This window comes from Ctenopharyngodon idella, chromosome 17 (genome assembly GCF_019924925.1).
Source record: "Ctenopharyngodon idella isolate HZGC_01 chromosome 17, HZGC01, whole genome shotgun sequence".
Taxonomy (NCBI): Eukaryota; Metazoa; Chordata; class Actinopteri; order Cypriniformes; family Xenocyprididae; genus Ctenopharyngodon; species Ctenopharyngodon idella.
In genome coordinates, this window is record NC_067236.1 from 5,326,922 (window position 1) to 5,442,102 (window position 115,181).

Sequence of the window (115,181 nt, forward strand, 5' to 3'; positions counted from 1 at the left end):
AAACACAATGTTACGAGTGAGCGAGCTGACTGTTACAAGATGGCCGCCAGGTGCGGACGTCGACCTCCATTGGCCAGCACCGCGGACGAGACATCTAGCCTTTATTATGTATATCTATGATTCCAATGACAATGGAAACAGCGGTGTAGAATAAAGGTAAAATATATGAAAAATACAGCGTTTTTAAAAAAACGAAGCATTAAGACATGTTAAACTGCGCTCCATAAACACAATCAAGCCTAGAAAAAAAACAGTGAACCACCCCTTTAAGGAAAGTTATATGTCTACCTCAGATTTAACGTTTGAATTGTACATCAGCATCGGGGAATAACGTTATAATCTCGTTCACTGTAGAGAAAGCTGCTAACATGTAGGCAAGTAACAGTGACATTGAATTAAATGTAAACACAACTTTTGTGTCTTTATCAGCTTTTATGCATATATACTGACCCTGATAATCATCACACATGCACTTACCGCTTGCTCCATTAAAGTAAATCCGTTTTTGTGAATGAAATGAATGACTTGCTCTAACTGTCGCTCTGCTCTTCGTCAATACGCGCTTGCACCACCTGCTGGTGAGGTCGACTAACAGCAGATGGAGATTATGCTCGGTACTCTACTGCTTTTCCTGCAGTTCCCGGATGTGAAATGTTGAATTTTCTGTTGAATTTGAACCACTGAATTTGTGGAAGTGAATTTGTAAAGCGAAATAAAATGGACGAAAATTGCCTGTCGAATCTTATAGGTTGTATTTTTAAACAGAATGAATATTTTGGAAGTGAAATCTGAAAGGTGAATATGGATTATTGAATTTTTAACAGTGAAAATGCGGGTGAAATGTTTTGAATTGAAATATTTACAGCTTAAATATACAACCATGTTGAATTTCAGCCCATAAAAATGCAAGCCCTAAAAATACAGTGAATTAAAATGTAAGCATGGTTAATGCAATGCATTTTTTTTTTTTTTTTTTTTTTTCAAGTAGTGCAATTCAACATACTTTTTGTTTCAAAAACATATGGCATTATTTTACTTCCATACTTCTGGTACGTAAAAGCACTTTGCAACAAGGTTGCCACAAGGTGGCAGAAAAAAAAGACTTCTCAAAGCCGTTTAAAACGAAGACTTGCAGTCTAAACGAGACTTCCTAGACTAATATATAAGAGATTTGTATATCAGTACACTAATTCATTTCAAATATCCCATCCTAAACTTGTAAGGGGTTGTCTGGATGGGGACGTGATATCTAGTTCAGTTGGTGGTCAGATCAGATGGTGGATTTTCTGGCATCATTTCACCGTGGCAAGTCAGAACAATAAAAGGCTCAAGTTTCTCTTAAAAAAAGAGCCTTTTTTTCTTATGTGTTTTTAGTTTTGATAGGTCTGTACTTACATAAGTGGCCTTTCAGTCAGCAGAATGAGGGCAGCCAAAATCAAGTCATGTGACGTCCTTCAGGGATACAGTACACAGAGCGTGTGATGGATTAACGGAGATGTAAGTACAACCCAAACTCCCACCAAATCTTTGACTGTGCTACTTAAGAGACAACCCGTAAAATGCGATTTAAAAACAGCAAGAAGCTTAATTATGTAATATCTTCAGTATAACGAGCCAACATAGAAAAACCCAAGCTAGATTACTTTTTGAAACATGGATACTTTTTCAAACTTTCTCAGAAAGGCCCGTTTTTCACTAAGCACCTAAATATCTCATCACTCTTGATTAAAAATTAAATTCACTGATTTATTTGCAAATAATTCAACCGTTTGTAAATAGATTACAAGATTACTTGATCATCTTTATACCTTCTTCTTTGCTTTCATTCGTATTTGAGCCCCTTTAGCAAAATGTGTTTATCAGTCGATTGTTATTATTGGAGCACAATTGTACACAATGACAGTGGCAATCAAATAAGTTTGTTTTTGAATGTGATTTGTTTGTGGTAGATGCATTTACATGTCAACTAATGATTCAAGGGTCTTTCGGTAACACTTTGGAATACTGTTTCTTACTTACTGCATAACTGATAAGGAATTACTGAAGAACTAATAGGTAATTCTTCATTAACACTTAAGTCACTGCTGTTAACTACTAAGGAAGATGTGTTAACTAATCAGTATGTAATAGAATTTTATGATTATGTTAAGTAACAGTAAGCTAATCAATAACTAATGAATTCTGTCATACCTCCTGAAGAACTACTATTAATTATCTACTAATTGATGTTCAAGAAATATAACTATGAAGTAACTACTAATGAACAGAAAATGATTCATTTCATGATTCAATTCAAAATTACTTGAGTAAAATTACAACTACTTTGTACTACTTTGTTACAGTCCACCGCTTATTATTATTATTATTATTATTATGGAAATTAAATATGCATTTATATGCTGCATAATGTACTGCACTCCCATAAAGACTCATTTCAACAAATTGTTCAGAAGTTTTTGCCTGTATGGTGATTAGCTACTTTGTGCGCATGTTCTGTAAGAAATCAGCTTCGGAAAGGAACCCCACCACCACTGCCTTGCCATAACTATCTAACTTACCACAGATATAAGATGTTTTATTGTTTATTTACCCAAACACTGGGATGAGGCTGTTGAGTCATTTTTGGGTTATTTTTTTCAGTGTTGGGTAGTTTTTGTGTTGTTATTGACCAATATATATATTTGAGTCAGAATTATGAGGTAATTATTTATTAATTACTAATGGGTTCCTTAAATCTTCACTTTAGAATACTGTTTCGAGTTCTAAGTAATTCCTGCAGAATTATCTAATAATTCTTTATGAATTGCTAATGGGTTCCCTATATTTTCACTTTGGAATACTATTTCAGGTTCTAAGTAGGCTAATTCCTGCAGAATTATCTAATAATTCTTTATTAATTACTAATGGGTTCCCTATATTTTCACTTTAGAATACTGTTTCAGGTTCTAAGTAATTCCTGCAGAATTATTTGATAATTCTTTATTAATTACTAATGGGTTCCCTGTATTTTCACTTTCCCTCAGTCATTGCCTTACATACTGGAATTTACTCAATGGTAATGTGATATGCTGAGGAAAACAGACACACTTACAGTACTGTATATGAAATATAAAAACTAATCTGAGGTAAATTGGCTATGGCAAGGCATTTAGAGTGGGGGTTGGGTTCCTTTCCGAAGTTGATTTCTTACAGAACACACTCACAAAACAATTATTTACCACACAGGCAAAAACCTCTATAAAATTTATTGCATTTATTAATAATGCATTTTCATAATACTACTACTGATAACATTAGTAAATAAGAAAGGGCCACAACTCAATGTAATTGTGTTTGACTGTTCATTAGTAGTTACTTCATATATTTCTTGAACATTAATTAGTAGATAATAATAGTAGTTCTTCAGGAGGTATGACAGAATTCATTAGTTATTGATTAGCTAACTGTTACTTAACAAAATCATAAAATTCTATTACATACTGATTAGTTAACACATCTTCCTTGGTAGTTAACAGTAGTGACTTAAGTGTTAATGAAGAATTACCTATTAGTTCTTCAGTAATTCCTTATTAGTTATGCAGTAAGTAAGAAACAGTATTCTAAAGTGTTACTGGTCTTTCCTACCTCTACTAACTACTAATAACACCACCGGACTAGAAAAAGCAGCTGTTTGGTCATCATATCAGAGCAGGATGTGTCAAACCTATTTCCTGTTTTCGCTTCAAATGAGCTCATCTTGTGACACTATTACACAGTGTTCGCCAAAATAACATTTCATCCCAATGTAGTTCTGTTACAATGCAAAATAATGTGACAGGAACTGATTTCAATCCAGAACACTCATAACACAAGTGAATGTGGATTTTATTTTATTTTATTTTTATTTAATTGATCTTTATTGTACAATGTTGGATATTTAATTTTGCTTGCTTATTTCCTTATTTTTTACAATTAGATTAACTTTGATTACCATAATCTAACTCTCACTTAAAGTTGATCTTTTAAAAACACCAATAATTTAATAACACTGTGAATGTATCTTCAAGAAATTTCAAAATGAATACCTATTTTTCATACTATACAATCTCAGGACCTCTTTGATCCTAAATCACCAATATGTGTGTGTGTGTGTGTGTGTGTTTCTTGCTCCGTGTGCAGGTTATTAAAAGCGAGTTTAATGCTTGGCTGCTTTCACATTAACAGACCAGTGGAACACAATAACCTCCTGCCTCCAGGGAGACTTTGTCTACACTGCTGCAATGGTAGACGCTCTTTTTACATTCTTTCACTTCCTCATGCACATACGTGTTCCCTCACTTTCTCATTCCTGCTGTAGATAAAAAGCATGTGTGTTTAATCTCAAGAGAACTTCTGTGAAATCCACCTTGAGCAGAAATGAAGATATATGAACTGCTAGTGTTCTGTTCCATATTGCACTTTATTTAGTTCCATAGAACTTTCAGGATCTAGAACAGGTTCTAGAACACAAAGACGGAACCATCAGCCTTCACTGTCGCAGAACGCTTATTGCTTTGCACTTTTTCTTTCACATTTTTGAGCAAGTGGAATAAAGGACGCTGACTCTGAAAGGGTCCGTTTGCAGTGCCATAGATACAACAAGAGAAATACTGCATTCTCAGAGTAGAAAACTCAAACAAAACACTTGCATTGAGACTTGTTTTACACAGATAAAATTTGAGGACCACTAAAGGACAGAAAACTAAAATAGAAAAACACACCAACTACTACAAAACTAATGTCTCTGGAATGGCGTGGACGTTGTATGGTGTCTGTGGCGCTGTGTGCTGTGATCCACTGATGGAGGCTCTGAGAGTGACAGGTGGGCCGGTCATGTGATTTGGCATCCAGGTCACAATACAGAGGTGTTGGTGCTCTAGGATCCGTTGGTTCCAAGACACTTTTATTTTCCGTCATGAAACTGGCCAGAATGTTGATTCTGTCTCCGTGGTTGGTTATGATGATGAGGACACTGACAGGGGCAGGTGCGGGGCGGTCATGTGATTCTGCATCCAGGTCACATGACACAAAGGCTTCAGTGGTCCAGGATCCGAAGGTTTCCGGACACTATTTTGTTTTCCAGCATAGAGCCAGCCGGAATGTCGATTCGGTCTCCATGGTTGGCTATGATAATGACTGTTCCCTGGCGAGGACAGAAGAACCATCAGACTGTGCAAAATCCTGCAAAAATGTCTGATTGCAGAATTTAAGATGTTCCTTGCTCTTACCTTCAGTGAGACGTGCTTTCCGAAGGTCACGTCACCAGACACCGTGAGGTGATCCAGCTCTAGCATATCTGGAATGCTCTCGAATCGTGTGAGATATTCCTGAACCTGAAAGACAAAGAGAACTGAATAAAAGCTTGCTAAGTATTAGTTAGATTGGAAAATAAACGTCTGTTGTGAGTGATTGTTCTTTAGAGAACGAGGATGTCCTCATTTTCAAATCTTAGTGGGTTTCTGCCTGGCAGACTTGGTAATGTCACATAATGTGATGGTGTCTACACACTGTGTAGTGTAAGAGGAACACAATGTGTTTTGAATGGATCATTTGTTGGGAATGCTTCATTAGGTGCGATACCTTGGTGAAAGAGCTGCCCAGTTTGACATGAGGAGTTGTGGGAAACTCGCGTCTCTCGCTCATGGTCAGAGACCCTGCCTCCAGGCTGTACAGATTGGACATAACCAGTAGGAGGTCAGATGTGGTTTTGACAGGCAGGAAGCGGCTGCGAGGTACGTTGATGCCCAAGGCGTTATCAAAGCACTTGATGGCAGCACCCACCGCGGTCTCCAGCTGAATGACATTCAGACCCCCATCTAGAGTCTGAGAGGGACAAAGAAAATGATTTTAAACAACAGTTTTGTAATTCTCTTATAATTGTCAAACAAATTAAATATTTGTACATCACACAATGTCATAAATTTGATTAGTGACCTAGAAATATTAAATGTAATAATACATTTATCAAAATCTTAAAACATTATATTTATATGCAGATTCAATTGGAAAAAAACCGGCATACATCATCAGAGTTCAGTTATGACATTTTGATTAAAAAATTACATACTGAAAAATGAAACGTATGCAGAATTGTTCACAATAAGACAGATAACATGCATTTAGAAAACAGGTAGGGTGAATTTTCATTTCATGCCAACTTAAAAAGTTCATATTCATGTTATTTGTCAAGTAACCTTGTATACTTGTTCTATGAAGAACAAAAAGTGATGTTAAATGGCAGTGAGGAAGTGAGAGGTATCAATGCAAGCACTTTGAAGGCGGTCTTGGTGTCACACAGGCAGAAAAAGTACAAGGTCGACAGGGACGGAAGCGGGAGGGATTGGATGTAAAGTAATCTAGAACAGACTCAAATTTTTGCTTAATATGTCTAGCTGGATGAGAGCCTGGGCCTTAGGGGGAGAAATTGTGCTACAATACGAATCTCTGCTGAAATGTGTACTACTCCACACACACACACACACACACACACACACACACTTAATTGGTTATCTAAATGAGGGCATACCATAGAATTCTATTGATTTTATATACTGCAAATTATAATTATTGCACACTCCTCCCTTTAAATGTTTATAGTGTCAACCTTTTCTGTCTTAACCAGCTTCATGTGTGGAGAGACAAATTACTTGTCACTTATAAACTGGAAATGCTGCATTGTGTTTGGTTTGGGCACAGTGATAGAATAAGAAAAAAAAATTATTTTATGTATCAATAGTTTTTCCAATTGATGAGGTCCCTGAATGCCCTCAAAGGGAGCTTTTTTTGCTCACTTCTAAGAATTTTGTCCCCAAAGTATAACTATATAAACTGACACACACACACAAAAACACACCTCATCTTATGGTTACCTTTCATTTCTTTAGTCTCCTGTAATGGACTGAGAACAGAAAATCCAACAGAAATTGTCTATAAATGTAAAAGTACCCTCCATAAAACCCTCCATAAACCCTCTGATCACACTTTGAAGCCTTGAACTAGACCCCAAATGATCTCTACTCGAATGAGATATTGGGTTTGGTATAAAACAGACACTTGTTTAAAGCACAGACTGTAAAAAACTTTACTTTGGCTTGCATCCCATTTGATTACACAGAGAACAGGGTTTATGGACTATACTGCACATGTAACCATGTCAATTGCAACGAATTGGCCAAACCCAATTTAAATTTTGTTTGGATTGTAAGGGGTGGTATAAACCTTTTGTCATTCATTCATTAGGACACGTAACCATTTTATTGGATTGAAAACTGAACTGGAAAGTTCTTTGCATGTGCAATAACATAGAAATGGCATAATGACGTATGACGCACAGAACGAGCTGTTGTTGTCGAATATAACGTCATAAATGACTATTCAAAAATGTCATTCTAAAATTCTCTTTCCACTCATCGTCTGTGAAGTGAAGCAGGACAAACATTGTCCCAAGAGTCCAGACTCTCATCCACAGACGCCTTATTTTGGGCGCAGGAAAGGGGCATTTTTACTGCTTGATAAATATAAACAGCATGGCCCGAATTAGACAAATATTAAGTCTGCTTTTTAAAACAAAAAAGCAAATGTAGGTGGATGGCTAGTATAAGCAAATTGCAGGAAACTATATTTGTGCAGTGTGCGCATGTCAAAAGATCAAATACAGTCTTCAGTACATCTACCCGATCATGTAAACACTATGTTCAGATTCATCAATCAGAAAAGTGTCCATGTAAACTTAGCTACTGACTGTAATCACTTGGAAAAGACTTACAATATGTAACATCCAGATTTTCCACAAAAGCTGCGGTTTCTGCAGGTTTTTGTAGTTAGAGTTTTCCTACCTTAGGGTTTACTATGATTTCCATGTCCATGGCATTCTGTTCCTGTAGTCTCTTTATGGCAGATAGTGAGATCCACAGGTTGTTGGTGTTGAAGATCTTAAACTTGGTCACTGATTTGAATTCATCAACATGAGCTTTGGGAACCTGGGCGATCTCCAGTAACCGAAGCTTACCATCATACTGAATGAGCGTACCTCCCTGGGCAACAAAAACACAACATTTAATGAAAATACAATGAATATAAGCCTCGTTCCCTACAAATACACCTCATTTATATATATATATATATATATATATATATATATTTATTTCAATTTTACTGATTCAAAACTCGTCCTTTGTTTAATAAAAAAACAGCATGGAAAACATGCTTATTATTTTTAACATAATTTTTACTGTTCTTACATGAAATACACTTGGCACAAATAATTGTTTGGTTAAAATTATAATTCCTCTGATTAAAAGTCACACTGTTGTTTTGTACTACTGTACGATATCACATACAAATAATATTCCCTCACCTTCACATCTGCTCTGGTCTTGTCTGTGACCTCCATGATAAACTCACAGCGTTTGCCATTCGGCTGGCACACCAGGTGATTCAATATATACAGGTCTACCGTTGCGCCTAGATTATCGATGTTGGAGACAAAAATATACTCCTTCCCTTCAGCGATGAGCTGTTCCAGCAGACCAGAGTTATAAAAGCTGGCGTAAATGTCACCATGACCAGGTGGATACCACACATCTGCATTCTCTCCTGTCATACCCATGTCCTTAGCGACCGGCAACAAAGACTCCTTATTTATCCGTGGATACCTGGATAATTCAGAGAAAGAAAGTCTGAAATTCTAATATTTCTAATAAAGATTTGTAATGAGCATCAAATTTGTTATTTTCCATGTTGTTATTGTTAACTAAAACGAAAACTAATATATATATATATATATATATATATTGGTCAAAAGTTTGGAAACATTAAGGTTTTTTAATGTTTTTGAGAGAAGTTTCTTCTGCTCACTAAGGCTGCATTTATTTCGGTACAGTAAAAACAGTAATATTGTGAAATATTTTATCATTTTTAAAGAACACTTTTCTATGTGATATGTAAAATGATCATCACTATGAAATCAAAACGTTATGCGGAATCCCTAAAATCCTGGGGGTCCATTCTTCATACCTCGCTTAATACAGCTCAGATGATTTGACAGATGCCAGTCCTTCTAATCATAATAACTGATCTCTGGCTAATTTGGTTCTTCAAACAAATTTGTGGATTTGATTAAAATATCTGGATTAAGCTGTCTGAGATTACGGCACGTTCTTGTGTTCATTGGAAAGGGCAGATATATCGATACTCGAAACCATGATCAATAATGCAGAGATTGTATTAAAATTGTATTATCATATTAAAAAAGAACTTCACACACCTGACGAAAAACTTGACGAATTTCTGGACCTTTTAAGAAAACAGCCAAGCGACCAAAATGACATAAAAGTTATAATAGATAAATGAAATGTGTACTGGTGTTGGTTACATGATTCCCAATTATTTCCATTATTTCACGATTTCTAGTATTTGTACAGGTTTTACATTTTTATTTTAAAGGGGTCATATAATGCCACTTTTATAAGATTTATTTATAAGTCTCTGATGTCCCCAGAGTGTGTATGTGAATTTTAGCTCAAAATACCCCACAGATCATTTTTTATAGCATGTTAAATTTGTCACTTATTGAGGATAAGCAAAAACGCTCAGTTTTTTTGTGTGTGTCCCTTTAAATGCAAATGAGTTGCTGCTCTTAAGAAGAGGGCGGAGTTTCAAGTGTTAGCAGTGCCTCACATTACCTCACACAGACTCACTGAAAATGTCAGAAACTGTTCAGCCTTTTATGTTCAAAACGGAGTCAGACAATGATGGAGAGACTCAAGAAGAAGTGATAACATGTAGAATGCAACAGGACGTTTCTGAATGGTTAGGTGATGAATTTATGTAGCTTTTTTTTTATGTAGTTAACTAACTTGAAGTTACTGATTGCATATTCTGTCATGATAATCTATAAATTGCTTGTGAGGGAACTGTTGTAAGATCCTACAGAGCCAGAGAATATATGCTGCATGAAGATAAAACAGGTATAGTTTAGGTTAATTATGGTTATAATTGGTCATGTTGTCATCTTGCTTTTATGACATGCTATTGGATTTGTGCTACGTACTGTATTGCAATAACATGGCCTCACCCCCTTTGTTGCGTGTTCTCGGGGGCAGGGTTTATGTAAATTTTAGGGTTAGTGATGTCACTAACCCAGGAAGAAGCTCACTGTAGTCCCTACCAACCGTTTGTTGTAGTCCTTAAACAGAGAATTCTTTAAAAGACAATATCTCCGACTGAATTGAACTTTCAGCGTCCTAACTTTGCAGAAGTTGTTTATGCTCAAACAGCAACATTACACACTAACTAAAGGTAATAAAGTGAAATCATAATCAACCACCCCTTTAATGTTGTAATCAGGAATACATTTAATTTTACAAGTAAAGCAGATTTGTTATTTGACAGCATTAATTGAAATTTCTTAAGGGTCAAGAACATTTTTTCTAATGGCACAGTTATTTGCATCTCCAGCGCTGCATCAAGCCACTCCCATAATAGCTGTTCAAATTATTGCATGACATAGACTAACTGTTTACATCATGTGTGTAAGACAACAATAAAATTATTAGGTAATTATTCCCTCACAAATAAATCTCTAAATGATATATATATCTGTGGGCTGTGTCTATATAATGATAGACTACACAACATTATAATATTATTTTCATTTTTTAAATTATTATTATTGTCCCTGGTTCAAAAGAGTACCTTTGTAAGAAAGTAGCAGTGGCTGAGACAGTCTTTAAGTATCACCTCTGCTTAAAAAGATGCAATCTAATCCTGTTTACATGAATTAAGCCTGCTCCCAAGCAGGTTAGAGCTTATGGACCTGTTGCTATGACAGTAATTCCGGGATGAGTTTCGAAGAACCTAACAATCCCGGATCATGTCCAATGGTCAACAGTAAAATCCAGATAACTGAGTAATTCACATATGAAGAACGGGACCCAGAAGTCATAAAATAGATAGAATGGATAGATAAAATGAATGCAAACACACACACATAAAGTGTCATAAAGTGATTCCTTTGTATAGACCCTTGTTTGTTTTTAGGCACGAAAAATACACTGCTTATGCAAATGTGTTTTCAGAGGGGCTCTAAAATCTACTCTGGCTCCTGCATTGCAGGCTTATTCAGGTCAAATGAAGCCAGGGAAAACATCTGATGTTTCATGTAGCCTTCATCCTCCTCCTCTTCCTTTCATCACATTGTCTCTTCCACAAGCTTCAGCTTCAACCAGGACTGAATATGTGCCGTCTTTTAGCACTGTTTTCTGAATAACATATGTAACCGTATCCCAAGAGCGTCTGTTGTTAGCTTTGAGATAAATTTCTGTTCTGACGAGTCCATTAAATATTAACGTATCCCCATTATTGCTTAGAAACCTCATCAATATTTAACTTGTTTTAACTAAACTTTTCAAGTATTTGCTGGCTAAGGGTCAGCAGCACACATATGAAGGTGAAGAAATTCAGGTTTTTTTCATCCTGCGCTGTCTAAGCCAAAACCTGAATGACAAAATGCGTTTTTGTTAGATGTGTGTGCTTATGTGATGTGTCATCAGCTGAGTGGTATATTGTGCTCAAATTACATAAATGTCACATTATTCCTGTGTATATATCTGTGGTTTGTGTGTGTTTAGTTAGCTCCGAATACTTACTATGAGTACTCCCCTAAATATAAAAACTATGAATAAATAAAACAATATGTATTTATTTAAATAAAAATGTTTAAAGATTTAGGTTTGTGTTATTAGAACTAGCTTTATTTAAAATAAATGTAAGTCTGTTTTATGTCAGGTAAACACGTGTGTGTGTGTGTGTGTGTGTGTGTGTGTGCTCGCAAGTATGTATGTGTGGGTTAATACCTGCTCTGGTTGAAAGTGTGTATCTTGACTCTGTGATGTGTGTATTTCTGTAAGATCTTCTTGGTGTCTTCATCCGTATTGAAAGAGTTCATTAGCACCAGTGGAACATCAGCATTATATGTTTTATTCAAGTGCTGAAAAGACCAAAGAAAAAAAATACATACTAAAAAAACATTATCAAGCAAGTTAACTCATGTTTTATCTATTAACATTGTAAACAAGCTAAAAAATGACTGTGATCCCACAATGTCTCTCATCAAAGCTACAATTTCAGGTTGACTCATTGAAACTCGGTTGACTCATTTGAAAGGTTCAAAGTGTCTTGAGACACTTTGGCAGGTTTCTGCAGCACGTTCTGTTTTAGCTGGGAGAATAGATCATTTTAAATAATAAAATTTATTTTTTAGATAGCAATGCTGTAAATGTGTGTTCTTTAACACCAGCGTCAAGCTGATAAAACATGTCTCAGATGGACACAGACATCTCTCCCATCTAATCTCTACAGTTACACTGTTTTGAGAAACATGGTCATGGTCAATAATTAATCAAAACTGAAGTATTAGGTGAACTGGCCAATATCAACAGTACTGCAATTAATAGAGTAAGTAAAAAAAAAAAAAAAAAATGATGCCTATTTTTGGAGCAAAGATTAAGCCTAGTCCTAGACACCAGTTTCAGCAGTAATTCTTAAAATATTCAGATAAATTACAGAAACCCTTTACCAAAAAAAGGCACAAGTGAAACATAGCACAAGCACACATTATCTATCTTGCACAAGTTCAAAATGGAGAAAATCTGGCAAATTTATTCATACAATAAAAAGTTTAAAACTTGAATGATTTTTTTATTATTATTTTTTAAACAATCATACTAGGGGACAAAAACTTCCCCTAATTACCCACAAACACTGGGTTTCATTTCCCTGTATTAATGGTACTTGTCCAAATAACTACAAATTTCTCACAAAAATGATTTAAATGAGTATGCATCATCCTCATTCAGAAACTGTTGGATAAGTTGACAGATTTTAGGTTGGTTTCCTATAATTAATGTATGCCCATAAGTCTTTGCTAAAAAGAAGCCAAATGGTATAAACTGGCCTACGGGCTTGCTAAAGGCCTGCCAAGCACAGAAACGACAGCCTGTATTTCTGTGTAAGAAGGACAGATTACCCATTTACATGTACTAATGGGCCTTATTCAGTGAGCAGGATATCTGACGACATGAGGCAGGTAAATGGTCTGCCGAAGAGACACTGAGCTGAGTGTTCTTCAGCGAGGGCATCCCACAGGGCTCAGTATTCCGCCCCTATCTTTTTTCCCTCTTGCCCAGAACACAGCCCTCTCTGTTTTGGTTTCACCCTAAGTTCTCTTTCATGCACACTACCTACAGTCCATGGCACTGAGAAAAATAACTAGCACAGAGCCTGTTGCTGCTGGTTTAAAATGCTCGCTCTGTATAAATGAAGGAATGTGGCTGTGTTTTACAGCTGTAGATGAGGAGAGCAAGAGATGGGAAAGACAGGGCAACACATGTTTGTGATTTAAGACCTATGGGTGGAGGTCTATTTGCTCACTTTCAGATCTTTCAGACAGCTGCTGCTTTTTCCACATCTGGAGTGATTTATATTTCTTTGGATTCAAATCTGAGAAGCTCTCCTATTTTGAGATTTTCAAGAGACAATAATTAAACGCTTTTCCTCTACAGATAAAAACACCAGAAGGATATTAGAAAGAATGTGTAATGAAAAAATGAATAGAATTGAAGTGATGTGTATTTTCTTTTAAACCAAATGCTGATTACATAATAAAATGCAAATTATATTCAGTAAAGAAAAAATTTTCTATTTCATGGCAACAAAGAAAGTAGAGATGTTTTAAAACAAGGGGTTGGTGTTTGGCTAGTTAGCAGGGCCACTAAACCCCTGCTGAACAACTGTCATTGTGATGAATGGGAAGATGTTATAGACCTTCATGGCTTAAACTATAAACACAGTACTGCAAGCTTCCAGTGTCATGTGACCAACCTCAATCTGTTGGACAGTCAGATCCAGGAAAGTGTTCTCGTTACGGACGCTAATGAGGCTCTTGGGCCCTTTGCAGCCCATGCTGGTTCCCAGACCTCCATTTAGCTTCACCACCACCAGCTTATTCAGACTGTCAGTTATGTTGTCCGGTATACCCTTCACCTTAATCTTATCGTATGGCTGGATCTGAGACAAAGACAAGAAAGAGAAACAACTTTCAGTCAGGGCATACTTTCATTTTTTCAGCATTTGGAGGATTATATTATAAGGACTGGAGTTACATCCATTGACCACACTGAAGTTGTTAAATTTCACCCAGATGCTGTTGCTATTGTTTGCCTCAATGATTCTTCTACAAAAAATATTGATGGGTCAGGGGTCAAATGTTGAGGTTAGTGAGCTGTTATGATCATGCCTGTGGTCAGTCTTCAAGAATCACTAGGATCAACTTACAAGCACACCAAACAACCACCGCACACATTTCTCATAGAGACAGAAAAAAATGGCCATGTTTAACCGAATAAACAGTCTGACTGCTGGATCAATAAGGCAAGGCGGAGAGAAACAGGATGGTGAGAAGAGAGAGAACGATGGATTTGTTTTTAAAAGAAAAGAACCTTTCCCTTTTCTTCATTCCTCTGGTTTCCCAGAGGGCCATATAGCAATGCCATGAGACATCACTGATGAGTCAGACACCAAAAAAATTTCACCATACATGCGCTAATATTTAGTGCACAAAGCCCCACTTTATGACATTATGACTAAAAAAGAAAAAAATAAACAAAAAAGAAAAGGACAAAGATCTTCATGTCTACATCACACAGCCACATTTTCATGACATAACCAGACAGATGGAGAGGATGTAACCAAGGTCATGTTGTTTGTCAGGGAGAAATGGGTGAGTGAGAGAGGAAAGTCAAGACAGATGTGTCTGTGTAAGAGTGGGGTAAAAAAGAAAAGAAACACTGATTAACTCGATCACTTTACATGATGAACAGATTTAATTTATTCTTTTATTTACATATAAACATTGATCAGCGAACATGAACATAGAAGCTCAACCGAACCTGAATGACCCGCGAGAACAAACCTCTTCCGGAAGCTCAAACTTGCTGCGTAACACACGAGAATGAACCTCATTGGTTCTTGCGTGCATCAAGCAAACATGCTTGAGCTTCCCTTTACTACAACTGATGTGCAAGTTGATGAATGTTTTTATGTGAATATAAGCCTAAATTCAATCTGTTCATCATATAAAGCAATCGAGTCTCTTCAGAAAATTTGGACTTAACTGCTCAATTCATATGGATTATTTTTACGATCTCTTTATGAACTTTTTGAAGTGTCAAAGTTTCAGTTGTGAAGGCAGCCTATGGAGGGACAGAAAGCTGGACAGGTGAGGAAGTTACCAAATTGACCAATGAAATCAGTTGTGTGGCATGCTTTTTACGTAACTAGTTCGAGAAAAAAATAATGTAAAAAAAAAAAATCTTTAGTCCAGAATCTGTGAACACAGAACTTTGCAGAATTCTGCACTGAATTCCATTCCATAGAATTCCACCTAATTGTGAAAATCGTCTGTAGATTGCTGGTCATCAGGTTTCATTACAGAAACTTTCTATCTTAAGTCTTAAGTTAAAATCTGACAATTTAGGATTTTTCACAAATTCATATTACAGAAGGAAATCGGAACATGATTGAGGTTTCTTATCCTATCTTACAAAATCTCATCTGCAGTTAAGATAGGATAATGCACTTAAGAAATGTCATTCTGTAATAGCTTTTGTCCTAAATAAGGTTCTAACTGAAATTGCCATGGTTACCAAACAGATAAGATAGGATTCTAAAGTTAGGATCTTTCTGTAATATGTGGTGCTCAGATACAGTGGGGCTTGAGCCATATGCTGTCACAGTGATCAAATGAATGAAAAACAGGAGTATCATGGTGCTGATACGACTTATCGTAGGCATTACTTGAGCCTTACAGTGATCAAAGTGAGGCTGCCAGCAGAGAGGTTGGTGGCTGAAATCCCAGGACTGCTCATTGCTTCGAGCAACAGCCAGAGAGTTTGTTCTAAAGAGAAAACCCTTTTAAATGGCCTACTGTTTTTTTTGTTGTTGTTGTTTTAAAACATTATTCACCATGTATTTTTAATCCCTAAATTTTTTTTTCACAAACTGTGAGGACAGTCTGTCCATGAAGATTCAGCCACATTGTTATAGAATGACAAGTACAGTTGATTTTTTTTTACTTTTTCAAAGAATGTTATATTAAAATTCACTTTTATCACAAGAGTGCCCCATTCTATTTTATCATTTGGCAATAACATGGTACGTAATTATTGGCATATTCATATACCATCGTATTCATATTTTAATCCAATGAATTTCAAGGAATACCAATTTGGTTCATTGTTTTGATTGGCTTGGTTAATTCCAATGAATCTAAGTCATCAGACAACCATGTATTTAAAAACAGTGTATTTATTAACAGATTTAGACTGAAACTTGTTTTGCTCATGTTTCATGAATAACACCCAATGACCTTAACCCCTGATCAGGTGTTGTTATTGTTGTAGGTTAAGTCTTATTTTCAAGTTTTTAGTGTGTGCTTCAGATTAAGCAGCATTTAAATCCTCTATCCTTTCCTTTTGAGACCGAAATTCAAGATGAACACACACACAGTACATTCTTGCATAATTGCAGCTCAGGTGGCATTACTGTGCCAAAAAAATACATATGACCAAACCTGAATCCAATTTTAAACCACCATCACACCACTTCCCCCAGGGCCCTAAATGAAACATGAAACTGACTGAATTAACTAAGCAGTTATCCAGAGAACAGCAGGGACTTTCAAACTTTGATGAAGAAAAGCAAATATGGGAGACCACTGGCTTCAAACCAAGGGTAGGAGTCGTTTACCTTAAACCTGGTGCACAGGTTGAATCCACTGATTTATATAAATGACTGGACTGCTCATTGCATTCTAAACTGTCAGCAGGAGATGAAGTGTTCTAGCAGCCACATTGATATTTCTTCGACAGAGGGCATCATTGACTTGCAGCCAAAACCTTGATCTAAAATCACTGATTTGCATTGCATCAGTGGGACAGGATTAGTTTTTTATATATTCGTCTGTAAATTAATTGTCACTTCAGATATCATCTGTAATGTTTATGGTCTTTTTGGGCAGGATAAGTGATATATAGAAATCGTTAAGATGGGTGCGTCTACTGCACAGTGCTACAAAGATAACTGACCTAACACAAAATAGATTTCTTTATGTATGTAATTATGCAGGAAATATTAAGCATGAACATTTATCTGGGATTATCATCAGAAATTAATTTGAATATACAATAAATATTACAATACCTACAAGCCTCTATTACTATAGAGATATTCAGAGATCCACTCGTTGATGATCACACATTGACGTGATTGGTTACAAAGTAGCTTGTGACGTCAGAAACACCAGAGATTTCAAACCGTGTTTTTGAGACTGTCTTTGGTTCACTGCAGTTTTAAGGAGAAAATACTCAGCAATGGTGTTGTTTTATGAATTTGCACATGGTTTGTCTTTATATTATTTCTCGATGTCTTTTTGTTGACCAACATCCACTTCAGACTCTTGGAGATCTTGGAAACCGTTAAAAAGCCGCAGGTCAGCTCAAATTATATGGCTTTTTAGTAGCATGACAGTTTGCATATGAATTAGGTGTTATTTGTATATATTGTTTAGCTAATTATTTATTTAAACAACATTTAAGTCATTCCTTTACATCTTTATATATTTCTTAAATATATACATGTATGTGTGTGTATTTATATATATACACATAATAAATATACACATTACATACACATATATTATGTAAACACAAACTTTTATTTTGGATGTGATTAAACGTTTGACAGCCCTATTACAAATGTTGATGTGTCTCATCTGTCAGCTGATCTGATATTCGCGACTGTAATGAAGATGAACGTAACTTTTAATAAGCAGGGGAAATTCCTGACTTTAAACAAATAACCATTAATTTATTGATGATAAACCACCCGTTTAGGATGGTTGCGTTGTAAGAATATACAGGGATACTTCAGATATAAAAACGCTGACCCGTTAAGTAGTTTTCTCAATAATTCAATAGAATGTGAGGGAATACTAGGGAATACCAATATGGCGGCACGGTGGCTTCAGTTTTTATGAGCAATCCAAGCATTTAAATCGACAGTGGTTGAGTCAGATTGTTGAAAAGCAGATAATAAAAACTCATAGCTCCCACAGCGTCACAAGACCAGAATCTAATTAGCTCAGTCAGAAAGTCACAATTTCAAGTCTGTTTGCATCGTAAGCACTTTAGAAGAGCTTCTCTAATATGCAGAATGTGAGGCTGATGAACAACTACAGTGCTTAAAAGTTCACAGGCATTTGAAGATGAACATTACCTTAAGAACATCAATCTATGCAGTGCATTTTTTATTCTGAGACTCAATCAAACAGGAAGGACAACGTTCCCTTTGGTATGCTTCCTACAGACGCATGCAAATAATAATAATAATAATAATAATAATAATATGTTTAATTTATATAGCGCCTTTCCCAAGCTCAAGGACGCTTTACAAAAACAGTAACATAATAGACAGTTGATTCACATGAACAAAAACAGTTGTATCACAATCAATTAATCAGTTGAGTGGACAGTAGACATTTGCCCAGTCCAGGGATAGAAATGAATGCATTTGCATATCATGGTACAATTACATACATAAAACAGAGATACATAACAAAGTGTAAGTAACAACAGAAAAAGGATTGTGTCAATAAGTGACAAACAAAGAATAGTAGATGCAACATTAATACACAGAAAAAAAATACTCAAAGAGAATTACAGCAGGTAGTATAGGATGAGGAGAGTGTCTAAAGAACATGTTATGGCTGATAGTATTGGGTAAACAAGTAGGTTTTGAGTTGTGATTTAAATACAGAGAGTTAGGTTATTGTCCTTAGTGCTAGTAGTATAGAGTTTCATAGTTTAGTTGTAATGACGGAAAATGACCTGCCGCCCATTGAGGCTAGCCGAAACAGACCTGCAGGATATATTTTTAGGAATCCTTTGCCGACACACAGTGCTCAACAATAATGATGGTCTGGGGTTAGAATGGGATGAAAATTATGAACACATCATGTTTTTATTGTACTGCATGTCATAATTTCCTGCATAAGTGTTTGAATTCATAGTTGTTATTGAGTTACATTATATGTTACTAAAAATTGCAATTATAATAAATTATTTAATTAAAAAAAAGAAGAAGAAAATAATGGTTAATATAAAAATATATAATCATATTTTTCTGATGGTTATGTAAAAATTAAAATATATAAAAAACAAATATATTTAAATTTAAAATGTGCATTAAAAACTCCACAATTGAGCTATAGGCCAGTTTCACAAGAATGTGACTCGTTAGTGTTACAAGATCTCAGGTGTGAATGGGGAGCATGTGTGTTAAATTTGGTGTTATCGCTCTCACTCTCTCATACTGGTCACTGGAAGTTCAACATGGCACCTCATGGCAAAGAACTCTCTGAGGATCTGAAAAAAAAGAATTGTTGCTCTATATAAAGATGGCGTAGGCTATAAGAAGATTGCCAAGACCGTGAAACTGAGCTGCAGCACGGTGGCCAAGACCATACAGCGGTTTAACAGGACAGGTTCCACTCAGAACAGGCCATGGTCAACCAAAGAAGTTGAGTGCACATGCTCAGCATCATATCCAGAGGTTGTGTTTGGGAAATAGACATATGAGTGCTGCCAGCATTGCTGCAGAGGTTGAAGGAGTGAGGGGTCAGCCTGTCAGTGCTCAGACCATACGCCGCACACTGCATCAAATTGGTCTGCATGGCTGTCATCCCAGAAGGAAGCCTCTTCTAAAGATGATGCACAAGAAAGCCCGCAAACAGTTTGCTGAAGACAAGCAGACTAAGCACATGGATTACTGGAACCATGTCCTGTGGTCTGATGAGACCAAGATAAACTTATTTGGTTCAGATGGTGTCAAGCGTGTGTGGCGGCAACCAGGTGAGGAGTACAAAGACAAGTGTGTCTTGCCTACAGTCAAGCATGGTGGTGGGAGTGTCATGGTCTGGGGCTGCATGAGTGCTGCCGGCACTGGGGAGCTACAGTTCATTGAGGGAACCATGAATGCCAACATGTACTGTGACATAATGAAGCAGAGCATGATCCCCTCTCTTCAGAGACCGGGCCGCAGGGCAGTATTCCAACATGATAATGACCCCAAACACACATCCAAGACGACCACTGCCTTGCTAAAGAAGCTGAGGGTAAAGGTGATGGACTGGCCAAGCATGTCTCCAGACCTAAACCCTATTGAGCATCTGTGGGGCATCCTCAAACGGAAGGTGGAGGAGCACAAGGTCTCTAACATCCACCAGCTCCGTGATGTAGTCATGGAGGAGTGGAAGAGGACTCTAGTGGCAACCTGTGAAGCTCTGGTGAACTCCATGCCCAAGAGGGTTAAGGCAGTGCTGGAAAATAATGGTGGCCACACAAAATATTGACACTTTGGGCCCAACTTGGACATTTTCACTGTGTACTCACTTTTGTGGCTGGCGATTTAGACATTTAATGGCTGTGTGTTGAGTTATTTTGAGGGGACAGCAAATTTACACTGTTATACAAGCTGTACACTCACTACTTTACATTGTAGATCTGTGTGAGTAGGGAGCATTTCTTCAGTGTTGTCACATGAAAAGATATAATAAAATATTTACAAAAATGTGAGAGGTGTACTATATATATATATATATATATATAGTATATATAGTGTATATATATATATATATATATATATATACACACACACACACACACACACACATATATGACATTATATGCCACATTCAAGCATGTATTATGACTAATCCTGACATATTTAAATGATGAAACTATAATTTATTTTCAGGACTACATTGTATACAACATACATTAATCACAGTTCCATTAATCTATAATAAGTAGAGCAACTATGAAATGTGCAACAGCGACAATACTACTACTAATGGGTTTGCTAATATTGTGCATATTTACAGATTTCAAGATGATGACGACAGCAGCATATTTGCGTGAATGAGATGACAGAAGTGTTGCTGTTTAAGATAGATATGTCCAGATACGCATGCAGGGTGTGAGCAATGTGTCTTATCAATATGAATCATCGGATCAGATCTGTGTGAGTAGGGAGCATGGAGTGAATGCAAAGCCACACCAAACAGACATGAAGAATGATATAACCAAGTTAAGCGCAGTCGTTTCAAATTAATTCTAAATTTAGCTCCTAATTTGAGCTTTGTAGTCTTACCAATAAATCACCAAGATAGTTCAAATTTTTTCATGATATTTAATTCGTACAAAGACTTTGATTTCCAATTTGGCCAATCCAGAAACCAAAAAACCTAGAAGTTTGAAATTGGCCTATCAGGTTTTTGAAATGGGCTTGTGTGGGAAATGTCATGATGAACTCGACATAAAAACCAGGGAAAAAAGTTCTGGGTAAAAGTTCCAGTGACTTGATTTTTTTAGACCACAAACAAGTCAATCAGCAACTTATCTTGGGTATAATATACCTAATGGATGACATCTGTCATTATCAAAACGGACATGATGTTGCAGGATCCAGAGGTTATGTGGCAAGTTCTTGCAGCAGGCGAGGACTGGTTAGCCTTTATACACCCGGATGTTGTTTAACGGTGAATGAGTTGCAGTTTTGGTCAATGACAGTTTCATAAGGACATAACACACCCTCAAGTTACAATGACAGAATATATTGCACAAGCACATAGAGCCCATCCCTCAGTTCCTCATCCCAAACCAAACATATTATAGCACTTACTGTACATACATACTGCAGGAATTCCTTCTAAGAAACAACAACCTCACCTTCTCCAAATATCATTCAATTTATATGCACATACACATATATGCAACGGTCTGTCAACTTTACTTTTTAAGTCTGAAAGGAGTTGGAAGGTGCTTGGCTTTAGTTCTTGTCTTGTATGTGCACTCAAAACAGGAATTTCTGGAGTGATGCATTTAATATCCTGTTCAGATAACCTTGCTATATGCTGCAGACTATAGCATCAAACATTTCACAAGCAGTTTCATAGTATAGCCTGTGTGTGATTCCTCGTGGAGCTAAAAGGCTTGCATGTGGGTTTCTGGCTCTAAGAGAGCATTGCATAATCATCACAGACCCAGAGGAAAGCAGACTGACACTGGATTCTTTATGTGAAACACAAACACACACACAGCCAAATCAAATTAGGAGACACTTTTGTTAATGGTTTGTCTTCCTTACACCCTCCCTTGCCCACAAAGACAAATCAATGTAGAAGCTTTATTTATAATTTTCCTTGCACACACACAATCATTCACACTAGGTCTGTCTACAGGCTAATACTGTAACTCTAACTGGATCCAAAGTCTTTGGATACTTAAGTACAAGTGTATGAATGTCATACAAATTAAATTATGCTGGAATGTGGGCAGCTTTTAATCACAGCTGGCTAATTCCCAGAGCCTGAGGCGATACTAATGCCCACACATGAGACTCAAAGCAGAGGCTCTGAGTGCTGCCCATCTCTCTGTTTTAATACTTGAAATCAAGTGTGTATAGACATACTAGGCTTGACTTTCTCTGCATATTCAGTTTATAGTTCTACAATCAAAGTAACCAAATATGGGCTAAATTAGTAATACAAGCGAGTGTAAGAAATAGGCTTGTGTACGAACAATCACTTGCTTATCTTACCGAGTCCTCAGGGGGCCTGTTGATTTTTGGCCACTCTACCGAAGGTCCCTTCACCTGCAGAAATCGGTGGAATAACTTCCTAAAGCCTTCAAAGTCCTTCTTAGACACCTGGAGAAGAAAACAGGCAAAAAGAATGAGTTATTGAGGACTGTCCTTCCTGTTTTCTCTTTCTGAGAAACACATAATACATTTTCAGTACTTAAAACTCATGATGATGAAAAACAGATGATGCCACTATAGGCCTTTCCAAGAATGTACAATCCATTAACCTCCATAACCAGGCCATAACCTTTATTGATATTAGACATTGAGAGATATTTTTAGATATATTCAGCATATTTTCAGCATTTTTTCTCATTTTTAATAATTCTAGTCTTTAAAAAAAAAGTCCAATTTTTTTTCAAAAAAAAAAAAAAAAAAACCTGCCAACATACCTTTCTAATCCTATTTACAATCTTGCAATTAAAGCTCCTGAAGGCTTTTTGAAATAATTACTACCCTGCTGCGAAAGATTGCTGGGTCTTCAAGCCTCTCACTGAGCACATCATTAAAAATAAAACCTGTTTGATGAAATTCAATAAAACTCCTTGTTGTGCCTGCTGAGAATTTAAAGTTACATCTATAGCTCTGTACTTCAATCAGAGTGTAACTTTGATACATAAACCTTGAAAAAAGATATGCAATATTGACTGACGAGAACATAGAAGTAACAGGTTATACTGTATACCAAAATTTCAATAGTCGATACCACTTCCAGTACATTTTTTATGATTTTTGATACCACAGTAAAACTTAAATGTTACAATATAATATAATCAATATAATATAGACTACTGTTCAAAAGGGTCAGTAAGTAAATATGAATCCTTTCATATTTCTCAAAAATAGATATATTTTTAAAAGAATTTGTTACTTTTATTCAGCAAGGATCGTATTAAATTTATCAAAAGTGACAGTAAAGACATTTACATTTTAAAATATATTCAAATAGAAAACAGATATTTTAAATTGTAAAAATTAACTGTTTTTACTGAGCAGTGGTGTATATAAATAATATAATATTGTCAACACTTCATTAAATAAATTATAATATATATACATTATATATATATATATATATATATATATATATATATATTACACTGTAATAGACAATAGGTCTATTAAAATGTATTTCACTAGAAGGTTTAATCCACTGATCTGATATTTAACATATATCCAATTTTTTTGTCCCACCTGTTTACATTAATTTCACCGAGCATTTTGAGCAGGAAGTGCATTTGTTTTGAGCTGATTTACAGAGCACAAACATGTATGTGAGAGTCAAAAGCGTCTGCCTGTGAATTAGAAAACACTAGACTGGTAATGTTATTTTCTTATTAAAGAATCAGTGTGGTACTGAAGTACCAGTGCTTTTGATATCCCTACCTAAAAGGCAGCTACAGGGTTTACTGTAAACTGATGACATATCTTCACCTTATCATACTTTATTTTAGCTAGCAGGGTGTGGATTTTAATACGTCATTGGCAGTAAATGTTTGGGTGGGATTATGGGAGTCTGTGTGTAATGGAGAGGGAGGGATGACACAGGCGGTCAGTATGTGTTGCGGTGATGACGGCTAAGTCTGATTATTACCATATGTTGCTGAAGAAACACTGGGATGAATCACCAAACAGCTCAGAGTTTTACTATTTAACCTGCTCAAATAAACTCATAACTGAGACTTTCAGTGTAGCTGAAGAAAGAAAAATGAAATGAAGTGTGTAGGGGCTGAAGAAAAGCCGGAGAGAACGAGAGAGAAGATGCATCATGATGAAGCCAATCTCATGGTGAGACTAATTAAACCAGCTCAGCAGTGTAATGAAATCTCTCCGGTCATACTGGCACGTCATTCATCAGCTGCAGCACTTAGGGTGTACTCACACTAGGCGCTCTGAACCGTGCCCGAGCGCGTTTGACCCCCAAAGCCCGGTTCGTTTGACAAGTGTGATCGCTCCGTTCCGTGCCCGGGTGCGGTTCGTTTAGCCGTCCCTGGCCCGCTTGGAAGAGGTGGGCCAGAGCACAGTTCGGTTGGGCTCGAGCGCGGTTCGCATGCAGTGTGAGCGCTAATCGCGCCGGAGCACGGAACAGTTACTACTTTTGTGTGCACTACTGTCATCATTATGACGGCAAACATCTTTATTACTACTCTGATAGTACACTTATCAATTCATGTAATTAATTCGAGCGTATTTGGGTTTATAACGGGTCTGCTTCTCACCTTATTGATGAACAGGAATTGTAGTTTGCGAGTAAAGCTGCAAATTCCTCCATTATCAGCTGCCTTTGTACACTGTGTTCCAAATTATTATTCAAGTGACATATCAGTAGGATTTCAGTACAATAAACATTCAGATTTTAGTTTTTCTAAGAAAGTGTTTGTTTGTTTATTTATCCATGTCTTTTTAGATAAATGGTATCAATCTCAGACAAAATAATTTGCCAGGTCTACTTAGGTAAATGGAAACCCTACTTAGAGGCTGTTCCAAATTATTAAGCAAGTCACAGTTCTCATGCAATATGGGGAGGAAGAAAGATCTTTCTGAAGATGAAAAGCATGAAATGGTGCAATGTTGTGCAAAAGGCATGAAAACAACTAATATTGTGTGAAAAGTGAATGGAGATTATCAAAGTATCATAAGATTTTTTGTGAGTGATTTAGAGCACAGCAGAACTCGGTCAGATAAAGGCTTATTAAGGAAAGTTCCTGTCAAAAAAATTAATTGTATTAAAAAGGCAGCTATAAAAAAGACAGTGTTGAGCAGCAAACAGGTATTTGAAGCTGCTGGTGTCTCTGGAGTCTTGAGAAGCTCTCCATGCAGGCTGGCAGTTATGTGTAAAGATGCATTTCAGCCACCAGTAACCAAACCTCACAAAGAGAAACATTTAAAGTGGGTTTAGAAATACATGAAGACTCATTTTTAAATAGTTTATTCACTGACGAATGCCGTACTACAATATATGGTCTAAATTGATGGATTGCTGGATGGTTGGTGAATGGCCACCATGTTCCAACAAGACTGTGACGTCAGCAGGGTGCTGTTGGGTGATGATTTGGGCTGGAATATTGGGAAGTGAGATGGAACGTCCCTTTAGGGTTTCTGAGGGTGTCAAAATGACTTCTGCAAGATTTGTAGAGTTCATAACTGGCCATTTTCAGCTTTGGTATAAAAAGAAGGATAATGCCTTCTGAAATACAATGCACTATGCACTATCCCATGCTGCAAAAAAACACCACAGCAATAAAACTGTTTGAAAATGTATTTCTACACTCACTGTAAATGTTTCTCTTTGTGAGGTTTGGTTAGCGGTGGCTAAAATGCAATTTTACGCACAACTGCCAGTCTGCGTGGAGAGGTTCTTGAGACTCCAGAGACATCAGCAGCTTCAAATACCTGTTTGCTGCTCAACACTGGCTTTTTTATAGCTGCCCTTTTAATACAATTAACTTGTTTGACAGAAACTTTCCTTAATAAGCCTTTACCTGACCAAGTTCTGCTGTGCTCTAAATCACTCACAAATCTTATGATACTTCAATAATCTCCATTCACTTTTCACACAATATTAGTTGTTTTCATGCCTTTTGCACAACATTGCACCATTTCATGCTGTTCATCTTCAGAGAGATCTTTCTTCCTTCCCATATTGCATGAGAACTGTGACTTGCCTAATAATGTGGAACAGCCTCTAAGTAGGGTTTCCATTTACCTGAGTAGACCTGGCAAATTATTTTGTCTGAGATTGATACCATTTATCTAAAAAGACATGGATAAATAAACAAACAAACACTTTCTTAGAAAAACTAAAATCTGAATGTTTATTGTACTGAAATCCTACTGATACGTCACTTGAATAATAATTTGGAACACAGTGTAATAATCCTCTGATACGTGCAAGTGAAAATCATTGCATGGCATAAATGATAAATATATTAGAGCAAAAGTGCATTTCTTCCTGTTTTCTTCCATTCAAAAAGTTGCATTGTATATGACGTAAGCGTTAAGTGCAGTGTGAGTGCAGGCCAGCGTGGGAGTGGGGAGGGGGGACAATCACGCTCGGGCTCGGTTCAAGGCAACCGTGCCTAGTGTGAGTACACCCTTAGATGGCACCCAAAGAGGGTTCCTCTCATTTCTCATCTTTGCTCACTTGATTTTTTTTTATATGCACTGAAACTTTAAGACTATAAAAAATAAATAAATTTTGATTTCTATTTCTAATTGAAAGTGCACTGACTTGAGATGAAAACTTTAGTCATATTATTCAAAAGTTGTTTTATTTAATATGGCTCTTGGTCTGACATGTTAAGATCAAATAACCAGCCAAACACTGCTTGCTTTATCCTAAAAAAAAAAAAAGTATCATGGTTTCCACAAAAACATTTTAAGTAGCACAAATGTTTAAAACATAGTAAGAAATGTTTCTTGAGCACCAAATCAGCCCAGTAGAATGATTTCTGAAGGATCATGTGACACTGAAGACTGGAGTAATGATGCTGAATCACAGGAATAAATGACATTTTAAAATATATTAAAATAGAAAAAAGTTATTTTAGTTTGTAATATTTTACAATTTTACTGTTTTTACTGTATTTTTGATCAAAATGGCCTTGGTGACCATTTCCTTTTTAAATCATTACTGAAAAAAAAACAAACAAAAAAAAACTTACCAACACCAAACTTTTGAATGGTAGTGTATATAAAAGTTAGCTGAATTTTTTAAAATTGGTTTAATTTTTTGTAAGCTTGTATCTCACCTCAGCGTCTGCACCTTTGGCCGTGTTTAAGAGTTTCTCCAGCTCAACATGCATGGAGCTCTCCAGCTGCTGTCGCATTACTTCCTGAAATTGAGCCATCCCGTAGGCGTTCCTCGGTAACTCTTTACTCAGACCTACAATTAAAACCACCTTAATGTTAAAGTTCTCACATTTTCACACATAATTTAGATGACTTATCATTTTGAAATGTGGAAAATAGTACCAATAAAAATAGAGTTGGTGTGTTCAAACTTTAAATACAGCTCCTTAATAAATCTTATTTTCAGTTATAATGTCCATATAAGGAAGCTGACAGCTGTTACTGATAATTGTACCACTGCCCTACTTCTGGCCCAGAATAAAAAGACTTTTATACTAGAAGCCATGAAAGCACAGATATGTTATCAACCTTTAAAGAACATAAAACACACATCATCACTGGGCCTGGGGTTAATTTGCTGTAAAGTCGGCCATTAACACTGGCTGTACCGTAAAGCCTGGTTTATACCCTGCCGCATCCACTCAAGCTCAAGGGTGTATGCAACAAAAATGGTGTCATCGCAGTGTGGGCAGTCATGGGCGTGACCCTATTTTGCGTGGCGGTGTGCACAGCATTTTTTTTGTAACTTTGTACGTGGCTCGGCTTCCGAAGATGAATGACTACAAGCCGATTCTGGCCGAGCAGGTATGTCTGTACAGGCATTTGTACTTTTCTAAAATAATGTCTGAAACAAGCCTTTTTAATGAAAATAAAGGTCCCTGTTTAATAAAAATGTTGATTAAATTAAATGATGTTTAATGAAATTTAAAAATATTTAAATGGTTAGTTCACCCAAAAGTTAATTAGTCACCCTCATATCGTTCAACACCCGTAAGACCTTTGATCATCTTCGTAACACAAATTAAGATATTTTTGATTAAATCTGGGAGCTCTCTGACTCCTCCATAGACAGCAATTTAAACACCACTGTGTCAAGGTCCAGAAAGGTACTAAAGACATTGTTAAAATAGTCAACATGACTACAGTGGTTCAACCTTAATGTTATTAAGGTTCTGTGTCATTCTCCTACACTGTATATGCTGTATAAACAGCGCAGAGCTTCCAGGTTCTACGTCCAAACGCCGGCTCAGTATTGGCCGACGCCACACACGTGAGCAGCACAACATATGCGTGTGATACTGATGCAGGAGCCGGCTAACAATGAGTCGGCGTTTTGATGTAGAACCTAGAAGCACTGAACGTAAACTGCGTAGGAGAATGACAGGGTAGAGAAGAAATTGTTGAATAAAGTCGTTATTTTTGTTTTGATTTTGCGCACAAAAAGTATTCTCATCGCTTCATAAAATTAAGGTTGAACCACTGTAGTCATGTGGACAATTTTAATGACTACCTTTCTGGACCTTGAAAGTGGTAGTTAAATTGCTGTCCTCAGAGAGCTCTCAGATTTCATCAAAACTATCTTAATTTGTGTTCAGAAAATGAATGAAGGTCTTACGGGTTTGGAACGACATGAGGGTGAGTACGTAATGACAGGATTTTCATTTTTGGGTGAACTAACCCTTTAAAAGATTGTCGTTTAATTTAGTTTTAGAACAAAGAGCTTAACTGCATTGGGCGTTATTGGGCGTTCCAATTCAGATTCCCTTATAGACAAAAGCTTTGCTCAAGTGTGTTACATTCTGCACTACGATTCCAATTACCTGACTGAATCCTGCTCGACCACATTTCATCTGCATACAATTTAATTAATTCTTCCCCCAGTGTTCCAAAAATGCAGAACGTCACATGAACAAACAGGTCTTTTAAAGGCACAATATGTAAGATTTTTGGATTTAAATATCCAAAAGCCACTAGAAGAGTGTTATATATTTTGTTGACTTGTGTACTTACATTATCCCAGATGTTTCCAATAATGTTTAAATCCAGAGAAATAAACAATTTTAACCAGGACACGGACCGTGTCTGTGTGTTGCCTAGCAATGACATCATATCTGCGTTAAACCTCGATTTCCAGTTTTATTTTGTAGAAACCATAGAAACTCCAAACATGCTTTAATATATGTTTTATTAGACAAGGGAACAACTGTTTGGATACATTTATAGACAAATTGTTTTGAATTATAGAATTATAACTAATTGTTATATAGCTCAACACGTTTAGTCTTTAGGACCATGTTTGTACCATGCCTCAGAGAAAAACACTATTTTGTCAAGTGGCTAACATAACATAATCAAATGCAGCTTTATTTTTAGTAACAGTAATGCAGCATTTTCTCCATCATACAATATGTTTTAAAATGAATTGCATGCCATTTAGCAACACAAGCCATCCAGCTTTTATTAATGATATTCTAATATTGATCTAGCTTACTGCAGTGTGCAACAAGTGTCTCAGCCGCCGAGCGAACGCACAGAGTAACGTTATAGCATCATTTTCAACACTCTCAAATGTATCTAATATGATAAAACAGCACTGCGTTACCCTACATACGCTTGACCGGAAGAAGCGGACGCGGCGACTGTGACATAATAAAAGTTCCGCTGCTCTTGAGCTGTGTGTCGCACTCGTTTCTCATAAGCAATTGCTCCCATAGCACTCGGCCCTGCTCTGCTTCATACTACAGTAACATTAATAATCTCATCCATGAACATGATTTCTGTCCGTGTCCCGTTGGATTCTTTTCAACCAGCTGTGAGGTGAAGACGACATCTCCCATGATTCCGCGCTCAATCTCAGTGTCATCAAGCTACGACTTTGTTTTGAATAGGTGACCTCTAGTGATGAAAAAATACATATTGTGCCTTTGAGGTAATCAGCTAACTTTTAGATCTCAATATGTGATGGGCATCGGCTATGCTCATCTTTTCTCGCTCCTTTGAAGGCATCTTGAGTAAAACGGCTCTCATGAATTGGGAAATCAAACTTTCCTTTATCTAAGAGGTCACTGTACTATAAAAATATCCTGCACGTTTCAGATTTTCCTTCTTAGTGCAAAAACAGCTTTTATTTATTTTTATTTATTTTATTTGTTTCGGATTTTGTCACATTATTACGTCATAGTGCGATGAAAAACCGCCTCTGCAGAACAAAATCAATGCCTACTTCTACATCATTCCCTTTTTAGCCCCGCCCACCGATTCGGACAAGTCATGTAGTAGTATATATATATATATGTAGTAGTATATATATATATATATATATATATATATATGACAAACGCAAACACAGGATTACTCCAGCAACAAAACGATAGAGATGCCTCTGAGGATTACAAGAAGTTTTAAAGTGCTAAAGTATTTAAGAACATTAAGAAACATTAAGAACTTTATTTTTAACGAAGTTACAGTCAGATCACGTCAGTAAGACACTGTTCGTGTGTTCGTATCATTTAAGACAGATTGACGCAGACCTTTCAGAGAGACTAGAAAGAAAAGATGATGCGTGCCAACTACATTGGATCCGATAGTAATGTCGCAACACACAGGCGTTAGTAACAATGTTTTTTTTACCAGGTGTCACTATTGCTTTGTTTGTTACAGCTCGTTTGATATGTACTGAGAATTTATACTTGTTATACTTATAAGTGAACTTAATGCATTTTGAAAGTGACACACTTCTTGCTGCCAGTTGGTGGCGCCATAACTTTGACTCACAATAGTCACATCCATGTGGTCAGACTCCTATAACGAACACACAGGTGAAGTTTCATAAAAATCAATCAATGTATGCTGACATTATAACACATTTCCTGTTTCCCTTTTCTCGCCATAAATTTGTTGCCTCGCCACGGCAAAACCATTTGAGATATCAAAAATGCTGCTGGCAATTTAGCATTATCAGTGTCTTGACTTCAAGCTGTCCGAGTTTGGTGGTGATCGGATTAATCGCCTAGGAGGAGTATATCAAATTCCAGAGCATGCGTTTTTCAAACAACCCGTAATAGCCAACTTCTTGTTGGGGTGGCGTATAACTTAGAGCACGAAAGTTGTTAGGCCTGATGAGGTCTATTTGTGTACCGAGCTTCATACTAATACGTGCAAGTGTGTTTGATATATGGACCAAGTTTTCGGACTTTGTTCAAGGGGGTGCTGTCGAGCCCCCCTGCCACGCCCGGGTACCAGCCTCTGCGGCGTCCTAATGGCCACAGATTCCAATGTGTGTGCCAATTTTCAAGCGTTTTTGAGCATGTTAAGGCCACCAAAAAGCCCCGGATGACGGAAAAAAATAATAATAATAAAATAATAATAATAATAAATATAGCTGCAAGCAGCAATGGCGGGCCCAAGCCCGGTGGCACCGCCACCTCGGTGGCTTCAGGGCAACTGTGCATGGCGGGCAATAGGCATTTAAAATGGTTAAACATAAAAGGACTATTTCAAAGTCATTTCAATACACCACATTTACTGCAGCAGTTGGTACCCATATGATCACAAGCCACAACAGCCACATCCATGAAATCGTTTAAAATTAGATGAATTTCATGTCATAGAATATCATAGGTCAGTTTCAAATGAGTGCAGAATATCATCCTAATCTGCCATGTTTTTCTCAGACAACCCTCATAAAAATTCCAGAGCAAATTACATACTGTTATTTGTGCAAATTCAACAGTGCTCTTAGAAGTCTAATCCAATCTAATGCGAACATCTGTGATTGCTGATGTTGTATTATCCTAACACTTCTCTTCATGTGTTTTTTGACCTCCCTGAGCTATCGTTTGTGCACCAATCTTATGCACCAAAAGCATGCTTTCATTTAATTTCAGTATGTGTGGTATAAGATGTAAAATAGAAATTATAAAATTAATAAGTAGAGCCAAATCACAAAACCTGCCAAGATGATTTTAATATCAGTCAATAGTAAGGTACATGTCTAGATTTTTCTGCTCACTTATGCAACTTTATTTTAAACAGCCACTTCTATAATCATGTGAAATTTACTTTAACAGGGGTTTGTAATAAATTTGAAATATATCAATAAATAATTAATTTAAAAATTATAATTTAATTGTAGAAATAATAATTATTCAAGTACTGCTTTTCAGCAGCGGCGCTTCAATGTGATGACATAAAAAAGACAGCGCAATGCAAAATAATGGCAAGAAAGCACGTCTTTCAATAAACTGTGCATGATCGTTGGCTGCATGTGCACACAGCGCGCTCAGTGTAGTCAGCTTCATTAACAAATGACTCTTATGAACCGGTTCTTTGTGAATCAAAAAAAAAAAAAAACACACAGCGCAGCCAAGTTCACCTATGAATTGTTTTTCCATTTGTTCGTGAATCAGAAAATGACTGCTTCCCAGCTAACTCTGAAGTCCTCTGAGAAATGTAATCCCATCCGAATATGTCTGAGATTCATTTCGTAATTTTTTGGCGAGCTGATTCTCCGACCGCCCGCTCCACTTTTCTTCATGGATAAAGGTCCTTTTGCCATCCGACGAAACAATAACATGAAATCAATAAAAAGATCCCGATCACAGAAACTAATAGCAGAGTTAGGTAAGAATATAAACGTATTTTATTTTTTTCTCGATTGCTAACACAAGTGATTCAGTTGGCCCAGTTTCCCAAACCATCAATTCTCAAAACAAAGACACATTTCTCAAAACGTTTAACAATGACAACATTAGCAAAACTTATGACACACCAGTGGAAATCTGAGAGAGAGCTGAAAGAATCATTTACGGTGGTTTTAAAGTCAAGTTACACATACAGTATAATTACAGTACACAGTACCACTACTTCAGATGAGGGAATGTACTTTTTTTACTGTACTGTAATTGACAGTATACTGTATTGTGGTGCATACCAAGTTCATATACATGTACTAAATGATTTTTTTCCAAAAGTTCATTGTTTTATTTTACCGTATCTGCATCTATTTTTGTATAGTGTAGTAGACATTGAGCTGCAAAGTAATTCCTGAATCACAATAAGAGGTTTTTTTTTTTTTTTTTTTTTACAGTGTGAATTGATCTTACTAGTGTTCACTGGGCAGTGCAGTAGTCTGTTTATTTGTTACGTTTTGTGTGTCATCTGATGCAAAAGTTTGATTTTGTCAGAAGAAAACAGGTTTTTGACAAAACATTTTATTTTGACTTGGAAGTTTGAGGTTTGTGCAAGTTGGTGTATTTTGAGATTGTGTTTATAGTTGTGAGAAAATGTGAATTTTTTCATGAATTGTGCTTTAGCAATCAAGAAAAACTAGATTGAAAAGTTTGAAAGACAAATTTATGCTGGCTAATTGACATAAAGCCAACTTAAATTCTTGTTTAAAAAAGTAAATAGTTTGGTGTGTTAGGCCAGAATATATAGATGTTCTGGGTGTTTGCTAAAGTGTTGCTAGGCAGTTGCTGGGGTGTTGCTAGAGTATGTGGTTGATAGGGTGTGTGTGTGTGAGTATTTGGCTGATAGGGTATGTATCTGTGAGCATGTGGTTGACGGTGTTCTGGGTGAACACACAGACATTGTTAATAACAGAAACTCAAAAATTGTTTGCAAAACTGTGGAAATTCAAAAGTTTTTGTTGCTCTTTAACTTGTACTAAAATGTGATTTATAGCATAGAAGTAGCCTGTGATGTAATATGAATAAAACTGCTCATCTCCTTTTGTGATACAAGCTCAGACTCATTCAGAATCTGTTGAAGTTTTTCATAGTGTCTTGACTTGGTGCCATGATGGATATTGAAATCTTGTTATTTATTTTTAATTTTAAACAGTATAGATGAATACTTCCTGGTAATGCAATATTTGTGAATACAATTGTGTATGTCAGGCTATAAATCTACAAAAACTATGCATGGGCGCTTGCTTTGTTGTTGCCAACCCCTCATAGACCTCATGCCACCCCTTTGCCACCCTATATAAAATGTTCTAGATCCGCCCCTGTAAATGGGTAATCAGTGAAAGTGTTAAAGACCGCTAATCAAGATTGTAATACACACATACACACACACACACACTCACACACACACACGCACACACAGAGACTGAAGGAGTGAGAGGGGAGAGGAGGAGGGAGGGGGTAGGGGGGGTTGGACAGAGAGAGAGAGTCTGTGTGTGTGTGTGTGTGTGTGTGTGTGTGTGTGTGTGTGTGTGTGTGTGTGAGTGTGTGTGAAAAATCCACATTCAAACCAAAATATCTGACTTCCTGTTGGTTGGAGCTAATGACTGTAAATTAGAAAGTTGTCCGGCTTAATGAGAACAATATGTGTACCGAGTTTGGTGACTGTAATTTAAACTAACCCCCCACTTTTGTCAAAAGATGGCGCTATAGAGGCCCTCCTCCCCACCTGTTTCTATGGTTTTGCCCATGTCTACTGGTTGACATCTTTGACGTTTGTATCGAGTTTCATGCATTTTGAAGCATGCTAAGCGTCTCAAAAGCATCCAAAACGAATATTAAAATTTGATGCGTTGCCATGGCAACAGTGTTTGAGATATCACGATTCTTTTCACAGGTCTATATCTGCTGTGTATTGACATTACACTGATGAAGTTTGAAGCAAATCGAGTTTAATCAAAATCAAGTTTAAAAATTATTTAATACTGAATCAGCCCAACTAGGTTACTCCAACAAGAGCAACTTTAAGAGATCAGTTAGAAATATTTGCAACAAGGTAACAACTGCACATTTCTTACAGCGTTGAAGTCCGAATTGTCCCTTTAGCAGCGTTGTGCATAATGCATGCCATTTACAAATGATTCTAAGCTACACATCAATAGTTCATCTCTCCTTCACAGCAAAGAAAACATGAAAAAGAACTAGAGCTATTTAGAGCCATTAACTCTCAGAATACTAGCGTCAGCAAACACATGGGTCAAAGAGCAGCCACTCACTGTATAGAAAGACAACTGTACATCCAGAGGTCCAAAAGTCTAAACCACTAGCTCCATGCTTTAATGCTTTTATTACAAAATAATACTATGAGCATAAGAATTTGATTGAAAATGTACAATTGTATGTCGCTCTTTTGACTGTAGCGCTCAAGCTCAAATTTCACAAGTTTGTGTAAAACCTGACAATCGTGTTCTCCAGCATGATTTGAAAAGTAATCTAAAAGAAGTAAGATCACATGATCATCTGTACAAAAGAATCAACAGCAAGGATGCATTAAACTGATCAAGTGACAGTAAAGCCATTTATAATGTTACAAAATAGTTCTATTTCAAATAAATGTTGTTCTTTTAAATGTTCTATTCATCAAATAATCCTGAATAAAGTATCTACTGTTTTCAAAATTAATAAGAAATGTTTCTTGAGCACCAAATCAGCATATTAGAATGATTTCTGAAGGATCATGTGACACTGACGACTGGAATAATGATGCTGAAAAGTTTGCCATCAGAGCGATATATTTTTCAATATATTAAAATATAAAAAAGCTATTTTTATTTGTATATATATATATATATATATATATATATATTTTTTTTTTTTTTTTTTTTTTTTTTTTTTTTTGATCCGATAAATGCTGCCTGGGTGAGAATTAGACTTCTTTCAAAAATATTTAAAAAATCTTACAGACCCCAAACTCTTGGTAGGCCTACTGTAAGTCATATTTCTCAGTATTATACTTTTAAAAGCTTTTTAATTTCCAGATTTAAATTAGGTTTTAAATATCAGATTTTCCATGTGACTTTTTTTACTCATATTGCTGACTTTTGGACCCCGCTTTACATACGAAACACTGTTGAACGAAAACAGTCAGAAGACTTTAGTCAGTATCCCCTATAACTGTGTTTAATGTACAATCTCTTTAAATTACAGACACTTTCAGGCCAAATGAATAGCTGTCAGAGAACCATACCTCAGCCAAACCAAAGCGAGGAATGGACAAGACAGTCTGCAAAAGGTCTAGAGTTTACAAAATGCTCTCTATATACCCTTCAATTTCGGCAGAGCCAGATTTCTAGAGGAACTTTCCCAGTCTATCAGTCAGCAGTGACTGAAGGGTCCATTCAGCTCTCACTCTCATCAGAATTCAACTGACAGCTTGTACATGGTGCAGGAAGATCCAGTTGATCACTACGTATCTTCTAATTAATTAAGTTATATCCAAAGAACCAATACAACCTTAAAAGTACTTTATGAGTAAGTACAAAAAAAGCAAAACCAGGATTAATGAATGTTCTTACCTTCAACATAAAGCGACATAGTGCTACAGTATCTGCCCTCTAAACTATGAAATGCAGTTCGGTTCAATATCACAACAATAATCCTGTTTTTATGTCATGGGAAGAACAGCAACATAGATACAGTCCAGTCGGGATGTGACGCTTATTAGTATTAATAATAATAATAATAATAGGACAGAAGGTCAGCTGATCGATTCTCTCATTTTGTTCAAAAGCGCTTTCCTCTTGCGTTCACGCGCTTTTAAATGAACCATCTCTCTCTCTCGCTCGCTCTCTCTCTCTCCTCCCACTGACTATGGAGTTAACGCAGGGTGAATAAACGACTGCCTCGTCGACCTTTACTCGTGAGCGCATTTATTGCTCAAAGGAAACGGTGGGTTATAATAAAATGTGAAGTAATTATGTGTATCCCTGTGTGTGTAAATGTAGGAATTGCATTTGTGCTCAGCCCCTTTGGTATTCATTATTCAACACGTCACATTAGTCCAGACTCCAGTCGCACTTCCTCGATCACGTCCACACCATCCTGTTTGGATCTTAGGGTCGTTCATAAGATTTATATGGTCAAATTGGTTTGGTTTAGGGGAAAATAATTAAATGTTTTATATTACTATATTCTATACTAAGAAAGGAATTGTTAGAGCCTGCAATTGTATCATTTATCATGGACTTAAACGCGTTATTGCTGGATTTTCGCCTTTATTTTGTAATCATAGAGCAGCGATGTTCTCCTCTCTACGCAAAACCCATAGCAGACGCTTGACGTTATGTCATTGCATCGAAAAAACGTCGATTTTAAAAATTATTTAGGAGTTTAGGAACACGTTAGATGTGGTTCTATGGCGTTAAAGTATTATAATTGCAAAGCGAATGTGGAAGTAGATTTGATAGTGTCTTACTCTGAAGGCTGAAGGATGCTGTCGAAGAGCTGCTGAAGGTTGTTCCGGAACAGCGACGTGTTTTCCTCTCTGACCAACCAACTTTCTTCTCTCAGAAACAGCAGTGCGGGGTCACTGAAACACTGCGGAAGTGTTTCACTAAAAACATCGTTTTAAAACATCCTGAATATCACACGTTGAATATAGTTACATTAAAAGAACTGCTTAGAAACCAAAATTATATACGCCACTTGTCATCCTTTTCTTTATTTTTTATTCATTTTAATTTTGTTTATTTTTTGGGGGGGTAATTATTGTAATTTATCCCAGTCACCCAGTCTTGATGAATGGTGATTATGGTTAAATATATCAGTTCACACTGAAATTTTAACATGCTACATGTTCTTTTAATTTTTTCAGTAGACAAAAGCAAGTTATTTTTTAACAGCGTTGCTGTAGATTTAATTCCAGGGGGATGTAAACTCGCAGTAACCAATGAGAGCGCTGCATGTCAGAGAGGCGCCTCTCATTGGCTGACTTCAGTCGGGCTGCAGTGTTGCCATATCCGCATACTAAAAGCGACTCTGGGGTTGCAGTTTAATAAATTCTCTTTATAAATATGAGCTGTCCTGGTTTCTTTTTCTTTTTTTTTTCTTTTTTAACTTATCCGTAGAATACAGTCGCGTTTTTTGGGGGGTTTCTAGTGCTTGGTCTCCTTATACAATATAAAAATTAACAACCTTAATTATTAATTATTGAAAAGACATAAATTTTAGGATTGTTTTAACGTGATTTGGCAACACAGTCGACAAAGCCACGTCTGCAATAACCTCACACCAATGACCTTGCAGGACAAAAACGTTCTTTCATACAGTGAATGTAACGTGTCATAGAACAAGTACAATTATATCCTGACTCTTAACGTCACAATACCTACAATACAATGGTCATAATATAACACATTTTAAGCACCAATTCAGTGTAAACGGCAATGTGCAAAAGATTGATTTATTAATATATGAAAACTACAGTATGTCTTTTAAAAATGAGGGCAAGTATGCATTTTAATGTGTGGGTTTTATTGCTGGTTTATACATACAAACATCTGTTACAGTAACTGTGCTGCCAAAGCACTTTAACACATTAAACATTCCTTGTTTATTTCTGACAAACTCCTGCCAGACTTGTAACAGTTGAAATTTCAGTAAAGGCTGGACAATGACAAAGAAAGACCTAATTTATGTACTCTGAGTCCTTTCCAGGCTTTGGTCTTCCTTTATGCAGCTCTGGATTGGAAAGGGCAGTCTACAAATAATTAACATCTTGTTGTAGACTTCCGTTTCTCCTTACATGACAAATGTGCTCAGATGGAAGATCAAAAACAGGAAGGGAAACAACCAAAGTCCCTGCTAAACAAGGCTAGACTCCAATTCTGAAAAATCAGCCAAAATACAGCTGAAAAATGAGGAATTGGGATTTCAAGTACATACAGTTCTAGAATTTATGTAACAGTTTCAGGGGAAGACAACAGAGATTTTCTGGAGTGTTTTACAAACGTGCTTCTGGAGTTTTCTGGTCATCTAAGAGTGGTGTAGATGGCTGGGTTTCTAGTCAAACACCCAGGAAAGAGACAGCGGTGTCTCTTTCCTCCACTAATTCAGCTGCTGTTGCATCCATCTTGGCTCTTGAGAAGTCATTGATGGCCAGCCCATCAATAATCTTCCAGGTCTTGTCCTGAAGAAAAAGAGAATTGTTGCAATATGGTGGCTAAAAAGCCTACTTTCCTAGTTTGATGAACAGATGTGAATATGAATTTGATCTCAGGATTCGGAGTGGAGATTAAAGAATAGATATCAGGCATAGATTTTAGTAAAGTTTCAGGACAAACCTTGATTGAAACAGGGAATGAGTAAATTAGGTCATCAGGTACTCCATAAGAGTTTCCAGTAGAATAGACACCCATAGAGATGAACTCGCCCTATAAAACAAACACAAAAACAGTTCAGAACAAGTGGCCTCCCTATAAAAATGTATAGCATCAGTCTAATAAGCAGAGAACACATTTCAGTTTGACACCATCATATTATGCAATCATCATATTGAAGATGAAATTTCTTATAGACAATTAAATACTTAATGTAACTCATACTGTTTTTGTGTGGGAGTGGAAAAAAGACTAATGAGCAAATAATGTTATTACACAGTCCTTGTACATTTCTATTTCATATTGATTGGCTTTTTAGCTCCATAGAGTGCCATCATGTGTCTTCAGGATATTTCAATAGGCAGAAGTTTAGGTCTTGTTTTTTCCCCTTGTGTCTTCCCTATTTATTAGGCTGACTTTAAACCTTCTTTTGTCAGAAATTGCTGGTAAACACATCATTTTAGAGTAGAAATCATAAGAGATTCCTTCATAGATGCAATAAAACACCTACAGCAGTAATTCTCAATTAAGGGGCCAGGGCCCAAAAAAAAAAAAGTTGACCTCAGGAGTGCCTGTCCAGATGTCTCTCATGTGGTCACAGATGGCCTTGGCGGCTGACATGGCACTGGAGAGCTTCCTGGCTTTAATGACGGCAGCACCACGCTGCTGCACGGTCTGTAAAACAGAGAAAGAGTGGAATAACAATAGAAAGATTCTCATCAGATCACTCTAATCAGTAGTCATGTGCAAAATGAGTGTTGCTACAATGGACCTACTTAAACTAAATTTCGTGTTACTAAATGCCATACACATGAATCCTAATAAACATACTTTAATATTCTTCCTTACTCAGTAGCGTGGCATAGTAAATAGTCCAACAGTGACCTCTACAGATGGAGAAAGTCATAGCAGACAACACTTACAGAAATGAATTCTCCCTTCAGCCAGGCATCGTCCTTCACTGCATCGAAGGCAGCCACGTCCTTACCCTGCACAATCACCTTGCAGTGGTGGACGTCAGGGTACTGCGTAGAGGAATGATTTCCCCAGATGATCACATTCTTCACACTGTTTGCTGAAATGCCACAACGCATTGCCACCTAGAGGACACATTGTGTGGTACAAGTTAGTGTGAAACTTGGGCATAAATTGGACCATTTCACCTCTTTTGTATTGTGCTTCATTACTGTGGACCATCCAGCAAGAAGGTGTTTTACCTGAGAGCAAGCCCTGTTGTGATCCAGGCGCGTCAGACAGGAGAAATTTTCTTTGGGGATGGACGGGGCAGATTTGGCCGCAATCAGACAGTTAGTGTTGGCTGGGTTACCAACAACTAGAACCTGTATATTAAAACATAAGGGTCAAAATACTGCCTTCATATTTGCTGAACTTTAATTCTGCCAACTAGGCAAGCTCTTAATTAGGTCACAGTCATCGGCCTGTTATTCACCTTGACTGTTTTCTTTGCATACTTGTCTAGTGCTTCCCCCTGAGACTTAAAGATGGCAACGTTGGCCTTCAGTAGGTCCTTTCTCTCCATGCCGTCTCTCCTTGGCATGGAGCCCACCAGGATGGCAGCATCCAAATCTTTGAATGCAACGTCCTCTTTATCGGTGGGGATGACCTCTGAAACAAAAAGGGACAGACAGTAGTAATAGAGTAGATGGAGGGTAAAAAAAAAACACCAGCAACACTCAAGGAGTCAAAAGACATTCTTTTCAAAAATGTGAAAGACCTCATTATTAAAACTTGATAGACACTACCAGTCAAAAGTTTGGAAACATTACTATTTTTAATGTTTTTGAACGAAGTCTCTTATGCTCATTGAGGCTGCATTTATTTCATAATAAATACAGAAAAAAACTATAATATTGTGAAATATTATTACAATTTAAAATTATGGTTTTCTATTTTAATATACTTTAAAATATTATTTATTTCTGTGAAGCAAAGCTGAATTTTCAGCATCATTACTCCAGTCTTCAGTGTCACATGATCCTTCAGAAATCATTGTAATATGCTGATTTATTATCAATGTTGGAAACAGTTGTGCTGCTTAATATTATTTTATAACCTGTGATACTTTTTTCAGGATTCATTGATAAATAAAAGGTTAAAAAGAACAGCATTTATTCAAAATCTAAATCTTTTCTAACAATATAAATCTTTACTATCACTTTTTATCAATTTAACACATCTGTGCTGAATAAAAGTATTAATTTCTTTAAAAAAAAAAAAAAAAAAAAAATTACTGACCCCAAACTTTTGAACAGTAGTGTATATTGTTACAAAAGATTTCTATTTTAAATAAATACTGATATTTTTTAACATTTATTCATCAAAGAATCCTGAAAAAGTATCACAGGTTATAAAATAATATTAAGCAGCACAACCGTTTCCAACATTGATAATAAATCAGCATATTACAATGATTTCTGAAGGATCATGTGACACTGAAGACTGGAGTAATGATGCTGACAATTCAGCTTTGCATCACAGAAATAAATTACGTTTTAAAGTATATTAAAATAGAAAACCATAATTTTCAATTGTAATAATTTTTTACATTATTGTTTTTTCTGTATTTATTATGAAATAAATGCAGCCTTAATGAGCATAAGAGACTTCGTTCAAAAACATTAAAAATAGTAATATTTCCAAACTTTTGACTGGTAGTGTGTGTAAAAAGAGTCCGTTTTTACTGTTGTAAAAAGGTTTATTTTATTTATTTGTATTGTTATAACTTATTTCAGACTCTGATATAAACAAAAAAAAATGGTTTTGGTGAAATACTACTTATATACAATTGGCCTAATTCTTATTAACACAAAATAAAAAAAATAAAAAATCTATTTTCATTAAATGTGAATTTGTGAAATAATAATAATGTGTTATTTACAATAAGTATATATCATAGTAATAATTGTTGAACTGTCATCTATTTATTATACATAAATAAAAATAAAACAAATTTAATAAAAAAATTGGGTAAAGGTGATTGTTATGAATGTAATGTCAAAATGCAAAATATTTTGTTTATATATACATAAAGCCACTGAAACTTTTATTTAAAAATGTGACCAATGGCATATTTTGTTTTCACCCATCCAGTCTGGCTGTTTATTTTGTTCCATACACTTGACAGATCACATACTGTCAACCTTCCCATACCATCCTCTGATGGGAACCACAATCCTAAGTTTAGCTGCCTTTTCAGCTGGGGATCATACATGCAGCCAATCAGATTGCTCAGAGCTCTTGTCATTTGTGCAGTGAAAACACAGGCCTTTAAGACTGCATGACTGGCACAAAGACTATAGAACGCAGGGCCTCATGACAGTCCATTCTGTGTGAGTGTACCTCTCAGAAGTGGGAGGGCACAGTCCTGCAGCTCCATAACAACACCCTCCAGCACAGGCAACATGGGAGTGATGTCCAACAGAACCAAAACGATGGGCTGAAAAAGAGAGGGAAAGTGAATGTTAGTTGCATAACTGTCGCAATATAGTTTTGACCTGCACCTATGTAATAATCTCATCAGTTGTTGGCTGTCAAAGACATATATGGAGCCTATTCCTGGAATTAGTCAAACAGCATGCTAAATGATACAACATCCTTTAATTGGATGTGATGGGACATTGCATAAGCCAAATCCTGCCTTTACCTGATCTTTACCGAAGACATCTCCCTTTGCGATGCCGTATAGCAGAGAGTATGCGATCTGCCCTGCGGCACCAGTCACCAGGACTCTGATAGGCTCAGCCTACAGCAAAACAAGAGAGAGAGAGAATTATAAACAATAGATGTAAGGTAGCATAGAAAATGACAGTGATATTAATCAACCACTCAGGACAGAGAAGCTCAGGAAGCTCAGAACATATAAATAGTCCTGGCAAACTCTGACAGAATGACGTGCTGTGTGGGATATTTTTAAACTGGGAGACATTTATACATTTCCTCAATGAACTCACTTTCACCGTTTGGCAATTCTGCAGAAACTTTCATTTGTTGCAATGAATGTATCTGTATTAGATTCAGAATCACTAACCCACGACTTGTGCAAAGAATCGATTGGTAATACACCTCAAAATGCCCTTAACTGTTTGATATAAGGCATAATCACATGCAAACAAAAGTGTTTGACTGTTATATTCTAACAAGTGTAATCAACATTATCCAAGTTTTGGTTCCCGATCAGTACGTTATCTAGTAGATAACTGCAAAAGTTTAGGTTCTGCTATAATTCTCAAAGTAAAACTTTGAAGTCTTTCGTCACTTTCCGCTAACATGATCATATATTGACAGTAAACTGCACAATTTCAAATAAATGTAAGTTGGAATACTATTTTGTCTTACCATTTTCAGCTGGTTTATAATAACAGCGGCTCTCCTACTAGTCCGGTGACTGCGGAGGTCACCCCTATTTCTATCACGAGGCAACAAGTTGTCTCTGCACCTGCGTTTCAAGTGTCTTCTGGGAAATGTAGTTTTTAGTGGCCGTACAGCCGTTCATTTTGTTGAAATAAAGACTACAGTTCCTATAAGTTACTTACAGGAACGGACCCCTTTTGCATTGAGTCGGACGTACGACTTATCACAGTTAATCGGTTCTTTCAAACAGTTCGTTTCAAAGCACCGATACAAAAAAATGTAGTTTGTTTGCAGTCATTACTCAGGTCATAAATAGTCCTTTTACATTTACAATAACCAGTGATAAAACTTATTCAAATAAATACTATCTATCATATTTTCAGTATGTTGTATATATAGCATATCTGCTAATTGATTATTAAAGTTGACAAAGTTCAAAGAGTCACATTTTCAGCTGCTCGATTCATGAACAGATCGTTGACTGATTCGTTGAAAAAGATCCGACTCTCAAGAACAATTTGCTGGGGCACAACTAGTAAGATTATTGTATGTGATAAAACATAATTTGCTTATAACATAATAAAGCAGTTTATGCGAAATAGTTTAATGGTTTAAGGTTTCTTAGTTTAAATATATATGTAAGTGTAATTGGACAATAAAGAAGTAATGTAAAATAACCAAAACATTATAAAAAATACAAAATATGTGAAGAATCGGTCGGGTTTGTGAGCTCATGTAAATGGTACTACGGATATCCAAGTCATTTTGACTACAGGAACAACCCGGAAGATATTAAAGTTTACCGTAAAGTTTAGAAAACAACGCGGGAGAAAAGTAAACAGTGATGGAGAGTTTACAGTTGCGTCCGTTGCTTAGACACTCCTGAAATCATGAACATGTAATACTTGAACGTAAAATATCGTAAAAGTTACACAACTGAAGGAGACCGCGTTTAACGGCAACAATTTAATTTTTGCCAGCATTTCTCCTAAAGGTATATTCATTTGCAGTCGTCTGGCAACAAACACACACAGCAACTGCGGTATCAATTCAATCAAGTGGAGATCAACAGATTATTTGGGAACTAAGTTAATCGGTAAGTCCATGAATGAAGCCTGTACACTGAAGTATTTAAAGTGGTGAATCGTGAATGTGTATGTTAAATGATTGTAGAATGTGTTGTACAGTGCAAAACGATGTTTTTTTTTTTTCGTATCAAATCGAAATTTGCAGCAGTCAGATATTTGAGAATTATTTCTAATTCCTCTTACCGGTTCAGATGACCAGTCAAGGTTCACTGCTGTCGGCTTCTACTGAATTCTGTGCTGCTTGTGGGTTTGTTAGTGTGGAAATATTATTAGTGGACATATGGTTTGCCTAATTTATATATTGGACTATAGACTATTATTACTCGTAATCTAGGTAACAGACAAAGCCTACCAGTAATTAATATCTGATAGTTTGATAATGTTTCAAAGGCAGTGACATAAATATGACATGAAAGGAACGTCAGAAACTATCAAAAGTAGGTTGTATCTTATATCCCGACTTCAAATTTTATGGAAATATCCCAAACCTGTTTTAGGATGCAGGAGTTAGTTATTAAACCATATTTTCCCATTTTGAAAACTATTTTCAATTAGTAAAGAGAAAGTCAGATAGTTTATTCTAACTCTTTTAACAAACTCATTTTTACAACTGATATCTTTATTCTGCCTGAAAATACAGCCGAGAGCAGCCATGTGTCATCACACCCAATATATGTTTGATAGATGTCCTTCGCTCCCTCTTATATTGATATAGGGCCTCTGTATCAGTTCAGTGCTTTGAGGACCCCTGCTCTGGGTGAGATAGATGATCTCCCTGCTGCATTTTACATGAACTCATTACAGGCTCATTACAAACTGCCTGACAAAGGAGCGCAGGATAATGTTGCTTCTTCTTTATGTGACATCCACACACAGAAAAACACCAGACACTCTTCTCCACAGCAGTTTATGAGTGCTTTTTAATCCTTTTAAACAGTTGCTGTTGGATTGCTCGATGTAGTTTTATGAACTTAATTATATTTGGAATATTCAGAATATTTTATATAAGACATTTTGGAAAATATCTGAGCCTGCCTACCCTACCGTCTTGTCTTTCTTTTTTTCTCTTTCTTTCTCTCTCCCTCAGGCTTTTTCATTCACACTGTGTTTTGTGAGACTTGTTTGTAACACCTTCAGTTTTCTTTAAAAGGTCAAGTGTGCCACGCCTATACAATACTATATAATGCATATTTTTAAACTTAAATACTACAGTAAGAAAGTTTTAATTTAACTTCTAAAATTTTGAATTATGGTAATTGGAAAAAGATACTGTATTGGTGCTTAATAAAATGTAATAATTAGTTAATATTTATAAATAATTAAACTATTAATTGATTTTAGACAATTTATGTACAATTTATATGAATAATTAAATTCTTTATAATAGGCTGACAGTATTTAAAGATGGATTTATTTTCTGTGTTCAAGACAGTTTTGGGCATTTATTCTTGTCAAATTGTTCTGTGAAATCATAGTTTTTTCTTATGCATTAGTTTTGGGCTTTATAATGAATTAAAAAAAAAAAATTATATACAAACTATTGTAACATCCAGCTATCTGTGTATCAGATCACTTTTATCCTTTAAATCACATAACCGCTTTGTTCCTACCCATGACAGGATTGTCACACTAGCAAATACAGTTTTGAAATATTTTAGTAACGCAGTATCAGATTGCACTCGGTGAAGACTGAAATTCTAGAATAATCCAGACCTGCTTCAACAAGCCCCCTTTTTAAGACCTTAATCTGTTCTTGACATTAGTCAACTCTCTCCATGTCAAACCATTGAAAATGAAATTGAAATCAGTCAAATTAAATCATTAATGAAGCGACATTTATGTCTGATCGACTGCACCCCAAAATGGCATGGGCAAATTTTTATTTGTATGAAGCACTAATTATTATCAAGCATTTGTGAGATGCTCTTTTTATTCATTTTTCAATCATTAAGACTTACTGACTTTTAAGACATTAAGACTTAAGGCTTTTCAGTACTCTTAGTTTAAATAAATAATAGGTTGACTGATTTCAGGCTTCTCTTTGTGGATTAAAAAGTCATATCTCAGCTGTCATGTTTCAGATGCTGTCCCTGATTCAGTGCACCTCTATCAACTCACGCTCTAGTGACTTTAGCTGGTTTCTGACATTTTTTGTTGTTGTTTTTTTTAACTGCGCTGTTTTTCACAGATTTTGTGGACCAGCATTGTTCATGTCTTGTCAGTGGGAATGTTTGTTATTGTGTCTAATGCTTACATTGTACCTGGTGACATGAACAGGATATTCATGGTCTGCGCATAGAGGGAAAATCAAAACAATACCTGGTATCCGAGAACATCTGCACTCTTTGACCTCATCAAACTATAACTAAAAAGTGGTGCACTGTGGGATGTGTTATCACTTCGGTGCCTGAGTGAGCTATGAGAAAGGTAAGAGAGGAAAGATATTGTGGGTTTGGGTGAGAGAGTGTGAAAATGAAGAGTTTTTGACCTCTTAAACTCTTTCTTAATATGACCTGAGGTCAGACCAAATACATAACTTTTTGAACAGTGAAGTAAGATATATCTGAGCATTTTTTGTTTTTGAGGCAGTATGTTTATATATACTATTCATACCTGTGTCAGAAATTAACTGAATAATATAAAATGTATAAAAAATACACTATAAAAGTAAGACATTTTCCTGAAAGAAATTAATACTTTTATTCAGAAAGGCAATAAATAGATCAATTTCAATTTCAAATAAATGCTGATCGTTTCTATTCATCAAAGAATCCTGAAAAAGTATCACTGTTTCCACACAAATAAAAGCAGCTCAACAGTTTTCAACATTGATAATAATAAAAAAATATATATTTCTTGAGCAGCAAATCAGCATATTAGAATGATTTCTGAAGGATCATGTGACACTGAAGACTGGAGTAATGATGCTGAAAATTCAGCTTTGTCATCACAGGAATAAATTACATGTTAAAATAAATTCAAATAGAAAATACTTATTTTAAATTTTATTAATATTTTACAATATTGCTGTTTGTACTATATTTTAGATTAAGTAAATGCAGCCTTGGTGAGCATAAGAGACTTCTTTCAAAAACAGAAATAAAATCTTATTGATCTCAAACGTTTAGTGTACATAAAAGATGAAAGCCACACATTTTCAATATCTGGGACTTTTTTTTTTTCTTTCCCCCCCCCCACATTGGCATTTTTACCCCACAGTAGATTTCAGCAAGGTCATGCTATGTCATTTTATTGTATGGTGGTATAATTCCTCCTGAGACGTGGGTTCTTTTGTTTGTTTGTCTTTTTAACTGAAACCATTGGTATTCACCCATGGTAGAAATGACAGAACTGGCACTATGGCACTATGAAAGTGCCAAGTATTATGTGTACATGGACATTTTATAATCCATGTTGATTGGATTAAGATACACATACCCTTATTTTTGTGAGTCTAAATATTTTTTTTATTCCCTCTATATCACAATGAACTGCTTTATTCAAAGGCATTTGTATCTGTTGGTGATCTGGGACTGTCTGCCGGTGACTCACCAAAACCCCTAAACAGACAACTGTTATCGCTCTTCCATTATCTGTTAGCAAAAACCGTCTTGATAATTGTGCTGTCTCTCAATGGGGTTACGTGAGAACTGTGATGTCCATCACTGAACCTATTTCTTAGCATAATCTTTGATTATTTTTCTAATGCCCAAAGTTTAAACTGCAGTTCTGCCTTATGAACAATAGGTGTCAGTGTAGCACTAGTTTTGTAGTGTAATTCCTATAACAAACACAAATGCAACCACATAATAAAAAAGAAGCACCTAAAAGAGTTTAAACCTTTATATCCCACAAATCACTGACTCGTTCTATTCGCTCATTTTTAACCTGCACTTGTTTGGAGTTTTAAAATCACTACATTTAGTTCCAACCCCTTGAAACCTGACTGGAAGTAATTGAGCGAGTGTTTAATTTCTCCACCTTCAGGGGTTTTAAAGACAGCCACATTTCAAGTTGTCACATTGTTTCACAAATGTACAGCTGGGTTCTCCTGGCTCGTGATCATTCTAAGTGCTCTTTGATTTAGCTTCAAACAACAAAGCCCTCAGGAGTATTTACTCGAGAATGCTTTTTCAACCCCAGACTTCCCCATGCCTGTCAACTACACACTCCTTTAGCCTCAAACTTTCCCATGCCTGGCAGCCACACACACACACACACACACACACACACAACCACACACTCACTCACTCTGATCAAAGTGAAAGCACACACTTCACCTGCTTATAAAGCAGTCCCGCCCTCCATCTGTCAATCACCCTGTCTTTCCTCTTCTGTGTCTGGTAAACATGCCATGAAATCCGTTTTGAAATCAAAGGGCCGAGATATTGGCATCAACTTGACAGACTGTATAATTTGCCTTTTCCTTAGCATAAAGGTACATATATTTTTTTATACAAAAATGAGACAAAATAAAATGAGATAAAGTATATCATATTTTGTTATATTAATTGTTATTTGTGTATGTGTGTATATTGGTATGTTAAATAACATGCCTTAGATCGGTTTTGCCCTAGAATACAATATCATTAACTTATAAAGGTGTTGAACTGGCACTAGACTAAATGAATCTCCTAGATTGTAGTTCTCTCTGTGTGACAGTGGAGTGTGCTGACGGGCCACTCATAACCATAACCCACTTTAACATTGCATTGTGTTTGTTCTCTGTCTGGTCTTTTTTGGCATTTTGTTGCTTGCTTCAACAATGCTCTTTTTAGAGTCCTACACATCCACTGCACTCATCTAAAGGAGTGAATCATTGCCTTGGGGATCAGAGGCTGGTGCTGTTCAAGTCGGCCTTTGTGTTCGATTGTAGCTGTCCAGCAATCAAAACATGTTGCATTAATTCAAATCCCTTAAACTGGACAGGCAGTCCTGGCCTTCACACTCTCTTGCACAATGGTGAGAAATGGAGAAACAGAGAGACAGTGAGCATCCTGGACCAGGTCCTGAGTTTGAGGTTTGTTTTTTGTTTGTGTCTCTTTCAGTCAGTGTAGGGATTACGCCTGTAGTCACTGTGCCCTAAGTTTCCGTACAGATGTTAGCTGGGATAGCGTTGTCATGCCAACCACAGCCTTCTGTCTGGATGACGGGGTAGTCGTGTCTTCCAAAAAAAAGCTTGCTCGCATGTACTGTATGCAGGTGTGTGTATGGTTTGGGGAGAGTCCAGTGCCATTTGTCTGATAAAAAAGCTAAAAACGGTTCAGACTCTTTCAGTAATCTGTGTTTTTGTCATGTTCTCCGTTTTTCAGTGCTAAAAATATAGTCATCACCAGTGTTGGGGAAAGTTACTTTTAAAAGTAATGCAATATTGTATTGCATTACTCCCTAAAAAAGTAACTAATTGCATTACTTAGTTACTTTTTACAAGGCTCGAAATTGCGACCATTTTAGGTCTCATATGCTCCCTAAATTTAATGTGTGCCACTTCAAAATATATTTGGGAGCATGTGTGTGAGTGCAAACAGTTGTTGAGGTGCGACCTGTTTTCATTTCTCTACAAAACGTTGGCTAATTACTGCACAGTATGATCCTGCTGTGAGCTGATACAGTAACCGGAAATGCAAATCCACGCCTGTACCATTGAGGTTTGGTTAATAAAGTGAGATTAAAGGGTTAGTTCACCCAAAAATGAAAATTCTGTCATTTATTACTCACGCTCATGCCGTTCCAGACCCGTAAGACTTTCGTTAATCTTCGGAACGCAAATTGAGATATTTTTGTTTAAATCCGATGGCTCCGTGAGGCCTACATAGGGAGCAATAACATTTCCTCTCTCAAGATCCATAAAGGTACTAAAAACATATTTAAATCAGTTCATGTGAGTACAGTGGTTCAATATTAATATTATAAAGCGACGAGAATATTTTTGGTGCGCCAAAAAAAAAAAAAAAAACGAATTATTTAGTGATGGCCGATTTCAAAACACTGCTTCAGGAAGCTTCGAAGCATAATGAATCAGCGTGTCGAATCCGCAGTTCGGAGCGCCAAAGTCACGTGATTTCAGCAGTTTGGAGGTTTGACACGCGATCCGAATCATGAATCGACACGCTGATTCATAACGCTCCGAAGCTTCCTGAAGCAGTGTTTTGAAATCGGCCATCACTAAATAAGTCTTTTTTTTTTTTTTTTTTTTTTTTTTTTGGCGCAATAAAAATATTCTCGTCGCTTTATAATATTAATATTGAGCCACTGTACTCACATGAACTGATTTAAATGTGTTTTTAGTACTTTTATGGATCTAGAGAGAAGAAATGTCATTGCTCCCTATGTAGGCCTCACAGAGCCATTGGATTTAAACAAAAATATCTTAATTTGTCAATCGTCGGTTTGGTGTGTCAGGGCAACTTTGGACCCAGACGCTGCCGACGTCAGCCAACCCCGCAGTCTGCTTTTGTCGCCACTGGTGCGTTGGCTTGGTGTGTTCCGGGGGTTAATGCGTTACCCCCAACAATGGTCATCACAGTATATTACTGATTTTACAGTTTTGAAATCTTATATATATATATATATATATATAATTAGTGTCACTTATCAGACAAAGAAATTTACCTTGTTTTAAGGATATTTAGGCCCCGTTTACACTAGTATGTTTCTGTTTTAAAGTTCTGTTTTAAAATGCATAACATTTGCTGCGGTGTCGTTTACACTACTCCGCCATTTTCGACCCTTGAAAACAGAGACTTTTGAAAACGCTGCAGAGCCCATTTTAGTTTGAAAACGCCAGGGTTGCGTTTCAGTGTAACGGAGGCCTCGTTTACACTAGTAAAAAAGCGATCCTCGTCTACACTTGCGTTTCCACAGCATTTCAGAAACGATCTCCGTCTACACTACATGGCCGAAAACGCATGTCACAATGACTGTTCATGCACACTGGGTATGCACGTACAAGTGTAAACAGTTGCCTCTTGCGCATGTAGGCAGCTGCAGTATTAAAATGCAGAGTTTAACTGCACAGTGGCTGCTAAAAATGACAACAAAGCCAGCAAAGATTGCAGTTCAGTCTACATGTTACTATTTACACGGTCGTCAAAGATACGCAGTGCGAACATGGGCAGAACATGCATCGTTTTCAAAAGTCTCGTTTTTGTCTGTTTACACTGAAACTCAACTCTGGCGTTTTCAAACTAAAACGGGCTCTGTAGCGTTCTCAAAAGTCTCCATTTTCAAGGGTCAAAAACGCTGGAGTAGTGTAAACGACAGGTGTAACTAGCAAAAGTTATGCGTTTTAAAACGAAAATGCACTAGTGTAAATGGGGCTGGAGACTTTTGAAAACGATGGCGTGGCTGCCCACGTTCGCTCTGCTTATCCTTGATGACCGTGTAAACAATAACATGGAGACTGAACTGCAATCTTTGCTGGCTTTGTTGTCATTTTTAGCAGCCATCATACAGTTAAACTCCGCATTTTTGTAATACTGCAGCTACCTACATGCACAAGAGGCAACTGTTTACACTTCTACGCGCATACCCGGTGTGCATGAATGGTCATGTGACATGTTTTCGGTCGTGTAGTGTAGACAGAGATCATTTCTGAAATGCTGTGGAAACGCCAGTGTAGACGAGGATCGTTTTCATTTTAAAACAAAATAAAAACCCACTCCTAATGTAAATGGGGCCTAATAGTTATTTTTACTGAGAAACAAGACATATATATATATATATATATATAAGAATACAATTTTTTGCACTCACTAGTTTTCCTGGGAAAAAATACTGATAATTGGTAATTATGCTGTTCTTTGGGCACACTGATCTCATAGGAGCATTTTAGGCTGTCAAAGTGCTGTAACTTGCGGCAGAGGCTTGACACATTCTCAAGTAAGACTCGGCCCATGTCACTTGCACTGGCTCTTAGTGACACAACTGATTGGTGAGGACCACCTCATTTAGTTCGTCAGGAGAGGGTGATGTCTGAAATACGAGATCTCTCACAACCATTTTTAATACTTTAACTGCTGCAGAATACTCTCTGAGCTGTAGTCCCGGCCCTGCGGGCCCTTGTTTGGGAAAGCTGATATAGGATCTGACAAGACAGGGCTTGACACAGAAATGAACTTCCCTGCTATTGTGTCCACTGACCTGGGGCCAGCTGCCTATATTTGAGGATTTTCCCATATAAAGAGGAAGAGGGGAAACATGTGTATGTGTTGACTATTATCAGTCAAATATGTAGGAGCCACGGATAGAATAGCAGGGAGTGTGTGTGCTGGGTTTAACATCAACTGGGCATCCCGTTAGTCGAAGCCATTGTGTTTGTAGAGGGGCACTTGGGTGGGTGTGTTTAGTATATGCATGGCTGATCACTCTGGTTTGTCAAATGGAGCTCCACCCGGTGTCAGAGAATTCCCAGTCCAATCCAGCATTCCTTTTCTGCCTGCTCTCCCTGTTCCTTCTCACCCGCTCACAGACACACATGATGGTGCTCAAACTTAAAAGTCAAGGGTCACACAGGAAAATCCGACCTTTATTTTAAATTGAAAATAACTTTGTGTCTCGTTTCTGTCAGCGGTGAAGGCTTTAGGGGTCAGAGACAGGGCAAGACTTATCCAGACTGCCAAAAACACCTGGAGAAAAAGATAACATTTCATTACAAGAAATACTTCAATTGTCAGTGTAGTCTGTGCAAATTGTGAGTAATCAAGTTTTTTTTTTTTTTTACGAATCTCAACCAGCCTGATACAGCAACATTGGCTCCACCAATGCAGGAAAAGTTTAGAAAACCTGTTAAAAAATAATCATACATTTTTCAATTATTTTTGGTGCCAGGAATTATATTTAACATGTTTTAATTATATTAAAAAGTATAGTATATTATATTATATTATAATACGCCAGCTCAGTATTGGCCGACGCTGTACATGTGAGCAGCAGGAGTGACTATTTTAACGATGTCTTTACTACCTTTCTGGATCTCAAAAGGTGCAATGACATTGCTGCCTATGTGTGCTTCAGAAACCCTCGGATTTCATCAAAAATATCTTAATTTGTGTTCCAAAGATGAACAAAGGTCTTATGGGTTTGGGACGATATGAGGGTGAGTATTTAATGACAGAAATTTCATTTTTGGGTGAACTAACCCTTTAAATAGATTTTTTTTTTTTTTTTTTTTTTTTTTTTTTTTTTTTTGTAAAACATATTCTAATAAGCTTTGTTTTATTTACAATTTCAAAACATCAAAACATTTTTTTACAGTGTTCCATAAGATCTCTGGGGATGTGATTTTTGTCCTCTGTGTGGTCTGATGTAGAAATAACTCTGAAAGGTCTAAACGGGGTCGATAGCTCTGGATGTCACCCTGAAGAAAAGAAGAGAGTGAGGGAAAGAGAGCGAGAGGAAGGGCAGGCATGTGCTGTGTAACGGCCACCATGTCAACGTTTGCCTTTCTGGACTGACAGGTTGTCATTTTTTTGTGACAGCATCCTGCAGACTATCCGTAATGAGCTGCTGTGAAGTCTGGAACATTCACCTGACCTTTCAGCTGCTCGCGACGTTCCGAGGTCTTCTCCTTCCATGCATCCTTGTCAAAGGGCCAAACCGCAAAACGTCAGGGGATGAACGCTGGCAGGGACATTAAAGAAAGTAAATCCAACAACAAAAACAAAGACACGGACACACTGACACCTGTCTCACTCGCATCTGTCTCACCAACAACTACACTGGACACTGATAGACAGACTCCTAGAGCTGCTCCCCCGTCGTTTAGCGGCTCCTTGCGGTTTTGGCCTTTGTTGATGTTGACGTTTACTCACCTTTGGTCACCAGAATTTATTTCACAAACAAACTCTAGTCTATGTTTGAAAGTCACAGAAAAAACCCCCAGAGTATGCAGACAAAAAAAGATCCCCACCATTTCTTAAATGACAAGAAATTCCTCGGCTCTGAGAAGTGTGACCCAGCCTCGCGCCCCCACTGTTTGGCTTTCTGCTCCAGGTCTCTGGGTAAACACCTGCTTAAAAGGCATCGCTCCTTTTTTCTCTCTTCTGTTCTTTTCGTGGCCCTCTTTCTCCTGATCATTTTGCTCTAATGACGTTTACGGATGTACTTAGACCTCCTTGTGAGTGTTTTAGACTCAGGTTATTACCACCCATGTTTACAGCTATGCTAACAAGAATCCCATTACTCCCCGCCTGTCGGGATAGAAGAATTCAAACCAAATCTCTCTCAAAGCTGTCTTTATCTAAGTGTTTAGTAAGACAGCCAGCCTGGACATTCTATTTGGAAAGAATGAATCATTCTAGAAGGATTGAGATGATTTTGTAGGGGAGTGAATCTGCATAGAAAATAATAAACAAAAAATTACAAGCATGAGATAAATACAATAGAACAAAGATGAAAATGCAATAAACAGTGCTTTGTTTTTCAGTTAAGTCTAACAGTATTCAGGTACAGAATAATCAAATTTAAAATAACACTGCAGTTTTCAATGTATAATTTAAATATAATTAATCTTTGTTAAAGCCACAAAAGTGATTATCTCGTTGTATTTGTTATGAAACTGCTCAGAGACGTGAAGGTTGAGGATCCAAACGCAGTATTTATTGAAAGGGTAATCAAAGTGCAAAAACAGGCAAAGGTCAAAACACAGGGTAAACAGTCCAAACAGGCACAGGAACACAGGCAAACAGGGAAAACCAAAAAACTGGGCAGAAAGTCAAAACAATGAACATAAGAATCAAAAGACAGCGTGCTCAGAAACGCAGTGTAGACTCATACAAGACTTTGCAATGAATGGTGGAGTGAACAGGGAGGCTTTATATAGGCTGGGCTAAACAAGGTAATGAGAAACAGCTGTAGACAATCATGGATGATGAGACCGGGCAATGAGTTATGGGTAATGTAGTCCTTGATAGAATGACAGTATGGGATGGAGTGCCCTCTGATGGCTATCAAGGGCACTCCAGCTGGTGATCCTGACAGTATTTTGTTGTTTGATTGACATAAATGACACAGACTGCAGTGGGTGTATTAGGCTGCTGTCACTTTAAGATGCACGGATCCAATACAGTGATACACATCCACCATTTTCTTTCTCAATTATTTACGTTCACGTGTGACATATGTGACTGCTGCAAGGGGCATGAGGACTGTAGATGTGGCCAGAGTAATAAAAAATAAAAGCAATAATAGAGACAGGAAGAACAGCTGATTGTCCTTGCAGTGCCAAAACCACGCGTAACCATATGTCCCCTCAGACGTGTTTGAGAACTTAAGCGTTGTTTACACTGCACGTGTCTGCAGTGCGTTACGGCTCCGGCAAGGTTTTGTTCCGTCCTCTGCGCGGTGTCATCTCACACCAGAAGCATTTCAGAAGCGAAGCGGCTGGATTTGCGAGACCACGAGATTTGCCTGTCTGTTTTCCTTGATTTTTTTCGTGTTTGTAATGGCTAAATTGTTATATTTTGTCCGGTTTAATTGTGTTTATTGTTATGCCATACTTTATTTTGGTATAGCCTACAGACGAAGTTAATACACTTAAAAGTCCAGTTATGGACAACAAGAACAAAAAAAATTCAAGATTTTCAACTTCGAATCTCTTTTCGTCAGTTTCTGGCTTCCTGGTGATGTGAAATATGACCGAGAGTTTACACAGGGTGATTATTTTGACTTTTTGTTTTGTATTTGAGCTGCGTGTCTTGGACGCGGCGTCCGTCAAAAATAGGCGAGGCGCCTATCTTTAGCGAAGCGGCGCGGCGAGACGCTTTTGGCACGCTTCTAAAACGCACCGCGGCGCTGGTCTCCATTCAGATCTCCATTCATCTTCACAACACAAATCAACATATTTTTTATGAAATCCGATGGTTTCTGAACCACACACAGGAAGACACGTTTAACATCATTGAACCATTTGAGGTCGAGAAAGGTAGTACAGACATTGTTAAAATAGTCCATGTGACTACAGTGGTTCAACCTTAATGTTATGAAGTGACGAGAATACTTTTTGTGCGCAAAAACAAAACGAAAATAATGACTTTATTCAACAATTTCTTCTCTTCCCTGTCCTCCTCTTACGTTGTTGACGTAGTGAACACAGTGCAGAGCTTCCGTGTTCTGCGTCATAACGCCGACTCATTATTGGCCGGCTCCTGCGTCAGCATCACATGCATGAGTCGTGCTGCTCACATAAACAGCGTTGGCCAATACCAAGTCAGCGTTCGGACGTAAACACGGAAGCCTGCACTGTGTTCACTACGTCAACAGTGTAAGAGTATGACAGAGAAGAGAAGAAATTGTGTGTGTGTTTACTCGGTCAGCTCTAGAAGAGAATGCATAGCATAGAGTCAGAAACTATCCAAACATGCTGACACATGCTTTCTCTCCCTCTCTTCCTTTCTCTCCCTCCAACTTTACAGTTCTCCTCCTTTAAACTCACCTCTTCTTGGAGAAAGGCTAGTAAATCCTTGCCTAGTCTCAATTAATGCTGCTAACTCATTTGAGAGTGATGGCAACTCCAGTACATGTTTGTACCGATCTTCTCTGCCTCAAACTCTCTTTTTCCCCCTCTGTCTGAACTTTTCAACTCTTAAACTCTCAATGGCCTCGCTCTCCTGCTCTCTAACAACAATTGGACTAGATTCTTCCTTTTCATCCGGTCGGGATCTCCTCGTTTTTCACACTTGTTCATTCCTTTCTCTTCTCATTTGACAGACAGACAGACCTGCCCCCCGGCCACATCACTCACACTGCCCAACTTCATTTACAGCCCTGATTGACACTTCTTACACACGCGCTCACACACACAGACATACTGTAGATGTCACATGAATAGTATTAGCTTTACCTCATTTTGAGCTGCTTGCCTGTCACTCGCTATTATTTGTCTGCTGAATGTGAATAGAGGCCTCTTTCAAAGACACTCAGGCTGTGTGTGTGTGTGTGTGCGCACCATGGCGCCACTCTGTCCTTGTGTCTCTTCAATGGCACCTTCATGTTATGTGATGTAGCCACATATTGTCTGTCACACTTGACTTGTCTCTCCCTTTTATGAGGACCTGAGAAGGTGGAGGAAAGAAATAGATGAGTGGACTGATATGATAGTGTATAAATTGTATGAAGCTGTGGTATTTCAACTGCTGAAAGCAGAGAAATGGGAATATATAGACTAATTCAGATCTTTTCTTTGCTTGCATATGGTTTTTCTGGCTGTGTTGCATTTTGAGCTTTAAGGTCATTTTGAGGTTAGTTAATGGAAATGTCTAAAATATCTCTGCTTAAAAGCCAGCTGGTATGCAGTACTTTGAAATGTAAATTTAAGCTAGTATTTCTATAGCAGAATTTCAAAAATCTTGATCTCTGGTCAAGATCAAGTAATTATGGCTTGATTATTTACATAATTGCAATGAGCCATGCAATTATGATGAGGGTGCATGATGCAAATTTCCGTAGTTTTATTGGACAGGAAAGAATGTTTTGGAGTGAGACAGACAAACCAGTTAATACCACAAAACATCATAAAATACACTGCATATTCTTTCTGACATTTGTTGTTTTCTTACCAAAAATGATGTCATTTCCTAGAGGAGGATGTTATTAAGGACATTGCTTTTGTTTAAGGGATCTTAACAAAAAACAAAGCCAAATGGAAGGTGACATTTTAAATTTCAACAATATTAAAGAAATATGTTCTGTTGTGATTTTTCTCTGATTACTGAAAATAAAAAAATGTTTAATAATTTATAATGAATCGATGGTTTTCCTTTTTGGATGTTTGTGCAGCCTAGAAAATGGCAAAATCCGACCACACTAGTGGTGAAATTACAGTAAATGACAGTAAAGACATTTGAAATGTTACAAAAGATTTCTGTTTTAAAAAAAATGCTTTATTTTTAAAAAGTGTCATGGTTTCCAAAAAAATGTTAAGCACAACTTTTTTCAACATTAATAATAATAAGAAATGTTTCTTGATCACCAAATCAGCATATTAGAATAAATTCTGAAGGATCATGTGACACTGAAGGAATGATGGGGACATAGAAATGGATAGGAATGAAGATCAAGCTGTTTTTTTGAACATGGTAGCTGATTTTTTTTGCCTAAGGTGGTCTATCCTGGGTAGTCCTAACCAGCTTGTCCAAAAATATTTGTCCAACAGTCCTTGGTTCCACCTGCTGATCAGCCAACCAGCTCGTAACTGTAAGTGACCAGCTAGAAACCATGTACATCAAAAGCTGTTTTAGCTATATTTTCCTGCAGTGTTACTGCCTTTTGAATGTTATGATGGACTTTACTCCCGCTTCTTTGCATTCTCTCTCTTCCTCTTCCTCCTCCCCCTCCTCTTCCCTGTTTATTGGGCTACTTATCACTCTTATGGAGATCACTTCCTCTCTCTCTCTCTACATCATCTTCTTTCTCCTCTGTCTTATCACCCTCCCCACAGCACTCCTGGGCATCCTCCAGTATCCCATCATGCCCTTCTGTAATCTGTGACACCATTTTGTCAGCACATCTACTTGTATGTTTGACTTCCCTGTTCCCCTTTCTGTTTCTCTCTCCTAAAGTGTTTTCCATTGTTTTGTGTCTCTATAATGTTAATGCTGATGGCCGTGGCCAGGCTGTGCCCTAGAGGACTCTGATAAGAGCTGCTGCCTTTTCTGTTTTCTTTTTGTTGTACTGTATTATATTTTCACTTCAGTAGCTTCAGGTTGAGATATAGAGGACAGAGAGAGAGGAAGAACAGAGGTGGTGATGCTGAAAGTCCACATACAAGAGGAAGTATGTATGTATGTATATGATTTATGATCAATTTATGAGTGGTGAACATAACTTAGCGATACTTCAATGTTTTGTTCTACAACGTAAATTACACTTACCATATCGACAACATAAATTCTGAAGCTGTTTTATTTTTTAAAAATGTGCATTTCTATTAAGTAACTAGATAAGAACGTTTGAAGTGCGAGTGTTTGTAGTTTACGTTGTAGAACAAAAACTTCAAGTATCGTCAAAATATGTTTACCACAGACCTTATTTTACTTATAAATTGAAAAACCCCATAGGAAAATCTCGAGAGAACCAGTGGCAAATTAGTCTTCCAGGTTTTGACGTCATCCCTGCAGCACTATAAAAGAGAGATTGATTGATAGATTGATTAAGCATTATTGTTGCAGGCCGTTTCGTACATTTGTAAGGGGCCATTCACACAGAAAGCTTTTTTCTGCATTTAAAAATGCAAGACAGGGCAGTGGAATGAAAAAACACAATGTCTAGAGACAGAAACGTTGTCAGTGCGAAAACTCGACACCAGCTTGCTGTCTATGTGCGTAATGTGTGAAACCTAATAACATGTACCAAAATCACAGCAAGTGTCAGGAAAAGGGTGTTATGATTTTTTTTGAAAGGGGAAGAGTGAGAGGTGAAGGGTTAAGATTAAATTAAAATGCCTTTTTGAGGGGTGTTTGGGGGGGCTGCAGTTCTTCACTTCTGGCAGTTTCCGTTGTCTATAATTTCAGCTGTCATTCCAGGTTAGATGGGACACTTTTACTTGTGTCTTTGACTGAAGAGAGTTTAGAGGAGAGTGGGAGAGAGCGAGGGAAAGTCAAGAGAGGACATGTCTGCTTTTCCCTCACTCATCTCCTGAAATCAGCAGGTGCATCTCTCTCCACTCTCCGTTATGACCCTGGATAGGGGCATGGGGTCACCAGGGGTCAATCACTTGCTGATGATTTTCTTTCCGTCTTTTCCGCTGCAGTCAGCTAAACTGCATTGGTTATCTGCGCTCGCCCTGCTGCACGTGAATTCACCGGCCTGACCTTTTTAATTTCATCTGACATTTTTTATTATTCAATTTGCCCTGTATTCTCGCACGTCGCTAAGGTCCTGTTGCTTTGAAAAAAGTCAAATGAAATAGAATAAAAAAATGTAGAGTTGCTTGATTGCATTAAATAAATCGAAGGATGGCGGTGTGGATGATAATTGACTATGAAGGGCAGAACTAAAGGTACAGTTAAAACGAAAGTGCCATAAATGAGGAATGATAAATTTAATCTCGTCCTGATTAAATAAGTGAAAAGAGGAACAACGTCTCTTTGGGGTCGACCATTGGGCAAACAGAAAGATTGCCTGACGGACTCATCCTTTGCTCAGGTTGAATATTAATGTGAATACGTCTGTGTTAAAGAGAGAAAAAGAGGGAAAGAGCACCGATAAGACTTTGATAAAGATTCGTTTTCCCAGGGATTTAATTATGTTGCCTTTTAAATCGGAGCAGGACCGGAGGGCCAGATGCTCCCTGTCCTTGTTGTAAAACATTCTCAGTACTGTTTGACTTTAAAGTTCACCTGCTTTGACAAATCTAATTTGTAATTTAGAGACTTATGGCAAGCGTACAAGTGCAACATGTTTTTCATAGGCCTCCTTAAAGGGATAGTTCACACAAAAATGAAAATTATCCCATGATTTACTTTCCCTCAAGCCATCCTAGGTGTATATGACTATCTACTTCAGACGAGCACAATCGGAGATATATTTAAAAATATCCTGCTCTTCCAAGCTTTATAATGGTAGTAAACAGGGGGGCCACATTTTGAAGCCCGAAAACATGCATCCATTCATCGTAAATATAATCCATACAGCTCCAGGGGGTTAATAAAGGCCTTCTGAAGTGAAGCGAATGGTTTTTGTAAAAAAAACAAAAAAAAAACATATTTGTAACTTTAATAAGTATAATAACTAGCTTCCAGCAGACGGTCATGCGCATCGATTTGCAGTGGAAGAGTAACCCCTGACCCGACACATGATGCAATGATGAACATGGAATCTCAGAGGATAGAGCAAAACAAAACACCGGTCACGAATTAGAAGTCTAAAATGAGAAATTTTAAAGAGAAATGTCGGAGGATTGAGTTTGTTGCCCAGCCCTATTTGTTTAAACCGTGAGAGGCTTCTAAGATTACGATCCTCCTACATCCTGCGTCATACATCGCTTCAGGGGGTTACTCATTTGGCACAAGTTGACTTGTGCAGTATGGGTATGGTTGTCTGGTGGAAGCTAGTTTTTAATTATAAAGTTTTAAATATGGATATTTTTCTTACAAAAACCCATCGCTTCGCTTCAGAAAGCCTTTATTAACCCACTGGAGCCGTATGGATCATATTTATGATTGATGGATGCATTATTTTGGGGGGGGCTTCAAAACAGTCCCACCGTTCACTACCATTATAAATCTGGGTAGAGCCAGGATTTTTTTAAATGTGTCTCCGATTGTGTTCGTCTGAAAGAAGATATTCATATACACCTAGAATGGCTTGAGGGTGAGTAAATCAGGGAATAATTTTGATTTTTGGGTGAACTATACCTTTAATACCTGGCATTAATGTGTTTTCAGTGATTGGATTGCACTTGACCGTACTGTACATGTACCCAAGGCACATTGTGATAAGTTTCTAATAATGAGACCTCACTCGGACCTGTTTAAGGATGGTTTAATACATCCTTGCTGAATAAAAGTATTAATTTCTTTAAAAAAAAAAAAATTGTACATACTCCAAATGTTTGAATGGTAGTGTATACATCAAACATAATGTATAACACAATAAAAAGTAAGGGCAGATCTTTATAGAAATAACCACTTACAGTATACATCATTATACCTCATTTTATGGTGATGCACGCTTGGTAGGTTTGGCTGATTGACTGAGGTCAAAGTCTCAACTGCTCTTTATCTGCTTCCTTTGAACAGATCTCAGGTAGACTGACTGTGTTCCTCAGCTCACCCCAGTGTTTAGACAGGCAGTAGGATACGTCTACCTGAGGGGAAGATATACGACTAGAAGAGGTAGAGAACATGTTGGCCCCAGGATCAGGATTAGAGTTAGTTTGACAGCTGCCTAGGTTCCTGTAAGTTCAGGAACAGCTACAGACTTGAATCTCTCCAATAGGAGTTTACTAAATAAAAAATTGTCCTAAACTTTTGATGAGAAATTTAGATTTGATTGCTTGGTATGGTTAGCATATGTGTTTAACTGCGGTGCTTATGAATAAGTCACAGGTTTAAGTCAAGGTTCAGTAATTTCACAATTCTCCCATGTCTATCAAATAAAGCAAAAATTGATGAATTATAAATATATACAGTTCTGCTCATAAGTTTGCATACCCCTTGCAGAGCTGGTTGGTGTACATATATCCAAATAGAGGGTTGTCAGCAGTATTTGTTCAAACTTTTTTTCAGGAATTTTCAGTATTATTTGCTACTAAATAAAATGTCTAATTTAAGTATAACTTAATGGGTGTGTTAAATATTTTAACATCTGTTTTAGTTTTTATTTATTCTTGTTCTACATGTTAAATATTATCTTTTTCTTTACAGACTTCTTATGGACACTAGTGCTGGGCGGTTTGACCAAAAATCTCTATAACAATTTTTTTTATTTATTTTTTTTTTATATAAAGATGCTGGTGGTTTCATGGTAGGCCTATGTCAGTTTTTTGCACTGGACCTTTATTTTGCCATATTTTACTGTCAGGAGTACAGGGAATATATAATATAAACATTGTAAGGACAATTAAAAAATAATTGTAATCAAATCAGTTCATAAAGCTAACAATTTAGTTTAAAATGTAATCAAATAATTTAATTAAATTAATAATATTATAAGTAGGCTACATTTTTACTGTGCAATTTCTGTAATTTCAATGAAGACCTTTGAGTTTGTGTTTTAATAAACGGTGTTTATTATTATTATTATTATTATTATTATTATTTCATCTCTATTAATTAAAGTATACTCGATTGTACAATAGTATATTTCTGTTATTTCAAGTTATACCGAACTTTTATTTTGACAGGGTCATGAAGACCTTTGACTTCCTATGTATATGGTAGGACAAATGTCGATAGTTTTATCAAATTAAACGGTGAAATGTTCATAAAGTGACCCTAAGAGCAGCTCTGCAGATGAAGTTCATGTATAGTGAGTGAGAGAGCAGACACTGAAATCATCGCGAGCGTCACGCGTGCTTCAGTATGTGTAGTAGTAGACTTCAAATTTCAATAGCAGTCTTTTTTAGCTTTAATATTCACAGACACTAGTCCGTATCGATATCTGATTCATTGTACAGCCCGACTTTTGATTTATTCATCCAAAAATTGCCAAATTCTGTGACGTTCAGCTTTATACAGTAAGTTCTATTTGTGACTGGATTCCGTGATTTCATCCGTGTTTTCTGCATCGCGGAAATCATATGGCTCTACATGGTATTTGCAGTATTAAAGAGAGATCGTTTTGTGAGTTATTTATTGTTGTGTTATAAAGTTGTTTCCATTAGTGTAAGAAGGGCAGTTAATAGAAGTCTGCTCTCTATACGCTCCACATTGCGCTTCATGGCCATTAGAAACAGCAGCTGTTTCAGCTACACACCGTATGGCGGTTTTTGAAAAATACATATGGGTCTCGAAATTGAAACCGGTATACCATATGAACCGGTATACCGCCCAGCACTAATGGCCACACTAGCTTTTTTGACTGTCTTTTAAGATTTTAGGTCTAGATTCAAGCAAGCACGCACACACACACACTAGAGGAGACCTGCACATGATTTTTTTTCTGGAGCTCTTGTGAGAGCGTGTGAGTTCTCAGCTCTCAGGGAGATCAAAGACAAACCTCTCACAGCTAAATCATCCATCACACAAAATCATACAAACAAGCCAATAAATGCTGCCCAGTGAAGGAGAAATAGATTATTTATTTATTTTGGTTTTTTCATAAATGGCTTGCCTCTCTCTCACACACACACTACAGACACAGAAGAGGCCTGTCACAGACAGATGATGCACTTGTCAGATTTCTCAAAGGATCACTGAAGTGTTTTTCACACACCAAAAATAGCATTTACACATTTCTCCTTCTAATTTAAGAGAGCTGGCCGGTCTCATTGAGAGAAGGAGAACCAGAACTGCGGATGGAGATTTAATCTCATGCCCTGCACAAAACTATCCCTTTCTCCACAAACTAACATCCTCTGCATACACACACACCTGAAACAATGCAGTGAAACAATCACTAAGAACTCTCAGACAGCCAATTAAACCTTCAGTCACAATTATTCAAAAAAGCCATTTCAAAAACACTAGACGATGAGCAGTCCCTAAAGCTGCTATTCAGTGTGGCATAGAAAGGGTTGTGTTTGTCCCACTGGCTGACCTCTCTTTTGTTCTTCCCCAGATCAGTAAATACTGCTTCTTAATTTGCTCGCACACAGCACAATAAAAGCCCATTAACTCATGCAAATGTGCGGCCACTCCAGCAGCTTGCCACGGCCGGCCGGCACTGCTGTGTTCACGATACTGTGGCATCTGCAGCGTGGCACTCTGGGACGTGCCCGCTGACACCGTGAACGAGCGCACAGGGAGCGCTGTGTCTCTGGTGAGTGCCAGGAAGGCAGTGTGCGCTGTGTTTTGATAAGCAGTTTTGCTAATTTGCCATTCAGGTCATTCACATGTCTTAATTTAGGTGGAACAATGAGACTAATTGTCTCTTTTTTGTTTCATGCGAAGTGCTTCTGCGGCCTGTCTTGCGAAACGCAGCCTTGCATCGCCCTGATGTCAAAAGTAAAGATGCAATTCTGTCTCATTTTCAAGCTTATCTTGGCCTATTTGAAACAGGGTCATCAAAAATGAGCCTTACGCCTGACTGTCCATCTTAAAGTGTGAATTGAAGCTGTGGAGAAATTGGGTTTCTGTCGGGGAGAGAGAGAAAGAGCTGACTCGCTCTAAAAGCTGGTGAGAAGATGAAAGAATCCTCTTATGTCAGTAAACTTGTTAAGAGGCTGTGCTGGGGACAGCGTTTTCCCAACATTTTTTATTTTTTTTTGGTCTAGCGTTATTTTATGTTTGTGGTAAATTTTATTTATTTATTTATTTGGGAAAGTGGCAGAATTTTTTGCCCTTCTCTCTTTCTCTTTCTCCCTCTCCCCCTCTGTTAGCCCAGGCCTCGAGATAAGACTTGGCATGCTCAGCGTTAACCCTGTGACACAGACAGAAAGCAGGGATGCTGCTCTTCCTTCAATATGACATTAGATTTAATTTTTTCTGCAACCTTTAGCCATCCAAACAGGTCATACGGATAGATAGACGGCTGGACCAAGAATATTTGAAAGTTATGTTTGTTCGCAGTCAAACTCCATGTTTCTGCTGAAGCAGTCAGTGCACATACTCCAGACATACCGTTTCACTCATATGGGTGTCGGAGGTTCGTATCCGGCATGCCCTGATCTCATTTTCAAGTATTTTTGCACAATAATTTTTCTGTAATTCTCCACTATCACTCATTAGTCGTGTTTCCATCCACCTATTTTTATGCAAATTGTAGGATATCGTTTAAAAATCGCTGGATGGGTGTCGGAGGTTAGTATCCGACATGCCCTGATCTCATTTCCACATATTTTTGCTCAGTAATTTTCTGTAATTCTCCACTATCACTCATTAGCCGTGTTTCCACCCACCTATTTTTATGCAAATTGTAGGATATCATTTAAAAATCGCTGAATGGAAACACCAAGATGCGCATAAATTCTAAAAATGTGCATAAAAACATTATGCAAACAATTGAGCCATATATATTTCTTATCCAATAAGAAGACATACGCATGATGGAAACACATTTACCGAATAAATCATTGGATGCGCAATAAAAAAAACTCACATGACTTTGCCTCAACAGAGTATGTGATTGATTGAATAACTTGACTAACCAGCAGATCAGTTTCATTGCACAGCATCTCAAATGTTGGTTTGATCATTCAGAAATGCCGGAGCCAATGTTTGTCATCAGAATGATTTGGTATAATGACCTCCCGGAAAAGACACAGTTGCTTCCCTGATTGTAGCAACTTCCATTTTTATTAGATATTTTGCTCCAATTACTCGGAAAGTGACCATTTTGTTCTCTTGAACACATGGAATGGAAATAGTGCTTTATGCGCAAATGTTTTATGCGATTTTCCAATTTTGCGCCTAAGTTAAATTAGCAACTTTTGATGGAAAAATACCTATTGAATGATGGGAGTGTTTACTTTTTGATATATTAAGATTTCATGCCACTTTGTCATGTGTCTAGCTAAATTCATTGCCTTAACTTGATTATTTTTAACACTGCTGTGGCACCTTCATCCTTGGGTTTCTCAGTGTTTTTGACAACTCATCCTTTTCCATCCTTTAGCACAAAAGCTAATTTGGCAGACTTTTTACTATGAACAAAAGTAGGAATGTATAAATATTAAAATTCTGCCCGATAACAATATAATTGTTAATTATTTGTATATACTGTCCAATAACTGATAAATTCTGAAAAAGTGAAATAATAATAATTCAAATATTTTTATACTATTTAATTAAATAACTTAAAAACAAAACACAAATTCTAAGTGAATTTAGGCATAACAACATTAGAATGTACAGTATGAAAAATGGATATTTGTTGTGAAATTGGCTAAAGATTACATGTGACAGTGTTGTTAAATTGTTTTTAAAGTTAAACTTTAAGTAAGCTTTGAGGAAACGAGCATGCACAATTAAATACTATCAACCAATGTTGGCTGTTACTCTCTAATTTCAGCTGGTAACTGATGTAGTACTGATATATTCTGTGTCTCTAAATAAAAGTATCTGCCAAATGAATAAATGTTATTCTAATCTAGTAATTAAAGTGGATGGTATATAAAATGAGACACACTACTATCTATTAAATAGGTTTTTGGGGGGTAACATGTCCACCATCTGCTGCTGACTGGCATCTAATGTTTGTGTAGGAATGAATATACAAATCTTTTGAATGCCATCTGTGTGAGAAAGAAAGAAGTGTGTATGTTTGTGTCTTTGTGTTGCAGCCCACTGGTCCAGGGAGTTGTCACAGTCTGTTTGTGTGTGTGGAGGAGACAGAGGTATGTTCACCTTGTTGAGACGTGCAGAGGTGTTCCACACTGTGCTGACACCTGGCACAGAGCTCTGGCTCAAACCCAGACACACAGCATGAGCGAGTGTGTGTGTGATTGTGTGTTTGAAGGAAACAGAGAGTGTGTGAGTGGTGTCATAGTCTGGTGTGTGTGCCAGCATGTTGTGTCAGTAAGCACCCTTGAGATGCATATGTTTATCTGCGTAGAGGATTCATCCTTTTTCATTTCCTTTAAGTTAATGTGTTTTTGCATGTGTTCAGAAGTGTGCTCCTTTTTTTTTTTTAGTTTGAACCGAAGGTGCCAAAAACTAGTTATAGTCAGAAAACAATCCTTCCTATCGCTCCAGCTCTCTGTGGTGATATGAAAAGCACAGTGCAGGGCTCTTGTTGCATATCTCCACTATTGTTGTCTGCCCTTCCTCTTTCTCACTGGCTCTCTCCCTGTTTAGACAGACTCCTGTTTGAGTTTGATCAGATGTCGTTCTGCCTGGCGGAGCTGCACTTGTGGTCCTTCAGGAACAGCCTGCATGTCCCAGGTAATTAAAACGCACTGGACGTCTCTCTTTCACACATTCGGTTGCCTCTCATACAGTATGTATGTTCCTGCTATCTCCCCTTTGCTGTCTTCTTTTCTTCTCATTAAATGTACCCGTCCGCCTCTCTCTGACTTTGTCTTGTGTAATATTGAATATTAGTTCTTTCAGAGCCTGTTAAACTGCTGTGTCACACACTTATGGTGGTTATTATTACACCAGAGCAGTTAGTCTTTTTATTACAGACATTCTGTGGCCTATAATTAAATTTATGGCTCCCATAATTATAGCTTTTAAGAGGCAGTTTGTGATAAATACTTCATAACGCACCATTTCAATTTGTCGTGCCTTTGTTTTTGTTCTTTTAATGGTGCTTTATTGTAAAACTATTCACATCCTCTGCTCCCGTTTTAACCCTTTTGATTGTTTGTTCCTTCTTCACCCTTTGGTTCTTCTTCTTGGGTATTCTGGTATACTGGAAGTGTGTGTAAGGGCAATGTGTATTTTGCTTTTTCTCACAGACGAGTCCAGTTATCAGTTATTTGGAAAATCCTGTGATAACAGGATTGTACGCATGCATGTTTGTGTACATGCGTTATATTGTGTTCTGCAATCTGTTTGCAAGCATTTGTATGTGATTGCAGCTCTATCGCCTGTAGCCAGCCCTCCTGACCAGCAAGGGAATGAAACACGCGGTGAATCCGTCAGTGTGTGTGAATGAAAACTTTGAAAATTATGCATCAACATGGATGCAGGGGTGGATGGAAATGGTGTAGAGTCCATCTTTATTTGTAATACCATGTCAAAGGTACACAGTAAATCCAATGTAAAGTCAGACATTCTAGGTGCTCACATATTTTCGTTATGTGTATGCACCTTTTCAATTCTTCTAGACAGGACATATTTTTGCTGTTTGTCGCTAACAAACCAGTGTTTTATTTTGTATTCAAATAAACTCCTCCTTCCCTCTTTTGATTTGCCTTTTCACAGATAAAGATATTGGCACATACCAACTCTATGAAAAAGGAGAACCAGGTATGCATCTTTCTTAAATGACTTTCTAATTCATTCACAATCCTTATTTTTTCATAAAATTTTAAAAACTTTTTTTGTGTCATTTGAAATTTTCAATATAGGAATTACCAATAACATGCAAGTATAAATAGCTATACAAAATAAGAACTTTTAGTTCATTCCTCCTGTCTGAATCACAGTATTTCTGTGTAAATGTCTCTTTAACTCTTGATTGAAGTTCACTGAATGACACTTCAGTGTTTTTTCCTCATGTTTTTGTTACTCAACACCAGACACACATGGAATCTTACCTCACATAACTCACAGAATTGTAACATCCGTAATTCACAAAGTTCTACAAATCACTCTGCACCTTTTTGCTATTTTTTTCTTAACTCGTTATTTAATTTGATTATACCTTCAGCTACCAGAAAGCATTCAGTGCTATCAGCAACATTTTAATCTATTCAATATTTAAAGATTTGCCCCTAAAATAAGCTTAGAAACAGCCGCAGATTGTGTGTGGGCCTGCTCATCACTCTTACAGATGTTCTCTAAATGCTTCTGGGCAAATGAAGTGCCACCAGGTTTCTTGAGGTTTTTTTTTTTTAATGTGTCACAGATTAAACATTTAATAATCCAGACCCCTCATGAGAGGATACATCCAGCTCTGAAACGTGAAAAGCTTACTGATTTAAACAATGACAAAATTATATTATTCATTTTTAATACTTCAGACTTGAAAGGTTTTGTTTGTTCCAATGTTTCATACGATAAAGTCTTATAATCTGAGAAAACACAAAGGCTTTGATGTTTAAAGACTTTCAGATGGTTAAAGTCTTATTGATTTAAAGTCTCAGAGAATTAAGGAGGAGGGATGTAATAATGCAGTGTTAGTTTATTTCTCATACCTACTGTTTATTAATAATAGAGATCAAAGTTTTAATGTTAAACGTGTAAAAATAGCATACAAACATGCCTGCATAAGTCATTCTGTTAATGTGTGTTCATATGAGTGACCATTTATTTCTGTATTATTATGAAATCATCATAACTGTCTCTGATGGTAATTTATTTCGATATTTTATCTCTCTCATCTCCCATTTATGATTCACGCAAGGAATGAAACATGAATTACTGCAAAAACCTGCCGTGTATTATTTATACTTTACAATGCAGCAATATAAAATTTGATATTTCTATAAATTGAGTTTCTGTTTGAATGTGGAAGCTGCTGTTTCTCACAGCCTCCAGCAGAGGGCGAAGGAGACCCATGCTTTTGTAAGAAAAGGGGGCTCTTCACCCCTCTATCCCGTAGCAGATGTGTGTGTCTGGGGCAGGCAGGGGCAGAATGTCTCTTATCTGATTAGCAGCAGTAATCCTGGAGCTGTCCAGCAGGTCCAGGCCTCCAGCAGAGAGTGGCAGTGCTCCTGTAGAGCAAGGCAGGGAAGGAGGCTGTCTGGCTTGGCCACTGAGGGCTAGAGATTGGGACTGTGGGGTGAGATGGGGCTTAAGGTGTGATGCTATAGCACAGTGAAGAGAGAGCATGCTGACAAAGCAGGAGTTTGGTCTTGCCTCAGTCATTTTTGTCTTTTGACATACCTGTCTCTCTCACTGTATGAGTCAGTGTTTTTCTCTTTCTGACAAACACACACACACTGGGGCGAGATGACAACTGAGTGACCATATGCTGAGAAAGACACATACAGTATATGGGTGTTGCTTAAACTATGGACACTTTTATGTGGCAGGAATTTATTTTTATTCTTTTTCTTTTTTTGAAGGTTACTTTAAAATGTCTTAGAAATGTCTTACCATTCCTTCATTTGTTTATTTTTAGTTAAAGATGATATATTTTTTTACTTTGTCCCAAACTTTTGAACTTAAACAATGAAAGTTTACTGGAAAAATACTAATTATTACATTTTAAAAACTATAATATTTTAAACAAAGAGTGAAATAGACAAACATTTTAATATCCATTGTATGAAAATTATTTATATACATTTTACACATTTTACAACTGTCCTTTAATTGTGATTTCCATCATACCCAACAGTTCTGCCACTAAAGTTTTATTAAAAAATTCTGTACTTTGTAACCAAGAACACAAAAGTGTCAGTCAAGAGTAATGAAGTGCCATTAAGATAAATGTCAGTTGTGTTTAATTACAGTGCTTTCATTATCTGCCATTTCCAGTAAAGGTGTTATTTTGTCAAATTATGCAAAAGGTGTGAAAATGTTATTTAATTGTGTGTATTTTAGTATCCTATAAAAATTAGCCTTTACAGGACAAAGGAGTCTGCATTTTATAACAAAAATATTTAAATGTTTTTTTAAAAAAAAAAAATCACAAGTTTATTTTTAATGACATTTTTTAAATGACTCTGGTGGAAGTGAGTTCAATGAAAAAAAAAATCTGTGATGCATTCATCACTGTATATTGTTAGTAGACGAATTAAACTGGTTAGCATGTGAAAAGTTTACTTTCAACACAGGGCCAAAACACCCACATATGCACATACAACTCTCTTTTGCATCCTTTCTGAAGATTAAAAAATCATAAAAAATGGTTCTTACAATGTTTTCTTCTTCTTTGTGCAGCCTCTTCTACAGATCAGCATTACTACAATGAGAAACAGCAGTTTGCAGACAGTAAGTAATCCATCATCGAACAATTAACCTTCATGTCAATGATCATATTAGCTCATTATTTAAGAACATTGGTTTGCATGTTACTAAAGCAACACTAATTTAAATTGTGCTTCAGATGCCTGGAAAATGAAGTGCCCCATTACTGCAAATCTGACAAATATTAAACATCACTCCATTTTCCCTCCACTTCTTTAACCCTCAAGAGTCTGACGCAACATTAATGAAGAAGAATGAGATTAAAAAATGCTGCATAAGGCTACAAGTCACGATGATGGATATAGACTTTCTGCAATTATTAGACTTCATTAACATTCTCGGTACCAGCAGTCACTTCCTTATTGTGTTGGTACCATGGTACAGTGATGTATAATACCATAGTACTGAATGATTACAACTGCATATACATGTACCACGGTATGTTCTCCAAAGTACTTTGAAGAATACGTTATTGTACCATGTCAACATGGTAATATGGTATTTTTTGATACTTTTTTGTTGACGTTAAATGTTTTGCCTGGACCATTTCCTTCAGCTTCACATTTAACCATTGCACAAGTTTTTCTCTTTTCCTTTTAGTTTTTGTATTTGTTTTAAGACAAGTACAGCTTCACTCTGCCCGTTAATGTAGTTTATTACTGTACTGACTCTCTAATTTATATTTCTTTTTCACATCAATTATAATGTTGTCAGACTTTCACTACCAGTATGGCCAGTGTCTTCCCACTGTGATGCCCAGTTACCTCCTACCCGCTCACCCTGCTGGTGGGGTAACTCCCGTCGCCCTCGAGAGAAACACAAACACCCTTATCAGGAGACACAGACCCGTCCCCCTCTCGCCCCCGTCCTGCTCATCTCCCACCCTCTCTCCTTCATTTGCATTCATTTCTTTCTCCGTCCTCTTACTCCTAAAAGGCAGGAGACATTTCTTAATAGTGTAGAAATAATAATAATAAATAAAACAGATTGGATTTGATTGCGGAATCTTTACAAAAACATATAACAGACCTCCATTTCCGTGGGTCCCTGTCCCGGATGAACGTATTAATGCATAAATGCAAACGCATACTCACAGATTGAACTCAGCCGAGAATTCTATTAACGTTTCTTTCTCTTTTTTTTCCCTTCGCTGGTTTTCTCCAGAGGGAAACAGGGACTGAGATCTAAGCGGAAATTTGGGGGGCTTTGTGAGCGGAACGAGGCATTTTGGAGTGGCGTATTTAATGTGTTTAATATGTTATGGTAACTTTGAGTTCTTCCCTCGGGTGACTGTGCTAACTCAGGGAGCGCTGATTGAATGAGACTGCGGCGTTACACTGAATTTAGCCTCTGTTGCGCTATTAGTTAATATTTCGCTTTTAAATCCCTTCCGTCTACAGCATGAGAGATATTAAAAAAAGAGAGAAAAGTAAATATTTTAGCTAATGAAAATAGAGGAATGTTTATTATCCACACTTTGCATTGTAGATCAAGGGAAAACATTCATTTTGGAGTTTGATTGGAAAGAAACTCTTTGCAAAGAAAGACTTCTGTAAAAAAAGAAAAAAAAAAATTCACTTTTACTTTTTAAAACTCACTTTAACTTCATGAAGTATTTTAAAAAGAATATAAAATATTGTTAACATATTTAAATATGTACAAAATGTTCAAAATATGTAATTATACTTTTCCTAACTTTTTAACAATTACTTTATACCTTTAAACCTCATATTTGTTCTTCAGTTTATATGTCCCATGTTTGTATGTGTCCCATGTATTTGTACCCAAATCATCATCAGGATTGAAATGAGAGGATTTCATTCTTGAGCTGTCAGCTCAGATTCATTTGTAGGGTGACCTCAGGTAGAGCTGTATTTCAGGGTCAATCCTCTTCGCCCTTTAAAATACCCACAAACACAAAAACACATTCTTTTGGCTGTCTTTTATTGCTTTTTTGCCTCAGATGACGATGCATTTCATACCTGTGTCCTCTATTTCTGTCACTCAGGTCGGGGTTACCCATGGTTCCTTAGTAACCGTCGTCCGGAGAAGCTGCGTGATGCCCTAAAGGAACTAGAGGTATTTGTTTACATTTCCTGCAGTCCGATTAACAAATAGGAGCATTCTCTCTCTCTCTCCTTTCATAAGGAAAGAGAAAATCCCCCCGACCTCTCTTGCTCACTCTCGCTCTCTCTCAGCACCTGTGTGGGTGCCTCTCTGTCATCGTGGGGGATATTTGAGGGGGATGATTGGGACTGTGAGCTGGCTCTCTCTCTCTGCCTCTGGCTCTCTCACACAAACCTAGCTTTGTTCAGTCCAACTCGGGCTCATTTTTGCTGCCTCTCCGTATCTGAAACTGGAAACATCCTTCTAAACCTGACCCTGAAAACACTCAGACGGCATCTACTCATTCCTACTACACATTCTCTCTGTCTCTCTTTCTCTCAGGAGCTGCTGCAGTCATGCCCGGTCATGAGTGTCAGATGGAGAAGCAAGCAGTGCTGTCAGGTACCTTTCCCAGCATGCACCAGTACCCAGCAGGCATCAGGCCTTCTTGGCATGAGTTGGCTCGTGTAGCAGAGGTCAGGCAATGAGCATATGCAGACTGTTTGTGTCAAATACTCTTGGGGAATTTATCTCTGGGATCAAAAAGATTCCCTTCTCAAACACATCACTGTAGCCCAGCGGTTTTCCGTTCAGTGTGGATGGATTCTTCAGCCACATGCGCACACATTTTCCACACCTAAAGTGCTTGATTTAGGCCGTTTTAAAAGGTCAGGGAGACCAAACGTTGTTCGGCTTTTTTATTTATTTATTTATTTGGTGGTCAGAGATGTTTTTTTCTGCCCAGAAGCAGGGTCTGATTGGACGCGGTGACCTTTATCAGTTGTTCACATGCAATAGAGATGGAATTCCACCTTATTCCAGACAGAATGTTATCAGCCAGCCATTTTTCACCTAAAAAATTCTGTCATATTTTTACAGTACTTCATCCCGTTTCATTTCAAACTAAAAGAAGATATTTTGAAGGATGTGTCAGCTGTTTTTGTCCATATTATGAAAGTTAATGGGACCGAAAAAGCTACATAAAGGTGGCTTAAAGCATGTGTCGTGCTTACTGACAGGGTAGAGAAGAAATTGTTAAGTAAAGTCGTTATTTTTGTTTTGTTTTTGCGCACAAAAAGTATTCTTGTCACTTCATAACATTAAGGTTGAACCACTGTAGTCACGTTGACTATTTTAACAATGTCTTTACTACTTTTCTGGAACTTGAATGACTGTAATTACGTTGCTTTCTATGGGGGATAAAAAAAACCCTTGGATTTCATCAAAAATATCTTAATTTGTGTTCCAAAGATGAACGAAGGTCTTACAGGTTTGGAACAACATGAAGGTGAGTAATTAATGACAGAAATTTCATTTTTGGGTGAACTAACCCTTTAAAAGTAGTACCGTAGATCATTTAAAAAATGTATTTGATTAATCACACACAGTAATCACAATTAACTGCAACTAATGTTGAAATTTGTAATCATAAATATATTTCACATTGAATATCCAAATGAATGTGGAAACAACATAGAGAGTATTTAAAATATTTGGCATTTTAAATATTTGTTTAATGGCATCTTTTGCAGAAATTGTAAAGTTACATTTCCTACTACTTTAATCCAACATTTCTGAAGCTATACAATCATATTGTATATGACATTTGATGAACATATCGATATTTAAGCGTTTATTTACTCTCAAATCAAATACACAGACTACATTGATTATGGTGTCACAAACCTTTAACACACAACTAATGTCAAACCTCACTGGTTCTCAGATGTCCAAATGTTTGAGGTTTGTGTCACCATATTTGATGTGGTCTTTGTGTGCATGCATTAAACAGTGTTTTGGTTTGGAGCTTGACCCAAACAGCTGAAATTTCCTTTAAAATATTGTCTCTTGTGCTCTACATAGTAAAAAGAAAGGTTTGGAATGACACAGGGGTGAATAAATGATGCCAGAATACTAATTTACATGTGTGAACAATTCCTTTAAATGTATTCTTGTTGTCATTAAGTTACAGTCATTAAATCCCATTCAGTGTGAATGTGTTATTGTTCGTTACTGTGTGTGTAGATGCTGTTGAGATCAGGTGTGTTGGTGACCCTTATCCTGGGCGGAGCTCAGGTTGAACGAGTGGCCATTGACAGAACGCTGGTGGGGCGACTACCTGCTGACACCATCAGCGACGGTGAGTAAACGCGCACTCACACGCTACCCTTCCTCTCTTCTCTTTTCTTTCTCTCCTCTTCTTGTCTCTCCCCCTCTCCTTGCAGTTTCGCTCACTGCTCATTTTCCCAGCATGGGCCTGGGCGGCACGCACACCCACAGGTCACGAACGGCAGTCCCTTCTGTTTCTCCTTCTTCCGTTACTCCCAGAGGAAGTTCGAAAGGCACGGACACATGCACACACACACACACATACACGTCGAGGTTCCTCCTGAATCTCAGGGGAATCTGGCATGGCTTCCTGTCTTATTTCTGGTTTGTGAAATTGGACACTCTCCCAAATCTGCTAATTATTTTCTCATATCATTTATTGTTTAGAGCTTATATGGCTAAAGCTCTCTGTGCCAGGTCTCTAGATACCTGACAAACCTCTCTCGCTCTCTTTCTCTCTCCCTCTGTCAGCCCACCCCTTTCCTTTTCCTAGTAGCCCCCCATAGAGTGCCATTCAGGCCCCCAGAGCCCCTAATTACCAGAGTAATTATGTGTGTGTGTCTAAGAGAGAGAGAGAGAGAGTAAGAGTGGGGGTGCCAGGAAAGCTTCTGCATCTGTCACTTATTCAGTTTCACACACGCCGTCAGACCTGTCCTATCCTGTTCTTCGCGAGTGCTGTAATACAAAGAGAGAGTTTGAAAACTTTGATTAGCCTGTGATTGTGAAGAACACGCATTTCAGACCCCAAAATCATCTGTAATGCATCTATAGCTGTTTCATTAGCACAGTCATAGGTTAAGAAGATTTTTTAAGACATATATGGACAGCCAAACAATGACATAAGAGGCATTATTTTTAGGAAACTCCCACAGTGATTTTAGGTAAAAACCGGCTTGGTATTTGAGTCCATTAGTGACGCCCAAAACGTAATGACCTACAATTTAAATATCCGCCATCATTGAATATGTATCTTTTTTTTTTTTCTAGAAATTAATTTCTCCGTAAGCGTTTTAGACAGGGGTGTAAACATGTTTTAAAGGAATGGAGTATTAACTAACTAAGCAGATTTAGAGGAATTTATTGATTTATTCTGCTAACCCGCTGCTCATATGTTCTAAAAACTGTTTACTAGCCCCTGGACACAAATTTGGATTTTTTTTTTGGAAGGATTATCATGGAATCTTCCCCTTAATTTGGCCATGATTACTGAACACTAATGCATGGGTATTTGCTCTGAAATTTTAGTAATCTTTTAAAAGCATGTTGAGTATTCTTTTGTTTTTATTTTTCAAAGGGAAAACATGTCATTTAAATAATCTGTTTTAATGTAATCATTTACATTTAGCTTTTCCAAATCACTCAAAGTAAGTGGATAAACTAAAAACTTTGGTTTAAGCAAAAATGATTCCTTTAAATTTCTTTTAAAAGCAGATTTTTTTTTTTTTTTTTTACACACAATACATCAACATTTTAAGTTTGATTTTTCAAAATCTTTTGCAAATGTGCATGTATTCTTTGTTATTAAAGACTTGCTCAAGTAAAACTTAAAAATGTTGGTAAATACTGCATTTAACACGCTATTCCTTTGAAATTAGCTCCCTGTTTTATGCTTGAATGTGAGATGATTCATAATTACTGCAGAAGCGCTGATATTCCATCTCTAATTGCTGTTCAGGTTGGAAATTCCATCCTTGAATATCATCCTTAACTAAACCTGCTTCTCTGAATGGCTTGTATTAATTTTTTCTGCCGTTTAATTGGTTTCATAAACAGATTAATTTTTTAGGAAGGGAAGGTTAATTGCTAATCACAGTGTGAAGAGCTTGTCAACAGTTTCACTGCAAATGTCTCTCTTTAACATGAAAGCTGCATACCCTACAGGCTTTACAGTCTCTCTTTCTCTCTCTCTCTTACTCTTCTGTGACTCCTTATTAGTGTCTTAAACTACTGCCCTGACTCACTTATGAAAATTATTCATTATGTGCATTTCTGTGTGTGTGGGTCAGATTTTACCTTCATTGTAGGGACCAAATGTCCCCACAAGGATTGTAAAACCTAAAATCACCTGCATTGCTTGAACCAACCTATAGTCAAAGGGTAGGTAACCTCCATTGGGGAAATTTGTAGACAACATCCTTTGAAAAAATTATCTGTGACTAAAATAAATGCTAAAAAATGCAAAAAGATTTTCTATTAGGGGTAGGTTGGGATTGAGTCAGTCTATAGTGATTATAATGAGCTTTATATTTTAACATTTACATAGCAAAGTAAACGTGTGCACGCTTTGTCTTTTCACAAGTTCATATGAGTTTTGACCTTTGACCTTACCCTGTGGTTTTCAGCGGTGATTGGCGATCGCTTCCTGCTGTTCTCGCTGATGGAGAGGAGTCAGGTGTGTCAGGTTTACCTGAACAGGAAGAACCAGAGTTCACCTGAACCAGCACGACACATGGAGAAACTCACAGCTGCGGAGATTAAGGTAACACACACACATATGCACTTACCTTTTACACACATATCTATTGAACACTCGTCCAAAGACATAAACTCTCTCACACACACACACACTTCAATACACACACATTAGCACATTTTAGGAGGAAAGGCTGCACAGCCTCTCCTGCTTTCAATTAAAACGCTTTAATGAGGCTGGTCTGGCTCTTTCCACAGGGCTTTTAGCTCTAATAATTGCCTGGCTTTGCTTGCTTTCTTTTACCACTGGGACAGGTAACACTGTGATTACTGGAGCTCTTTTCTAATGCACACCTGTGGGGAACATCACGTCCACACTCACAGCACTTCTCTTTTTATAGAGAGATCACATCCTTTATGACAGTACATCTGTATATGCCTGGGAAATGTTCTTCTCTCTATCCATTTTTGTTGTTGTTAAATTACAGAAAGCTTTTTTTATTGTTTTATTTTTTTTTTATAAAGAAAAGATAGTTGCAGATCATTGTGAATATAAAAAAGTAAATATAAAAAAAAGATTTTTTTAAAACACAGTATCATTTGAAATTTGAGAAGCATAACTACACAAAGCAGTTTTTTCAGTGTACACTTCACACTGTTTTCTGACATCAAAGGTATTGCTAGTACCTGAACAGGAAGAAAAAAATTAATTATTTTTGTATTTTGAGATAAATTTGGAATTTGGAAGGTTTACATTTGCATTCCTGCATTGGCATATGCTTTTAGCCAAAAAGATAAAATATATTTATTATTACATATTTATTTTTGTATTACATTGCATTCAAGGTACCTTTCAAAATTTGGGGTCAGTAAGTTGTCTCTTTTTTTAAGAAAGAAATGAATACTTTCATTCAGCAAGGATGCATTAAATCGATCAAGTGACAATAAAGACTTTTACATTGTAACAAAATATTTAAATTTTTAAACATATGCTGTTTTTTAACTTTATATTCATCAAAGAATCCTGAAAACAATGTATCACAGTTTCCACAAGCGTATTAACAGCACAACTGTTTTCAACATTCATAATAATGAGAAATGTTTCTTGAGCACCAAATCAGCACATTAGAATGATTTCCATGATGTGAATCTTAAGCTGAAAATTCAGCTTTGCCATCACAGAAATAAATTGCATTTTAAAATATATTACAATAGAAAACAGTTATTTTAATTTGTAATAATATTTCACAATATTACTGTTTTTACAGACTGATCAAATAAATGCAGCCTTGCTGAGCATAAGAGACATTACAAACCCCAAACTTTTGAACAATAATGTATATATTTTATTAGTTCTTGCGCTAGTCCTGGCAGTTGTCCGCATTACCTTGGTGTTATTAGTTCTATGCTCTTCTGTTTGAGCTATAGAAACAGAAGATGTACTATCTATATTATAAAATGTGACCATTATTATGGTTTTGTAAAATTGGTCACAGCCATGTAGTTTGTCGCTGGCAGAGCAGTGGTGTAGGGGTCGGAGGGTGGGGTCAAGTCCATCTCCTCCTTTTCAGAGGAAATGAAGGTGATCACTCCATTCTTTATCCTCCATCCCATTCATTCTCTTGCTTTCCAAAGCAACTTGTCTAAAAATTCATAACGGAATTTAAGAAAAAAATCTTTATTCGTCTTCTTTCTGAAAGCATTAACCTCATTTTAATGGGCCGGAGACCAAGTGTGCGGAGATCACAATTTGGATGGGTCTGATTATGGACTAAACACAATACATAAATACATCAGGCTCTTAACACCCTCCGCACCCGAACATTATCGCATTACTGGAGCGCTTTGTTGCGACGGCAGCCTGAGTATGAAAGCAATCTCTCCTGCGGTGTGGCTGGCTCCAGCAGCATGGCTCTGATAAGGGGGGACCGTACGCCCCAACCCCCCCCCACCAAACCCTGTCCTCCCTCCCCACATCACCCCCGCCCACACCCCCCCATCCCTCCCCCCCCATCCCAGCCCGGCCGGCCCCATCCACTGCCTGCTCCACTGGACTAAGCTTTGAGCCTAATCCTCCAGAAAGAGGGTCTGATTATTGCTGACCAGCAAGCACAGGCAAGATGGGGAATCAAGTTTTGGGGGAGGGCAGAAACAGACAGAGAGAGATGAATGTTATTTTCCCACAGTCTGTATCGGTTTACTTTGTTTTTGTTTGTTTATTAATCTTATGTAAATCATTTTCATGGTAGATGATAATACTTAACATGCACGATTAGTCTGCACAGGCGCAATGTGAAGGTCAAGGTTAAATGATGAACAGTTTTTGTTGTCATGGCCAGACTGTGGTACATTTCTAGTCCTCCCTATTGTGCACAGATAGAGTTGTTGACATAAAGAGAGACTCCATGTTTGCTCTCTTGATAAGGCCTTTCAGAATGAAGTATATGGAAATGACTGCTATTATGTTGCATGAATAGGCACTGACTCTATAAGAGCCATATCGTATTTTCATGCCATTTATTCGTACTATGGGCTGCATTAAGGGTCTGGGGAAAAAACCCTGCTTTAAAACCTCAGCCCAGAAGTGCTGAAATAGCACATGATGAGCCGTTGCAGATATGAGATAGAGTTTAATGCAGCGGCATGAGACAGTGGTGCGGTGTAGGAGAGAATATCGCTCCACATTGCACTATTATTGTAGTCTCATAAACAGATAGTGGATTTAACGGCCTTTCAAAGGAACTAGTTTTGAATACATCAATTATTATGTCTATGTTGAGGCTAGACAGTCTTGAGTGATTAAAGCTATTTGTGCATCAGCCAAACAGCAGGTGTGTCTCAATCAGGTGCGGCTCATTTTAATGAAATTTGGTAGTCAGACTTAGTCAGCAGCAAAACACTAGCCTTTGCTACATTAGAAACCTGTAATGTTGGCTGGTTTTAGGATTGATCTGTGCTGCAAATTTGCTGATGTATTTTAGATTCTGAGGTATTTTAAATGTCATTTGATTTCATTATTTGAATCATTTGATAGCCATTTAATCAATCAACTACTTCACTATGGTCAGCCTACTGTAAAAGTTTTAATTCAGAGCTGTCAGGTTTGATTTGGTGGGAAATATTAGGCTTCCGTCATTTATCCTTGCGTGTTTTTGTCATTTCCAAAAGGAAAGAAAAAGTTCAAATAATAGCAGCTGTTACTTACTTGCTCAGATGATATTTTTCAGAGATACTGATTTCTTATTGTTAAGTGATCTTGGCAGTGTTGCGGAAAGTTACTTTTAAAAGTAATGCATTACAATATTGCATTACTCCCTAAAAAAGTAACTAATTGCGTTAGTTACTTTTTATGAAAAGTAATGTGTTAAAATACTTTTGCGTTACTTTTTCCTCACCTGGGCCAGGCTTGCTTGTTTGTTTTTTAATAACAACAAAAAAAGTTCTATTTTTGGTAAACGTAAAGGCCCTCTCACACCAAAATTGAAATGAATGAGCCTCAGGCTGAAAGAAATGCATATTTAAGCCTGTACAGTAGAGAGCACAGCTCAAACAAACCTTTCAGCTTTGCTGCCATTCTGGATTAAAGAAGAATAGGACACAGGAGAAGGAAGTTCAACACTCTTATTTCTAAATCTAATCTAAAGTAATGTTTGCTTATTAGTATGGTTGAATTGTATCATTGAAGATCAACAGCAAAGACATTGGTTAATAAAGTGAGATTATATTTGAAAGTATAAGTGAAAGTATATTTGTGTAATTTATTATTGTTAATTATTTGCATTTCACTGTTTTTATTCATTTTGAGGAATACTGAATTCCTTTATTTCTCTCAACATTGGGACAGGAGAGCTGTCAGTCAATAAATGCGAAAAATTAACTTGCGTTACTTATTTGAAAAAGTAACAGATATTTTGTTGTAAATTGAAAAAGTAATGCGTTACTTTACTAGTTACTTGAAAAAGTAATCTGATTACGTAACTTCAGTTACTTGTAATACGTTACACCCAACACTGGATCTTGGTGTAGGTGTTTCTTGTGGAAGCCCATTTCCACCTCTAAGTTAAAAAAAGATTTAATATAATTAAATATGATATAATTTTATGATATAATAAAAAGTCCCATTTACAGTATGAGAAACAAACTTGCAATTGTAAGATATAGAGTGGCAATTACCTTTTTTATATTATATTTTTTCCATAGGATTTAGCTTTTTTTTTTTTTTTTTCTTGCTTTTTTTTGTTTTCTTGCCAGTTCATTCCTGCCACACTGTGATTTCTGAAAGTGAAAGCATCTAGAGATCTTATTAGCAGTCACACAAACACCTTGTTACCTTCAAACACCTCGCCAAGTGCAGAACAAATGCGGCTAATTCAAATAAATCTAATAAAAACCCCAACAAAAAATAACAATGCCCTGCTACCTAAAACAGCTCAGGCCACATTAATAAAGCAGCATGCAGCTGTAATGTGTTATGCAGAGGAGTTGAGGCCATGTTTTATAGATGTCTTGTGGTCCGATTCCTTTATGGATGTTGTTCTTGAGCAGGTTTCAGTGATGGATATACCTGGCGGGGGACGGCGCATGGAGCGCCGCATGGGGCTGAACCGGACTCAGGATGTGGCCGTGTGCTGGTGGCCGCTCTGTAACGAGGAGGTTAGGCCTTGGTCTCCCATCCCTAGTGCAGCGGACAGAGTGAACCTAGTGCTGCTCGCCTGCTCGGATACCCCGGGGCTTACGGTAAGCAGACGCTCACATGGCTTCAGGGTTGGTCTTTTATCCCTTTCTAAACTATTATTTTTTTGGATGATGAAATTAAATTATGTTAGAGCGAGATTGTGCACAAACTTGAAGGTCAGATAATAACCAGGGTGTGACCTCCTAAATAATATAAATACTTTTAATAATGCCCTCACAATGCTCCGCTGCTCAAGGTTTTGGAAAGATTTTCAATCTCTTTTTCACCCCAGTCTTTTTGTCCCTTTGTACCGTTCTTTTTTCTCTTTTGTTATGCTTTACCAATCATCATTGTATTTCTCAATGAGGTGCTGTAACTCTCAGACTGTTCACTTGAACTTTTTCTTTATGTGAACAGCCAACCTTTGACCTTTCAGTCCCCTTCCTGTATAGCTGACACTCTTTCATTGTAGCATGTATTCTGCTCTCTAGTGAATCTGCAGTTACGCCACAGCTACACAGAGAATGTTTTATTGATTCTAAAAATATTTAGCATATAGGTAAAGGTACCACTCATTTTATGCTTATGTATAAATGTATGTGTCTTTGTCTCTAAAGTACTATTTCTTTTTTTTGTGTAAAACTTTTTAATGAGGGGAAAAAAAAGCCTACTTCTCCATCTGTCCATTTCTACTGTACATTCCTTCTTTTTCCTGCCTCTCAGCGCTGTTTAATATTGAATGGCGATGATTCAAAAATCAGCAAGCAATGCTTAAGCTCCCAACATTGCACTCTGGTTTTAAACATATGCAAAATCTTCACTCGCAGAGCAGGGAATGAGAGAGACGAGCAAACGGAACGGCGTTTCCAATTGCAAATGCACCAAATGAAAACAAACAAGGGAATGAAAAAATGCTAAATAAAAAAAATAAAAGGAGCAGGGGGGGCAGCGTGGAGCGACGCTGGATTGCTCTGGTTGGAAATGAACCCTGGATTTATCCTGGGCCTTCACCTATTTATTTTCCTCTCTCTCTTTCTTTCTCTGTTCCTCTCTCTCTCTCTCTCTCTCTCTCTCTCATTTTTCTACGGTTAAAAAAACATTAAAGTGTCTCTCGCCTTCATCGTTTCTAATTAAAGTGTTTGTTGTCATTTTCAGATCCGTGGTGTGAAATCAAGCTAGCAGTTTATGTAAGACGCGAGCGGTGAATCAAACGGTTTGCTCGGTGCACAGACACACACTTCAATCAATTCTGCCTCATATATATGTTCCCTTTGTTAAGTTTGCTATCTGCATGCTAAACCCATTTTCTGCTTAGTCTTCAGCATTTAAAAAGTACGCTTTCTTTCCCTATGTGGTCTTAATTCTTACCCCTCGCAGATAAGCACTGCCAAGAGACACACCGGGAAAAACACTCGTGCACACACACTTATTTATGCAAACGTTTAACATTTTTAATCAATTCCCCTGTTCCTGGAATTTAATGATTTTAATAAAAAGAATTTTTATAAATACACTTATTTTGCATGTTGAGGTGGTTGTTCAGTAAGCATTTGATATCTCTCTCTTTTTTTGCTTTTGTTGATAGTTGTTTTGCATATTGAGGTGGTTGTTGTTATGTTTTCCGTATGCATTAGATGTTGTTGAATATCCTGTTATCTCTCTCAGAACACTTCTCTTTTCATTCGTTTGATCTGCTTATTTACCAGGCGCCTGTACTCTATTTACAAATTGCCACATTTCTTATGTCTTCAACAAAACTCATATTATGCTTTTAACTCAATGTGGAATGATAGCAGAAAAGGATAGATTTACAGTTTTAAGGCCTGTTTGAAAAGTACTTAAGACATCACACATAGACCAGTGACTTTCCGGGCAGTCCACTTTTTAAATGATAAAGTGGATTTTTTTGTGATAAAACCATAAAATAGTGATAAGTATGTGTTTTTATGTGTTTATGTTTTGTCAGTGTTCCATTTGATGATGATCCTAACGGAAGTGTTCATAACAGTCAGTGGTTGTTATGGTTACATCAGTTTGCTTCAAAGCTTGGGGTCGATAAGATTTTTAAGTACAGTAAAAACAGTAATATTGTGAATTATTATTATTATTATTACAATTTAAAATAACTGTCTTCTATTTTAAAATATTTTCTTAAAATATAATTTATTCCTGTGATGGCAAAGCTGAATTTTCAGCATCATTACTCCAGTCTTCCGTGTCACATGATCCTTCAGAAATCATTCTAATATGCTAATTTGGTGCTCAAGACGCATTTCTAATTATTAATGTTGAAAACAGTTGTGCTGTTAAATATTTTATATGAAAACAGTAATACATTTTTAAGGATTATTTGGTGAGAAGTTCAAAACATTTATTTGCACTAGAAATCTTTTGTAACATTGTAAATGTCTTTACTGTCACTTTTGATCAACTCAATGTATCCTTGCCGACTAAAAGAATTAATTTAAAATTATTTAAATCTTACTGGCTCCAAACTTTGGAATGGTATGCACACCTGTTTTGACACAGCCCTTTTTTTTTTTTTACTTTTTGATGAGGTATTTATCCATCTGCTGAATTTATTCCCCTCATTTTTTTATTTATTCCTTATTCAGTGACTCTTTGTCAGTGTTGATTTGATTCTAGAAGGCTTATGTGGAATGGTTTCAATCTCTGTAATTTTTCCACGCATGGCTGCTGTTATGATTCCAGGCCATGTTATATATGAAGAGAAAAGGTCCGAGTGGAATGTGATTTCCCGGGTTAAATTCTTGGGCATGTGCAGGTGCAGTAGAGCGAATGCTTCTGTGTTGATTTCATGCCACAGCGGCCTGACAAGCATCTGAGTAGCACACACACTTACACACACCAGAAGAGCAGAGACTCAGCAGCAAGAACTTTCATAGATTGCCTTCATCATCATCTCCCTTTCTCTCTCTCTCTCTCTTACTGTCCCCCACTCTCTCCCTCTCTCTCACTGTTTGCTCTCTGAGCTGGAAAATTGGCTCAAAGAGCTCTACTGCTGTGAACAAGGCCTGCTGCTCAGCTGGACCTCTTTGGGTTTATCTTTCAAGCTGCAAAAGAAAGTCCAGAGAAGAGAAGAAAAGAAAAGAATAGTTTTGACCAGTGACTGAAACCAATAACTAACAGAGACTCACTTACCACTGTTCTCTCTCTCTCTCTCTTTCTCGCTCTCTTTTGCGCGCGCCCCCCCCCCCCCCCCCCCCCCCCCCCCCCAAACCTCCCCAACTCACCAAGATGCCGTTTGTCTTTGTGAAATTGAATCTGTCATTGTTTCAGCAGCAGCTGTGGGATTTGCGATGTTTGTGTGTGCGTGTGTGTGAATGCAGGTCTTAAGAAGGATCACTCTGTGAAGATGTTAAAACCTTTGTGGCGGGTGGGAGAAAGACACTCGAAATGTCCCCCAGTGCTGAGGCAAACACACTGCCTCTCAACCAGCTCTCCTTTATTTCTTCACCTTTTTGTTTTTGTTTAGTGTTACCGTGGCAAAGAGCTTAGCGCTTTCTCTCTATGGCTATCCGTTACTACTAAACCGGATAAACAAGTGTGAGGATTGTGCAATTTCTCTGTAGTTCCTGATGGCACTTGTGGTCTCGATTTTACACGCACAAGAGAGCACAACAGTTTAAATGTGTGTATTATTAGCCAGAAGAGTATCTGTAGCACTACCTAGCATGGTATTAGCAAAGCATTAGCCTCGCAAGGTCATAAATTCTGGCCCAAGCAGAAAGCTGACCGCTGTAAAATGGCCCAGAAAGGTGTTCAACCTAGCCCTAGCTACTGTAGGTTTTTACTAGCTTAGTGCTAGCGGGGTCAGAATTATCGTAGTATTAGCCAAAGCAGTTGGGGCGTTGGTCTTTTGCTAGCATGGTCAGTGGGGTGTTGGTTCTGAGCCCGGGCCCAGCTGTGGACAGGCCCAGAGTGGGGGCCTCTGTGGCTGGGGCAGGTGTGTCTCAGCGGGGCCTGGCTCTGTGGAGATCTGGCACTGTTCCGGATCTCCCCTCTGTGCTGTCAGCAACTCCACTCCCGCCCTCTCACTAAACCCCTCTCACCCCCTGGGGTGCAGCGGGAGTTGGCCCAGGGGGGATTACAGCTAAAAAAAAAGACAAAAAAACTCATCCCCTGCTTTCACAGAAACCATCGGCAACCCGCTTAACTCAGTCTCCTACGCTGGCGCGCATGCCACGGTTCTGTGCCAGCCCATCGCTCTCAGTCTCTCTCTCGCCACACCATCTGCACCAGAAACACACATACTACAGGTAAACCCGAACTTCCTGCGTGCTGCTGTCTGATAGGACATTTTTTAAGCTGTTTGTGTGCACATTTTGAGGTAAAATCTCCAAACAAATTTGCTCAACATGTGTGTTGGGCCTGTGATCTCTACTGTCTCAGGGATGGAGGAGCCCATGCTGAATATTTACTTTTGCAAATGTTTGTAACTTCTGGTCTCCCTGTGTTTTTTTTTTTTTTTTTTTTTTTCAAGGCTGTCTGTGTTTTTCTTTGTTTTTGCTTTATAATGTAATGGGTTGTTACTTTTCGTATATATAATTTGGAAATATAATTTAGTCACCCATTTTCTACTATTTTTTTCTAGATTGTATTAGAATCGTGGCCTAGTGCTTTGATACAGTAAGCTGTGGAGCTGTGAGCTTTAAATATAATTGATTATAATTAATTTAAGATGATTCATTCACCACCAGCATAATTACATGTTATGCATAAATTGTCTAAGACTTTTTTGGATAAAAGTCAGAGTTAAGGTTGCTCAAATTGGTGTCACATTTGAATCCAACTCATTACCTGATCCTGTTACCCCTCTTCTTATTATTTCATTTTCTTTTCTCCTCATTATTTCCTACTATACAACATACATCAAATTTAAATTTAGAAAACAATTAGATTTGTAATTTAAAGTTGTAGGTACAAGTATATGTATTTACAATGAATCTCTGAATACATTGGTCATAAACTCTTATCTGTCTGTTGTGAAAGATGAGGAGGGTAAAAGTATGTGAACCCTTGGTTTCAGCGAAAATAACCTTCACCAAACATTTCCTGTAATTGTAGATCAGATATGCACAACCAGTTTATAAAGAAATTCAAATAGTAAATCCAAGGGTTCACATACTTAACTTTTGACTGTCTGTTTCTCTCTGTGTAGGTTTTGAGCTCTGTTCGGACTGACGGGAACCCTACTGACTGCAGATTCAGTCTGACCCAACCCTACCATGTCCTGACTGTGGAGCTGCACCAAGAGGCCAAACACACCACTTCTGGACTGCACGAGGAGGCCCATCCTCCTGATGTCCAAACCTGTGTGTATGAATCTGCTCATGGACGTCTCCAGCGTCTGTCCAGCACTCCTCTATCCCTCACATCCAAACCCATTACCTGTAGTCGTGATCCGTTGGAGCGCTGGATTCTACTGGGGCTTCAGGACTGCTCTGTGGTACTTTTCGACCCTCAGACAGGCCTCACCCAGTGGGCCACCTGCTCCATGGTGCCGACGGTGCTAGCATGGCATCCTTCAGGAGCTCTGCTGATGGTGGGCGGAGGTCAAGGTGAGCTCCAGTGCTTTGATATGGGACTCTCGCCTCTCCCTCTGCGCTTAGTGAGTGAAGAACCGGTCCCCAGCTCTGCAGGTCCCAGCCTGCAGCTCTCTCATCACATGAAATCCTCAGAGGGGCTAGAAGGGATCCAATGGGCCTACTGTCCGATATCCCAGGGAAACGAGGGTCTGGAGGCACATGATTTACTGCTGCTTCGATTTCATGGAGGGCCACTTGCTGCGTTGAAGCTAAGACTGGGTCAGTGGGACCTTTGCGTAATTGATTGAAAATCAAAGTAGAGCATTTCAAGTCTAGCACTAAAGCCAGGCACACATTTAACGACTGGATAAAACATTCTAAGACTGTGCTTAACACACAGCGATTATTTCCTTCGACTGAAGCAGATTTAAATACTTACACACAGAATTTGAACACCGACTGTAATTGCCGACTGAACGCAACTGGCTCTGACTGGACGTGTTTGAGCGCGATCAGTCATAAGTATCAATTTACATTCATAATCGCCTTACAATCGTTAAGTGTGTGCGCGGCTTAAAGGGTCTTGAACGTGATTGTATTTGGGATAGTTCACCCAAAAATGAAAATTTTGTCATCATTTACTCATCCTCAAATTCTTCCAAACCTGCATAAAAAAGTGTTTGTAACCAAGCAGATCTCACCCCCCCCCCCAATTAAATACTATGGTTGTCTGCTTGGTTACAAACATTCTTCCAAATTTCTTCCTTTGTGTACAGCAGAACAAAGAAATTTATACAGGTTTGGAACAACATGAGGGTGAGTAAATGATGACAGAATTTTCATTTTTGGGTGAACTGTCCCTTTAAAACACAAACTCTTCTAAAATGGCCACAATTACAGTAATTTAAATACAGTATGGTTTACGCCAAAGCCACAAATGTTGGAACTTATGCCAGAGAATTTACACTAGACATTTACACAAAAGTTTCAAAGGTTTGAGGTCGGTAAGATTTTTTTTTTTATTCAGCAATGATGCATTAATTTGATCAAAAGTGACAGTAAAGATATTTATAATGTTACAAAAATGTTCTATTTCAGATAAATGCTGATCTTTTAAACTTTATAGTCATGTGACTCTGAAGAATGGAGTAATGGCTGCCATCTCAGGAATAAATTATATTTAAAATATTTTCAAATAGTTATTTTAAATTGTAATAATATTTTACAATATTACTTTTTTTACTGTATTTTTTTATCAAATAAATGCAGCCTTGGTGAGCATAAGAGACTTCTTTCAAAAACAAAAACATGTTACCCACCTCAAACTTTTTGAATGGTATTGTATATTAAATAAATATTTACAGTATACAGTAAGTCTGGTCCAATTTGCATCTCATTTTGGCTAAAAACTTCCCACATAGACTGCAAGATAACTTATGTCTGACATGTACAATATACAGTATCTCACAGAAGTGAGTGCACCTCTCACATTTTTGTAAATATTTTATTATATCTTTTCATGTGACAACACTGAAGAAATGACACTTTGCTACAATGTAAAGTAGTGCGTGTACAGCTTGTATAACAGTGTAAATTTGCTGTCCCCTCAAAATAACTCGACACACAGCCAATAATGTCTAAACCGCTGGCCACAAAAGTGAGTACACCCCTAAGTGAAAATGTCCAAATTGGGCCCAAAGTGTCAATATTTTGTGTGGCCACCATTATTTTCCAGCACTGCCTTAACCCTCTTGGGCATGGAGTTCACCAGAGCTTCACAGGTTGCCACTGGAGTCCTCTTCCACTCCTCCATGACATCACAGAGCTGGTGGATGTTAGAGACCTTGCGCTCATCTACCTTCCGTTTGAGGATGCCCCACAGATGCTCAATAGGGTTTAGTCCATCACCTTTACCCTCAGCTTCTTTGGCAAGGCAGTGGTTGTCTTGGAGGTGTGTTTGGGGTCGTTATCATGTTGGAATACTGCCCTGCGGCCCAGTCTCTGAAGGGAGGGGATCATGCTCTGCTTCAGTATGTCACAGTACATGTTGGCATTCATGGTTCCCTCAATGAAATGTAGCTCCCCAGTGCCGGCAGCACTCATGCAGCCCCAGACTATGACACTCCCACCACCATGCTTGACTGTAGGCAAGACACACTTGTCTTTGTACTCCTCACCTGGTTGCCGCCACACACGCTTGACACCATCTGAACCAAATAAGTTTATCTTGGTCTCATCAGACCACAGGAAATGGTTCCTTAGTCTGCTTGTCTTCAGCAAACTGTTTGCGGGCTTTCTTGTGCATCATCTTTAGAAGAGGCTTCCTTCTGGGACGCCAGCCATGCAGTGGCAGATTTGATGCAGTGTGCGGCGTATGGTCTGAGCACTGACAGGCTGACCCCCCCACCCCTTCAACCTCTGCAGCAATGCTGGCAGCACTCATACGTCTATTTCCCAAACACAACCTCTGAATATGACGCTGAGCACGTGCACTCTACTTCTTTGGTCGACCATGGCAAGGCCTGTTCTGAGTGGAACCTGTCCTGTTAAACTGCTGTATGGTCTTGGCCACCGTGCTGCAGCTCAGTTTCAGGGTCTTGGCAATCTTCTTATAGCCTACGCCATCTTTATGTAGAGCAACAATTCTTTTTTTCAGATCCTCAGAGAGTTCTTTGCCATGAGGTGCCATGTTGAATTTCCAGTGACCAGTATGAGAGAGTGAGAGCGATAACACCAAATTTAACACACCTGCTCCCCATTCACACCTGAGATCTTGTAACACTAACGAGTCACATGACACCGGGGAGAGAAAATGGCTAATTAGGCCCAATTTGGGCATTTTCACTTAGGGGTGTACTCACTTTTGTGGCCAGCGGTTTAAACATTAATGGCTGTGTGTTGAGTTATTTTGAGGGGACAGCAAATTTACACTGTTATACAAGCTGTACACTCACTACTTTACATTGTAGCAAAGTGTCCATTTCTTCAGTGTTGTCACATGAAAAGATATAATAAAATATTTACAAAAATGTGAGGGGTGTACTCACTTCTGTGAGATACTGTAGCAGCCAGTCTTAGTTCACTTTGTTTTAAGAAGCTGGTTAGCCAAGTCAAGTCACCTTTTATTTTTATAGCACTTTATACAATAGAAATGGTTTGCCCACCCATAGACCCTCCCCTCAAAGAAATCAGAACAGAAGTGGTTGAAAGTGGACAAAAGAGATGGATTAAAACAGGTGTAAATGGGTATGTGTCTCCTACATCTACTTGTGATCCGATTGACCAAAAAGCATCTTAATACCAGGTGTAAACAGGGCCTGTGTGTATTCTGAATGTGATTTGAATCTAAAGTAATAAGTACTGTTTACTTCATAGGACACATAAGAAAACAAAAATGATTACACAGTCCTGATCTTGGATATTAAGTTTATTTTCTACTAAGTGGCGCAAATGCAAAACTTTTTTGGTGAAAAAATTCCCAGGTAAAAAGAACCTATGGCATAGCGGTCAGCCAATTAAATAGGAGCTTGCCCGATCAAAAGAGTGCGTGCTGTTATTGTGTGTAATATACATCGGAGTGTGGGTGTGCCATCTGAGATTGCGTTCATTGTAGAATTGTAGAAGACATTTGAGGGAATGGCAGGGTCCAAGTCTTCCGAGGTCACTCAATACCCACCCTTGGGCTGCCACCTCCAGGTGCATTCTGGGATGCATTTCTCCGATAAATCATTTACAGTGGCTTACGGTCCCTCAGGGCACCAGATAAAGTTTGCCAATCAAAACCTGCCCATGCCTAGAGTTTAATTTTGACTTTGGAAGTGAATGTGACTCCCAGCGACAAAGTTTTAAATAGAAAGCGTCAGCAAGAGAAAGAGTTTTCTACGAGAGAGAGGTAGAAAGCAAGGGAGGGTGGAAGGAAGGGAGAGAGAGCGGCAGCAGTTCCCTCTCCTCTGATCGTGTGCCAAGGTTTTGATGAAGAAAGCAAACGCACATCCTTTCCGACTGATAATTTGGAGCAGCTAGTGAGCAGCGCTTGTTTGCCCGTTTGTCTATTTATTTGTTTGTGAACGTGTTCGTTGGGCTTGTCTTGCTCACGCTCCCATATTTATTGACTTATATCTCCAGAACTGCTACATGATGAAGTGAGTGAATCGGACGCACAGAAGATGAAAGAGTTGGCAGACCTCCAGTCTTCCCAAGGAAGCAGCTCTTTCTTTTTCTTTCACTCTCCCTCCCTTCTTTTTTTCCTCTCCTCCCTGAGTTATCTCATCTGGGCACGCGCTCGGCACAGGAGAGCTGCTGTACAGAGTGGATACGGGGGGCAGCTGGCCGGCACACTCTGAGAAAGTGAAAAAAAAAGTGAGTGAGGGAGGGAGAAACAAGATTAATTTAAAGGAGAGGAATTTGCACAGCATTGCAGTTTGGAGCCCTTTGGTTGCATCACATAGGACACCCCGTTTGTTTTGGTTGTGTCAGATTATGCCTATATAACACTTTCAATTCAATAAGTTAGTGCGGTCTTTGTTATACCACTTACCACAATTAGAAGACCAAGAAAAACTGTCCATTGGAGGCAAAATATTTTTTGTTTTCTATCACAATCAGCAATGAATTAAGACTTCTAATAATTGAAGGTCACCTAACTGTCATTTTAAGCTTTTTTACTGGACAAAATCATACAATTTTGGGGGGAAAAAACTAACAAACAAAAAAAGTTTGGGCGCAGTACCAGACATTTCATTTTCAATGAAGTCATTTTTGTCCATGAACATTTTTTTCAGGAACATTTAATCTTTTAGATCATGTCCATGATTTTTTTTTGTGAGTGTGTTCACATAGCAAGTGAAAAACAGAACAAACTGTAAACCTGTGCACTCCTTCTCCTCAGTGTGATTTTTCAGCTCGATCACAGGCCTAGGGAGAAAATTAATCCTTTTCTTTTTCAATTATGTGTATATGTGTGCTATAAACAGCATCATTGTGTTATTGCGTCTCTCTGCAGCGCTGCAGCTCTTCTGTGTCTGTGCTGACGTCTGTCGTTTCTCTCTACACTGTTATTAGTCACATTAGTTGCTCTTCGGGGGCTTGTGGGAAGCGGCCTGTTAATTTCCCACATGCAGTTTTAATTGGACCCTCCCCAACCTTCTTTCTAAATTCACTTAGAAAAAAATGGTAGCGTCATTTCATTTGCCGCAAAATGGCGCCTCCTTCTGCTCTCAGTGTCCACAGGAGGTGATTTCTCTCTGAGAGGGGAGTTAGAATTGGTTTAGCAACAGAAAGAGATAAAGAAAAACATGAGTCATTTGCTTTTCTTTGCTGTGTTATATATGTGTGTTCCTTTATGTGTAAGACTTCAGGAATCATGAATTCAGATGCGCTTGAGGGGTTGTTTTATTTCTGTGTTTGTGTGATGTTTGTCAATAATTTTTATATGCGTGTGGTTTTTATAGCTGTGCTGATGGTCTCCTGTTGAGTGAGCAAGGTTAAGTGTAGCTGCGATTGAGTGTGCCGTTCAGAAGCAGATCCAGTATGGCTGGATTAAGCTCTGTTACATTATTAAAGGCGCCTTTACAGGTGTCAACCGCCTCAGGTGATTACTGCTCATTGTGATCACAGACGCTAACGTTCACAGAAAGTTAGCAAGAGAAACAGACAGATGAAAGAAAGGAATAGAAAGATATGTCTGAGAGAGAGAAAAGAGACAAGAATGAAAGAAAAAGAGAGAGGAGCTGATACTAAAACATGAGTGTGTGAAATGGAAGAGAAAGTTTGAGTAGTTAAATGTACAATGAAATTCTTTTGATGCACTGTGAAATCTGAGCCTACTGTAAAATAAGCACCAACCTGAAGATATTAAAGATAATAGTTGATAATGTAACAACAGTAACAAAAAAGTACCATGCAGGGCCCAACAGTAATTTTCCGCTGTTAGTTCAGATTTGTACAGTTAGTTCAGATTTGTACATGTCCACATATATTATAAATAGCTGTTTTTAGGGAAATATTTTAAGCTTGTGAGAAAAAATATATTTCTTAATGAAAAAGTTAACATAACTCTGTTATAACAGTAATTCCATAAAATTTTTTGATTGATTTGACTAGATAATATTATTTTAGTGACATTTAAATCAGCACAATTCAATAACAATGTTCAACACAACACAATCAACACGTTGCATAAATATAAGGATGCTAAGACAGCCCTACTTGATGGAGCAAGTAACAGTTCAACTAAACCAAAACACTCATCCTTACTGTTACAATGTTTTTTTTACCAGGTAACATGATAATTCTTAGAATTACTTTGTAGTTCCATGACCTCCTTTACCATGGTACATACACTAATTACGAAATACTCTACTGTTTAAAAATTTGAGGTCAGTAATTTAGCATATTAGAATGATTTCTAAAGGATCATGTGACACTGAAGACTGACAGCTTTGCCATCACAGGAATATAAAATTACATTACAGACATCATCATGTTGTAAAATTAGTGTTTATTTGCCTTCTCGCTTCTCACTATATAACTGTATTGATATCAGCCATTAAAAAATCCATATTAGTTGACCACTAATTATGCATTTAGATCAGTTTGAAGAAAACTCTTTTGTGATTCAAATTGTGTTTGATTGTCTTGCCAGTAAATGCACGTTTGAGAAGCTTTGTTAACAGTTGAATGTACATCCATTAGCTCAATGTCCGTTCAGCTGCTTTCATTATCCCTCTCTGATTGAATCTCTGCTGTATATGGCATTTTTTTAAAGCGTCCGTTGAGGGCATTTTATTAATATTGATTTTAATTGATATCTTAAAATGATGTGCTTGTGTGCTTTTCCTGGGCCCACTGGCGTGAACTGCTGTGCACTGGTGTGAATGTACACAGGAGTGCTGATGTCAAGATTTTCACTTAATAATAAATACATTTACCATTTTTTTTCTCACCAAACTCTATCAAATGCCTTCCGAACACTTCCGCATATATAGCACAAGTTGCATGCGATTCTTTTTTTGACATGTTTGCAAAAAAAGAGAGAGAGAGAGAAAGAAAGTCACCATTCCTCCGCCATGTGAACTGTCCCGGAGACAGTCACAGAAAAATAAGTTGTGAAGGGGTAAATAAACTCCAAGTACATGAAAGCCATTGTTTGCCCATGATTGCAATGCATGGAAGTGTTTTTACGGGTTTTAAATCAACTTCTCAGAGTTTGCCAGCGACTGAATTTTACAGATTTTTTAAAATAATTTTACTGGGTACCATAGACTTCACTAATTTATGAGATCTCCATTTCACCTTATTTAAGTCAAGCGATCTTGCTTTTTTTGTAGACTTTTATAAGGTAAGAGCTTACTTTTTTATTTTTTAATTCATTCATATATCATTAAAATTGACACATGATATTGTTAGAGTGGATGGCGTCATCTGAACTTGCCACACCTTGACTCTTATAATTCTCTAAACTAACTGACAGCAGTTTCCACACCAACGAGTACGTTTAACCTGAATCGACTGCATTTGCTGTGTGTGTCAGTTCACACACACACCTCTTAACAGTGCTACAGGGAAGAGCACAGACTGAAGATCGATCCAAATGTCAATGGCAATCTTACAGAGCGTCGCCTCTAAAGATCTCCCACCTCATACGATCCAGAGCTTGCACAATCTCTCTCTTTCTCTGTTCCTTGTAAATGTGAAAATTCCAAAATATTTGGTTCTTATTTTTTCCTTTTTTTGTGTGATTTTTATTTATAGTATAATGAAAAGGGGACAGGAAATGATGTAGACAAGAGTGAGGGAAAGTGATTGGGAAACATGGCTTAATGTGCCAGATCATAACAGCTAGCATTGCATACTGTAACTTTTGAACTACAGCAGTGCCATTGAAAGTGATTTTGGAGAAAGTTTGCTTCTGTCATCATATATTTGATGTCTCACATCATAACTATGCAGCCACTTAATAATAAACAATAATAGATCTGCATTTGTTCTATGTGCAGGTGTGTTTAATGGTGCTCAGCTAGGCCCAGGTGATTTAGTACAGCACCGTTTGCGCTGTGAGGAGGTGGATGCAGCACTGGGAATTCTGGGTAATATGGACTGGGCCATGATGGGAGCGGAGTGTTACAGGGCACTCATCTCCATCACAGATCACCTGCTGAGAAAACCACTGGACCAGCAGACTGAAGGTAAAGACTCCAGATCTTAAGGCTTTGATATCTGAACAGACACTAAACCTAAACTAAATTAGTGTCAGGGAAAGTGTGCAATAAACACAGCTTAGAATCAAAAGCTATTTATGCTTCAAAATAACACTATTTAAATGAAGTTAAGTGCTCTGGTGCTGAGAGTACAGTACAAACAGGACAATGGAGCACAGTGAAAACCATGTGTTTATTGACTGAGAATATACTGATTGTGGCCCCAAAAGTATTTGGACCGCTTATAAAATATCAACAATGTATCAAATCATGTGACATTGTTTTAAATAAATCAAATTTAAAATGTATTTTGAACAGCAAACACACCTTTCTAGTAAAATATTTAACAAAAAAGTGAGTTTATTATTATTAGAAAGTATTATTAATTTATTATATATATATATATATATATATATGTATATATGATGATGAAAGAGTGGTACTTCATCTAATTTGATGAAAACTGTTTGCGACCACATTTGATCCTGATGGGTGTGATTGCAGATCAGTTGGAGGCAGCGCTAGGGCTGTTTTATGCTCCCTGCAGACCCCTCTCAAACACTGTCATACTGGAGTACAGAGACCCCATCAGCAGATACGCCCGACGATTCTTCCATCACCTGCTCAGGTACATACGTAACACACATAACACATACTCTACATACAGTTCACATCACCTATTGCAAGGGATTGTGTGTGTTCCAGATTGAAATGTTTAAATTATGCTCTTCAAATATAAATACTGTTCAATACTTCTGACTTTTCTCTTCTAGACACCAGCGGTTTGAAAAAGCTTTCTTGCTGGCTGTAGACATCGGAGCTAGAGATCTGTTCATGGTGAGCACACACTTTCAGACATGCACATAAAATTACCCAAAAAAGTATTTGGGCACTTTCAGGGATTCCCAAACCTTTTTTTGTCAGCCAAACCTGTAAAAAAAAAAAAAAAAAATTCAGTCCCCCCTGAGATTTCAAGTTGATATTTCAATAATTTAGCAACAAATTTTATTTTTTACGGTTCTTTGACGTTAGTTAATGGTTACATGACATGCAGGTACGACTAAATAAAATATTTTATCTTTTAAGTATTTTTGTTTTCATTAAAAAATGATTTATTCCCTCACAAACCCCAAATTGGAAAACCCTGCATTAGACAACCAAAAATCAGACCAAGTGATATTTATTTTAAAGAAAAAAGACAAAATCAAACTTTTCAAGCAAAATATTTCACAAAAAGATTTTCTGCATTGCAAAACTGTAGATACACTGTTCTAAATGAAGACAAAGTATCTGGACACTTTCTGGTTGTCAAATGTTAGTGGATCGTGTTCATTTATCAGCTAAGGCTTGAGACTTCATTCATTAAAATCACCTTGACACCAGTTGGTTAAAAATAAATGCAAAAAAAATAAATCTTATGTGTGTACATGCCACTTGGTTTTAGATTTTGTATCTCATGAAATTCGTTCATTATATTTGTGACTTAAAGGGATAGTTCACCCAAAAATGAAAATTCTGTCATTATTTACTCGCCCTCAAGGAGTTCCAAACCTGTATGAATTTCTTTGTTCTGCTGAACACAAAGGAAGACTTTTGGAAGAATGTCAGTAACCAAGCAGATCTCGCCCCCCATTGACTACCATAGTATTTATTTTTCCTACTATGGTGGTAAATGGGGGCACTATCTGTTTGGTTACTGACATTCTTCCAAATATCTTGTTTTCAGCAGAACAAAGAAATTCGGTAACACTTTAGTATAGGGAACACATATAAACTACACATATAAACCTCAACTTTCCCTCAAACTCCTAATTTACTGCTTATTAATAATTAGTAAGGTAGTTGTTAAGTTTAGGTTTTGGGTAGGATTAAGAATGTAGAATAAGGTCTTACAGAATAAGGTATTAATATGTGCTTAATAAGTACCAATAAATAGCCAATATTCTAGTAACATGCACGCTAATTAACAACTAGTTAGAAGACCCTAAAATGAAGTATTACCAGAAATTCATACAGGTTTGGAACAATTTGAGGCTGAGTAAATGATGACAGAATTTTCATTTTTGGGTGAACTGTCCCTTTAAGTGTCCAAGTGTGAATTTAATGGAACTAAATATACACTACCACAAAAATATTGAGCAACACAACTGTTTTCAATATTAATAATAATGAGAAATGTTTCTTGAGCACCAGATCAGCATATTAGAATTAGAATTAGAATTAGATTTCGTAAAGATCATGTGACACTCAAGACTGGAGTAATGTCTGCTGAAAATTCAGCTTCGCCATCACAGGAATAAATTACATTTTAAAATATATTCAAAAAGGAGACAGTTATTTTTTATTTAACAATATTACTGATTTTATTGTATTTTTGATCAAGCGAATGCATCCTGGGTGAGCATAAAACATAAAAATCTTAATAACCCCAAACCTTTGAACATTTTGTACATATGAAAATGTTCAAAACTGACACTTAAACTACAGGCAGAAAGCACAATTGAATTAAGCTAATAATGACTTTTTAAGAAAACGTATCAGTCTGTGATGATTATTAATAAAAAGATTAATTAATTTATTGTGACCAAGGTATACAACCCGAATTCTGGAAATGTTGGGACGTTTTTTAAATTTGAATAAAATGAAAACTAAAAGACTTTCAAATCACATGAGCCAATATTTTATTCACAATAGAACATAGATAACATAACAAATGTTTAAACTGAGAAATTAAATTTTACACTTTTATCCACTAAATGAGCTCATTTCAAATTTGATGCCTGCTACAGGTCTCAAAAAAGTTGGCACGGGGGCAACAAATGGATGAAAAAGCAAGAAATTTTGAAAAGATTCAGCTGGGAGAACATCTAGCAACTAATTAAGTTGATTGATATCAGGTCTGTAACATGATTAGCTATAAAAGGGATGTCTTAGAGAGGCAGAGTCTCTCAGAAGTAAAGATGGGCAGAACTGTGAAAGAGTGCGTAAAAAGATTGTGGAGTACTTTAAAAACAATGTTCCTCAACATCAAATTGCAAAGGCTTTGCAAATCTCATCATCTACAGTGCATAACATCATCAAAAGATTCAGAGAAACTGGAGAAATCTCTGTGCGTAAGGGACAAGGCCGAAGACCTTTATTGGATGCCCATGGTCTTCGGGCCCTCAGACGACACTGCATCACTCATCGGCGTGATTGTGTCAATGACATTACAAAACAGTCCCAGGAATACTTCCAGAAACCACTGTTGGTAAACACAATCCGCCGTGCCATCTGCAGATGCCAACTAAAGCTCTAACATGCAAAAAGGAAACCATATGTGAACAGAAGCGCCGTCGTGTCCTGTGGGCCAAGGCTCATTTACAATGGACTGTTTCAAAATGGAAGAGTGTTCTATGGTCAGACGAGTCCAAATTTGACATCCTTGTTGGAAGTCACGGACGCCATGTCCTCCGGGCTAAAGAGCAGTTCAAAAGCCAGCATCTCTGATGGTATGGGGGTGCATAAGTGCATATAGTATGGGCAGCTTGCATGTTTTGGAAGGCACTATGAATGCTGAAAGGTATATAAAGGTTTTAGAGCAACATCCAGACAACGTCTTTTTCAGGGAAGGCCTTGTGTATTTCAGCAGGACAATGCAAAACATGGCTTCGTCGTAGAAGAGTCCGGGTGCTGAATTGGCCGGCCTGCAATCCAGATCTTTCACAGAACATTTGGCGCATCATTAAACAAAAGACGACCATGAACTCTTCAGCAGCTGGAAACCTATATCAGGCAAGAATGGGACAAAATTCCAACACCAAAACTCCAGAAACTCATAACCTCGATGCCCAGACGTCTTCAAACTGTTTTGAAAAGAAGAGGAGATGCTACACCATGGTAAACATGTCCCCATCCCAACTTTTTTGAGACCTGTAGCAGGCATCAAATTTGATGCAATTTGAGCTTTTTGTGCATAAAATTGTAAAATTTCTCTGTTTAAACATTTGTTATTTTATCCATGTTCTATTGTGAATAAAATATTGGCTCATGTGATTTGAAAGTCTTTTAGTTTTCATTTTATTCAAATTTAAAAAACATCCCAACATTTCTGGAATTCGGGTTGTAAATGAAAAATATGTTTTAAAATGAACTTCAAAATGTGTTGCCATTGTCCATGATAACAGTGTAGTTATAGGTGAGTTGCACATGCAGAGAGCTTTGCGTTGGCCCTGTTTTGGACTGAGAGGCTCAGGGCAGGTGCAGCTTGGGATTTGAGGCCCCTGGCCATGTCATGTCCCCTCTCTCCTACCATAACAAGAATCCCAGAGACTCCAGAGAGCAACAGTTGCTAAGAGAATGAGGGAGGGGGTGCGGAAGAAAAAGAGCGAGGGAGTCTGTCTTTCACAGCTCTCGTGGCCGGTACACTATCTTTTCTCTCTCTCTCCTTTCTCACTCCTTTAAATGGTCCTGTGTGTGTGACCCCTTTTCTAGGCCTCCTCTCTCCATGCCCGAGTGACACCTTCCCTATTAGCGTTCACACCGGCCGCTGTCTCTCTCTTTCTCTCTGTCTTTTTTTCATGCAGTTCCTCTCTCTCCCTCCTTCTTTCACGCTGATCGCACTCGTTCCAATTCATTCCCCACTAAGTGCTGCTGCTGAGGGCCCCAATTGAAAAGGTGGAGCTCGAGCCACACAAGCCTGAAAGGGCAAAGAAGAGAGGGAGGGAGGGAGGGAGTGAGAGAGAAGGGCAAAGGAAACCTGGATCTGTTATTCTTGGGACATGCACTGGGAAAAACCAAAAAGAGAAAGGATGAGAGAGACGCAAGTGGCAAATTATGAATGGCCCATGAATATCAGTCCTTCTGAATCAACAAAGAGAAGTGAGAGCGAGTGAGCTAAAGGCAGAGAAACGGAGAGAGAGAGCGAGAGGGAGCTAAAGCCAATGGCGTTTCACCCCACGGTTTTGGCTCTTGGCTAATTAGCCACAGAAGTTAAATTAAACCACCCACAGGAGAGAGGGAGAGAAAGAAAGAAAGAGAAAGGCAGAGAACGAGCAGGGGTCCTTGCTCCATCTGATCCGGTCCCCTCCGTGTCACAGAGGTCAGCTGAAACAAAACGGATGGAGCCCCACGTAAGAGCCCCCAGTATGAGCCAGGCTCGAGTCTCCATTGTCTCCGAACCAACAATGGAGCACCGAAAGAATTTCTCTTTCTTTTCTTTTGTAAGAAGCCTTTTGTGAAGTGAAGCACTTTGGTGTTGGAAGAAATTGGAGGGGTCGGAGTCACCCAAAGGGGTAGAGAGGAAGGGAGAGGGAGGGCAGGGTTGCCCCTCCACTCATTCACTGGAGTATTTTGCATAATTGTTACATTCTATACTTGTAATTATCCTGTGATGTGAACCTGATAGTGCCTGCGCTAATTCATTTAGCTGTATTTCACTGACTTTACTCATTCCTTGCTCTTTTTTTTTTGATCTGCCGATTAATTAATTAGATCATAATTGTGATCGTATGCTTGCTTTGTTGGTTAATGGGGCGTATGCATGTGCGCGTGTTTGCTGGATCGGAGGGGGTCGTGTTCATTTCAACGATTAGACGTGACGTGCCGCACTGAGCTGATATTGGCTGGTTTCTGTGTCGAGATGGATAATGAACTCTGTAAGACCCTCTCGCGTATCTGATAAACACCTTCCTCAAACACTCACGTGGATTACAGGTGTGATCCTCCTGAATTGTCTTCGCACTTGTGTGTGAGCGTAAATGCGCAATTGTGCATGTAACGGTTCTTTCTCCCTCTCTCGCTCTGCTCCACTGGTCCATGTTAATTTCAAACTCTTCTGACGTCGAGCGAATATCAAGCAACATCGCTGGACCAGCTGTTTATTCTGTCTCCATATGCCTCTCCAGTCAAAAAATAACACTAAAAGGCCGTTTATCCGCGTTTGAGCTCTTAAAGCTCTTAAATAAATAAGATTAGACCAGATCCTGTGTCCTGTGTAAGCTGTGGTGAATAAGAGGTATAATATCTGATTTATGTACAGAATTATTGTCATCCCTCTTAGACGTCTGGATTCACTCGCTTTTTCTCCGTCTGTCTCTCTGTTTCTTGGCCTTCCTCTCTTTTTCAATCTATCTCTCTTTCTGGCTCAGAAAGCATTATGTTCTGCTAAGCTGAAATAAAGGTCTTCAGATGCATTGCTAATATCCAGTGTTTGGCACCTATTCGTTTTCCCTTTCAATTCTCTGTCTTTACCGAAAACATGATGCCCTTAGAATGCTCTCTCTATCTCTATTGTTGCATCTGATTTTTCCTCTTATATATGTGCTTATGGAAATGTGGGCCACAGCCACTGAAAGTTCATGCCTGTAGCTGATTCTGGGATCCAGAATGTGATTAAATGTGACTAATAATTTGCAGTAATGATTTAAAATGGAAGGAAAACTTAACCGTGATAGCTGAGTTACTCAAAAAGATTCATAAAACTCGCATGTTAGTTATCGGTTTGAATCAGATTCAGTGAATTGTTTAGAGCCGTTACTGAGTTTGCAGTTGACTATATTCTAAACAATATAAAAAAATAACCAACATTGTTTAGCATAATGAGTTACATTTGTAATGTTTAATTGATTGTAAGTAAATCAATTGTGAGGTTTAATTAAAATAAACATTTTTAAAATGGGTAGAAATAATTTACCATATTGAACGATTCTGTATTTCGTCAACTAAAAAGGTTGAAGAATCATGGTTTGAATCATGAGGTTATTGGCCCTCATCCCTGAGCCTGTGAAAAGCTAAATCAAGTCCTGTTTGATGTTTATAAGTCACTCTTACAAACTCCCCAACCCCCCTCATTTGATCAGACTTGGAGAGGCCGGTTGACAAAACAGGCATTAGTGCTCTGCAGGTCCGACTGTGCTGTATTCACCCTCCCTGCATCCTGCCGCAGCTCTGACTGATGTCCCTGAAGCGGAAGGATGGGTTTAGCGTTTAAACGGACAGACAGAGAGAGGATCTTATTAGTATCGGAGTCAGCACTGAGCTTCTCTCCCAACTTTCACTTTAATTTACCCATGAATGGGCCCCTCTAAGATGGTCAAATATAGTCTGTCAATTACATTATTATAAGTTCTTCCAGCGTGTCTAAACATCTATGGATCTTTTCTACATATACATAAGGATATTCTGTTGACTGAGAATGTTTTATACCACATTGCTAAAGATAGACATACTATATCAGATTCATTTTAGGTAGCTCTAGCTCTTAAATTTGATTGGTTGGTTTGAATAAGTGAAATTAATGGTATAGACATATGTGACCAAACATGCCAGTTTACATGTTGGCAAGTTTTTGTTTTGTTCTGTTTTGATTTGGTTTTTTTTTGTTTTGTTTTTGTTTTTTTGTTTTTCGTTTCGTTTTTTATTTTATTTATTTTATTTTATTTTATTTTGCAAGAAGTTATTATTCTCCTGGAACTGATGGATGAACTATTGCTTGGCAGAGGAATTGATTATTGTGGCTTTTACTATTAATTAATGCAATATTTTTAATAAACAACATATTTTATCATATTTATCGTTACCCTATTTTGTGAAAGCTGCAAGTAAGCATTTCTATAGTGAATTTACCACTGTGTTGCTAGTTCCTCTCTTTTAGTTTATTGCTTGTTAGATGTATTTTATGATTTTTTTTTTATATTTTAGTTGAATTCACCAAAGATTTCTGTCAGTGAAGCAAGTCTAGTCATTGATAGACTTTCTCTGAGCAGTCGCATGTGCTTTATCTCTGTTGTACTTCTCAATCCGGCATCCATTTTGGTGGGACTAATGGTGTGACATTTAAAAACATGTTTGTGGGTTAATGGAGGTCTCCTGACTGCATGAGGCTCTATAATAGATATATTATAGTCTATTCTCTGGGATGAGAGGGCTCATATTTAAGAGAGAGAAAGAGCAAGAGCGAGTGTTCGTGAATGTGTGTGCGTCACACACCCACCTGCTCGTAATGACAATAGTTTAAACTCTATTCCGACATGAAGAGCATCACTCCTGCTTTTTAAAAGATGACACATGCCTTTCCCCACATCTTTGTGCTTTTTGAAACCAGTATGATTGCATCCGGTCAGAGTTCAGGGAGAAAGAGAAAAGGAGGGAGGACAACATAAAGGCGACTGAACAAATGAGCAAGACTGATTTTTGAAAGTTTGATACTTTTATCTGTTTTTTCCCCCCTCTGAAACTTCAAACAGGTTATTTAATCTATTCTCTCTCTCTCTCTTTCTCCTGCAGCCTCTATTCGCTGCTTCTCTCTCTTCGAGTAGAGCGCAAAAATGAAAAACGGAAAAAACTGAAGTATTGTCATGTGAGCTGAGATTAATTTTAGATTGCTCTGCTGTTCTGCTTTACCTTCAAAGGACCTCCATTACGTGGCAGCAGATAAGGGTGAGGTGGTGTTAGCCGCTGTAGCCAAGAAGAAGGCTAATGAAATAGACGCAGAGGCACAAACATCGGCACCAGGTGAGAGAATTATTCACATAATGTTAGTTACAATAAAAATGCTCCCAAATCTGGTGTTTTAATAATGTTTTGTAAGTGCAAATATTCACTCAAAAACTTTAATTATCCGCATGTTTTCATTTACACATTTACAAAAAATAAAAAATAAATGCAGCAAGGTAAAATGATTTAAAGCTGAACTGTTTTCAAACAGGTTTCCTGACCACACTTCCCTTGTATTTCATTGTTTGAACACACATATTAAGCTGGGATAGGTGAAATTATTTTGGAACAGAAAAACTATTTTTTTTAACTTTAAAATTCTCTCTTTTTTTCCATTTACAGCTGTTGCAGTTGGCATGTTGTAGTAGAATGTGCTCTAGCTCTGAGTTCAAAACATTTACATTGTTAATTTCATTCAGTCTTTCATGATATGACGTAAGACGCATGTGACCCTGGCTGTGGCACCACTGGGAAATTAAAAAAGTCATTAGGTTTCATAATGTTTAATCTCTTATGTAATTATATTTGACTTTTTGAAGGTTTTTTTAAACACTGTGCGCAGATATAGAGGAGAGTTTGATTTGTTCACATTGTTAATTGGCTGAATAGGACTGGTTTAAAGTGCATTGACCTCAGCTCTGATATTCTGTTTCCTACTGACCTGATGAGGACGTCCTACGTGCTGCTCATCATCAGCGGTGTTCAACAAATATTTCCTAGACCAACAGGGCGGGCAGACATTCAAATGAGAAAGGGCAGTAGAAAGAAAGGAAAAGCAAGTGGGAGATGAGGGACGGACAGAAGTAGTTCAGCTAACAGGTGTACAGATGAGACAAGGGAGGTGTTTAGCTTCTAATAAGGGGGTGAAAACTTGAGGGTGTGTGTGTGTTTCCCACCCCGTCTGCCCATAAGCCTCTTAATTATGTCCTTGATGATTTCCCTGCTCTCTCACCCCGAGCAGACCTTAGCCTTGGAAGGAAGTGCTTAAGAGTGTGAATGTGAAATGAACAGATGGGCAAAATAGTCTGTTTGAGGGCATTTTACCGCTGTTAATAGTTAAAATGTTGCAATTATAAGTCATTGCCTGAGATTTTTTTTTTTTTTATGTAGTGCAAGATACAAGGGATCTCAGGCTCGCTCTCTCTTTCTTTTCTGTCAACTCTGTGTATGTTTTCGGGTCAATAGCTTCTTTCAGGTGCTGATATTGCTTGTGTGTGTTTGTGTGCAGAGATTATTGTGGAATAAAGGAATATTTACAGGAAATTCTGTAAGGCAGCATTGAGGATCATAAATAGGGAATGAGAGCGGTAGGATTCTGCTTTGTACTGTGCATTAAAAAGACAAGGTGTCTTGTTTACATTTGGCCAGCCTGAAGCGAACGTCTCAGACTGCCAGCCAACCATGACTCACACTCACTCTCACACACACACACACACACACACACACACACACACACACACACACACACACAGACAGACAGACTAGAAATTCAAAAGTTACTTAATATTCACACATTATATGGCTATTCTCATAAATAAAACAAAGAGCTTTAGGGGTATTGTTCTGTTGTAGCTGCTTCTAGATGATTATTGACAATTTAGCAATGCTGCCTAGAGTCTCTTAAACCAATAGAAAAGATATTCAAATTTGTAATCAAATCAATTACATGATACCCTAATTAATTAATCAAATATCCACAAATTAGAGCTGGGAAGTATGACCAAAAATCTGTATCAAGGTATTTTTTAGGATTCTGGTGGTTTCATAGTATATCACGGTACTTTTCATGACTGGACCTTTAGGTTTATTGTGCCTTATTTTACTGTCAGAAGTACATAGAATATAAAAACATTGTACAGTCAAACACTAATTTACTCTTAAAAATGGTGGTAATCAAATAAATTTATAAAACTAATAATTTAGTTTATCCTTTCTGATGTTATCAAATGAAAATGTAAGTTTACGGTTTAATTTAAAACGTATGAAAACTTATGTAAAATTCCTTTAAATTGTTTTAATAAATTAATAATAATAATAATTGTTGTTGTTATTATTATTATTACTTTAAGAAATACATTGTACTGTGCAATAGTAATATATTTATTTCATAATTTCTTCAAGTTATACCAAACTTTTATTTTGGTGAGTTGTAACAAAGACCTTTGTTTGTGTGTGTTTTAATAAACTGTATTATTAATATTATTATTACTTGAAAAAGTGCACTCTACTGTGCAATAGTAATATATTTGTTATATTTTCTTCAAGTTTGTTTTGACAAGTTGTTGTGAAAGACCTTTGAGTTTCTGTGTGTACATGATATGATGATCATTTTATCAAATGAAATGGTGACATGCTTGTGAAGTTAAAGTTAGGGTAGGCAATTTTTTTTATAAACACTTTTTGTTATGGTTCAAACTCGTTTCACATCCTGATAGAAACCAATAATAAAAGTGGTCTAAATATTAAAAAATGTACATATATCTTCTGTGGAAGTCTCAGGACCAAAAAATGTTCGTCCAATCATTACATTCGGTCCAAATGCAATGTTAGGATGTCCTACCTGCCTGTCAACATATGTATTTCCATACCTCGCGCAGACATCACACGTCATCAGCGCGTTTCATGAGGCTATGCAGAGTTCAAAACACTCTACATAGAGCTCCATTGAATAGATGCAGGCATGCAGCATATGTTTCAGCTACGCACCGGTATGGCGGTATTTGAGATATATATCGTATGCAAAATTATGCAAAAACCCATACCATATACTGCCCAGCACTACCATAATTAATTTCATTTATTCGTATTAAAATTTAATTTAAAATATACAGCAATTAATGTGTTTGTAGCTATATGATATACACATGAACCTTCAGAAATCAGTCTAATATGCTGATACATGAGCATATTAAAGCATATTATAACGTATTATTATTGTCAGTGTTGGAAACAGTTGCTGCTTAATATTTTTGTGGAAACTAATTTATTTTTTTGAGAATTCTTGATGAACAGAAAGTTCAAAAGAACAGCATTTAATTGAAATAGAAATGTTGTTACATTATAAATGTCTTTTCTATCACCTTTGATTAATTTAATTTAAAAATCTTGACCCCAAACTTTTGAACGATAGTGTGTATGTAGAGATGATTCATTTTTAATTTTATTTTTTAAATTATACGAATGTAATTATATATTATTAAAGGGTTAGTTCGCCCAAAAAAGAAAATTGTCATTAATTACTCAGCCTCATGTCGTTCCAAACCCGTAAGACTTTCGTTCATCTTTGGAACTTTCTGTCCCTCAATTGACAGCTGTGCAATTACCACTTTGAAGGTTCAAAAAGTTCATAAAAAATTGTAAAACTAATCCGTATGAATTGAGTGGTTTAGTCCAAATTTTTTGAAGAGACACAATCGCTTTATATGATGAAGAGAGTGAATTTAGGCTTTTATTCACATATAAACACTGATCAGCGAACAAGAAGCAAACAGACAGCAAACAGAAGCTCAACCGAACCTGCTTCACGCACAAGAACAAACCTCTTCCAGAAGCTCAAATGTGCTGCATAACACACGAGAATGAACCTCATTGGTTCACGCACATCAAGCAAACATGCTTGAGCTTCCGTTTACAGAACATATGTGTGAGTCGATGAATGTTTACATGTGAATAAAAGTCTAAATTCAATCTGTTCATCATATAAAGCGATCAAGTCTCTTCAGAAAATTTGGACTAAACCGCTCAATGGATTATTTTTACGATCTCTTTATGAACTTTTTGAAGCATCAAAGTGTCAGTTGCGTAGCTGTTTATGGAGGGACGAAAAGATCTTCTTTTCTAAAGATGAACGAAAGTCTTACAGGTTTGAAATGACATGAGGGTGAGTAATTAATGACAGAATTTTCATTTTTTGGGTGAACAATCAATACTGTTATAGAAAATCATGTGGTAATAAGTAGGGCTGGGTAAACAATATCGATTTCTCTATTTTAATCGATTCTCATTTTTACGAACCGATATCGATTCTTAAATCTTAAGAATCGATTAGTCTAGTCTGTTTTCAGTTGATGAATGAACAGAACATGTCCCATCCAATAAATCGCAATAATCTTTGTGCTTTGTTACTTTTGATATGAAGCAAAGTCTCAGATTTCAAATGACGTCCATCTTATTATGAGATTCAAAAAAAAAAAAAATAAATGTATACCGTTTTGGCGCTGTTTAATGTGACGTGACAGATCGCTTTAGCGCCTCAGTTAAAGAGAAGCGGCAGCACGGAGCGCGTGTGAACATCCTCTCCGCTTTAATACCAGTTACAGCGCGAACTAAACATGACTAAACATCTGAAGGTATGTTAAAATATACAGTACAACTTACCGAAATCCGTATCATGTCTCGTGTTATAGCTCAATCAGTGTTTCAACCGCGGAAAGACGTCAATAAAACCGCTTGTAAACAATGTCACGTAACGTCACATTTACCTCAGAAAAACATATTCAGTGACCATAAACTCATTAGTCAGCTAGAATAGTGAACTCTAGAGAGCAGCATTCTGATAAATATAGCTATGCACCGTTACATATTCATTATAATGTTCTTCAATATTGAACGCATGTTTGAATAAATCAGCCACGATTTAAATAAAAAAAAAAAAAAAAAAAACGAATTGGAGTAGAAATATGATTATGTAATTCTAAACTTTATTTATTATTAAAAAAAAAAAAAAAAAACATAATTGAGTGTAATTTAAGTGTTTGTATATAAATAAGTTAATTTTAACCTTCATAGTAAAGTAGTACCAACTGACTCCCATGTGTAGTTAGCCAGCATTAGTTGAGAGATTTTTTTTCCTCTGGAAAATTTGCCATGTACTGTAACTGATACACTACATCCAAAATAATCGATATAGAATCGAATCGAAATTGTAATCAGATCGAATGTGAATAGAAATCGAATTGAATCGTGAAAATTGTGTCAATACCCAGCCCTAGTAATAAGGCTTCCAGCTTGTTGTGTCTGAACAGCTGTTTTACACCGATGGTCAGGAAGCAAGATTATATTGCAGAATTTTTATTGTGTAATTTTCTTATAATTACTTGCACTCGATGAATGCATTAAAATAACAGCCCTAATAATGTATTTTTCCTTACATGTTTTTATATTCTTGATCTCCCTGCCTAGACTCCCTGCAGTTTCTCTGTCTGTCTGTCTGTCTTTCTATCCTTCCACCATTGCTTTGTTGTCACAGAAGAGGATCAGTGTTCACTGTCTCATTGAGGAGTGTGTTGATTTGGTGAGAGAGCCAATTGTAAAGGAGGACTCTGAGAAGAGTGTATGAGAGGGATCATCTTATAGCTCATGAAACGCAGACGCACACACTGCCGTGCTGTAGGGTGTTCCCTGAGATCAAGTCTCACTTAGTGTGTCTTGTTATATGTAACCTTCACTGTCTCTGTCTGGGAGAGTCGTGTACTAGACGCCCATGTATTACACAATATGTCATGTTCTCTCTCTCTCACTCTCTCTTTTTCATATAGAAGAGCTTCTACATTTCAAAGATTCTTCATGTTAAACTGTTTTCCTCGGGGCATGGTGGGATTTTGTGTGTGATTTCAGATGAGTGTCAGTCAGCATACGGAGGGCAGAGTGGAGTCAAGCTACCAACAACCAGCAGCGACAGACATGTTCACGACCCCAAACACTGGAGCACTGCATCAAGGTGTGTATCTGTGTGTTTTAAATTAATTATTCAAGTCTCAGATTAAATTGTTAGCTGATACATTAGCAATTGCAATATTCTGAAATGCCATATTCTGGTGCTGTTAGCAGTGTTCTTCTTATAGCATTTATTAAAGGGACAGTTCACCCAAAAATGAAAATAATACTTGCCTTCATGTCATTCCATTCTGTTATTTATTTATTTTTTCTGTGGAACACAAAATTTGTTTTCTTTGGAGAATTTTTTTATACAACAACAGTTATATTTATATATAACAATAGTTATTATAAATATATAAATGGAAAATAACCGTGTGAAGATTCTTCAAATATCCTTACAGCATACAGGTTTGGAAAAACATGAGGGGAGTAAATAATGACTCTATTTGTATTTTTGTGAACTGTCCCTTTAAACTCATGTCTAACATATACACAAGTGGGATATTTTAAGCAAACAGCCATACTAACTCTTCTAGTGTGTGTAGTTCACCCAAGTTTGGCCTGCAGCATCACAATAAGTGTGTAGATTGGATGTGTGTGTGTGTGTGTGTGTGTGTGTTACATGAAGATTGTCCTATTGTCTTATCCTCTCTCTGCTTCCATTGCTGCTGACGGAGGGACCATTGACTCTGTGCAGACTCTCTTTCTTTCTGTCCCACTTAAGCTCCCTCGATCTCCTTTAAATCCTCCCTCTCCCATCAGCCAGTTCCGAGTGGACGGCCCAAAGAGGATGGGGTGGGATTAAAGGGTTTTTAAAACATAAAATAAAGAGTTTTGGGTAATTTGGCAGCCTGAATCCCAGTTTACAGGCCTGTACTGCTACACGGCCGCATGCAAGACATCAGAGGGAGATGCTCCCACCCAGATAAATAGCAGTCAAGAGAGAGAGGAAATCCTCTTCTCATTTTTCTCTTTTTATGTTTGTTTTTGGAGTTTTTTTTTTAATTCTATTTAACCAGACTAATCTGGTCTCCGATGAAGTTTTATTGTTCCTTATGCCGAGCCAATAAGGCTTAGAGACACTGATTCGAGCTTCATGCCTGCGTTGTGCTGGCAAAGAAAAAAAAGATGGGGAGAGTGAGCGAGAGAAGGAGTACAATGACTTGGTGGCATCACCGTCGGTTGTACTAAATCCAGCCCTGTGCAGGGAGAGAGGCAAAGATGCGGATATCTGGAAAACATCCCGAGTTCGACACACATCTGTTGATGTGTCCTTTTATTCTCACACACGCAACGCACTCAGAGAGACGCACTCCAGCTCTTGGACTCGTGACACTTTTTGCATCTGAGTGCATCTGTACATGTGTAGCGATGTGTATGTGTTTGTTCGCATGTTTGTAAGGTGTGGGCTGCGCCCCGTAGGCCTCTTTTTCTCCTCCTCCCTCTATTCCTTGTAAGCGGCGTGCATCACTAAAGGAAATAGAAAAACCAGAGAAATTGGACCCCATCTCCATCGCCAGTCGCTGCAGAAAAACCCAAATCGCACAGCCCACAATACGACTGATAACATTCACACGGTCTTACACGCTTGCTGGATTTGACGGCACGGCGTACGGTGGCAGCGGTTCGTGTTTTTTGGAATACCCATGAATCCCTGGGAAAGGCCTGACTCCCACACATAGACTCTCTGCGTTGAGAACTTGATGGTGTGTGTGTCTGTGAAAGAGATCCAGGCCCGTCTGCTGTGAATGCTAGTACACACTGATTATATTATAACATTGGATCCAGTAAAGCATTTCTCTGAATGCAGATGACTAGAATATTTCTATACAGCATTCACTGTTAGTGTAAAAGTTTCTTTACTCATATTTTTAGTTATATATATATGAAAAACATGATCTCACAGTCTCTCTTTCCTGTAATAGGGCTGCAGAAACATCGACTTCTAAGGCTATGGATGACCTCTCTAACACCCTGACAAGTCATCGCACCTGGCCTTGGAAACACACAGGTGTGTTCTTTTGAATACAACACCGTTTGAGCGAATACTGTTCTCAAAGTAGACACAAAAGTAACAGGGTTGAATGAGTATATTGTTCTCAGTATATGGATCAAGGCGTACAGCTTGTTTTTCAGCTTTATTGGCATAATTTATAGTGACTGTGTGTTTTACACAGAGCTTTACTGCCACAGATAATTCCTTCATTAATGCCCTGAGAGTGATATCTTTCCCTCTGTTTTGCCCTCTCAAAAATAGGTTCAAGTTGACTGCCTTTTTTTCTGCTTGTATTGTACTTAGCTAATCATCCTAAAACATGAATGTTTTATTCTTTTCCGTCCACAGAATAATTACACTTTTTTCCCATACATATTTATTGGACAGTACAGACTGTAGGCTATTACAGACATTTACATCAGAATTTTAATACATGCATAATCCTGAATGCTAATGACACAGTCATAATTGACCATGGAGAAACCCTCCTCCAGTTGAGCTGCAGAGGATGCTTGAACTCAACACTTCCACCCACTCGTACATACAGTACACTTACAAGATTATTGAGTGATTGGCGCTCGGTCTGATCACCTGATTCAGGTGTGCTGCTATGGCACTCAAGTACAACTTTTTAAGCTCACTTTTAACATTTGTATGTGAGTATTATTTTCTTAAGTTTGAATTTTTTTCTCTCTCTCTTTAGAAATCAACCTTGTTGATCGGAACACAAAGGTAATATTTTACATTTCAAAAGTATTATAGTATATTTATTATTTTTGATGATGCACTGTGTTGTTTAGTATTTGTATGAGCATCATTTACAGTCTTATAACTGATGAATGTAGACAAATCAGTTTTGCCAGGTATTATACCTAAAGTCAGCAGAATATGTGAAAATAACTACTTTTAATTCATTGTCATATTTTCATTTATAAAATATTTAATGGCTGTATTGAATATACTCTATTTATTAATACATATTATTAAATATATTTATTTTAATACAATATTTAATATCTATTACTGTAGTTAATGCTGATAGTTGTAATAATTATATTCTTATTTTGTGACTTATAGGTGCCTGAGGAGGGGAAACTGAAAGTTATTCATTTTGGTTTAGTCTAAATTAGTACAATCAATATTTTTTACAATAGAAAAATGGTTCTTTTAGTAAAAAAAAAAAAAAAAGTTTAACTGATTAAATGTAATAAAACTATAAAACTACTGTCAAATAAAACATATTTTTGCAATTTTTTAATTCTGTTTTGATTACTTTTTTAGCTTGATGCACAGTGTTAAAGAATTTCTTGTCACATAATGTGTCACACTATCTTGGAAAAGGAGTTGTAAGATCCTGTTTAGCCTTTCTGAGTAATATATATATATGTATATGTATATATATATATATATATATGTATATATATATATATATATGTATATATATATATATATATATATATATATATATATATGTGTGTATTAACCTACTTTTCCACGGTTATTCCTCTTCCTGTTACATATATTTCCTAACCAGTCACTATCACATTATCAGAATGGATGTTTGAGGGTCTGTGCAAACCACTTTTTTTTTTATTTTAGTAACACTTCAGTTTCTTTGAGCATGGTGGCACAGAGGCCACACTAGTATCCCTGTCCTTGATCACAGGATCAGTGGTGCGGCTTGTGGGCTGGGTTTAATTCTCCACCTGTTTGGTGTATGAGATTACACGCAGAAGAAATGCAGAGGGGATACGCAGCGCGTGTCTCTAAAGAGGAGGCTGCCGTTTTCCCCCCACAGTCTTCATACACAGCGGCCGTGTCAGAACTGTCGCCGACCTGCTCTCCGAACTTAATCTGACAGCACCCAGCCATCCATAATCCCTCACTGTATCGTAATCTATTTACTCTGCATTCTAAGAGGATTTTCTTTTTTAAAAAGTATATATA

At 37.4% G+C, this 115,181-nt stretch overlaps 3 protein-coding genes across 8 annotated transcripts; 1 reads left to right on the forward strand and 2 right to left on the reverse strand.

Moving 5' to 3' along the window:
• Positions 1 to 4,419: 4,419 nt before the first annotated feature.
• Positions 4,420 to 38,389, reverse strand: ugp2b (UDP-glucose pyrophosphorylase 2b). 2 transcript variants are annotated; one of them, XM_051867138.1, is made up of 10 exons: positions 37,570 to 38,389; positions 27,528 to 27,661; positions 22,735 to 22,842; positions 13,900 to 14,085; positions 11,874 to 12,007; positions 8,375 to 8,672; positions 7,854 to 8,051; positions 5,599 to 5,841; positions 5,247 to 5,351; positions 4,420 to 5,161 (listed from the first exon to the last, which is right to left on the reverse strand). In XM_051867138.1, exons 2-10 carry the CDS (start codon positions 27,624 to 27,626, stop codon positions 5,054 to 5,056), a joined length of 1,479 nt encoding a protein of 492 aa, XP_051723098.1. In that variant the 5' UTR covers positions 27,627 to 27,661; positions 37,570 to 38,389; the 3' UTR covers positions 4,420 to 5,053. The 2 variants fall into 2 exon arrangements, with proteins under 2 accessions (XP_051723098.1, XP_051723097.1); XM_051867137.1 differs by lacking the exon at positions 37,570 to 38,389 and adding an exon at positions 36,671 to 37,107.
• Positions 38,390 to 38,606: 217 nt separating this feature from the next.
• On the reverse strand, positions 38,607 to 43,987 carry mdh1ab (malate dehydrogenase 1Ab, NAD (soluble)). Its single transcript, XM_051867139.1, has 9 exons — positions 43,829 to 43,987; positions 43,137 to 43,235; positions 42,833 to 42,929; positions 40,923 to 41,098; positions 40,690 to 40,812; positions 40,396 to 40,572; positions 40,034 to 40,147; positions 39,437 to 39,526; positions 38,607 to 39,282 (listed from the first exon to the last, which is right to left on the reverse strand). Exons 1-9 carry the CDS (start codon positions 43,829 to 43,831, stop codon positions 39,160 to 39,162), a joined length of 1,002 nt encoding a protein of 333 aa, XP_051723099.1. The 5' UTR covers positions 43,832 to 43,987; the 3' UTR covers positions 38,607 to 39,159.
• Positions 43,988 to 44,646: 659 nt separating this feature from the next.
• Positions 44,647 to 114,484, forward strand: wdpcp (WD repeat containing planar cell polarity effector). 5 transcript variants are annotated; one of them, XM_051867132.1, is made up of 19 exons: positions 44,648 to 44,939; positions 67,814 to 67,867; positions 68,328 to 68,414; positions 69,402 to 69,446; positions 72,030 to 72,080; positions 74,065 to 74,135; positions 74,505 to 74,564; positions 76,188 to 76,302; positions 78,614 to 78,750; positions 83,229 to 83,420; positions 88,541 to 89,186; positions 96,905 to 97,093; positions 97,610 to 97,733; positions 97,879 to 97,942; positions 105,496 to 105,598; positions 111,197 to 111,299; positions 113,164 to 113,249; positions 113,938 to 113,966; positions 114,312 to 114,484. In XM_051867132.1, the coding sequence occupies exons 3-19, from the start codon at positions 68,354 to 68,356 to the stop codon at positions 114,357 to 114,359; spliced, it is 2,124 nt and encodes a 707-aa protein (XP_051723092.1). In that variant the 5' UTR covers positions 44,648 to 44,939; positions 67,814 to 67,867; positions 68,328 to 68,353; the 3' UTR covers positions 114,360 to 114,484. The 5 variants fall into 5 exon arrangements, with proteins under 5 accessions (XP_051723095.1, XP_051723092.1, XP_051723091.1 ...); XM_051867131.1 differs by lacking the exon at positions 67,814 to 67,867; XM_051867133.1 differs by lacking the exon at positions 67,814 to 67,867 and having other exon boundaries at positions 68,332 to 68,414.
• The last annotated feature ends 697 nt before the right edge of the window (positions 114,485 to 115,181 follow it).

Excerpts from the sequence above, each read along its gene's own strand:
- ugp2b (XM_051867137.1), bottom strand. Across the intron at positions 22,843-27,527 it reads CCAAAGGTGCAGACGCTGAG|GTGTCTAAGAAGGACTTTGA; the intron begins GTGAGATACAAG and ends TTTCTTCTCCAG. Across the intron at positions 12,008-13,899 it reads TGACTGTCCAACAGATTGAG|CACTTGAATAAAACATATAA; the intron begins GTTGGTCACATG and ends TGGTCTTTTCAG.
- wdpcp (XM_051867132.1), top strand. The coding sequence starts at position 68,354 with ATGTCGTTCTGCCTGGCGGAGCTGCACTTGTGGTCCTTCAGGAACAGC. Across the intron at positions 97,094-97,609 it reads ACTGGACCAGCAGACTGAAG|ATCAGTTGGAGGCAGCGCTA; the intron begins GTAAAGACTCCA and ends GTGTGATTGCAG. Across the intron at positions 97,734-97,878 it reads TTCTTCCATCACCTGCTCAG|ACACCAGCGGTTTGAAAAAG; the intron begins GTACATACGTAA and ends TTTCTCTTCTAG.
- mdh1ab (XM_051867139.1), bottom strand. Across the intron at positions 40,573-40,689 it reads ACAACAGGGCTTGCTCTCAG|GTGGCAATGCGTTGTGGCAT; the intron begins GTAAAACACCTT and ends TGTGTCCTCTAG. Across the intron at positions 39,283-39,436 it reads CATTCCCTGTTTCAATCAAG|GACAAGACCTGGAAGATTAT; the intron begins GTTTGTCCTGAA and ends CTTTTTCTTCAG.